Source organism: Onthophagus taurus, chromosome 8, assembly GCF_036711975.1.
Source record: "Onthophagus taurus isolate NC chromosome 8, IU_Otau_3.0, whole genome shotgun sequence".
Taxonomy (NCBI): Eukaryota; Metazoa; Arthropoda; class Insecta; order Coleoptera; family Scarabaeidae; genus Onthophagus; species Onthophagus taurus.
Window position 1 is genome coordinate 15,199,010 of NC_091973.1, and position 136,144 is coordinate 15,335,153.

The 136,144-nt window shown below is 34.4% G+C and overlaps 8 protein-coding genes across 11 annotated transcripts; 6 read left to right on the forward strand and 2 right to left on the reverse strand.

Moving 5' to 3' along the window:
* The first annotated feature begins 19,136 nt into the window (after nt 1–19,136).
* Nucleotides 19,137–22,855, forward strand: LOC111415274 (uncharacterized). Its single transcript, XM_071198894.1, has 3 exons — nt 19,137–19,293; nt 20,646–21,251; nt 22,110–22,855. The coding sequence occupies exons 1-3, from the start codon at nt 19,137–19,139 to the stop codon at nt 22,853–22,855; spliced, it is 1,509 nt and encodes a 502-aa protein (XP_071054995.1).
* A 4,400-nt stretch (nt 22,856–27,255) lies between these two features.
* Nucleotides 27,256–28,776, forward strand: LOC139431253 (uncharacterized). Its single transcript, XM_071198895.1, has one exon. It carries the CDS (start codon nt 27,256–27,258, stop codon nt 28,774–28,776), a length of 1,521 nt encoding a protein of 506 aa, XP_071054996.1.
* On the forward strand, nt 28,776–30,059 carry LOC139431254 (uncharacterized). Its single transcript, XM_071198896.1, has one exon. It carries the CDS (start codon nt 28,776–28,778, stop codon nt 30,057–30,059), a length of 1,284 nt encoding a protein of 427 aa, XP_071054997.1.
* Nucleotides 30,060–33,573: 3,514 nt separating this feature from the next.
* Nucleotides 33,574–56,760, reverse strand: LOC139431129 (uncharacterized). Its single transcript, XM_071198738.1, has 7 exons — nt 43,889–56,760; nt 43,607–43,824; nt 43,312–43,545; nt 42,732–43,230; nt 35,233–42,646; nt 35,020–35,170; nt 33,574–34,960 (listed from the first exon to the last, which is right to left on the reverse strand). The coding sequence occupies exon 5, from the start codon at nt 38,088–38,090 to the stop codon at nt 36,831–36,833; it is 1,260 nt and encodes a 419-aa protein (XP_071054839.1). The 5' UTR covers nt 38,091–42,646; nt 42,732–43,230; nt 43,312–43,545; nt 43,607–43,824; nt 43,889–56,760; the 3' UTR covers nt 33,574–34,960; nt 35,020–35,170; nt 35,233–36,830.
* On the forward strand, nt 56,290–57,498 carry LOC139431255 (piggyBac transposable element-derived protein 2-like). Its single transcript, XM_071198897.1, has 3 exons — nt 56,290–56,361; nt 56,738–56,868; nt 56,927–57,498. Exons 2-3 carry the CDS (start codon nt 56,748–56,750, stop codon nt 57,496–57,498), a joined length of 693 nt encoding a protein of 230 aa, XP_071054998.1. The 5' UTR covers nt 56,290–56,361; nt 56,738–56,747.
* Nucleotides 57,499–68,357: 10,859 nt separating this feature from the next.
* On the forward strand, nt 68,358–69,528 carry LOC139431095 (uncharacterized). Its single transcript, XM_071198677.1, has 2 exons — nt 68,358–68,483; nt 68,543–69,528. The coding sequence occupies exon 2, from the start codon at nt 68,543–68,545 to the stop codon at nt 69,518–69,520; it is 978 nt and encodes a 325-aa protein (XP_071054778.1). The 5' UTR covers nt 68,358–68,483; the 3' UTR covers nt 69,521–69,528.
* A 3,502-nt stretch (nt 69,529–73,030) lies between these two features.
* LOC111416706 (uncharacterized) lies at nt 73,031–109,597 on the reverse strand. 4 transcript variants are annotated; one of them, XM_071198737.1, is made up of 4 exons: nt 109,322–109,597; nt 108,451–108,617; nt 107,663–107,703; nt 73,031–100,119 (listed from the first exon to the last, which is right to left on the reverse strand). In XM_071198737.1, exon 4 carries the CDS (start codon nt 76,663–76,665, stop codon nt 73,504–73,506), a length of 3,162 nt encoding a protein of 1,053 aa, XP_071054838.1. In that variant the 5' UTR covers nt 76,666–100,119; nt 107,663–107,703; nt 108,451–108,617; nt 109,322–109,597; the 3' UTR covers nt 73,031–73,503. The 4 variants fall into 4 exon arrangements, with proteins under 4 accessions (XP_071054838.1, XP_071054836.1, XP_071054837.1 ...); XM_071198735.1 differs by lacking the exon at nt 107,663–107,703 and adding an exon at nt 108,924–109,160; XM_071198736.1 differs by lacking the exon at nt 107,663–107,703 and adding an exon at nt 108,924–109,194.
* LOC139431256 (piggyBac transposable element-derived protein 4-like) lies at nt 93,173–95,841 on the forward strand. The gene is made up of 2 exons (XM_071198898.1): nt 93,173–94,175; nt 95,543–95,841. The coding sequence occupies exons 1-2, from the start codon at nt 93,173–93,175 to the stop codon at nt 95,839–95,841; spliced, it is 1,302 nt and encodes a 433-aa protein (XP_071054999.1).
* Nucleotides 109,598–136,144: the final 26,547 nt, after the last annotated feature.

Consider the following 136,144-nt stretch of genomic DNA (forward strand, 5'->3'; position numbering starts at 1 on the left):
GCGATTCGATTTGGAATCGAACGAAACGCGATTCAAAGCATTTTAATTAGACGGTTACAAGGAAAAGGTACGCATGGGAGTAATATAGACGTGGTAAATCTATTCAACCCCAGTGAGTTACGAAAATTTGCGAAAAGTACCCTATCATACCTATGGGGTTGGTTTACGGAAGTGGGAATGGCTATCAGTGGTTTCATTGGAATTATAGTTTTATTCCGTTTCTTAAAAGGGTTGGCTAGCGTAATACTAAATGGTTACACTTTATATCGAACCATGGGTTGTGGATTGATTATTTTGGCCAGTCTCTGGAATAACTTAACCATGGGGTTATTAACAAACATAGACCATAGGCGAACAACCCTGATCCAGAAGTACCCTTAATACCTATTCCTGAGAACGCGACTCCCACTATACCGAATGCTCCTTCCGAACCACAAACGATAGCTCCAGAGAAAACCTTTTATCCGTCTGTGACCGAAATACCAACATGTATGAGACCATCAACATCTACCGAGTAGAGGGTTCTAGCCCAGCTGATCTACAAAACAAGGAGAGTGTTGTGATGAGTCTCGCGAAGTGTTCGAGTGCGCGATAGAGTCATTTTCCGAAGTGATAATATTATATCTTTAGTGATGCTAGTTAAGGACTATAAGTAAATATAGAATTGCTTATTGTATTCATTAATTTTGATGTTAGATAAGATCAAGCAACCACCCATGTTGCCTTTGGTAAATATACGAATAGGTGATTGTATGATAAGGGTTGAAAAAGAAACGCAACCATAGTAGAGTTCTTTTTTCAAGGGGGAAATGATGTAGCGATCCGCAGATCTGTTCAGATTTTGTTAATTAATTTTTAATATTTTTATTCATTCTCGAAAGGAGGGGATCGTTGCTCGACTCATCCTTCCGTTCCTTTTCTTTGTCTAATTGTTATAGTTGTAATTGTTTGATTGGTTAAACCATGCGTTGGCCAATAAGATCATTCTTAGAGTTAAGAGCGTCCAGGGGGAAAACGTTTTCCTTTTGTTTTCCTTCCCTCTCTTTTGTTTAATTGCTGATGTTGCAATTTGAAATTATAATAACATTAGTACTCTGTTATGCCTAAAGGGTCATTAATGACCCAAACACTTTTTAGCTGTGTTACATAGATACCGTTACTACTAGGCGCTTCATCTCTTCATATAGTTACTAAACTTAAGTTTTGTTGAACACCTGCACTCATCCCGAACTCTGCAGATAATAAAAGTAACATCTTTGTTGACGTTTTGGTTGGTTGTGTAGGTATTCTGCTGTTGAGTGGTTACGTACCACTTCCACGCAGACGGATGTACTGGGAACAAAGCGAGGATGTACACAATGTTTTAGTCGCTAATGCGATGAGGAGGAGCAGATTTGAAGAAATTTGTAGTTATTTACATGAGTAACAACGAAACCATTTCTAAAGATCATAAACTGGGTAAAATTCGCCCCCTTATAGATTGTTTGAATCGACAGTTCCTCAGATACGCACCGATTGAGAATAACATTTCCATCAACGAATCTATGATACCATACTATGGTAGACATGGATGTAAACAATTTGTAAAAGGTAAACCTGTTCGATTTGGTTACAAGGCTTGGGTAGCTGCTCTTAAATTAGGATATTGTGTCCAATTTGAAATTTACCAGGGGAGAAAAAGAAGCGAACAAACGCAAGTAATGGGCCTGGGGGAATCTGTAGTTCTAAACTTTGCAGAAATTTTAGAAAATTATTACAACAAGAAATTTTCCTTGTACTTTGATAGTTTTTTTACTTCCCCGAAGCTTATTAGAAGTCTCACGAGCAGAGGGTCTGGAGGAACTGGAACTGTCCGTGATAATCGTACGGAAAAGTGTTTTATAAAAGGCAAAAATGAAATGAAGAAACTAGACCGTGGTTCTATGGATAGTACAGTAGATAAGAAAAATAATATAGTATGTGTACGTTGGAAAGATAACAATGTTGTTACAATGCTGTCAAACAAATATGGAATAAATCCCCTACAAAAATGTTATAGATATTCTGTAAAGAATAAAAAGAAAATATCTATAGATCAACCTAATCTGATATCATATTATAATAATTATATGGGTGGTGTAGACCAATTAGACAATCATGTTTCTAACTAAAGAATAGGTTTCCGCGGAAAAAAATGGTACACACCAATAGTATACTGGTTACTTGACGTTTGTGCAACAAATGCCTACATTCTAGCTCGAGAATATAACTGTAAAAAAGATAATCTTCAATTTCGACGAGAAATTGCAAACCATTTGTTAAACACATATGGCAGTAAAAGTGAGAAACCGGGGCGAAAAAGAGCATCAGTACGATTTCCGTTATCTGTAGTCAATGGCAGACGTATAATCGTAACGAGTCAACCTAGGCTCCGATGCCAAGTGTGCAAGAATAAAACAACAAAAGCATGCCAAACCTGTAAAGTACCATTGCATGATAAATGTTTTTCAGTGTACCATTGCGAATAAATTTCGTTCTAAATATGTAGTGTGTTTTTTATTACCACTTAGAGCTGCGATCTTTATGAGGCCCTATAGGTCGTTACAGACCCAGTTCTAATTTTACATCAGAATTCTAAAATCTTACTTTATTATATTGTTTTACATGTATAAACCACTAAACACAAATAAATGTATGTATTAACTGAATAAAAACGATTTTATAATTCTGGGTATTTAACAGGTTGGGTCGTAAACGACCCTTTGGGCATTAAAGGAGTACAAATATTTTTATAATTCTGGGCATTAATGGGTTAAATCGGTGTTGGTTAAAAGTCTTAGTGGAAGGTTCGAGTGAGACTCCGGTTTTTATTTGTGTTACACTTTTTAACGAGTTACTCCTCTCAATACGATAGCTTTAACCCTTGGTAAGTCGTTAATGTTTTATTTTACATATTAACTTGTAAAGATTGTAACTAATTGCTTTAGCTTTTTCTGATTTGGTATAAACCTACGTAATATTCGATATTCTTTTTGAATTGTTCTTTTTATTAAATTGATCATTTTGTAATTGATGAATTTAGATTTTTTTGTATGTTTTCAATTAAATTTGGTTATAAAGATTTTCAAGTAAGGTCAGGAACATTACTACATTAAAATTTCTTTTGTTGCTAATCAATATAAAGTTGTCGAGCTGAACTTTGTTTGTTCCAATTTATTTCAACTTTAATTCTGTTTATTAATTTTAGATTGTATTTTATTTTTTTTGCTGTTGTTTTCGTTTGATTTTAATTCATTAAATTTGGTATTTAAATTTAACTTGATTTCTTTTATTTTTCTTAATTTCATTAACTTTGCTCCCTAAATCCAAGCCGGCGTGACAAATGTTCTGCTTGTCGCATACGCCTTTAGCACGCCCACACAACAAAGTAAGAGCCGCTCCTTACAATATTTTGAAGAAAACCATAAATTAGTTGCCAATTAAGATGTACGCAGTAAAATAAACTCTATACGACATTTGGGGGTGGCTGGGGTTAACTACCCTAACTATTATTTTCTTTTGCGAAAATTGTTTGTCGATTTTAGTGCAATTTACCACGATCATTTTTTTATATTTGATTTTTGTTATTTTTTAACATATTCGTCTTAGCATCAAAGACTGATTAACTGACTTCTGCTCATATGAAAATTTTTTTACAAAATGTCTATTTCCCAAACACCGCACCCAAATCATTACTATTAATGGATTCTTGGAGTGGTCACTGCCCTGAAATTATTAGTGAAGTAACTGCATCGGATGTTAAGTTTAAATATTTGTCTATACCTGCAGGGACAACATGTCAAATTCAACCCCTGGATGTATTTGGTTTTAGAATATGGAAAAATTTCATTAGGAGATTTTCTAATCAAGTTATTCCTACCAGTACGATGTCAATTTGCATCAGCGAGATAATATTTTAAAATTGCAATCCTTAATGCATAATCAGTTGTCTTCCCCACGATTTATTAATGTTTTTAAATACGCCTGGTTTGCATCTGGATATACAAGGTGAGTCAGATAGAATGGGAAATCCGAATACGGGAGACACTAGACACCAAAATATGACGATTTAACCTAACATCTCTTATACAAACGTCGGTGGTTTTCAAGGCACAGGGTGTTGAAAGTTAAATTCTTATTTCGAAATTTCTTGATAATTTTGAAGCTTTTTGTACTGTTAACATAAAATTTGGTAGTTATATGTTTTCGAGCATGAGAAATGCGAATTTGAAATTTGTTTTGTGATTACTCGTAGAGGGCGCTAGATGCATACTGCACGTTTGAGATATCAAGTCATGACTATTTTGTCAGTTGAGGTATGGTGAATTAGAACCAGAAATCTGAAGGAGCTTTTAATTCTACACAAAAAAGGTAGTCTTGCTTAAATTGTCTAAGTCTACTGGTTTCCAAGTTATCTGCTTTTAATTGTTTTAAAGTAGTTTTAAGGTTAACATTTAAAGTCAATAACACACAGTAACAATAGCAATTAGTAACTATAATAATCGATAACAATAACAATTAATTAATAACAATAGAATATTGTGACTATATTCAAAAATCCAGTGGATTTAAATCTGGATTTCTCACTATTAGAACACTCATTACGTCGTGGCATTTTCAAATTGGTAATAACTTTATTGTTGACTAGATCAATGTTGACAATTAACAAGCAATTGTCGAAACATGAGCAGAAAAATAAGCCAACTTTGCTTATGTTAAAAAATAAAAATTTTAGAAGAAAAAATACATTTAAACATTTAAAAGTAAATTATTCGAAAACCGACTTAGACAATTTAAATAAGAGTACCTTTTTTATGTAAAATTAAACATATTTTCCATGATTTATATCTCAAAATATATTTAATAAAAAAAGTAAAAAAAAAAGAAATTAAAAATGTAGAATACAATTTGTGATAGTCATATTTATATAATTATCCTAACTTTTGTGTTATTTAAATAGAATAAGGATAAAAAACATTTTTCTGTAGGAGTATGAAAGTTATTAGCGAAAATATATTTTCTACCCCAAACTTCTAACCCTTGTAAGTTCTTACAATAGTACTAGTTAACATATAAAAAAATCATCGTGGGAAATACGTACCAGATCACAAAAACAAGTTTTATATAAATGTTGCCATGGTGTGAAACAAAATTCAAGATGTCAGCGGGAAAGCGTCCGAATCAAGATTATTATTATAAAGGTTGTCCAGCGCAAATAAACTTTTACAAAGGTAAAAATGAAATATGGAAATTAACAAAACTATTACTTGATCATAATCATATCATCAATCAATCGGAAAAGAAGAATATGGTTATTATAGCAAAGCAAAAAAAATGAATGAAACTGAGTATGATACTGCAACGGATTTGTTATTATCTAGTGCAAAAGATGGAATGATTGCAGATGTCTTGAGAAAAAAAGGGAAAAATGTTTATTCGAAAAGATATTCAAATTTTCGCAACAAACTTTTTCCTTCATGCATAGGAAAAGATCAAATTAATTTGATGGAATTCTTGACAGAGATTGAAGTAAATGAGGGTGTATATTCTATACAAAAGGATAACGATGAAGAAGTAGAATCACTATTTGTAGCCCCTGCACAGATGATTTCCAATTATAATAGTTCTGAGTGCCCTGTTATACAAATAGATGTGTCTTTCGTGTTTAACGTCGAAAATTATAAAGTTTTAGAATTTTGTTACTATTCTTGCATAACTGACAAATCAGAATTTGCATCTATAGCATTTATTGCAAAAGAATCCTATTCAGCGTTCATGTATTGTATGAACGATTTTAAAAAAATTTGTAGATATAATCCATGCATTTTTTTAATTGACAAAGATTTTACTGAAATAAAGGCAATAAGGAACGTTTTCTCTAGTGCAACCATATTGCTTTGTAAATTTCATGTAATTAAATATATTAAACGTTTAGTACCCACTGCATATAATTATCAAATTGAGAAAAAGAGGGAAATATTGGACAAGTTCAAAAAATGTTTATACTCTCTATCGTATGAAGAATATGAACAGACAAAGCAAGAACTTTTGGAAATTTGTAAATCTGTAAAAGTTTTGAAAGGAGTAACAGATAAATATGCATCACTTGAGGAACAATTTCTTAAGAATTGGGATAACTGTAAAGAAATGTGGGTGTATTACTTTAGAAAACATTTACCATTAATGGGGGATAACACTACAAATAGGATTGAAAGATCTTTTTGGACATTGAAACAATATATTCAAACAAAGTTTCATAGTTTGCCTACCATCTATTTATGCATTAAAGAACTTACAAACTATATTGGTTCTAGAATAAATCATAAATTAGTCAAAAATAATCAAAAAGGTTTTAAAATAATGGATATCGATATAGAAATTAGAAGATTACTGAAAGACTGTTGTGAAACCCCAACAGAGACAGGAATAAAGATATATCATAAACATTAGAGTGGTAGAAAATAAAATATTTTACTTCTATTTAGATGATGAAAATGTTCAAAATGTTCATTATCTAAATAGAAGTAAAATATTTTATTTTCTACCACGCTAATTAAAATACATGATGAACACGGAGAAAACCATAGCATATTTATATCATAAACAGTTAAAATTATTTAAAACTTTAGAAAGCAAAATGAAAATTCAAAATAATGGCATCAAAGAAAGTATTGATAGTAGAACATCAAAATTTTATAACACATCGGCCGAAAAATGCTCATGTCCATTTTGGAGTTTTGTTAATGCACCGTGTCGTCACGTTCTAATGCTACGAAAGCATAATAATTTAGATATGTTTGCAGAGATATGTTTTCATAACAGATACCTAACTTCAGAAAATAATACACGAAGTGTTGATATGGATATAGATGAAGGAAACGTGATTGGTGATGATAATATTATTGAACAAATCTCCAGTGATGGTAGTAGTGATTTTCAGGAGAGTCCAAAAACAATTTTATCCGATAGGGAAAAATTTAATACAGCACTTGGTATAGCAAAAAATATTGCAGACATATTATCAAACTATGGTACGCAAAGATTTAATAACTATATAGAAGAATTGAAAATAATTTAAAAAAACGCTAGAAATGGAACTTCTTTGTTTGCAATTGATACTGAAAATGCCGATCACAAATCAATTGAAGAATGTAGCAATGAACCCCAAAGAGATGAAGCAACAAATGTAATGGAAGTATTAAAGTTTAAAAGCAAAATTAAATCCAAAGGGCGTCCGAAGAGGAAATCTAAACAAACTACCTTTAACAAAAAAAAGTAGATGTATATATACATACATCTACATGTTAAAATTGTAATACTTTTAAGTTTACGGACCAAAATAAAATAAAACATATTTATTACAATATTTGCATCTCTTAGTACATTTGCCTCACGTTACTTTATATTTAGTTTTCAAAAAAAATCTATTCTATAAATGCACAGCCATTGTCAGAAAAAACTAGGACAGTGTTATTTTTCTAGTGTATACTGTTCCTGACAACTTCAAAGTTGTTATAAAATTACAAAATGTCATAAATATAAAGGCAAATTAAAGCAAGTATATTTTACACAAAAGAGCTTCCTTGATTTACATATACATACAAGCTAATTCAAAATAATGTCCCAAACGAAAGCATATCTAAAAAAAATTATTTAAAACGAAATGACAAATAGTACATTTACATTACAAATAGTACAAAAAAAAAAATTTCAAAATCCTGAATTTATGGTCTGGTATTTGATGTGTATGCCATATACGTAATAAGTTAATTACAACCACCTGAACCTTACATGTCGGAACGACCAAATAATGTCAAGCGAGAAGCCGCATAGCGCGTGTTTGTAAATTTGCCATACACCCTCCTTTAAATAACCCCCAGCTGGACGAGGATCTCAAACCACGGTAGCAGTTTGAGTATCGCAACATTCTGGGTCCTTGGCTACCAACGAAATCTCCTATTATCCCTATATAATCCTACCCATTTCCTAAAAACCCATTAAAATCTATCCAAAATTACCCATTTTTTAACTTTAAATACTAAAATAGTTTATTTTAAATTTCAAATTTCAAATTTAATGTAGGCAACTTTTAAACTGATTTTCTAACCTATAATTATGACAAGCACGTGCACACATAATCCATCCTGTTCGATAGTTTAAACTTAATACGCAATCTACCAATAATAAAGACACAGACGCATTTCAATAAATAAAAAAAAACGTTTAATAGAAATTTCAAGAGAGCCAATTTGAAATTTAGCTAATTTCACGAGAGCTTTAAAATAAATTGACGTAAGTGTATTAGAATTTAATATATAATCTAAATGACATTTATTAGCATTTCAATGAATACAATTTTATATTTTTTACATATTTAAGTATAATTAGTTGTTCTTTTGTAATAGGAGATTCCAAGGTTCCTGAAGATGGTTTTGTAAATAAGCCGAAACCGGTAGAATTTATAACAGTGAATCCATTTTAATAACAGTACAGACAGATAAAAGTATTTTACTTTATTTAACCCTTAATCACTGACGTACGAATGACATTCGTTGCGAAAACCGTTATTCGTTCATAACTTGTTTTTGTGCGGGAATTCGTGCTTGTCGTTTCTAGTACTTTCCTAGCCGTCAGTAACACGCGTGCTGCAGAGAGGACGAACGTATGACGCACTTTTATACAGGTGAATTTGATCATCTGACGTACGGCATTTGTATTGTCAGTGTTAGTGTAACTTTTTCAAATTTCTTTTATTTTTTCACTTGTAGATAAAATGAATCGTAAGCGATGTAATACTTCGCCCGGGCATTCCACATTGCGGAAAATACACCGAACGCGTATTGGTTACAATAAATCAGACGACATCATAGAATCATGGCTATGTGAAGAATCAGAGGAATCATCGGCAGGTGAAGAAGATTGCATACAATCAGATCGCGGAAATTCTTCATCAGAAGAAGATGAAGAAAATGAAGAGATTAGTTTACCAACACCAGCAGATTCTCATATCTCCGACTCCTCTGATGATGACATTCCATTGTCACGTTTAGTAAGTCGAGCTGACCCTCTAGAAAGAGAAACTATCAGCCAGGTAAGTGAACCTGAGACTTGTAATGACAAATCACGTCGCCAAAAATATTTCTATGGTAAAAGACGATGCATGAAGTGGTCCGCAGAAGGGCCATCAAGAAGCACTCGAACTCCTGCGCACAACATTGTAGTTCCATTGACCGCAACTTATATTCCACCTGACAGCTCTTCGTCTCAATTATTTGGATTGCTGATATCTAAGAGTATCAAAACTAAAGTTATAAACTTTACTAATCAAAGATTGGAAGTGACAAGAGAAAAATATAAACGCCAGAATAAACCTGAACTGAAAGACATTGATCCTTTGGAGTTTGATGCGTTCATTGGTCTGCTGATGTTTAGTGCAGTGTTCAAATCAAATGATGAAGACCTAAATGCATTGTTTGCGACGGACGGAACCGGGAGAGATATTTTTAGAGGAGTTATGTCTAAAGAGCGGTTTGCAATGATTCTCCTATGTCTGAGGTTTGATGATGCGTCTACTAGAGACCAAAGAAAACGGACTGACGTCGCTGCTGCTATTTCGGACATATTTCGCGAATTTATAGGAAATTGTCAAAAGTACTATAAAATTGGGGAAACTACAACAATTGACGAAATGCTAGTATCTTTTAGAGGAAGATGTAGATGGAAGAAATACATGCCTAACAAGCCGTGTAAGTATGGCTTGGAAATAAAATGTCTGACTGATGGTGCTACTAGCTACTTATACAATACGTACCTATATACAGGAAAGAACAGTGACGGAAACGGGCTAACACATGAAGAAAGGAAGTTATTAGTGCCAACGCAGTGTGTCTTGCGTTTGGCAAAACCGATAATGATAACCAATCGAAATATCACTGCAGATAACTACTTTTCCTCAATTGAAGTCTGCATAGAACTGAGAAAAAGAGGCTTGACTTACGTTGGAACCCTAAAAAAAAAATAAAAGAGAAATACCACCCGAATTTCTTGATAAAAAACGACAAGTTCATTCAACTATGTATGGTTTTACAAAACAACTTACTCTGCTATCTTATGTTCCAAAGAAGAAGAAGACTGTCACAATGATCTCATCAATGCACCATGAAGAGAGCTTTGACTCTACTAAAAGGATCCCCGAAATAATTTCATTCTATAACGCAACAAAAGGGGGTGTGGATTCTCTAGACGAAAAGTGTGCAAAATACACTTGTAGTAGAAGGTCTAGACGATGGCCACTAGTCATATTCTACAGGATTTTAGATATAGCTGCTGCCAATTCTTTCATAATATCTAATTATGACAAATCGAAACGTATGGAATTCATGAAAGAACTAGGAAGACGATTAGTAACTCCACACCTAGAGCGACGATATGAAATACCACAACTTTCTCACGAGCTCAAGAGTCTCATAGGACGTATTTTGGGGAAAGATAAGCCAACTGAATCAAATCAACAAAGCACTGAAATCCTAAAGTTTGAGATTTTGAAGAATTGTTACATGTGTTTCAAGCAAAAACGACGTAGAACCCATTACGGGTGCACAATGTGCAGTCAGCCGATCTGCTTGCAGTGTTCAAAACCCACCTGTAACAACTGCCGTTAAAAAGTGCCTAAATAATTGATTAGTTGCTAACGTAATTTTGATCTCATAAAAACATTCTTAGTTAAGTACAAAAATGATGATTTTTAAATATTTTTTGTATACCGCTAAGAATATTGGTTAATAAATATTTTTTCTATGAGTATTTTTATTGTTTTTTTTATCTCTACATCTTAGATATGAAATGTTCTATTACATAAAAATCAATAAAAACATTAATTACGATTGACCATGGCCTCACAGGCCTCGAAAGAAATAGACGAATCTCATTCGTACGTCAGTGGTAGTGTAACGAAATGACACGTCAGTGATTAAGGGTTAAAATAAAATGGAAACAAATAATGTTTACAACAATAAATAGTACATTGTTTACTTATGAGGAAAATTTTTACATTTCCGGGCGGCTTACAGATGTTCAAAGCAACAAGGAGACAACAAATCGATATATATACAGTATGTATAAATAGCCAATTCTGTATACATACAGTATGTATAAATAGCCAATTCCGTATACATACAGTATGTATAAATAGCCACATCCTATCAATAAACGGAGGTTTAAATAAAGTAAAAATGTTTTTATTGTATGACCTATTGATTCCATTTTCTCTGTGTAGGTCAGACATGTCAAACACGTGGCCCGCCGAGACGTTTAAACATTTTTTTAATAATATATATGAATTTATTGTTTAAAAGTAAATTTTGTTTATTTGTAGCAATTCAGTTTAATGCAGTTGCAGTATGCAGTTTAAACTACTTAGTGATTATTCAATTAGTTGATATCAACCATTGGCATTTGTAGTTTGAACTTTTTGGTTGACGCTGGGACGCTGTGCGCTGGCGCAACAAGCGAAACGAAAAGAAGTGGACGAATGCGAACGGAGCCACGGTACATGTTTGTACAAGTCATAGCAAGGTTCAGTGTTTCTTCAATCGTTTCTGAACAATACTTTGAGCTCTAAAGTGGATTTTGGTACTTAGTAAATTAAAAAGTTATTTAATAAAAAACAAACAAACTTCAAGAACAATGAGTAAAAAAAGGTCAATTGAAGAGGAACTCGTAATCTTCAGGAAAAATGGAAATTGCAATATTTTTTTGTCCAAAACAAGAATAAAATATTATGTTTGATATGTAAAAACTCTATTTCAGTTGCCAAGGAATACAATCTTAAAAGGCACTATGACACAAATCACAAAACCAAGTATGATCAACACGTTGCTAAATTTCGTGAAGACAAATTGTCGGAATTGAAATTAATTCTTCAAAAACAACAAAGTGTATTCACTAGATCTGTTGAAGACAGTACAGCTACTGTAAAAGTTAGTTATATACTATCACATTTCACTGAAGGGGAATTTATTAGCGAATGCTTAATTAAAGCGGCTGAAGAATTATGTCCACATCAAATAGAAAAATTTAAAAGTGTAAGTTTAAGTCGTAATACTGTAGCTAACAGGATTGATGAAACAGCCGAGAATTTGAGATGTCAGCATAATTCAATAACATCAACATTTCAAGCCTACTCTGTTGTAATTGATGAAAGTACAGATATTTGAAATGTCGCTCAGTTGGCAGTTTTTATTCGCGGATGCGGTGTTAATTTAAAAGTAAGTGAAGAACTTTTGGAAGTCATTCCTGTGCATAATATAACTACCGGAGTTGATATTTTTGATGCGCTTATGGAAGTTTTGAAGAAGTATAAGTTGCCATTGGAAAAGTTGGTTTGTCTTACTAAGGGAGTTGTTGCAAGATTAAAAGAAGCATGCAAACAGCAAGGTAATAAAAATTTAGAACATTTTCAGTGTATCATTCACCAGCAAGTACTGTGCTCCAAAGTTTTAAATATCGGACATGTTTTAAAAATAGTCACCAAAATTGTAAATTATATTCGAGCAAGTGGACTTAATCATCGTCAATTTGCTTTATTTTTGGAAGATATATGTATAATGTGAATACACTGATGTACCATATTATACGGAAGTTCGATGGCTTTCTAATCATAAAGTGTTAACAGGATTCTTCAAATTGCTGGACGAAATCATAATTTTTTTGGAAACAAAAAATTATGAATGTGCTGAATTAAAAGATGGACAATGGATAAGAGACTTGGCTTTCTCAGTTGATATTACAAGTCATCTTCATCAACTTAATCTTAAGCTTCAAGTCAAAATCATGTTGTTACAACGCTATTTGATAACATTAACGCTTTCAAACAAAAATTATTACTTTGGCGAAAACAAATAGAAAAAGAAAACTTGCTTCAAAGAAAGCTGTCAATTACATTACTATTACTTAAAACACCTAAATTAAAATTAACAGAATATGCTTACCAAATTAAATTGTTACAAATGGAATTCGATCGACGATTTTCTGATTTTAAAAGCTGTGAAGTACAATTTCGTCTTTTTACTTCACCTTTATCTATCGATATTGAAATTGTTAATGAAAATTTACAAATGCAATTAATTGATATCCGATGTGATTCTTTGCTGAAGGAAAAAGTGTGGAAGTTGGAATTCCAGAAACTTATGCATATTAGTAGTATACTAATGCCGGTTCTCGACCGGAAATGGCTCCGGCTCCCGCGTCACGTGTGACGTCACAGATGGTGTGGCGTAATGTATGACGTCATGGAGTGCACCATCTGTTGGAGAGTGTCGGCGATGTGGCTAATGTAGGTTTCTGTTGTGGTGGGGGTGAAGCCCATCTGTTGGAGAGTGTCGGCGGTGTGGGTAATGTAGGTTTCTGTTGTGGTGGGGGTGAAGCACCTTCCGGCCCGCGAGTGAATGCAGGCGCCTAGCGGTGGGGCGGTGTGGATGGGTTAGATTAAAACGAATTAAGCGAATAGCAAGTGAGCAGATATGTCACACATAGCTTACGGAACAGAAAGCCAAAATATCGTATGCTCACATTGTGGGCAAGAAGGTAAAACTAGGATTAAATCTAAAACGACGACATGAACTCACACGTTCAGTTTAATATTATGTTTGTTAGGGTAAATAAATTATAGTAAAAAGAGATTCTGAAATTTAATAAATATTTAAATTATAGATGCTGGCCTTGTATTTGGATACCATACTCAATAGACACGTGTATGAACATTGATCATTATTAGGGCAATCAAAAATATGCAAACGTATATTTTTTTTCATACCCTCCAGAATAAAATGGACTAGATAGAAATTTGTTTGAAATCAATCTATGAATTTTGAGCCGTATTTGTTAGAGCATATTTTTGCTTATTTTATCTGTACGAGCATATATTGCATATTTTCAAATTATATAACATTTTTGGAAATAAACGAATATTTTTAATGCATATTTTCAAAATTTTATTTTGCAATAAGTTTCAATTCGATATAAAGTTACGGTAAAGTTATTCAATTCTTTAAAGAATACTAAATTATCGACATTCGAATAGAGAAATCTTTAGTTTACTTTACTTTAGTTTAAGCATTAAAAAAATCTGTTTATATTTTCTACGTATCGAATGAACACGTCGAAACATCAAGTTTCGAAAACGATACACGCGACCAACGGAAGGTTAAGATCGTTGGGTGTTCTCGTATACATCGCGTGTGTAAGCATTATAAATTTAAATTTGAAGTGATTAGAACAGAGTAAATATGAGTAAAAATTTATTTGAAATTGTAGCAGTAGTACTAATTGGAAATTATTGTAGAATTATGCCGAAAGTAAAGTCGTCCATGTTAGAAAAGTTATCTCAATATGTACGTGAATATCCTGTATTCAAAACTGATGGTAAGTACTTTTTTGCAAAGTGTGCAACAAATCTGTGTCAGCCGAAAAAATATTCTCGGTAAAACAGCATCTAGCAAGTTTAAAACACATAGAATTAGAGAAAAAAAATAATGAGAAGAAAACTACTCAGCCTTTTTTTGCTGAATGTTCCACATCCAAATCAAAAGATATTCAACTTACAGAAGATCTATGTAGCGCACTAATTTCAGCTGACATACCTCTATATAAAATGCGTAACAAAAAGTTAGTATCGTTCCTAGAGTCATACACAGAGTACAAAGTACCATCTGAAACTACTCTTCGCACAAAGTATTTTAAGGAACTTTACCAAAATACCATAGAACACATACGAAAATGTATCAACGGTCGCTTCTTGTGGCTCTCAATTGACGAAACCACAGATGCAACAGGAAGATATGTGGCAAATGTCATCATTGGTATTTTGGATAATGATGAGTCGATTGCGAAACAAAAATTTTTGTTAAATACAGCAGTGCTTGATAAAGCAAATCATAGCACTATTGCAAGACATTTCGATGAGTCTGTTAAGATTTTGGGTGAGACTTTCAACAGAGATATGATTTTACTCTTTGTATCAGATGCTGCTCCCTACATGGTAAAAGCAGCAAAGGCGATACAAACGTTTTATCCAAAAGTGACACACTTGACTTGTGCTGCACACGGACTTCATCGAGTTTGTGAGCAAATTCGAGGTACATACAGTAACATCGACCGGCTTATCACCAATGTGAAAAAAGTATTTTTAAAAGCGCCATCAAGAGTAGCAATTTTTAAGGAAATAGCGCCTAGTATTGTTCTTCTTCCACAACCGGTAACTACTCGCTGGGGAACATGGATTGAAGCGGCAAAGTACTATGCAACTAATTTCGAAATAATTAGGAATGTGTTTGATGCATTAGACGAAGAGGACGCTGCGTCAATCAAAATTTCAAAGGCCTTACTAAATGACAATACAATAAAATCAGATTTGATTTTCATTGCATCAAATTATGGCTTCCTTTGTGCGTCAATAAAAACATTGGAAACAACTGGGCTTTCGCTTTCTAATAAACAGTGAAACTGCTAAGCCACTAAAGAAAAAAATGGATATGTGTATTTCAAAAAATCATGGATTTTCTATTTTGAAAGAAATTTCTACATGTTTAAGTACAGGATCTACAGAAATAAAAAACAATAAATACACTGTTAGTGAAATACTAGCATTTAAGTTTGCACCTATAACTTCAGTGGAAGTGGAACGAAGTTTTTCAATGTACAAGAATGTTTTACGTGCAAACAGACAAAGCTTCCTTTTTGATAATTTAAGTGAGATGTTTGTCATTTATTGTAATCAAAATTTAAGTTGAATCTGTATTTGTTCTATTATCTATTTCTTTCTATTTGTCTTTTGTATAATGTTCAATATTTTCTAATTGTCTTTTAGTTTAAACATGTCAAACTAATAAATGTCTCGAGATATAAATAGAAATCATTTCTACTTTATTTTGTTTAACTTCGCCTACAGATTTAAAAGACAACTACATTTTAAATTTGATAGGAATATTTGGAAAAGACTCTTTTTTATAGAGTATATTTTCATGTTTAAACAGCATATTTTGATTTTTATACAGCATTTTTTAAGCGCTTAAACTATCATTTTTTGAGCATATTTTTGGTTGCCCTAATCATTATTGTGTTAATTGTGAAACATATCTAGGAACATATCAGAATTGAGGATGGTGTAGTAGTAGAGCAACATAGCATGAGATTATAGGATTGAAATAAAAATAATGTAAATTTAATATGTTTGAAATAAAAAAAGAATAATATTAGCGTATAAATGTAATTTTATTGCTAAAAAAATAGTATGTTAACTTAATTTGGTTGAGAAGACTTTTCACAAAACGATACTGCATACTAGGTGCGCATTGTCGACTTGTCCAACTTCTTTCTCCCCTTCATAGATGATGCACATTGAACTTAGCGACTGGATGTCTTCATCAGTCATCTCTTCAGCCATCCGTTTCGGTAAAAACACCGAAAAACCATCCTCTAATTCGAGAACAACCGATGGCCATTTCAACGTTGTCACACGTTTTGCTTGTTTTATAGGATGAGGAATTTTAACGCCCAAATCCACCAATTTCTTTTTCTGTGGGAATTCACAGAGCCCCAACTTATTTAAATGCGATAGTGACATACTTGGTATAGCAGTTTTGATTTTAACTAGAATACTCAAAATTAAAAGCCGCCTTATATACCTAAATTTCACGTCATTTCGACTTATCTAGAAATAACAAACAGGATGTTTACACAACTTTCATTGGTTGAGAAGAAAAAATAGGGGAGGATTTCCGGGAAGTTGTGGTAGACCATAAAGATAACTATCTCTTTTATGAACAACAGGATGTTGACGCGAAAGAAGAAATAGGGTGGGTTTCCGGGAAGTTGCGGTAGACCATAAAGATGATTATCCTTTTATAAAAACAGGATGTTTAGATATAAATTTCCGGGATGTTGTGGTAGACTATAAAGATAATTATGTCTTTTGTGAAAAACAGGATGTTTGCATGAAAGAAGAAATAGGGGGGATTTCCGGGAAGTTGTGGTAGACCATAAAGATAACTACCTCTTTTATGAACAACAGGATGTTGACGCGAAAGAAGAAATAGGGTGGGTTTCCGGGAAGTTGCGGTAGACCATAAAGATGACTATCCTTTTATAAAAACATTATGTTTAGATATAAATTTCCGGGAAGTTGTGGTAGACTATAAAGATAATTATGTCTTTTATGAAAAACAGGATGTTTGCATGAAAGAAGAAATAGGGGGGGTTTCCGGGAAGTTGCGGTAGACCATAAAGATAATTATATCTTTTATGAAAAAGAGGATGTTTACATGAAAGAAGAAATAGGGGGGATTTCCGGGAAGTTGTGGTAAACCATGGAGATAACTATGTCTTGATGATCGCCATCTTGGCTGCGGCTGCGTAAGGACGCGAAAAGAAAACTCTCCGCGATTTTCGAGTGTTTTAAGAGTTTTTCAGTGCCGTGATTGCTTTAACGTGTCAATTCACGTAAGTAGGTGTCGTGTGCACTGCACAAAGTAATATTTTCATTACTTATTTGCGGGGTAAGTACGTTTTATCGTTGATAACCCGCATACGTTAACATAACTTAACTTAACCTAACTTTTCGCACGTGAACCGCCCGACTTTTGTTCGGGCTGGTTGATCGTAGCGACAAAGTAGGCGTGTGTTTTCTCATTTTTACAGGGGGAATGAGCTCAGGAAGCTCAACCCCTAAGCCAGCGGCGGCATCCACACCGCAAGCCGGACCGTCCGGAGGCGAGGAATTCATAGAAGTCCGCCACCGTAGACACCGGCATAGACCGTGTGGGTCCGAACTTAACAGGAGAAGGAAGGAGAGAGATAGGGCTGTCGACAGGCGAGGGCGCAACCCAAGAGGCAGCGATCCGCCACCTCTACCGAACCCTCACTGAGGGAATCGAAGAGGAAGAGGCAGGAATCTGCCTTGTATAAACCGGCTCAACAGGGCCCTAAAAAAGGCTTTAAGGACGCGCTGATGTCGCACCTTAAGGTTGCCGTTATTAACGGCCAAAATCAGCTGGTAAACTCAGCGAGACTGAGGCCGGTCACGTTAAATACGAGCTGACGAACGCTTTGGTTGAAGTAATTACTCAGCTCGACCCTAAACAACAAACACCTATACCAACGTTTAGATCGATGGTCTATGCAGGCCAGATCTTAAAGGTCGCCTGCAATGATGATCACTCTCTAACGTGGTTGAAGGCTGCAGTACCGCTGATACCGCCACTAGAGGGCGTAGTATTAAGCGTTGTCAGGGAAGTTGATCTTCCTACCCTCTCTAGAATCCAAATTTGGATTCCCGATACTGATGTGGATGTGAACACCAGGGAACAGACACTTCAGATACTAGCGGCCCAAAATAGACACCTAGATGTCGCCAACTGGTACCTCTTCCGCTACGAAGTGAGGACAGACCCTGCGGGTCGCCTCATTGTCTTCGGAGCAGCGAAGAAGGACGCCGAATGGCTTAAAAACCATGAAGGTAGAATCTGCTACCTTTTCAACACCCTAAAGGCCCGCTTCGGCAGATTAAAAGACCCCGAGCAGGGTGATGGAGCAGCCGCGGAGGGAGAAACGGCAGGGCGGATGGAAACAGCTGATGTTCCAACCGCTGAAGAAGATGAGGACACTCTCATCAACCTAGACGCCGACCCCAAAACCCCGGCTTCGAGCAAGGAGTTAGATGAATCCATGCTGGATACACCTCCGCCCAGAACAGCATCAGCTGATCAACTCGCCTCTTCATAATGCACGGAAAAGGTGAAGTATACAAGGTAGGTGACGAATTAAGGGTGGTACAGTGCAACCTACATCATAGTAGGGTAGCAACTGCCACCCTTTGTCGCCACCTTGATATGATGATTAACACTATCGCACTGATCCAAGAACCTTGGGTTTTAAAATTCAAGGTCTGCGGTTTCAGTGGTTTAAGCGGTTCTATTTTTAGCTGCCCTGCCACTAATAAGGTCAGAACTGCCATTTACGTACCAAAACACGCAAACGCTCACCTGTTGCCTCAGCATACAGGCAGAGACGTTACGTCGATCAGAGTACGGTGTACCATCAACCGAAAGGTTAAGGAAGTAACGATGGCATCAGTATACCTCCCGTATGAAGACCAGCCTCCATCTCAAGGATTGGAAAGGCTGGCCGAGGACGCGAGGAAAGGTAACTGGAATCTTGTCATCGGATGTGACTCAAATGCACACTCAACTGCCTGGGGCAGTGCTGATGATAATGGAAGAGGTAAGTCCCTTCTTGAATTCATTTTTTGCAGTAATTTAGATATACTTAATCGAGGCTCTGAGCCGACCTTTATAACCGCTAGAGGTCAATCAGTCATCGACATCACACTCGCTTCGATGGGTATCTCGTCTTCGATCCACAATTGGACGGTTTCCGACAATGTTTCAATGTCCGACCATAGATGGATCACTTTCGATCTTGGTACCATAAAGATTGGAAAGAACCTAAAGCGTAACCCCAGAAGGACGGATGTGGGCGTGTTCAGATCCTTGCTTACTGGGTGTTTGAGCGACATTGGGTTGCGTAAGCCAACTGGAATCTTAAAGTTTCCAGTCGGAGTCTAATTTTGAGTTTTTAGCTCTATTAAAGGCTGTAATTGCCTCCTTTTTGAGTTTGCCGAGCTCAGGGCACCACCAAATGGTAGCTCGCCCAGAGACGGCCTCTGATCGGAGGGGACAAGCCTTTTTATAAGCTTTAATTAAGGAGTCACTGATAGTATTTAGGTACTCCTCAACTACCAGAGCCATGGCTTTGGCAAGAAAGAAGAAATAGTCAAAAAATCTGGTACTATACGATGACTCCTGGTATAAGAGCGGCAGCCTTACGTCAACTAGGAGGAAGTAGAAGACAGTTAGATGTATTCAATCTAATATTTGATGACGTATTCTGGGAAAATATTGTAACCGAAACTAACCGGTATGCAGATCAAATACGAACGAATTCACGCAGAACACGACAAATCGACGACAGTTGGTTTCCTGTAGATGCTAACGAAATTAAAAGATATTTCGCGTTAACCATAATAATGGCACAGGTAAAAAAACCAAGAATACAAATGAATTGGTCGAAGAGGGCTGTTATCGAAACGCCGATATTTAGAAAATCAATGCCTTTGAAAAGATATCTGCAAATTACAAGGTGTTTGCATTTCGCAAATAATAATCTGGTTGCCAATACAGATAAATTGAGCAAGATTAGACCTGTGATCAAGTTTTTAAACCAACAATTTAAAGAAGTATATATAATGAAAGAAAACATTGCTATTGATGAATCGCTTATGAAATTCAAGGGGCGCCTATCTTATAGGCAATTTAACCCATCAAAAAGGGCAAGGTTTGGCGTTAAATTTTATAAATTGTGTGAGTCCGATTCAGGCTATTGCCATGAATTTAAAATATATACAGGCCACGATAAAATAAACCGTGATGATAGCGCTTCGGAAAGTGTTGTGAAAGAGCTTTCTGAGTCAGTGTTGCACAGGGGTCACACTTTATACATAGATAACTGGTATTCTTCCCCAAAATTGTTTATGACATTATCGTTTAATTATAAAACAAATGTAATTGGCACAGTACGTGGAAATAGGAAGCATATGCCAAAAGATTTGTGTAATATAAAATTAAAAAGGGGGGAATATGCAATAAGAAGCTGCAACGGAATACTCGCTATAAAATGGAAAGATAAGCGAGATGTTTATATTATGACGACAAAACATGAAACAGTCGAAATGACTACACAAGGATTCAACCGTACTCCAAAACCAAATTGTATTAGAGAGTACAATAAGGGAATGAATGGAATTGATCTCCAAGACCAAATATTAGCATGCTTTCCAGTAATGAGGAAATACATGAAAGGCTATAAAAAAATTTTTTTTTATCTGTTCGATATTGGTCTTTTTAACTCATATATTTTATGCAACAAAATAAATAACGGGAAGAAACAATGTTACGTTGACTATAGAATCAAGATAGCCGAATCTCTATTGGAGAATATGCCAAAACCATATTATAAAGAACGAAGACAATTATCTTCCGGAGATATGCCAGAGAGACTGCACGCGAAGCATTGGGCTCATTTTCCAAAACACATTGACCCAACAACATCAAAGTTGAGACCATCGAAACCATGTAAAGTTTGCCAAAAAAATAAGAAACGTAAAGAAACAACGTGGGCGTGTAAGAAATGTAAAGTTCCCTTACACCTACCAGAATGTTTCGAATTATATCATACCATTGTAGATTTTTAATTTTGTATTACTGATTTTTGTTAAATAAACTTTTTTGTAAAAAATAATATAGGAAAAAGTAGAAACTTTTTTTGAAAAATACTAAAATATTTAATTTAATTCAAATAATAAACATGTTTCGAAACTAATGTTTCTTCTTCGGTTAAATTAATTTACAATTTGATGAAAAAATTTAAGGTTTGTAGGGATTAGGTATAAGTTTAAACTTTTCTTCTTAAATACAAAATAATTTAAAATTTACAAAAAATATCAAAAAATTAAATAAAAAATCCTTCAAAATAATTTTTTTTTTGGAAAATAACTTATGTTCTAAAAAATAATATATTTTTTGGCAAATTTTTCAAAAAAAAATTATTTTAAAGGTTTTCTATTTAATTTTTTGATATTTTTTGTAAATTTTAAATTATTTTGTATTTAAGAAGAAAAGTTTAAACTTATACCTAATCCCTACAAACCTTAAATTTTTCCATCAAATTGTAAATTAATGTTTACTATTTGAATTAAATTAAATATTTTAGCATTTCTCAAAAAAAGTTTCTACTTTTTTCCTATATTATTTTTTAATTATTTGAGAAACATGGAGAAATTCATCCCTTTTTTTGTAATTACTTATCAAATATTCCACAAATATTTATAACTTTAGGAGGATGCCGCCGCTAATATTTATATTTGGCCCGATCATCGTACTACGGGCTATGCCCGTAATATTCACTTTTGGCCCGATCATCGTACTACGGGCTATGCCCGTATTTGTAGGTTAAGGGGTTAATGGAGGTGCATTTTTCAGGTTCCGGAAGTTCCGTATACTTACAACAGGACACCAACCATGAACCTACTGCAGATGATTGGATTTCAGCCGAAGAGATCTGCAGGGAGGATAAAATACGGTGGGCCATCAACAGTTTCTCGCCGTTCAAAACACCAGGACTAGACCGTATTATACCTGCCCTTTTACAATGGGGTTTGGAGGACTTAGTACCTCACCTGTTGGAAATCTTCCAGGCATGCCTGGCGCTGCGCTATATACCCAGTCGGTGTCGTGAGGTCACACTGAACTTCATACCAAAACCGGGTAAGCTTGATTATTTCACACCGAAATCGTTTAGACCAATCAGTCTCTCCTCCTTTCTTTTGAAAACTCTGGAAAGATTGTGTGATCGCTACATTAGAGATTTCTGTCTTCCAACTAAACCAGTAAATCCTAATCAACACGCCTACACTCAGGGCAAGTCCACACTAACAGCTCTTCACTCAGTGACCAGCTTTGTTGGTGGAGCGCTGGACCTAAAGGAGTCCGCCCTGGGTGTTTTTATAGATATAGAGGGAGCTTTTGATAAAACAACTTTCTCTGGTATTAGCGAAGCCTTGTTAGAGCATAATGTTCCACCGACTCTTTGTGGTTGGATTGAGAACACTCTTAAACATAGGATAGTTAAGCTTAGGGCTGGCGATGTCAGTCTTCAAGGAGGAGTTACTCGAGGCTGTCCACAAGGGGGTGTACTATCCCCACTTTTGGAACCTCACCCTGGATAGCCTCTTGAACCGTTTCGCTGAAGCCAACTTTATCACAGTTGGTTACGCAGATGATTTAACCATTCTCGTCAACGGCAAGTATATAAACGTGCTGTTTGATAGGATGCAAGTAGCTCTTAAATTGATAGAGACCTGGTGTGACGAACAAAGACTCTCTGTGAATCCTAAGAAGACAGAGTTGATTCTTTTCACACGGATGAGGAAGGTTGGCAAGCCTAGAATGCCATCCCTTGCTAATACTCCATTGGCATTGTCAAAAGAAGTTAAATATCTGGGCATCACGCTTGACAATAAAATGACATGGAGAGCCCACCTAGATAATAGAGTTAAAAAAGCGTACGTTGCATTCGGTCAATGCCGGAGGGCTATAGGTAAGACATGGGGTTTGTCACCCAAAAATGCCCTCTGGATTTACACGGCTGTAATCCGACCTATGTTTACATATGGTGCAGTAGTATGGTGGTCAAAGACCCTACAGTCTACATCTACTGCTGCACTTATTAAAGTACAGAGACTTGCGTGTTTGTATGTTACAGGTGCGCTGAGGACTACCCCCACTGCAGCCATGGAAAACATGTTAAACCTAACGCGACTTCATTTGTTCATCCAAGAGGTGGCATTGGTGATCATGATTCGACTGCGAGCAGCAGGAATTCTAATGGGTGAGAGAAACAGTAAAAATGCCAATCTCTGGAACGAAATGGTGGAATACTCACCAATTCTGGATTGTGTAATGGACATTACACCCCTACAACACATTTTTACGAAGAAATATCTCACCCACCCAAGTTCCACAGAAGTAGAGGTAAAACACAGCCTTAAAATCTACACTGATGGTTCAAAGAGACGGGAAGGAGCTGGAGCCGGAGTCTTCTCGTACGATCTCCGACTCCACGTATCTGAACCTCTAGGTAAAAATACCACCGTCATACAGGCGGAATTAATCGCCATACAACTTGCCGCTGACGTTATTGTCAGATCCAACTTGGTAGGTAAGACTTTTACAATTTATACTGACAGTAGACAAGCTATTTTGGCCCTGAGTAGAATAACAATTACCTCAGGACTTGTTATGGGTTGTCGTCTGACATTGGAGAAGGTCGCAGTGCATAACTGTGTTATACTTCAATGGATAAAAGGACACTCGACTTGTTCAGGTAACAAGCACGCTGATAGGCTTGCCAAAAGGGCTGCTTAGCGAACGCTATGTTCGCCTGAACCGATAATCGCTCCGTCCTTATCAACTCAGATTGAAATAATTAAAGATTTTACCCACAAAAAGTTTATGAACTGGTGGGATAGGGTTAAGGGCTGCCATCTGTCTAAGGAAGTATTACATTATCCTTTACCAGACGCAGCCTTGTCTTTCGTAAGGCTTGGCAGAAACGCTCTACGAACTGTAACGGGACTCGTCACGGGTCACTGTAAGGTAAACAAGCATCTTTATAACCTTAAGCTTGCTGTTAGTCCTCTCTGTCGCCTCTGTAAAGAGAGCGAGGAGACGGTCCGACACATCTTGTGTGAATGCCGCACTCTGCAAGACCTCAGAAGAGAGACTTCGGAGAGGAATGGCCGACCACAGATGGCATCAGGAACACACCTCTGAGCTGTATCCTAGCCTTCGGAAATTCCTTAGGCTGGTTGATGTAGCCGGAGAGAGTGTAGGAGGACGTACAAGGGGCCCGTTGGGGCCTAGGTGCTGTATGCGTAAGCATACCCTCCGCTTTCCTACATACAACTATGTCTTTTACAAAAACAGGATGTATGCGAAATCAAAAATGGGAAATTTAAATATAACATGTATAATAAATCTAGTGAACGCTTCTGAACATCCGTAATGCTATTTCGAATATTCTCGTTGGATGTTTTAACTGAGTTTACAATATCAAACAAAGTACCGTTGAAATATATGAATTCCTTATCTACCTCCACCTTATTTTCATCAATTTTAGTTTTAAGGTTTGGAATTTCAGCGCTAAGATTGTTTATTGTCGCAGATGACTTGTCAATGTATGTTTTATGATCAGTAATTAGCTTTTTAATGTTTATGATTTCGTTTGCACAGTTATTTATAGAGGTTTCGGTGAGATTTTTCAAATTAACGAAGTTTGAGCGATGATCTAAAGTAATTTCCGCTTTAGCTTTATCAATTTCCTTCAAGATTTCATCCTTATATTTCATATAAGTTTCATCTACATATTGTTTAAGTTTCTTATTAGTATCGATTATTTTATTATCAACTTCCTTTAGCTACGTCATCAAATATAAAGATTGAGTTCGCTTTAGCTTCAGCTAGATCGACAACTCATTCATTATCTGCGAAGCGATAAAGTCCCACATCTGGTAGCTGTTTTAAAACCTTTTCTAACAATTCATATTTCGGTTGATGTAGTGATTTAGAATAGATGTAAATGTTTTCAAATTTTAAACCATTTATATCGAAAATAAGATTTAGCATTAAATTTGTTTTCCCACATCCGCTTGGACCGCATACTATCGCCCGCAAACTATTCGGCATGAACTCACCATGACGTTGACGTCGATCGGATATAGATTGAGTCATCACCAGCCGATCTAGATCGATGGAAGACATCGACAGCGATGGATGCTTTACAATGCGCATTATGCTACTAAATATGAAACACACCCCACATCAACTATATATTTGTTGGAAACTTTAGTAGTATAGATTCGCCGATTCAAGAACCTCCTCCTCGAACCTGCGTTCTAGGAGGAGGTTCTTGAATCGGCAAATTTTTTGGGGGTCAGAGGAGGTTCTTGAATCGGCGATTCTTCTGAGGGTCGGAGGAGATACGATGAAGAGAGGAGGAGGTCAATTAACTTGAGAAGGTCATGTTATTTTGACGAAATTATTAAAAAATTTATCTTTATTAAAAATGTATCTTTATTTAGGTTATGTTATTAAAAATTTATCTTTATATGTAACCTGTTTACCTAGATGAAAACAATTACTATGTTTATCCTTCGACGCTTCTCAATGAACTGTTAATGTTTTCGATATATCTCTTAACTTATTGTACACAAAGGTATACGGTTTTGGGACATGTAGGTATACAAATAAGTGAGTCATGATCTACCTGCGGGATTTTTTTTTAAATTTATTGTGTAAAGGTATACGGAGCTTTAAAATATGCGAGGAGGTTCTTGAATCGGCAAATTTTTTTGGGGGGATACGTTCGAGGAGGAGGTCAATTAACTTAATACTAGTAAGTGAGTCATGATCTACCTGCGAGATATTTTTTTAATTTATTATGCAGAGGTATACGGAGTTATAAATATACATGTATACAAACGCACTCGATGCGTCCTCCTCCTCCCCAATAAGTTTCAGGAGCGGTGAGGGTTTATAAACGCCTGCGAAATGTGGTATTGACGTAGTTCTTTCATAACAAGTAGAAGTGTACAACATTAAATTGTAAAATGGTCGTGTGTGAGGATTGTGGAAAAAGTTTTACTCGAGTTGACAATTTAAAAAGACATCAACGATTATCTTGCATTGGCAAGAGAATCAAGCTTGACGCACCGCAAATTCCAAAAGCAGTAAAATGTGAGGCTTGCGATGATTATGTAAATAGACAATGTTACTCTGCACATTTACGAAGCAACGCAGACAAGCGTAACGCTTTTGTTATAATCGATGACGGAGTGGAGAGAATAGCTGAAGCATTCGGTGACAAAATCGTCAGTTATCGAATAAGTGAAGAAGGTTTTTTTGTGGATTTGGATGAATTTTCTCATAGAATTCGAGAAAAAATACTAAATCTAATACAAAGCGCAATCGATATTCACCGAAATGTAAAATTAAATATGGAATGTTTTGGTTTGTATTTTTTTACAATCAAAGGAAGACTGTGAAATAAAATCATTCAATACGATAAATAAGGTAGTATCATTAGCGTCGGATCTGTATAAAATATATAAGGAATTTATTGATGAAATTTCATCAAAAATGTCAGAATTCCAGGAACGAGATTCAGGTAAGCGTAATGTGACATAATATACCTATATATTAAAAAATAAATGTTTCAATATTTTATTTAGGATGGACTTTAATACAAATTCTCTATATGGAGTTAAATTTAAACAAATATAATCCTATCAGAGCATCTAATTACATCGATCTACCATCGCAAATAAAAGCAAAGCGTGCTGTGATAAATATACAAAACGCGGATAATGCATGTTTTGCATGGGCTGTAACATCCGCACTACATGAACCGAACGGTTTACCACAGAGGACATCTTCGTATCCGAATTACCTAGACTGCGGCTTAGACTATTCAAATATTGTATTTGAAAAGCAGAACAAACTATCTATTAATGTATATGGAATAAATGAGTATTTTAAAGACGGTGTTATGAATTATGACATAATTACAATGTATATATGTCGACAAAAAGAAGAAAGACATATAAATTTATTATTGGTTACAAATGATTCCGGGAATAGTCACTATTGTTGGATAAAAAATCTGTCTCGATTACTATCATCGCAAGCATCGCAGAATGGTCATGAAAAGTATATTTGCGACGGATGCTTGGTATTCTTTACGTCAGAAAATAAACTTATCCGTCATCAAAGTGACGATTGCACCAAGGTAAGGGCAATTTTACCAACAACAAATTTGAAAATAAATAAATATGGAAATGAAGAAAAGGAAAATATACTACAGTTCGAAAATTTTGAACGACAATTAAAAATACCGTTCGTGGTGTATGCAGATTTTGAAGCATTACAGAAACCGATCGCCGATGCGGAAGCAACAGAACTTAGCGATGATAATTCATACTCCGTCAAATGTTTCATACACGAACCTTATGCATTTGCATATTATATAAAATGTTCATATGACGAATCATTGTCGAAGTTTGAAATATATCGCGGATGTAATGCTGCTCAAATTTTCATAAGCAAGTTGGAACATGACGTTCTGAATATATACAAAAATTATTTAAGCCAACCAAAAGAAATGCTCCCATTACCACCTATAGATAGATTAATACATGAGATGCAGGATATCTGTCACATTTGTTCGCACAAAATAAAAGAAGGTAATAAAATGTGCGATCATGATCACCTAACTGGGTTGTATAGAGGACCCGCACATGCTGTATGTAACATCAATTATCAATTACCAAAGTTCATACCGATATTCTTTCACAATCTTTCGAACTACGATTGTCATATGTTTGTGAAAGATATGGCATTAAAAGAAGAAGACGTGGACGTTATAGCACAGAATAAAGAAAAGTATATATCATTTTCGAAAAAAATTATCGTAGGAGAAAACATTGACAGCAAGGGAAAGCTAAGGCGGGTTCATATGAAATTGAGATTTGTGGATTCATTTAGGTTTATGGCTTTATCGCTAGAGAAGTTGGGTTCATTTTTGGAAGACAACCAATGCGTTCAAATCAGAAAATATTTTAGGAACGAAAAACAGTTTCGACTTATACGTCAGAAAGGAGTTTTTCCGTATTCCTTTGTGGATTCATTCGAAAAGCTGAATCTTACCGCTCTGTCAGATCGAAGTAGTTTTTACAATACTTTATGCGACGATGGTATAACCGAAGAAAATTATTGTCGTGCACAAACGGTGTGGAACTTATTTAACTGTCGCACTTTAGGCGAATATAGCGACATTTATTTAACGTCTGACGTTTTACTTTTGGCGGACGTATTTGAGAATTTCCGAACCATCTCGATGAAGTATTACTCTTTAGATCCATGTCATTACTTCACAGCGCCGGGCTTCGGTTGGGATGCATTATTACGAATGACAGGGGTAAAATTAGAATTATTAACGGACATAGACATGTTACACTTCTTTAAAAATGGTATTCGCGGTGGATTAAGTATGTGCACTAAACGCACTGCGAAGGCTAACAATAAATTATGATGGAATTTGATGAAACCAAAGACCCATCTTATATTTTGTATCTCGACGCTACGAATTTGTATGGACACGCAATGAGACGAAAATTACCGACGGGGGGATTTCGATGGCTATCAGATGAAGAGATTCAAAAGTTAGATATTTACAATACGGAAGACGATTCCGAAAAGGGTTACGTGTTCGAGGTAGATTTAGAGTATCCGGAAGCAATACATGATGAACACAACGATTTGCCATTTTGTCCAGAACGGATTGTACCCCCAGGTTCAAAAAATGCAAAGTTAATAGCAAATTTGGAAAATAAAACAAAATACATCATTCATAACGTGAATCTAAAGCAGTGTATCAAGTTCGGATTGAAACTAACGAAGATTTACAGAGTATTAGAATTTAAACAATCCAACTGGATGCGGAGCTACATCGATTTCAATTCCGATAAACGTGCGAAAGCTAAGAATGAATTTGAAAAAAATCATTACAAAGCAATGAATAACATCGTATACGGTAAGACAATGGAAAATGTGGAAAAGCGAGTGGATATAAGACTAGTTACCCACTGGGAATGTCGTCATAAGAAACCGGGCGTGGAAGCCCTAATAGCTAAACCAAATTTTAAATCTTCGAAAATATTTTGCGATAATTTGATAGCCGTTCAATTGAACGTCGCGGAAGTTCGTTATTGCAAACCGCTGTATGTGGGTTTCAGTATATTAGAGCTTTCGAAAACCGTAATGTACAGCTTCTTCTATGATTACTTAAAAGTTAAATATGGAAATAACATAACACTTTTATACACCGATACTGACTCCCTAATCCTAGAAATTACTACTCCCAATGTATATGAGGATATAAAAGAAAATATTGAATTTTTTGACACGTCCAATTATCCGTTAGAGAATATACACAATATACCTCGCGGTCGATCTGTGTTGGGAAGAATGAAAGATGAATATCCAAACAGGTGCATAACGTCATTTGTTGGAACAGGAGCTAAGGCGTACTGCATCACCTTGTTGAATGATAATGTAAAAAAGGCTAAAGGAGTAAAGAAATATGTTATAGATAAACATTTAAGAGTGACCGATTATAAACGTGTGGTTGAATGTGGCGGATCGGTTCATAAAAAAATTTACATTTTAAAGTCAGAATTTCATACTATGTATACCGAATTAAAGAATAAAATTGCTCTTTCATCGTGCGATGATAAACGATACATATTACCGAACGGATGTAATACTTTGGCGTGGGGTCATTGGTTGATAAAAAGATTGAATGCGAATAAATGAATTTAATTTAAAAAAAATTGTAAAGAATAATAATAATAATGTATTTGTAATGTTCGATTGTTAATAAAGTCTTGTAAACTTTTAAATAGGTCTTTATACGTTTTAAAGAACGTTAGTTTTTGAGATCCAAGAATTATGAGACGGACCTAATCCTAACCATTTCACAAACACTTGATTTCCTTTTCGCCGTAGCACTTTTTCCACCAAGTAGACGTCAGGATATTTAACTTTTTGTAATTCCTCTCGATAAAAACCACCCATAATTTTTTCATTGGATGCATCTTTGAGCAGATATGTTGTTGGGAAAGTATTACGAACAGAATGTATTGTAAACACTTCGTTAGACCAATTGGGAGTATAGTTTTTGGTGAAGGCGTGTCAATGCTTGCTCACTCTGACGTGATCACCGACATTAAATTTTTTGGTATAAGGATCGGCAATTTTTATGTAATTATAAACAGTTTTTAACAGTGTCGGTGCGTTTCTGTTATTTACCTCGCTAGGTTTCATTCCTATCGTCCTGTGAACTTGGTTGTTATAATCCAGAATTAATTTGGGAAGCAATTCCAACCAACGATAGTTACCTTGCATACTAAATTCTTTCCACATTTTTTCTTTTATTGTTCTATTAAACCGTTCAACAATAGAACTCTTTAAATTGGAAAATGAACTGTAGTGATTGATGTGATATCGTGACATGAGCTTTTTAAAATCCTCATTGTAAAATTCTTTTCCGTTATCCGTTTGCAGATTCTTCGGTATGTTTTTCCGCTTTTCCGATAGAACTGTTTCCATAGCTCGCGTAACTTCTTTGCCAGTTTTGTTTTTTAGTGGTACAGCCCATCCATACTTTGAGAAAGCATTAATAACTGTTAGAATATATTTAAAATTACCATTTGCTTTTGAATAAGGTATCATCTCCACTAAATCAGCTTGAAATAAGTCCGTTAAACCTTTTATAATAACACGTCTGCGTTTATACTTTTTCCTCGCGGACGCGTGCAACTCGTTTACGACGGACCTTTTAATATCGCTCATTTTCTGGATATTTCAATGAGCAGTTCTACCATAAATGGTTTCTTGAGTAAAGTGGTCTTCGTTGTGGGTTTGCAAACTATTTTATCTCCAAAGGAGAGAACATTTAACTTTTTATTTGGATCGAAGATACTCCCGTTAATAATCATTTCAACGTCTCCTTCAAATCGGTATTTCACTATTTCACCAATATATAAAAAGTTTATATATTTACTTACGTAACCTAAATTTTGAATAATGTAATAATTATCCGTTGTATCCGTAGTTCCATCTCCGCTAAACGTAAGTATTGTTGGTTGTTTGAAATATCGTTGTAAGTTTTCACGTTTATTAAAATGAGCAGCAATGTTGTGTCCGTGTACGTGTTTACCAAACTTATCGATCGTCATACTAGACGAATGTTTTCCGAACTTGCTTAAACTCATCTGCTCTAGTTCACAAACGTCGGTGTTTTAAAACAAAAAATGTGAGAGTCGTATATTTATGATAATATTTTAACGTATAATCTCGGCCTCTGTTAGCTCCGATATTATTGATGATATTTCATTGACATGTGCAGAATGACCTGCAGTTTGCGAGGCCATCAACAAACGCAGTCTGTCGACAAGTTCGTTGGGATCGTCCCAATACTCGTATTCGATAAGAGCCCCAGGAACGACTTGTTTTTGTAATGCACCACCGACTTTTTTCTTCGGATTCGGCCAGTATTTAGCCCAATGCACCTTGGGTTTGTTACCTTCAACGATAGGCTTGATAATATTCTGAAATTTCTCACTCTCGTCCTCGGTAGTCATACCTGCCTCTGGAATGTAATTAATGTACGAAGCAATTTGAACGTAGTAAGATATCTTTGTAGTTGCGCATGTCCTGAATTGTAAATTTGCCCGGTTCGTTTTTAAATAGTAAATCATATAAACCAACGGTTCCCGTATATTTGAAGTTTCCAACGTGAATATCCTGATCCTCAAAGTGAACAGGACTGACTCCAATGTAGAAACCTTCGGGAGTTTCGCGAACACCGTATAAACGATCATAATCATCTTTTAAATCAGTTGTTAAACCAACAATATACGTTCTGGGCAAAGGATGAAACTGACTCAAAGCGGCTTGTACCTCTGGAGACTCCAATCTTTCTTCTATTTCATCTTTAAGTCGTTCTATTCGATTATGTGCGTCCGAAATAAGAGCTCCGGTATCCTCGCTAGAATCGAGGAGTTCTTCTTCTTCGCCCGGCGGAACTTCATATACTTCTTCTTCTGCATGAGCTAATGGACCAAGAGGAGAAGACGTGGGAGAAGATACCAACCTTTTTTCAGGAGTCGATGTAGCAAATTTTCGTCGTTGTTCTTTTAATGGAACTTTCGGTTTTCGAATAAAATATTCGGTCTCGGTTTTAGCTGGTACGTCAGAAATATCCGGCGAGTAGCGTTGTATCTTAGATATCAATTTTTCTTCGTTTGGAGATAAACTTCGTTTTGGAATGGATAGTAAAGGCGCAGTGTCAAGTTTTGCGACAATATCCTGTAAGGGCCTTGCGATGGGTGCATATGCGGTTTCCGACCGAATCCTTGACTCCTCTAAGCCTTCTTTTAAAGAACGAATTTTGTCTCTCACAACTTCTCGTGCCGCGATAAGTTCTGCAGCTATCGTCTTGTTCATTGTATGATGTATGTGAAGTTACTACGAACTGTACAGCTGAAGTCGTTAGTTTTAAACTTCAATGAATTTATCAAAACCCTTACGGTAACGTCCCTTAGATACACTACAATCTAAATCAATAACTAGGATGCCGTGTCTATTCTCCCAACAAGCATCGCTAATTTCCTTTAGCCGATGAAACTCCATATCGCTCATTATGTGATCTTCAAATACGTGTTTTAAATTTGTTAAGTCTTGTTTAAATAACACCAAAAAGTTACAATTATCGCGAACTAATTGTTTTGAAATTGCACTATAACTTTGACAAATTAGAAAACAATCAATGTTTTTATGCCGACCATACGAAAAAAATTCCTTAATGACATTTTGACCTGTACAGGAAACATCGTCAAATACGACTACCGAATATTCTTTCGCATCTTCCGGTCGAATGAACTCGTCTATATTAGAAAATTCATAGTAACCGCAATCTTTTATAGGTTCAATTAAACGTCTTAAAAAATCGTACTTATTTTGGTATAACGAATTAGAGCATAAGTATAAGTTTAGGAAGCGCAACCCATTACGTGCAACTAAAAGCGATAACATAGCATTTGTTTTTCCGACACCTGAGGGTCCTACAATTAAACCTCGCTTACATTTTCCACCAAATAAATTGCTGTGTCTTGTAAAGTGTTCTTCGACCGAACCATTACTAAAATTTACTATAGGCAGTGTTAGAAGTTGCGGTAAACACTTTAATTTCACGTCGATCATGATTCTCGTACTAAATGAATTATAACATTAACAGGATAAGACTGAATGAAAATATAGCAAAAGAAACTATATATACATATATTTAAGAATAATAATAATAATAATAATAAGTATAATACCTTAACCATTTAACCTAACATAACCTAACCTAACCTAAGGAAGAGGAGGAAAAATGGTTACCACTCCTCCTCCTCTTCCTGCTCATCCCGCACTTCATACGGGGGCGGAGGTTCTATCCCAGTCGAACAATGGTGTATGTGCATGTTTTGAACATGCACCTGCCCTCTCACCACTGCCGACTCTGAGACAATACTGTTTACCTAAGAAGATTATGAAATTAAAAACGTGCAAAAAAGATTATAGATATAGCCTACCAGCTGAAACAGGGTATCTACTCTACTGACCTCCAATGACGCAACTCTTCGCTCCAACGTGAGCACCCTCCCGAAGTTGTTGCTACCGGACATCTTTTTAGCTAGGAAGGGAAGTTATTAGTATGTAAATAAGACAAAATGAATTCTGCTTTTTTCATTTCAACGGTTAATGTTGCAACGGTGATGTCGAGTGACGTTGTTAAAGAGTGGTTAGAACTCGACGCCAGCCCTTCTCTAAACTGTGCAAGTTCTCTCAAAGAGGTCTGCAATTGAAGTACCTTTGCATGAAGGTCTTTATAAAAATTTTGATACAAAATATTAATTTCGGTCAAAATCTCCTCTTTGGTTGTTTCTACTGCTGCACACATTGCATTTGAGAAAAGGCTGGCAGGTACATCGGAAATGACTGAAGTAGCGGGAATTGTGTCCACCCTTAAGATTTGTACTTTCGGGCTTAATGAGGGAATTTCGATGGTAGGAATGTTTATGTTAGTAGGGGGAGTGGGAATCGACGAAGCTTTAGAAGAAGAAGCCTTAGAAACAAAAGCTGCATTAATAGCTTTAAGGTATGTCCGGTAGTGTGCAGTGTTGGGATACCGCCATTAAAGAAAGAGAGTCGTTGGACTCATCGCCGCTAGCCACTTCCGAGTGTGTCACTTCAACCTTTGACAGAGTCGCAGGTTCAACTGACACACGCTTGGGTTTGGTACTTCGCGAACGAGCACGGGTCTCCCGTCGAAGCTCTCTATACTTATCTGGCGGTAACCACACACCTGCACCCTTCTTCCGGTGTTCACGGTTCCCCGACTTTCGACGAAGTGAAAGTGAAAGGTGTTTCACATTCTTATCGTCGACTTTCGAGGAACCTGCGATGTTTGGAAGCGATGTAGCTTGCTGCACATTAGATTCAACGTTTGGATCCATCGGCTGCTCATTAGGCTGCACGTTTGGATCCAGAGCCTTCTCAACAGTCGACATGTTCAACAGGTTTATGTCAAAACTGTTTAACAGAAAGGATTCCTGGCTGGCGCAACCCGGAGCAGTTAAATCAATTTGACTAAAACCGTCTTGAGACATCTTGATAAGAAAAGAAAATTAATTAATTTTATTTTAATAAAAAAAACATGTATACTCACATCGCTTGATGAAAAATACAGTTGCACGTTAAAATCAAACTGCAGAGGGTGCTTGTCAACAAAGTGCTGAATGATAGGATATGAATGATAAAACGTTCGAAAAAATAAAGTTATGCTTACCAATAAAAGTTAACTTGAAAAATAGAAGGAGCTATAGGAATGAAAAACACAAGATTAAAAACAATATATGCCAAGAAAGGAGACTACACTTACCAGAAAAAAAGTTGCTGAAATTACGAAGTTAAAAACTGATCGGTCAAATCGAACTGATCAGCAGTAAGCTCCTGTAGGAATTGGGAAAAAATATCAATTTAACATAACAAACAAATAAACAAGTTGTACTCACAAAAACAAAGTAGAACGAGCTGTTATGATGAAATAAAGCAAGAATATATTATATAAACATGGAAGTAGAAAAGGTTACTTACCAAATAAAACACGTCAGCAAAAAAAGAGAAAGCTGAATGAGCAAGGATATCTAGGAGTGGAAAAAAACAATTTGAAATATTATATAAACATGCAAAACAAATAGAGTTTTACTCACCAAAAAAGAGAAAGAAAAAAATTTTAGATTTCCCCCACTCCCATCCCCACTCTTCCATCTCCACTTTGGGAGGAGTATGGGAGGAGCATAGGAGGAGCTTCAATAAACAATCCTTTTCCCTTTTTCTTTTTTTTTTTTTCTTCCTTTTTTTCTTCCTTTTTCAATTTCAACCCAAGTCATACCAACCCAACCCAATGTATACATACCATGTATACATTTAGATTAACTATTTTTTCTGTTAAATTAAAACAACTTTTTACACTTTTTACAATCTTTTATTATTATTATTATTAATTTACAATCTATAACTGACAATGTTTATATACTAAACCTTACATAAAGAACAATCCTTTCTTGCCGATGGTGGACCATCAATATGCGTTTCCCAATGAGGCAAATTATAATGTTCAAAACAGGGCAGCTTGCTTTGTAATCGCTCATCGTTTCTATACTTCAACGGTAATTTAAACCAAACCGCCGCCAAATCTAATGGCTTTACTTTATTGATATAATAATCGATTGGTAAATAACATAATTCGTAGTTTTTAATATTCGCAAAAGATAAATCAGATTCGTATCTTTCCATAATATCCCACACTTTATTAATTATAAAAGTTGAAAGTCCCAATCTGGTAACTAACCGCCAAAGACGTTCCATCTTGAACTGCTCTACCGCTACTACCCGTCTGCCTTTCTCAATTCGTTTACATATAGTTATAGATGTTTGAATACGTATGAAAATAAATAAAAAACATTCGATAAGGAGCACATACTTGGTCTCTTTTTATGATAGGGACACATCGGCGCACCAACCTCCAATTTGCATTCATTTTCCGGCAATTCTTTTACCGGTATTGTTAAAATTCTTCTTAAAAATGTAGCTTTCTCACGTCCTTTTACGTACGCTACTTTTGTCGAACGACACAAATAACAAACGATCTCATCGAAACGAGACGCAGGAACAAACCCGTCGTTCCAATCAATACAATGATGATGACTTATTAACCAATTCGCCGTATTGCGAAATTTGGTAGATAGTGAAGAAAAGCTTCGACTAGGTTGAAACACGTAATGACTTATACAATGATTACTGTCGTAAGAAGCCAGTTCCTTTGGAATAAATTCTTCATCGTTTATCGTGAAACCTTGAATGTCCAAAATAATAAAATCCCTTTGAAAAACCATAATATCCATAATATTCCACTATATGCAAACGTTTCCTTCGATGTTTAGAGATACACTAAATGACGTTGCTTCAACAGTACCACTATATTAATTGCTTAACCATTTTCGTAAGAGGCGAATACACAAATGCTCTATCATGCAGAATTAATGCGTCAGCTGTCGTACCCTCCGGAATTGGATTTTTCGTTGAATACTCGATTTTTATTTCTACTCCGCTTTTATGTATTGCTTCCTGTTGATACGTGCAATCGATTCCAATTAACGGCGCGTAAGTTTTAAATTCTTCCGGTGAAAACAAAGGTTCGCTTTCTTGATAGTAGTATGCTTGCTGAAATCTTGAATACATATCATACAAAATCGCATAGTGATTGTTATTAAAATCCACATTCAAATTATCGTACGGAAAACGTTCTCCATTCAAGAAAACGGTTACGTTCGTTAAGTTTATATTATCAAATAATGCCATGTTTCCTTTAAATATACCCTTTCGATTTGTTTGAAATCCGATGATTATAAATCTAGGCGTTTCCAATTGTGGAGCAGTTTTGACGGCCCAAGATTGCTTCGTAGTTTGAGGTAATTGAGGGTACTCGTGTATTTCCCACGATCGAAAAGGAACGTGAATGTCTACGTTTCTTTCTGATAGTTTTGTTAATGCCAACTGTTCGCGTAATCCCACCGCCACGTGAGGAACTCTCCATATAATTTTATTAATGATCAATTTCAATTTTTCGTCGTTCGGAGCGGCTGCTGGTTGAAAGATGACGTCCGTATCATCGTGTCCGCGAATTAGCACAAGTTCCTGTCGAACGTTCATCATGATCTTTCTGAAATCTTCTGCGAATCCTAGCAACGTTTTTAGCGGAACGCTAAGACCGAAATTTCCATTTTTATCTAAAGCCTTTGAAACACCCGCTATATCATCTTTCCAAGGTTTTATGTGCCAACCGGCGTTCTCTAATTTCACCACTTCGTTCTGTGTAGATGAGAAATAACCCTTCATGCATGAGCTTATACCGACGTTCCGCACACCATCAACATGTACTCCGTTAATAAGATATCGAATATCGCTAAACATAAATGCAACGGGATTGTTAACCAATTGCCCCGTTGCGCTGGCATCTTTTGTTATACTTCCGTCCGCGGCTAACTTACGAACGCTACCCTCGACGTATAGATAACTCTCGCTCGGTAAAGTATAATTATCTATTTCCGGAATTGAAATTCTAATTTCGTCATTGTTATCGAACGTGGTCGATCCAAACGGTTGATGCGAATGAAATTCATAACTTACGATAGAGTGATCTGTTTTTATCTTATCCGTTACTTTTAAAATATCCATTACTTTAACACTTCGTATCCTAACTGAACTAAATAGCTTCGATTGACTGGTGATAATCGATGAATGGATCGTCTTCTACTGCCGCTACGTTGACTGATGACGCGCGCCTTATAGTTTTCTCCATTAAACAATTTTCTCACTCTGTCTCTTCTTGACCACCGCATTCTTTTGTTTTGATATAACACTGTCATAACGTTAGTCAAATTTAAATAATTCAATTTATCGATCTCAGGTGAACTCTCACTGTTATTTCTTCTTCTCTGAAGTCTACCAAGTTTCCGTCCTGATCAAGTATACGTACTGTTAAGCTACTAATCACGTTCGTTAAAACCGGTAAATAAATAGGCAGTTGTGGTGATTCGATTATTTTAAAACCTGCCGGAACGTTTGGGAAAAAATGATATAAAACGTGCACGGGAACTCCGTTATTATACGATCCCGTCACTAAATTACAATAAATTTGTAAGGCGTTCGTTTTATTTATGTTTACTACGAAATCGGATTCCACTTCCGTATCTCTAGGTAATATTTGAGGCTTGAAGCCAAGTAACGGCCCTATAGAATTATCGCATGCAAAATTAATTCGACGCGTACTTTTTATTAAAGAATGTTGAGTGTTATTATTCCCCTTAATCCTTATTACGACTCCTTTAGCGTGTCTTTTGTCTAGCTGTTCATTCACGAACTCGGCAATATCATCAATATCGTACGTTCCAACAGGTACTATTATATTGTTTTTAAAATGTCCTGTCTTATCTTCGTATTGGATTACGTTGTTGTTTTTATTAACGTTTGCTAAACTATTAAAAGTTTCGAAATTCAAAAGAGCCAACTCGTAACTACCAAATTCGTTCAAATAGATCGGAGGATTAAAATTACAAGTCAATTCAGATGACTTTCCAGTCAACGTAAATGTATATGTCGTGTGTATTGCTTCTTTCTCCATTACTTCTGAACGTCTAAACGTCTCTAGACTCTAATAGATCCTTTTATTACTTAGAAACTTCAGACACAACTGTCCGCAATTTTGATCTATTTCTCTTTGATATCGACAATAATTATACTTTACTTGACCACCCCTACCGTCTGACAGCAAATATTGTTCAATTTCTAATGGCGGTCTTAAATCACCGTAACTGTCGAAATAGTATATGTCCTTGTCGTCTTTCTTATAGGCAACCCAATGAGTCCCTCGTCCTTTCAAGTTGTCCAAGTTAACAATACCTCTTTCCTTCTTTTTAATCTTACTCGGGAGATTGTCTCTCATAAATATACCCCGGAAATGTGGAATTTTTAGTACTTTCGCAAACTATTTTTTTTTTTTTTTTTTTTTTTTTATTCGAACTAGTTTTTTGAACTAGTGGTTATACCGCAACCTTTCTTATAGGGTTTATTGAAGTAACCTGTGCCGCCAACATTATTCCCCTTTCCTTCAATAAACAAACCGCAACCTTTCTTATATGGTTTTATATAAAATCCGCTACCTACGGCCTTTGCTTCCATAGCCTTGTTATGTCTTCGTTCTTCATCTAATTGCTCTCTAGCTGTTTTCGCGTTGTTTATAGTTCTTGCAATAGCGGCAGCACCACCGCCGATACTACCTAGGGCACCTAAAGCTGCGAACAGGGGAATTAAAGGTAAAAATCCTCCCGTTTTCGGAATTCGAATAACTCGACCTCTAGGTCCGGAAATTCTTTTTCTTATCTTTTTCAAAGCTCCGTACGCCGCTTTAACGTTTGTCAACAAATTCTTAGCACCTGATCTCGATATTGCATTGCGAGCGAATCGAAGTGCATCTACAAAAGATATAGCTCCACCACGCTTTACACGCGTTCGGACTTTTTTTAAAGGTCGTCGACCCGTACGATTTCTTTTTCTACCTACGCCCATACCGACCGCTACTTTTGCTTTCATTAAGGCGGCAACTGCGGACGATGCCACTTTTTCTCCAAGAGTAGACTCTTTATTTCGTATTCGTTCTTTCGCTGCTTTATATAATGCTCTGTCTGCGTCGTGTCTAAATTTTAAATTTGAACTGACCGTATATGCTATATCGTGTTTCTTACACGCTTCGTCTAATGGATTCACGCCTCGATCTCCTCTCGATAATCTCTTTTCCAACTTGGTACCCGGTCCACAAAAATTATATCCTGGCAAATGAAGTTCTATCGGAAGTTTATCTATCAACTTGTTAAAAAATCCTCGACCAATTCGTTTGCCTGTCAAACGATAACTGTTACGATTAGGTTCTAACAAATTCATTTTATAATTTCACTCCTTCTTCCTTTTCTTCACAGTTAAAAACTAGAAATGAAGCTCTGCTGTTGTGCTTTAAGCTTTTATTCCTTTTAAATATTTTACAAAAACAGTTTTGCTCTTAATTTATACTTAAATCTATTAATATTATTATTATTATTATTATTCAGCTACACTTAAATCTACTAATATCCTAAAAATTAATTGTTACTCAGTTAAAAACATTTCGATTACTCTACAATGCTAAAACGTTCTTGATATATATTTAATCTATAATCTACATCTAAATATTTTTCTAATAACTTATTTACGTTTCTTATCCTAGTCTTAAATCTAATTCCGTCCAACATCTTTTCTTCCCAGTCACTTATCCTTGATTGTCTGTAAGCAAACGTCCAAGTGTGCATTCGGGACACTCTATTTTTCGATTCGCAAAACGTCACTTTTTTTTCCATTTTATTCACTTCACATCTTCATTAATGCGTGCAAATCTAAATCCAGTAATACCTTATCCATACCGTATACGAGCAGTTCTTTAGTTACGCACAAATGTTCACTTGGTGCACCGTTTGAAGCAACCAATATATTCGATTTTATATCACCTTGCATTGTTGATACCACATCGATCACGCTATCGTAATAATTTTTATATTCCATACACTTTAATACTTCTACCCTACTCGAAACTAAATCGCTAAGTTTCCACAATTCGTGTAACGAGTCGTAAGCCAGGTAAAATATTTCTGACCCCCTTTCCATTTTCAACACTTTTCGTACATTTTCTATCCATTGGCTGCTGCAGGTCACGCCGCTTACAACGAAATGTGGTGGTGTCGATAAATCACCAACAAAACTATTCATAATCAATTGTCTGCTATTAATCACATTTTTCCATTCGTCTTAGGTAAAAGTTATGCATTGCCCTTTTCCCATTAATCTTATAACCGGATCAAAATGTAGATTGGCAGACATGCCAACCGATATCCATTTCGTTCGACTTTTATTTAAATAATATGTACTATCGGCCAAACCTTATTTACTACATGGCGTAAGGGACAGAAAACAAATCCCCCGCACGGTCGCTTTGCCGAGTACGGCCGAAGAATCGAAGACTGGAGGGGCGTACTCATTTTCTCTCGAACCTTTGCTGTAGCCTTGTCGTCTCTTCAACCCTGAAGTGCCGGGCGCCCGATGCCAGCTTAAAGTCGAGCGCGCCTTGGATTCGAACAAAAATACACAATTTCGTTTTTACAATTCAAATAACTGTACCAATGTTATGACGTAGTCGATTTTAAAAATTCATAAAATAGTCAAATATATTCATTAAAATAAAATAATTGAACTTTAATAAGTGAAAAAAATTGTTTCTTAATTTTAAATACGTTTCTGTACTGTATATCTTCGTAAAGTTAAAGAATTTAGTTAAAATTCGATGTAAAAATCGTCTCTTAATTTCCATTAGTAATATTTTTTTTCTAATCTCATTTAAAATGGCATTTTAACCGTTTAATATTATAGAAAGTCTCAATAATTTCAAGCCATTTACGACCATTAATGCGTTTACGCACCGTTTCTTCACATTTTTTGCGTATTTTTGACATAAGGCTTTGCGAATTTTTTTTTCTTGAGTTGATATATTTTTTTTGTAATAAGTCTTAAAATTTTACAATAATTTCTCACCTTCATCGTAAATGGGTAAACAATAAACTTTTTATTTTTTGTACGCTTTAGTAATGTTAAAAAATTTATTACCTTATTCACATAAGGTAATATAAAATTTCTGTTGAAACTACCTGTAAACTGAATTTTATAGATTGTTATTTATGAGCATGATAATATTCCATATTATAATGAAAAACCATTTGATTTTGAGTATATAATTCATTTATTTACAAAGAAAATTTTATTAATAATAAAACATTTTATTATATATATATTTTTTTTTTTTTTTTTTTGCGCAGAGGAGGGGAAAATGCCTTACGCACCCCGGCCTACTGATGGCGCCTATAGTTCGTGGGTCGGAAAAATCGTATTTCGGCCGGGAGTGTGGGACTACAATTAATTAGCACCTGCTACCCACTAAAAACCCCCCCTCTCTTCTCCCGGACCACCCGGATTTCTGCGGAAGTCGTTATATCCAGGATTCAATTGCAAGAAAAAAAATATTGATGGTTAATATTAATTTTATTAAGGTTGTCTCAACTTACCGGCTTTGGAAGGGACTCTTCATCCCGCGGGATGAAGAGTTTTATCTTTTTCGTCTTGAGGACCACAGCCAGGTATGCGCTTATTGTTTCTCACTTGGTTTTGTCGGTCAGCATTGAAAAAATTAAAAAGATTTCATCAAATATTTAAGAACACTTTAATAATAAAAATTATACCTACTTAATAATGAATAAAATTTGTTATGTCAAAATTTAATAATGGGTGTATAACCCGTTATTATTTTGACATTCTTCTAATCGGGATGTCATTGAGCCGACCAATCGCTGACATAAATCCCCGCCACGAAGACTATCCCATTTCCGCATAACGTATTCTTCTAAAATAGCTCGGTCCCGAAATCGTTCGTCAAATTCCCACCCGCGTACCATATAACCCCACACCTCTTCAATGGGATTTAAATCGGGCGAGCGTGGAGGCCATTTTAATCGTTCTACGTTATTATTGTCTTGAAACCACTCCTCGACTAACCGAGCGGTATGGATGGGGCTGTTGTCTTGTACAAATGTTAGAACCTCCACCTCATCCTCAGGATATACTGCCCTCACACTTGGAATAAAAATTTCTTCCAAAACCCCAACATAATGCCGAGCAGTAAATGTTGGGGGCGAAACTTTAAGCAACGCTCCAGGCCCGGCATCGCTGATCCAACCCCATACACCTGATAAACAGTTATTGTGGTAATTGTAGTAATTCGTCAGATATCATCATCATAGAGTAGTTACAAGGTTCTAGAGCTTACCAAGTGAGACTCGTCCACTGGTTGCCATCGTAACGACATTTTCGGCGTCATATCTCGTCCCACTACGACGCCAAACTCGCGGTTTCGAATTTTGGGATGACAAAAACGTCTTTTCATCCGAAAATATGACACCTCGCCAATCCCGGTTTATATTTTCTTCACAAAATCTCAATCTGTGCTGGGCATTCTGGGGTGACAGCTGAATTTTTCCTGCCGGTATTCTAGCCCGCAAACCTATAAAATTATTAAAATTGTTTAGTCATTCTGCTATTTTCTATGTATTACTTTAAAATACCATTCTCGTTTAAACGGTTTCGAATGGTTTGAAGGGAGCAGTCGACTATTAATTCCTGCCGGATAGCTCTTGATGGGCAAGTTGGGTGCATACGAGCATAATTGACAATTCGCTCATCTTCATCGGCAGTTGTTTTTCTTGGCACTACTCGTGTGCTCTTTTAAACCCCTCTCGCCATTCAAAGCGCCTCGCCTTATCCATTTGTTTACTGTCCATCTCTACCAACAAAGCGAAAAATAGAACCACAAAGAATTTCATGTTTCCAAAAATAATTCAAGTAACCCTTTTGATTAATGTAGTCCATTATTCTTGGCAAATCAAAATGATTATTATAGAGCTCCTTAAAATACACCCAAGTTTCATTTAAAATCGGGCAAATTTTACTGCAAATTCACACAGATTTTATTGCCTTCTAAAAACAAAATTGATGGGCAGATCAAAAGCACAAAATTATTTTATTAAAAGTTAAACTATTGTGTATTTACATTGTCAAAATAATTGTAATTGGTAGATGATAAAATCGGAATTAAGCTTACAATATAATCATAATATTCAAAATTATTCAATCTTACCGACAAATTCACTTGGTTGCAAATTTGATGAATGGGTATTCCGGCCTCGGCCAGAGCACATATCTTCTTTTCGTCTTTGCGCAAAACTACTTTCCGGTTGACCTAACACCTTCATCGTGAATACTTAACACTAAATTATCACTACCTTAATACTCTAATTTAACACTATCAAAAGCAAAAAAAAACAAGAAACCGCTACGAAAAATAACAATAAATTAATACTATCTTAATATAAAAATAACGCAGTCGTAAGACTATCAAAATCAAATATAAAGAAGAAAACGCTCAATTCTTTTAAGTTTCGTTTGGACATCACTTTGCTTTTGGCGATCGTGAGCGGTTGTTGATAGTGTTTTGCTATTATTTGCTGAGCGTTTTCTTCTTTATAGTTGATTTTTCTAAGCCTAATACGTTAGCTTCGGTATTGGGGTTTTCCGAGGGTAGAACTCTACCTGCAGGTATAAAACATTACTCCGATCTCCCAGTCAACATAATTCGCGTAACAACCATTCGACTGGAGTGTAATATAATTTCTGGGTCATACTACAACAGCAAGCTATCACATACTTTATACGAATTTGCTCCAACGGTGGATCCTGGTTTCAGTATAAATATTGAACCTAGGAACCCCATCTATTTACCAATCAATTCACACAACGCGATATCGAACATCACAATTAGATTGCTCGATCAACGTGGTAATTTGGTTAATTTTCGAGGTGAAGAAATAGTTGTTAGAATTGAAACGTACAATATAATGGGATTAATATTTTTGGCGGAAGGCAGCAGCAGCGATCCTCAACGACATCGACATCCTTCGACTGCAAAAAAACGTTATAACTCGATTGGAAAGAAGCGTTCTAGAGCAGTATACAAAAAGACATTGCGAGCGGACAACCGACGTTTCCTCGAGAAACTGGGTTATCATGTCAACAAAAAAATTAAATATATATCGCGAACCTATCACGGATAATTCCATAGCTAGAGAGGAAGTGCATAGCTATCATCCATCTACAAATTCTTTTGAAAACAATGATGTATTTATCATCGAGTTGAACTAAGAAGACGTCCTATTTTCATTTTTTGAAAGCTATCTACGCATCGAGGGTAATTTTACCAAAACTTTAGGTGATCCTGCTAATGATGTTATTCAATTAACACATAACCTACCAACTTTTCTATTTGAATACATCGCATTTGAGCATAATGGAACGGAAATTGAGCGGGTTCGAGAGCCAGGTTTAACATCACTCATTCGAACTCTACTCCAATTAAACGATGTGGAGTGTAAAACTTTAGAAGTCGCTGGTTTAAAATGGCCGCCTGAAGGAGATCTTCCAACAGTGGATGCAAACAATAATTTCATGTTTCAAATACCACTAAGTCATATATTCGGTCTATTCCGAGATTATAATCACATTATGCGAGGACGTTTTAAATTCAGATTTGTTAGAAGTCGGACGGACTCTAATTGCTACAAAGCCACATCAAACGTCAAAACAAAGCTAGTAGTGTGAAGTTTGCGATAAAAACGGTTACATTATTAGCAAAACACGTCTATCCTAGCCCAACGATAAAAATGAAGCTTTTAGATGGTTTAAATAAAAATTCAAATATTCTAGTACCATTTCGAAAATGGTCCTTTTACAAGCTACCATCAATGCGAAAAGGTAATAAGGAGATATGGTCGGTCACATCAACGTCCAACAGGGGTCGACCTCAATACGTTATAGTTGGGTTTCAAACTAAGAGAAAAGATCACGTCGCTTCCGACTGCACTTTCTTCAATCACTTGAACATCGTTGATCTTAAAGTATATCTGAACTCATACTGTTATCCGTTCGAATCTATAAATTTGAACTTCGCAAAGGAAAATTATGTGGAACTATATAAAATGTACTCCGAGTTTCAACCCTACATTTGGGAATCTTCGCGAAAACAGCCGCTTATGGATTTCAAAAGCTTTAAAGAGAGATCGCTGTTCGTTGTTGATACTACAAAAAATAATGATGAAGAAGCAGCGCCATCTACATCATGTGAAGTACGTATTGAAATTCAAAGTGATATGGATTTTCCGCCTGATACGAAGGCTTACTGTCTCTTGATACAAGAATTCATGTATGCATATAAACCTTTAAGTGGGGAGGTATCTATTATTATAAATTAAAGTGCGCTTACTTACTGCGTGCTAGTTTACATCAAGATGTTCAAAAGAGCGATCGTAGACCTTCAAGGTTTTCATATTAATTCAGAGTTATGATAAAAGAGTTTACACTTCTTGATCTCACTAGTGATTACATGGTGCATCTAAACTTGAAGTCTGACATACCATACCAGAGGTTATCTACACAAGATCAGCGATCGGTGAGATATTTAGGGCGTAATCACCATAAATTATCATACAACGATGGATGGATGGAACAATCGGATGGTTTAAACATAATTGATGATTTGTTATCCAATTATAATCAAATTTACGTTAAGGGCAATCAAAAAGCTCATTTTTTGGAAGCGCGCGCTGGTAGATGTATTATAACCGATATTGGAGTCGAATTTGATGAAGACAGTAGTAATAAATTAAATTTAACCATCACCCCGTGTTGGTTCCACATTAGTACCCCAGCAATCTGTTCTCAAAACAATGTGTTAATTTAAAAAAATGTTTTGTGTAGTACCCGCTCTAGAGATGTATGTTGTTAATCGTTCGCTCTAGATATATATCGTTCGTTCTAAAGATGTATACAGCGTGTCCCGTATCTTCCGCATCAGAGCATTATACGGTTGTAGGATACATTATTCTGAAGCGATCTTTCTAATAAAATTTTTTCGAAATGTTTATAACAACCGCACGGGAACTGTTTAAAGGAACTGTTTTTCGTCCAATCAGCAGATCGCAAATCAGACTCAGGTAATCGGTGCCACCCTCGGCCGGTCCGCTACGCCGATGATAACTCGTTTCCCACGTGTACTCACCAATAAATTCGTCATGGAAAGAGAAATAAACATTTTCGATGAATCAAAGTTGTCCGTTATTGGTCGTCGTTAAACAGTTCCCGTGCGGTTATTATAAACATTTCGAAAAAATTTTATTAGAAAGATCGCTTCAGAATAATGTATTCTACAACCGTATAATGCTCTGATGCGGAAGATACGGGACACGCTGTATATTGTTAAATTCTATGTAAATAAATATTACTTTTTTATTAGAAACTATTGGTTTATTTTATCCATAATAATTATATAAATCGACAACCTATTGATATTTAATCATTTACTCACTAACCCTCACACAGTGTAGACGTGAAAAAAAATTTTAAATATGAAGGTATTATTGTTGATTCTTTGGATATGTTAAGACATATTACGGAGTTGCTAACCGAGCATGAAGTAGAAATTTATAATATTCTAGATAAGTATGGTTATATCAGACAAGATGCTAATGCTGGTACTGGTAAAATAAGCGTGCAAAAAAACTGAGAATGAAATGTTGAGGGATGGTATAAATAATTTCCAAAAATATTTTAATCCCCCAATCACAGGGCAAGCAAATTTTGACACCTTGGAGTTACTTTGGACGCCTAGATGTGGTAATGCGGATTTATTCGAAAATTTAAGTTCCAAACCAACAACGACTCGAAGATGGAATCTATCAACACTTAGATGGAATGTATACACATCTTCATATCCCGGTTTTATAAGCGTGGTGGAAAGAGCCTTTAACGTTTGGTCTAAATACATTAACGTAAAGTTTGAAAGAACGGTTGCGGGCGCTAACATTTTAATAGGTTTCCTATCGAAAAATCATACGTGTATACAAAATTCAACGATATATTGTCGGAGTTCTTTAGATGGTAAAGGGCGTGTGTTAGCTCACGCATACTATCCACATATTAAAAAATCCAAAGTTGAAATTCATGTAGATTTAGATGAAGATTGGGATATAACCAATACCACAATAGAAGGTAAACATAACCTATTTCTAGTTATGGTGCATGAAATAGGTCACGCCTTAGGATTACATCATAATGTACGACTCCACTCGGTGATGCATCCGATTTATGGTAACAAATATTGAAAATTTCACGTTAAGTCGTGAAGATATTTATAATATACAACAATTATATGGAAATTTAATTTTTTTATTATATGGAAAGGGGTTTTAAAACAGGATGATGATTATGTAGTTTCGATAGCTCCTAACGGTCAATTTATATTTATCATACGTGATACAATCTATATAATTGAAATTGCTAGTATAACCATACGCTATAAATGGAAATTTTCAGAAACTGATTTAGGTTTAAATGATCAATCTAAGGTTAGAGGTGTTGGAACGAGTAATTATGGATTATCATATATATTTTTTGATGATATTTATAGCTTGTTTTAATAGAATGATTCTATTAATAGTCACTTGCTATATTTTTAAAAATTAAAAAAAATATTCTTTTTAGAAGATAATTTTAATATGCGTCTTACACGTAGTTACAATCAGACGAGACTGTTGAAAAACTAAAAATAACAACATTCATTTTTTTAATAAAATTTCCCACGGAAACAAAGAAAATGAAAACATGGCTACTAAAAATTTTGTAATTTTTGGAAGGTGAATTGTGAATGTTTGTAGCGACGCTACAATATTTATGCGATTGGTGTGGATGAGTCATTTTACAACAGAAACAAAATTATTACATCGGTTGTTGATCTATTTCCTGGGATGCCAACGAAATTTAATGGAGTATACAAAACGCCTGATGGTTTATTGAATTTCATCGTTGGAAATAAAATTATTCGTTATGATGAATATTTAAAGGAAGTTACAGATAGTTTAGATAAAAGTTTATTTATTTTAGGTATATCTTGCCCCTATAAATCTCTATTAGATCAAGTTAAATATGTATTATCCGCGATCATTTCATACAAACAACCAATCCCCGCTGAATATTAAAAATGTTTGATATGAAATATAAAGGAGTCAACATCGATAATCAATCGATGTAGTTTACATTCAATCTCTTTGTGAAATGGATGCTACCAGCATTTGTAAAATTTCTGATGAAATCTCTTACTGGACCTCACTGAATAAACAGTGGAAACAGTCTCAGGCCGCTATAGAGAAAGAAAATAAATTTATTGGTAAGACGGACTTTTCCACTGAAAATTTTTGTATTAAAGTTGGAATTAGTGCTTTTGCGTAAGGTTTTATAACCTGCGTAAAATTAACCTCAAAATTAATTGAATCTCAAAATCATTTAATTACATTGCTGAGGGATGATTGGACGATATTAATAAATACGCTTAAGCTCATCCACTTCAATTTAAACTTTTCATATGAAACAATTCCACTAGCTGAAGGAATTCTTAGAGTTGCTGCTAACGATGGTGTAGGTGGTGATAATTATATTCACATAACATATGAAGATGAAGATGGTGATGATGTTGATGATGTAGGATCTAAAAATAGATATTTTATACCAATAATGCTAACCTTGGAGGAGGTGCGTGAATTCGGGAAAACAATGGAGAACGTTGATAAGCGAGTTGATGTAAAATTAGTCACTAGCTGGGATAATGTTCATACAGGTGGTCGTGGTCGACCACGACTTGGAGCGCGTAGTTTAATTTCAAAGTTAAATTTTAAAAGTATAAAAATTTTCACTAAAACGTATTCAGCTATTGAGATGGAGCGGCTTCACGTAGTTTACGATAAACCTCTATACATAGGTTTTACCGTTTTAGAGCTATCGAAATTATTAATGTATGATTTCTACTACGCTTATTTAAAACCGAAATATGGTTAAGATATTCGGTTATGCTATATGGATACTGATAGCTTCACCGTTCAAATTTATACAGATGACATTTATAATGAGGTTAAATTGAATTTAGATAAATTTGATACATCGAATTATAGTCCAGATAACCCTTTTGACATCCCGCTCCAAAATAAAGGTGTTTTAGGACTCATGAAAGATGAGAATTGTGGTAATATAATGCTGGAATTCGTTGGTTTAAGGTCAAAGGTGTATGCGAATCGTGTTTCAGGTGAGCGTATTACAAAAAAATCGGAAGGGGTTAAAAAGGCTATTGTTAAACGTAAAATCACTTTTGAAAATTATTTAGATTGTTTGAGTACGAAATCGACTTTATTTAAAAAACAGCTCATCTTCAGAAGTTTCAATCATGACATTTTTACCGTTTTACAAAATAAATTAGCCCTATCACCTTATGACTCTAAGCGATGGATTGATTCTGATTATATCAATACATTAGCTTGGGGTCACCACAATATTATTAATAATAAATAAGTATTTATGTATGTAATCTATATAACTTTATGATACATACATGTTATCTATATTGCTTTGTGATTTTTATCTCTATAAAGCTTTGTGGTTTTTATAGCGATAAAATATGTATAAAATCTCACGACGTTATTTTCATAATTTTAGTTTAAGTGTTAATTCAAATCCAACCAGTCGTTGTCGTGCGCGCATACATACACCACAACTATGAACTCAACAATATTTTACACTATACTACATGGAGTTTTATTAATTAAATTTCCTACTGAAGTTAAAAACGTATCAATTTCTTTCATTAGTGATTGTACCAGTAAACCTACTAGTGATAATGATTTAAAATGGTTGAAAATGATGAAACCGAACACTACCACCGTTGATTATGATGACTATGGGGATGATAGCGTTTTTCAAATTGTTCCCCCCAATACCACATTCAGTGAGATTATTACTTTTAAGTTGCGGTACACGTTGGAAAATAATAATGTTATAAATGGAAATTGGATATCGATCTTATACAATACCAATACTATTTCATTGTGTTATATTAATAGGATACTTCTTATAGCCGCCTCAGTAATTATATTTATTACCATTAGTTATAGTTATATATTTTTTCCACTTGTCATACGTCAAAATTGTATGATTTTCTCAACAATGATTTTAGATTGCAATAAATAAAATTGTTTAACTGTTATTTACTTAATTCGTTTTAATCTAACCCATCCACACCGCGGGCCGGAATGTGCTTCACCCTCACCACAACAGAAACCTACATTACCCACACCGCCGACACTCTCCAACAGACGGCGCACTAAATGACGTCATACATTACGCCACACCATCTGTGACGTCACACGTGACGCGGGAGCCGGAACCATTTCCGGTCCAGAACCGGCATTACTATACTACTCATATTTATCTGTAGATCGATTTCCTAAAATGCTATCGTTTGTTATGCGTATACTATTTATGTTCGGAAGCACTTATTTATGCAAGCAACTATTTTCTATACTGAAAAATAACAAAACTTCAGAAAGGTCAGGATTAACCGATCAACATGTATCATCAATTTTAAAAATTGCATCAGCTTTGCAACAAACGATGTCACATATCTTCTAAAAAGTAGTATTGAACTGTGTTTACTAAGTAGTATTAAATTTTGTTTATAAAAACATTTAATTTAGTTTTTTTTTTAATATAGAATATTTATAGTATATATGTAAAGAATAACAAAATATAAAATATCTATGTATACTTTATTGTATATTACACAATAAAATGTAACATATTTTAGGTTTAGTTAAAAAAAAACATTGAGTTTAATAAATACATAATATAATCATTGTAACAATCGTATTTTATTAATATTTTGGACAGTAAAAACATGCGGCCCCCAGCTTAGTACAAAATAGATCATGTGGCCAGCAATACCAAATGAGTTTGACATGCCTGGTGTAGGTAATTTGCAAACTGTGTAAATTCATATTTTTTAACAAGAATATACGTACAATATGAACTTACACATAGTAATACGTAGTACGTTAGTAATTATAAAATACTAAAATAATTGTAGATTTTAGGCAAGATAGCTGCCAATAGTTTTAAAACGGATGGGAATAACCCAACAGATGGCGCTTACACGGTAACAAAAATATACCGTTAAATGGCATATCTATATTACCTTCCTTATCTATGATGATCACTTCAACCTCGGTGTGTGACATGTTAACGTGTTCAACAATAAAGAAGTTAAGTTAGGAAAGTTTGAATTTTATTTAATAACAAAATCCTAAATACGAATACTACAGTGATGATGACGCATACTTGACTTAATTTTGCGAATGTAACAGAATGCATAAACGAAAATTGGAATTCTATACCTCATTTTGATGTGCTAGCTACAACGATCAATTCTGAACAAATTAAATCGAGCCTATTTGCTTTTAATGAACATAATGAATTATTTAGCGTAACGAAAGTATTAAATGTCATAACAACTATAGTAGTGTTTCTTATAATTCTCAGAAATCTGACTTTCATATGTCTGGCGACAACTCCTACCGTACAGGCATGGCAGTACGTGGTAAAGGAGTCATGTGATATTTTTGTAATTGTTTCGTTTATAATTTTTATTATTTCGTATATTTACGTAATTATAAAGAAATTTTAATTACTAAAAAAGGTAAAAAGTACCGAATGTGAGCTGACTGAAATTCCATCAAATGAACCTACTCCTGTAGAAGAAACTTCTCAGGTGTCACCACAAATAGAGATTAATGGCCGAACATGTAAAAACGTACGCAAGTAGTTAAGGTTACTTTAAGTATCAAATAGCCAGCGGAGTCGACGCCGTCACCGCAATGAAAAATTTTATTGTAACGAAAGTTCAATAACAACAATTCAAAAGGTAAGCCGAAAAGAAGAATCTGTACGCCTTTCTCTAGCTTTTGAGTTGTAAAAATTAAATTTTTTGTTTTTATGCTAGTTTGAATATTGTAGCTGAAATCGTTTGGCCGTGGAGCCTTTCCCGTTTAACACGGTTCTGATCAAGCAGCTACATGGCAGTCATTTGTTATTTTAATTAATTAGAAAAATATTCTTCGTATTCCAAAATGTACATACAATAAAGACCTACAAACATTTTTTTCAAATCTTTTATTGTTTTCTCGGAAAAGAATCGGAAAATTACGTTAATTTTCGACAGTCTAGAGTGGTTTAATCCCCTAATACATTTTTCAAGCATTATTTTACTAAAAGGAATGGCAAAGTTGTACTGTTAGCAAACATCAATAAATGGCGTGTTGGGAATGGAGGTATAAAATAAAAAGAACCAGTTTATTCAAAACCAGTCGGCGTATATCATTGGTAGAGGGAAGATGTGTGAAACGTGTCACATAAACTTTATCCCCAGTACCGATTTGTTTTATTTGAAATACTTTTATACTATACATCAATATATATCCTAGTGTTCAAGATTGACTTTAATTTCACGAGTAACAGTACTAAATAATTGTCAATCACCATGTCATTTGGTAATGATCCTGTTAGTTCTACAACAGACCACCCGTATCTACAACCTTCATGTTAAATGATCTGAAGAGTTCATGGTTAGCAATAATCAACCAATGGATTATTACTTGACAACGATGGAAGAGACATTCATTACGCAACCTATGGCAGAAAATGAAGTTGAACATGAGCGGAGCAATTTTCGTAACAGAAACGATTCCATCGAAACTGGATGGGAACCCAACAAGATCTTGCACTTTTCGCCTTAGAAATTCCGAAAGACGAGAATTTTATGACAGTCATTCGTTGAAAGATTCAGCAGGTAATGTTTCATGCCCAGTTCTGAGAGCGTTGAGAGTGTTCGTGTTGTTATGCACACTGTAATTATGCTCATAGTAGAATGTGTTGTCCACTGCGTAAATGCGTCAATGAAACAGTCCCAGAAGATTAGTTAATAGTATTCATTAATTGCCATTGGTTAATTGCCGATATAACGACGGTGACGAAAATTCGTGATTGCAAAACAATTGTAGATCTGGGCCTGCGAACGGAAAGACCGAAAAGGTTGCGGCCGACCGTGCAGATTTTCGACGTCGCCTGTGATCTCACGGATGCCGACAAGGGGTGTGAAAAGAAGAGTTTTATGGAAAGTGCGAAGGTTATTACGCGGTTATCTAAACGTGAAGGATGTAGCAATGTAATAATGAGGTGGAGCCAGCGGTATGGAAGATGATGACGATACTACATCGGCTGTATATTGACAGCAAAGCGTGTCACGTAGTGCACTACGTTTTGGTAACGCGGTGTTTTAAGTGTTTGGAGTTCGGTACATTGCCCGTGTGTGCGAGAGAAAGGAGAGGTGTAGGCATTGTGCGGAGAAAAAAAATAAAGACTGAAAGAATAAAGGTAAACGAATAGGAGAAAACCATCGGAACACCCAACCACTTCTAGGGATTGTCCGGAATTTACCAGGCAGTTAGCGTTGCGTCATGGTTGCAACATGGCATCCGAACCATTAAACCTTTTCTTAAAAGACGCACGGCAAAACCCGAAAGTTTCTAGTGTCAGTTCTAATTTTAGTTCAATTAACACCGGCCGTGAACGCTGGCTGTCTAAGGGAAACTGTTTGCAGCGTGTTTTGTAGAGATTTTTAATACCGTCGTCGAGTTCTTGTTTGATGTTGATGATGAAATGGCGACACAATTACTCCAAGTTAAAAAACATATTTTCTATTTGGCTGATATTTATTCATTATTCAACGCCACACAAAATAAACTGCAAGGAAGAGATGTTAACCTTATTGAAGCCAGAACGGTGATCTTTGGGTGTCGTTCTAAGATTGACTTGTTTATATCGACATTAAATCGGAAAGAATTTCGATACTTTGACAATCTGAAGCTATTGACCACCATTGAGAAAGATTGCATCTTAGCGAAGAATATAACATTATATACAAGCCATTTACTAAATTTAAAAGATGATCGATTTAGGGATATTGAAAATTTGAATGTGCCAGTATGGCTTATAGACCCAATGCAGTGCGACATAAGTCGACTTGATATTGATGATACGATTCAAGAAGAGTTGCTTACATTGAAGGAGGATATGGAAGCACAAATATTATTCAAAATGCATGGTTATGCTAAGTTTTGGAATTTAAAGGTCTTCCGAGAAAAGTAGCGACGCTTACAGGTCCTGACAGAGCAACTTTCCCCTCTTAACTGGTGGAAGTAGGATTTAGCCATGTCAATAATTTGTTGCGTAAAACAAGAAATAAGTTAAACATTTTTGAAAGAGGGGATTTAAGAATAATGTTAAGTAATTTTAAACCTAATATAACGAATATTGTGTTAAGACATCAACCACAATCATGACATTAATTACTTAGGGTAGAAATTTTATGGTTTTTTTTCAAAAAGTTTTATTTATAAATTATAAGTTATTTAAGTACAAATTTGTATTGTTAATGAATATAATAAATGTGTTTTTGAAATAAAGGTGTATTTTTGAAAAAAAAAAAATGTAAAGGGGTCGGTGAAGTGAATCATACTTGTACTTGTACCCCTGATCTAGACAGCCTCATTCAAATTTCCCGCCAAAAAGAGGGTTTTCTTGGAGAATGCTGCGCTGTGATTGGTTGAATTTAAAATGTGGGCGTGGCCACAACCTCGAAAGGAGGTAGTGGTGGGGATGTGAATTTGAACCCCTATGTTAAATCTTATGGGATTTTGAGCCAGAACGCATATAGCTATACCACTTTTTTCAATCTGGGCTTTAGCTTTTCCAAAAAAAAAAAAAATTAAAGTTTGCGTTTTCCAAAAATCTAAATTTTTTTGAAAGATCAATAAAACGACATGCCAGGAGGAAATGTTGAAAGAGCGAGATGTCACGTAGCATCTTATGCGCTAGAAGAAGAGGTTCGAATTTGGACTTTGACTACGAACAATGCACGTTTGTGTTTAACCCTTTCGATCCTGGCGTACACTACAGTGTAAGCCAATTTATAAGCTTCTAAATAGAAACTGGGATACAATTTTAACCATTAATTCCTAACGTGCACTTCTAAGTACCCCATAGAACCGAACTACCGAACGTGGTGGTATAGAACTTTCATACTAAAATGTAAGAAATTTTTTACTGGCGGCAACCGGAGAATTTGAAAATTGTCGTGTTGGTATCGCTACTACCTTAAGTTCTTTACTGAAACCGTGTTATGGATCATCGGTAAAATTATGTGTTGAAGTGAATAGTATGTAGATAACGTCTGATGTAGTAGTGAGTCGATCAGTTTGTTTATTTTTTTAAAGCTGCGTTGTAAACACTTGTACACCACAGTGCACATCGGGTGTTATTGGAGTATTTATAAGCTGTAAGTTATAACCAGAGCCACGACGTTTCGAGCTGTTGATGTCACCATCTGTATAGAGCAGCGAACGGGTTATAGCGTAGTAGTAACATGCTTCTATCGAGCACATCGTTGTGCCGATCGATACTGGTTGAATGCTGGCCCATGTAAAATTTGGGGGGTTCTCTGCGGTGCAGCGTTCAATACGTGTTTGGCCGATTGTCTGACTAAAACTCAACCAGTGGTGTGGTATACTATATGTGGCGTGATGTGGTCCATGTGGCCCGAGTCTCTACCGTAAGGCGACGAGTCGCCAATGAGTTCTCCGACAACGTCGCGGCTCTGGTTATAACCTTATATTTTGTTTATTATATTGAATATTGTTTATAATTTCTTACAGTTCATTAAAAATGAACAGGAAACCTTTAAAATACGAAGAATTGGTTAAACTTATAGAAGAAGGCCTCTCAGATATAGAGTGTCTAAGCGGTGAGGAAGATCAATGTGAAATTGATTTATGTGAACAAAGAGGTAAATTTCAAATAATTGTAAACTGTGTGGACCTCTAAATATTATTTTATGTTTTTAGACGCAGGCGGTGATATCAGTGATAACGAAGAGCTAGAGGTGAATGCACACGAACCAACTGATTTGGCTGAACACTCTGAAACTTTGGAAGACAACGAGACAGTACCCGTTGCAAAGAAAAGAAAAATTAGTAAAAAAATGCAAAAAAATATTTATTATGAAAATAATGAACTAACTCCACCCACAAAAATTGGCTGGCGTAAGAATGTGACATATATAACACCAGAAATAAATTGGTGCACACCTCCTATTCCAGCAGATATTGAGCTAGAAAGTCCTCTGTATTTCTTTAGACAGTATTTTACAAAAGATTTGTTTGAACTTATGACAGTCAATACGAACCTCTTTGCAGTTCAGCAACACGCACGATTTGCAGCAACAACTCAAAATGAATTAGAAGTATTTGTTGGCATGCATATTTTGATGGGGAACTTGCCCTATCCAAGACTTAAGTGTTACTGGGAAAATAAACTACGTATCCCAACTATCGCCGATGCAATGCCTCGTGATAGATTTCACAAATTGAAGGCCTTGCTGCAAAAAGGATGTATCTGTAATTTTTGCCCAGTTTGAGTTATCTATGTAGCTGTATACTACTAAACATGCTTCATCATTTGGAACAAGGCGTATCTAACAACATTACACAGGAGATGGCAACCAAATATACATATACATCCTTGAGTGCTTGGTGCAACATAGAGGTATTTATGCATTTAATGCACGTTGTTACTGTTAGAACATAACCTAAAGCATTCCACAACGTGTATTGGTAGGTGAAGTGCTTATTCTGATAAAATGAGTAATTCTGAAAGCGATTTGGAGCCATTTAGTGGTGATTCAAGCGACAACTATGAACCCGGGGAAGATGATAGTAGTGACGACGATATTCCTGTTGTTTCGAAAATGAGAAAAGCAACAAATGAGAAAAGTTGGCAAAGAAATCTCAGAAAGAACTTGAAGGCATAAGGTAAAGCTCACACAAATTATAAGAATAAGCCCGTGCCCCCGAGAACAACTGGATAGATTGTCAGTGTAAATATAAATGTTTTGAGAAAATCCCAGTCGAAAAACGTTTGATATTGATCGAAAACTTCAACAAAATGGGTGATAAAATGCGTCATCTTGAAGCAAATAGATGAGCATGTCAAAAGTTTTCCACGTAGAACCTCTCACTACAGCAGAGCAAGTAATATTAAAAAATATTATTTATCGCCGGAACTTAATATTAAGAAAATGCACGAGTTATATCTGGAAAAATGGGAACCAGAAGTATTTAAGTACTGGTTTACAGACGAAAACAATGACCACAAACCCAAAGTCAGCTATGATTTTTATTTTCGTTTTATCAAAGCTAATTTTAATATAAGTTTTGCACATCCCAGGTCTGATACCTGTAAGACTTGCGATAAGATAGACAATCAGTTAAAAAACAATCCGATGCTTTCAGATGATTAAATAAAAGCACTGGAAACCGAACTGAAACTGCATCAGGCAAAAGCCAAGGTTTTTTTTGATGAACTTAAAAAGAAATCTGAATTGGTAAAAGATGAACCCATGTGTGAATGTTTGTGTTTTGATCACCAGCAAAACGCTCCCCTGCCAAAAGTACCATCTAGTGATGCTTTTTATCTCAGACAACTTTGGATGTATAACTTTTGCATCCATTCATCAAAAACTGGAATGGCACATTTTTATATGTATGATGAAATTACGGCCCGTAAGACTCCAAATGAAACAATTAGTTTTTTGAACCATTATTTCGATAAAATTCTTAGAAAGGACGTCAAGATTTTATACATATTTTCCGATAATTGCGGAGCACAAAACAAAAATAATGCTTTGATTCACTATTTATATACTTTGGTGAAAACTGGTCGATTTGAGAAAATCGAGCGTAGATATCCCGAACCTGGCCACAGTTTTCTTCCATGTGACAGATGTTTCGGAGTTATGGAAAAACATGTTAGAAAAATTGAGCGCGTCTATTTACCAGTCGAATACATGAAACATTATAAAAATAGCAGCCCTAAACATTTTCAGATTGTTCCTGTAACACAGAATATGATTTTCAACTTCCGCGATTTTTTGAGTGGTTATTTTAAAAAAACAATAAAAAACAAGGAGAAAGAAAATTTTACCATATCTAAGTACAAAGTAATTGAATACTCTAAGGAACATGTGGATGAAATCAATGTTGTAAACAGATGAACTTTATTCTGTTTTCTTCGTTTGTTATCCAAAGAAATCTTAAAGAAGCACCCGTCTTAACTAACATACCTATCCTGTACGATATGCCACTTCCGGTAAAGAAGAAAAAGTATGATAATGTCATGATTCTGGCAAATGAATATGTTCCTCTGGCTGATATTGAGTATTACCGCAAACTGACATCTGATCAACAACTAAACGTTGAAGAAACGGATTTCACCGATGGTGCCGAAGATATATCAGAATAACATGTTTCAATTTATTATAAATGATGTCTTTCTTGTATCATGTAATATATTTTGTATATTTTGTATGTGTTTGTTTATAAAAAATATATTTTGTTAAATCATGTCATAGTTTATTTCATTGTTGAAGCCAAAAAGGATGTATCTGCAGACAAAAATATTTTTTCTTGCAAAAAGTATCAGTGATATTGTTATTTAATCTCTTCTAATATACTCCAAATACCTAACACATCCGTCGTCTATTATTCTGTGATTCTATCTTAATGTCCTAAAAAGTCATTCAGTTTTTATTGCTTCCTGAAAACTTTTAAAAATGACAGATACATCCTTTTTGTAGCAGAGCCCTCAATTGAAGTCATTCTTACATTTTGTGAACGTAGAAGAAAAACCACCTGAATGTAAAGATAGATTTTGGAAAATACGACCACTCTACGATACAATTCGGAAACGAATGTTACAATTGCCACTGGAAACCAAGTTGAGTATTGATGAACAGATGGTTCCTTTCAAAGGAAGGTTAAATGTAAAGCAATACGTGAAAAATAAGCCCAGTCCTTGGGGGGGTAAAAATTTACGCATTATGTGGAGCAAGTGGTGTTATGTATGACTTCATAATCTATCAGGGGACTACAACAGAGTTCAATTCTGATCAAGTTGAAATCTTTGGTGTGGGAGCCTCCGCAGTGCTCAAGCTGTCTGAACGAATACAAGAAGTAAACGTGCAGCTATATTTTGATAATTTTTTTTCAAAGTATCAGTTGCTGCAGTATTTGAAGCACAGATATATACATGCTGCTGGAACTGCAAGAATTGACCGCTTTCACAAGCCCCCTTTTTCTACTGACGCCGAAATAAAACAAAAAGCGCGAGGTACTTAAGAGGAAGTTTTGAGTAACGATGGTGAGGTAATTCTTACCAAATGATTTGATAATAAGAGTGTAATAATGGCATCGAACTTAATGACTGTGGGTAATACCGAAACCTGCAAGAGGTGTTATACACGGAGAAAAGAGTACGTGGAAGTTCCTCGCCCAGAAGTCATAAAAAATTATAATATAAACATGGGTGGAGTGGATAAAATGGATTTTTTAATCAGTATTTATCGCACTAAAATACGATCACGTAAATGGACACTTCGGATGTTTACACATTCTATTGATTTAGCATGCGTAAATTCTTGGTTAGAGTATAGGGTCAAAGCTGAAAGGCTTGGTGTACGTAAGAAAGATATTATGGATCTTTTACATTTTCGTGCATATATCGCAGAAGGTCTTATTGGAGCTAATAAACCCCCAACTTTGAAAGCACGCGGAAGACCTCTAAAAGATTCCACTTTCATCATCATCTACGAGCCGACAAAATCCGGAATCTTTACCTATCCCCGACATACGCTTAGATGGTCTACACCACCTTCCAGTGTTTGATGACAAAAGCTTTGCGTCTAGGTGCAAAATGATGTCGTGTAAGAGCAGGACACACATCAAATGTGAAAAATGTCAAATCCACCTATGTATTGGCAAAAAGCAAAATTGTTTTGCCGCTTTTCATATGAAAAAATAAATTACTGTGTTAATTTCCGTTTTACTTGTTCTTTTGCTGTTTTTTTTAATAAATGGTGACACATCAAAAGTCAAAAATTAAAAAGTTTGTAAGTATGAGACAAAAACCAAAAATCATAAAATAAATTAAGTAACTGTTATGCCAAATTTTAAATTTTTTACTCATTTACAAAAAAATCGGGGTCGAAAGGGTTAACGGCCCCATTTTCTTTCACGTAATTGTATACTATCGTCTCTTCAAAGACCTCTCGAAGAAACAACCTCTCTATACAGCGTGCTTTCTTCTCAATTATTGAATCTATGAACAAAAAATAACGAACCATATATTGGCACTATAATACAATCAAGTTCTAATGGTAACACTGGAAATTTACGACTTTAGAGGAATTTGTAATGAAACCATTACCTAAAAAATATTTTATACCTTTTGATTTCAAAGGTCACAAAATGACATCAAGAAGATATATACCTGATGACTTTTATAAGATGGCTAGCGACCAGCAGATAGGATCCAGAAGGAGAATAGACCGAAGACGCCGCGCGGAAGATCATCGCGTGAGAGGCCACCATCACGCAATTCGCATCAAAAAAAGCGTATTGAGATCTATCGTAGACAGCAGAGTCAGAACACCATGTTGCAACTGTCAGAACAGTTGAATAAATCACTTTTCCCTGGTGTAGCCGATAATACGCTGAAATGTATTACATTAACAGTAACAACTAGAGCAATCGGATTACACAGTTTTACTTTATTTGAATTTAAAAAAACGAAGAAAAAATTACGACCGCCTTATGCAATTTTATTGCGACAGAGATCGCCTTATTCTATATTTGAAGTCCTCCAATAGCGTTTCAGTAAAAAGCGAGAGAAACACCTTCGGAGATCGTAAATCACACTCAGGCAATCGGTCGCACCCCCGGCCGGTCCGCCGCGCCGCACAGTGTCAATTTCTCAAATTTAGGAGGACAAAATACAAAAATTGGTCATTTTTTTGTGGTATAAGCATGCGGTATTTGGCTTACTGTATGACTGGTATATAATATAGGATTTTTTTTTCTGATTAGAATGGTTTTTTTACAACTATTCGGATGTTTAATTAAGAATTTTTCGGGTCTTTAATTTCATTACGATTGTTGTATTGTTGATTATATTGTACGGTTGTATGAAATGTGTATTGAATATATATATTCTGAGTTTATATAGTGATAGTCCATACCTTTAACTGTATTTACAATACAGTTAGTATATATAATTACGTTTATTTAGTTCACTAGGCTTTAGTTCTTAAATTTAAAAAATTAACATCACTTATTCACATTTCTATTTGATTTTTCTTGCACGGTTCATAATGAATCATACTATTCTTTTTTTATTTTGTAACCTGAAGGATTAGGTATAAGATGGTATATAAGACTTTACTTATTTGCACTGACTTTAGAAAATATTGACTATCAAATGAGGATTGTGACAAAAATGAAGAAGCATAGTGGCGTAAATTCAGGATTAAATCTCAATATTTTCACGTTTCGAAAGAAAAGCAGAAGTGATATGATTCACCTTCATATTTCAAGTAAAGTAGATTCATATCTAGAAAAACTAGCTGTATTTTGCTTTAAAAGAAAAAATAAGAGACTAGCCATGTCAAAAATTACATGTGGTATTGACAAATTAAATTGGAATGCTGTAAAATTATTATTAGAAAAAACTTTTGAGAAACACAACATTTTAATTACTGTATTTGATTTATCCGTAAATAACTCAATTTTCAATATCAAGAATGATTTAGAACCGATAGTTCAGGGGTAGGCAACGCGGCGCCCGCGGGCGCCATGGCGCCCCCGATCGATTTTTAATGCGCCCTCGTTGGACTACGGCGATATACAGCAAGTAGTTAGTTGAGTTTAGGATTGTGCATAGATTAGCAGTTTGCTAACCTTGAGCGTATTTAATAACACGCACGTATTTTTTGTTAGTATGTGGTCGTATTTCGAATAGACCACGCGTAGACCGTGCATTTAAAACTACCAAGTAATCCGAAATAATTCTTTTCTTTCAAAACCCTTCATGGATAAATGTAAAAGAAAAAGAACATATTATTTTAACAATGAATGGGAACATCTATACTGTTTCGTTGATTACAAAGGGAAGTGTATTTGTTTGTTGTGTAATAATAGTGTTGCGATTCCCAAGAAAAGTAATATTGAACGACATTTTAAGACCGTCATACCAATTTTGATAGTGACTATCCAATGAACTCTGAAATTAGAAGAAAAAAAATTATTTCTTTAAAATCTATAATAACTAACCAGCAAAGTTTTTTTACTAAACCAGTGCAACAACATAAAGCAGCAACGATTGCGTCATATAAAATATCGCATTTGCTAGCTAAGAATAAAAAACCATTTAAAGAAGGAGAATTAGTGAAAGAATTTAAAAATAAAAATGAAATAGTTTCAGCTATAAACACGTTGCAATTATCAGCACGAACTGTTACTAGAAGAATTGAAGTAATTGCGGAGAATTTGGAGGCAGAATTAGCAAATGATCTGGAAAATTGTATTTTCTTTTCGCTACAGATGGATGAATCGACAGACGTGACAAATATATCACAATTAGCAATTTGCGTGAAGATAGTATTTTCTGATTTTACAACAAAAGAAGAATTCCTGAAAGTTCTGCCATTAAAGGGAAGCACCAGAGGAGAAGATATCTTTTTTACTTTTAAAAAGTATATAACAGATGTAAAATTACCTGTACAAAAGTTATCGTCAATTACAACAGACGGGGCGCCAGCGATGACTGGTAAGAAAAAAGGATTTATTGCCTTATGTAGACAGGATTCCTTATTCCCGAAATTTATTTCTTATCATTGCCTCATACATCAGGAAATGCGCAAAAACAATCGGTTTTCAACACGTATTTACGATAGTAACAAAAATTATTAATTCCATAAGATCGGGAGCTATGCAACACAGATTGTTTAAATTACTTTTAGAAGATGAGGATGTTCAGTTCACAGATCTTCTTTTACATACTGAAGTGACGTGGCTGAGCAGAGGTAAAATACTTGAGCGGGTTATCATGCTTTTGCCACAAATAAAGGAATTTATTGCATCAAGAGGCGAATTTTACGAGCAATTAGAAAATAAGGATTGGCTAATCGACCTCGGATTTCTGACAGATATAACGGCAAAGTTGAATGAATTAAATTTAAAAATACAAGGGAAAAATCAGCATATCGCTGACATGATTAGTGCAGTAAATGCATTCAAATGCAAGTTAGTGTTGTTGAAATCCCATCTATTGAAAAAATCATTATCACATTTCCCAAATATAAAATATACTGTTGAGAGTTTAAATTTGAATAATGAAAATTTTACTGCTACATCATATTTAGAAATTATAGATAAGCTAATAGAAGAGTTTTCTTCTAGATTTGAAGATTTTGCAGCATTAGAACCCGTTCTAAGATTTTTCATAAATCCATTCAATGTTACTGAAGATGATGTCCTTGAAATAGTTTCAGTGTATTTCGAGCTTCATAATATCGAAGACCTAGAATTAGAAATAATAAACTTGCAAAGTGATATTATTTTAAAAGCGCATAGTAATGATAAAATGTTTTGGAACTTAGTCGATGAAAATAAGTATCCTATTTTAAGGAAATGTGCGCTAAAAATGTATTCATATTGTGCAACAACATAAAATTGCGAGTCTTTGTTCTCAAATATGAAATATTTGAAATCAAAATACCGAACAAAGCTTAATGACTCACTTTTAGATAATTGTTTAAGGACCGGGAACTCTAAATATATCCCCAATTATAACTGTTTCACACTGAATTATATGTATCATTATGTATGACACCAACAAAATAAAGTTATAAAAAATCTGTTTTTTAATGCCTATTTATACCTTATAAGAAATAACAGTGAGAGTTCACCTGAGATCGATAAATTGAATTATTTAAATTTGACTAACGTTATGACAGTGTTATATCAAAACAAAAGAACGCGGTGGTCAAGAAGAGACAGAGCGAGAAAATTGTTTAATGGAGAAAACTATAAAGCGCGCGTCATCAGTCAACGTAGCGGCAGTAGAAGACGATCCATTCATCGATTATCACCAGTCAATCGAAGGTATTTAGTTCAGTTAGGATACGAAGTGTTAAAGTAATGGACATTTTAAAAGTAACGGATAAGATAAAAACAGATCACTCTATCGTAAGTTATGAATTCCATTCGCATCAACCGTTTGGATCGACCACGTTCGATAACAATGACGAAATTAGAATTTCAATTCCGGAAATAGATAATTATACTTTACCGAGCGAGAGTTACCTATACGTCGAGGGTAGCGTTCGTAAGTTAGCCGCGGACGGAAGTATAACAAAAGATGCCAGCGCAACGGGGCAATTGGTTAACAATCCCGTTGCATTTATGTTTAGCGATATTCGATATCTTATTAACGGAGTACATGTTGATGGTGTGCGGAACGTCGGTATAAGCTCATGCATGAAGGGTTATTTCTCATCTACGCAGAACGAGGTGGTGAAATTAGAGAACGCCGGTTGGCACATAAAACCTTGGAAAGATGATATAGCGGGTGTTTCAAAGGCTTTAGATAAAAATGGAAATTTCGGTCTTAGCGTTCCGCTAAAAACGTTGCTAGGATTCGCAGAAGATTTCAGAAAGATCATGATGAACGTTCGACAGGAACTTGTGCTAATTCGCGGACACGATGATACGGACGTCATCTTTCAACCAGCAGCCGCTCCGAACGACGAAAAATTGAAATTGATCATTAATAAAATTATATGGAGAGTTGCTCACGTGGCGGTGGGATTACGCGAACAGTTGGCATTAACAAAACTATCAGAAAGAAACGTAGACATTCACGTTCCTTTTCGATCGTGGGAAATACACGAGTACCCTCAATTACCTCAAACTACGAAGCAATCTTGGGCCGTCAAAACTGCTCCACAATTGGAAACGCCTAGATTTATAATCATCGGATTTCAAACAAATCGAAAGGGTATATTTAAAGGAAACATGGCATTATTTGATAATATAAACTTAACGAACGTAACCGTTTTCTTGAATGGAGAACGTTTTCCGTACGATAATTTGAATGTGGATTTTGATAACAATCACTATGCGATTTTGTATGATATGTATTCAAGATTTCAGCAAGCATACTACTATCAAGAAAGCGAACCTTTGTTTTCACCGGAAGAATTTAAAACTTACGCGCCGTTAATTGGAATCGATTGCACGTATCAACAGGAAGCAATACATAAAAGCGGAGTAGAAATAAAAATCGAGTATTCAACGAAAAATCCAATTCCGGAAGGTACGACAGCTTACGCATTAATTCTGCATGACAGAGCATTTGTGTATTCGCCTCTTACGAAAATGGTTAAGCAATTAATATAGTGGTACTGTTGAAGCAACGTCATTTAGTGTATCTCTAAACATCGAAGGAAACGTTTGCATATAGTGGTATATTATGGATATTATGGTTTTTCAAAGGGATTTTATTATTTTGGACATTCAAGGTTTCACGATAAACGATGAAGAATTTATCCCAAAGGAACTGGCTTCTTACGACAGTAATCATTGTATAAGTCATTACGTGTTTCAACCTAGTCGAAGCTTTTCTTCACTATCTACCAAATTTCGCAATACGGCGAATTGGTTAATGAGTCATCATCATTGTATTGATTGGAACGACGGGTTTGTTCCTGCGTCTCATTTCGATGAGATCGTTTATTATTTGTGTCGTTCGACAAAAGTAGCGTACGTAAAAGGACGTGAGAAAGCTACATTTTTAAGGAGAATTTTAACAATACCGGTAAAAGAATTGCCGGAAAATGAATGCAAATTGGAGGTTGGTGCGCCGATGTGTCCCTATCATAAAAAGAGACCAAGTATGTGCTCCTTATCGAATGTTTTTTATTTATTTTCATACGTATTCAGACATCTATAACTATATGTAAACGAATTGAGAAAGGCAGACGGGTAGTAGCGGTAGAGCAGTTCAAGATGGAACGTCTTTGGCGGTTAGTTACCAGATTGGGACTTTCAACTTTTATAATTAATAAAGTGTGGGATATTATGGAAAGATACGAATCTGATTTATCTTTTGCGAATATTAAAAACTACGAATTATGTTATTTACCAATCGATTATTATATCAATAAAGTAAAGCCATTAGATTTGGCGGCGGTTTGGTTTAAATTACCGTTGAAGTATAGAAACGATGAGCGATTACAAAGCAAGCTGCCCTGTTTTGAACATTATAATTTGCCTCATTGGGAAACGCATATTGATGGTCCACCATCGGCAAGAAAGGATTGTTCTTTATGTATGGTTTAGTATATAAACATTGTCAGTTGTAGATTGTAAATTAATAATAATAAAAGATTGTAAAAAGTGTAAAAAGTTGTTTTAATTTAAAAGAAAAAATAGTTAATCTAAATGAATACATGGTATGTATACATTGGGTATGACTTGGGTTGTACATTGAAAAAGTATTAAATTGGAAGAAAAAAAGAAAGAAAGAAAGGGGAAAAAAAGGAAGAAAAAAGGAAGAAAAAAAAAAAAAAAAAAAAGAAAAAGTGAAAAGGATTGTTTATTGAAGCTCCTCCTATGCTCCTCCCATGCTCCTCCTCAGGCTCCTCCCAAAGTGGAGATGGAAGAGTGGGGATGGGAGTGGGGGAAATCTAAAATTCCCCCCCCCCCCCCGGTTGCCAGGAAAGTAGAGCCAGAAAAAGTACCCCCACTCTAACTCCGCCCATTCCCCACTCCTCCCCCTTGTCACGCCCCACCCCACGCCCCCCTTCATTACTCTAGTATAAGAAGGCACCTCCCAGCCTTTGAAAGTCACTTAAGTGTTTGTGTTCTTCAGTTTTTTGGTAAGTACAACCTTCTTTATTATCATGTTTATATAACGTTCATTTTCTCTCCATCACTACAGCTCTTTCTACAACTTTCTCTTTTTTGGTGAGTAAAACTATATTTGTTTTGCATGTTTATATAATATTTAAAATTGTTTTTTCCACTCCTAGACATCCTTGCTCATTCAGCTTTCTCTTTTTTTGCTGTGTTTTATTTGGTAAGTAACCTTTTCTACTTCCATGTTTATATAATATATTCTTGCTTTATTTCATCATGACAGCTCGTTCTACTTTGTTTTTGTGAGTACAATTTGTTTATTTGTTTGTTATGTTAAATTGATATTTTTTTCCCAATTCCTACAGGAGCTTACTGCTGATCAGTTCGATTAGACCGATCAGTTTTTAACATCGTAATTTCAGCAACTTTTTTCTGGTAAGTATAGTCTCCTTTCTTGACATATATTGTTTTTAATCTTGTGTTTTTCATTCCTATAGCTCCTTCTATTTTTTCAAGTTAACTTTTATTGGTAAGCATAACTTTATTTTTTCGAACGTTTTATCATTCATATCCTATCATTCAGCACTTTGTTGACAAGCACCCTCTGCAGTTAGATTTTAACGTGCAACTGTATTTTTCATCAAGCGATGTAAGTATACATGTTTTTTTTATTAAAATAAAATTAATTAATTTTCTTTTCTTATCAAGATGTCTCAAGACGGTTTTAGTCAAATTGATTTAACTGCTCCGGGTTTCGCCAGCCAGGAATCCTTTCTGTTAAACAGTTTTGACATAAACCTGTTGAACATGTCGACTGTTGAGAAGGCTCTGGATCCAAACGTGCAGCCTAATGAGCAGCCGATGGATCCAAACGTTGAATCTAATGTGCAGCAAGCTACGGCGCTTCCAAACATCGCAGGTTCCTCGAAAGTCGACGATAAGAATGTGAAACACCTTTCACTTTCACTTCGTCGAAAGTCGGGGAACCGTGAACACCGGAAGAAGGGTGCAGGTGTGTGGTTACCGCCAGATAAGTATAGAGAGCTTCGACGGGAGACCCGTGCTCGTTCGCGAAGTACCAAACACAAGCGTGTGTCAGTTGAACCTGCGACTCTGTCAAAGGTTGAAGTGACACACTCGGAAGTGGCTAGCGGCGATGAGTCCAACGACTCTCTTTCTTTAATGGCGGTATCCCAACACTGCACCGAAAACCGGACATACCTTAAAGCTATTAATGCAGCTTTTGTTTCTAAGGCTTCTTCTTCTAAAGCTTCGTCGATTCCCACTCCCCCTACTAACATAAACATTCCTACCATAGAAATTCCCTCATTAAGCCCGAAAGTACAAATCTTAAGGGTGGACACAATTCCCGCTACTTCAGTCATTTCCGATGTACCTGCCAGCCTTTTTTCAAATGCAATGTGTGCAGCAGTAGAAACAACCAAAGAGGAGATTTTGACCGAAATTAATATTTTGTATCAAAATTTTTATAAAGACCTTCATGCAAAGGTACTTCAATTGCAGACCTCTTTGAGAGAACTTGCACAGTTTAGGGAAGGGCTGGCGTCGAGTTCTAACCACTCTTTAACAACGTCACTCGACATCACCGTTGCAACATTAACCGTTGAAATGAAAAAAGCAGAATTCATTTTGTCTTCTTTACATACTAATAACTTCCCTTCCTAGCTAAAAAGATGTCCAGTAGCAACAACTTCGGGAGGGTGCTCACGTTGGAGCGAAGAGTTGCGTCATTGGAGGTCAAAGTAGATACCCTGTTTCAGCTGGTAGGCTATATCTATAATCTTTTTTGCACGTTTTTAATTTCATAATCTTCTTAGGTAAACAGTATTGTCTCAGAGTCGGCAGTGGTGAGAGGGCAGGTGCATGTTCAAAACATGCACATACACCATTGTTCGACTGGGATAGAACCTCCGACACCGACACCTGCAGCGCCTCCGCCCCCGTATGAAGTGCGGGATGAGCAGGAAGAGGAGGAGGAGTGGTAACCATTTTTCCTCCTCTTCCTTAGGTTAGGTTAGGTTAGGTTATGTTAGGTTAAATGGTTAAGGTATTATACTTATTATTATTATTATTATTATTATTATTATTATTATTATTATTATTATTATTATTATTATTATTATTCTTAAATATATGTATATATAGTTTCTTTTGCTATATTTTCATTCAGTCTTATCCAATTCATTTAGTACGAGAATCATGATCGACGAGAAATTAAAATGTTTACCGCAACTTCTAACACTGCCTATAGTAAATTTTAGTAATGGTTCGGTCGAAGAACACTTTACAAGACACAGCAATTTATTTGGTGGAAAATGTAAGCGAGGTTTAATTGTAGGACCCTCAGGTGTCGGAAAAACAAATGCTATGTTATCGCTTTTAGTTGCACGTAATGGGTTGCGCTTCCTAAACTTGTACTTATGCTCTAATTCGTTATACCAAAATAAGTACGATTTTTTAAGACGTTTAATTGAACCTATAAAAGATTGCGGTTACTATGAATTTTCTAATATAGACGAGTTCATTCGACCGGAAGATGCGAAAGAATATTCGGTAGTCGTATTTGACGATGTTTCCTGTACAGGTCAAAATGTCATTAAGGAATTTTTTTCGTATGGTCGACATAAAAACATTGATTGTTTTTTAATTTGTCAAAGTTATAGTGCAATTCCAAAACAATTAGTTCGCGATAATTGTAACTTTTTGGTGTTATTTAAACAAGACTTAACAAATTTAAAACACGTATTTGAAGATCACATAATGAGCGATATGGAGTTTCATCGGCTAAAGGAAATTAGCGAAGCTTGTTGGGAGAATAGACACGGCATCCTAGTTATTGATTTAGATTGTAGTGTATCTAAGGGGCGTTACCGTAAGGGTTTTGATAAATTCATTGAAGTTTAAAACTAACGACTTCAGCTGTATAGTTCGTAGTAACTTCACATACATCATACAATGAACAAGACGATAGCTGCAGAACTTATCGCGGCACGAGAAGTCGTGAGAGACAAAATTCGTTCTTTAAAAGAAGACTTAGAGGAGTCAAGGATTCGGTCGGAAACCGCATATGCACCCATCGCAAGGCCCTTACAGGATATTGTCGCAAAACTTGACACTGCGCCTTTACTATCCATTCCAAAACGAAGTTTATCTCCAAAAGAAGAAAAATTGATATCTAAGATACAACGCTACTCGCCGGATATTTCTGACGTACCAGCTAAAACCGAGACCGAATATTTTATTCGAAAACCGAAAGTTCCATTAAAAGAACAACGACGAAAATTTGCTACATCGACTCCTGAAAAAAGGTTGGTATCTTCTCCCACGTCTTCTCCTCTTGGTCCATTAGCTCATGCAGAAGAAGAAGTATATGAAGTTCCGCCGGGCGAAGAAGAAGAACTCCTCGATTCTAGCGAGGATACCGGAGCTCTTATTTCGGACGCACATAATCGAATAGAACGACTTAAAGATGAAATAGAAGAAAGATTGGAGTCTCCAGAGGTACAAGCCGCTTTGAGTCAGTTTCATCCTTTGCCCAGAACGTATATTGTTGGTTTAACAACTGATTTAAAAGATGATTATGATCGTTTATACGGTATTCGCGAAACTCCCGAAGGTTTCTACATTGGAGTCAGTCCTGTTCACTTTGAGGATCAGGATATTCACGTTGGAAACTTCAAATATACGGGAACCGTTGGTTTATATGATTTACTATTTAAAAACGAACCGGGCAAATTTACAATTCAGGACATGCGCAACTACAAAGATATCTTACTACGTTCAAATGCTCCGTACATTAATTACATTCCAGAGGCAGGTATGACTACTGAGGACGACAGTGGGAAATTTCAGAATATTATCAAGCCTATCGTTGAAGGTAACAAACCCAAGGTGCATTGGGCTAAATACTGGCCGAATCCGAAGAAAAAAGTCGGTGGTGCATTACAAAAACAAGTCGTTCCTGGGGCTCTTATCGAATACGAGTATTGGGACGATCCCAACGAACTTGTCGACAGACTGCGTTTGTTGATGGCCTCGCAAACTGCAGGTCATTCTGCACATGTCAATGAAATATCATCAATAATATCGGAGCTAACAGAGGCCGAGATTATACGTTAAAATATTATCATAAATATACGACTCTCACATTTTTTGTTTTAAAACACCGACGTTTGTGAACTAGAGCAGATGAGTTTAAGCAAGTTCGGAAAACATTCGTCTAGTATGACGATCGATAAGTTTGGTAAACACGTACACGGACACAACATTGCTGCTCATTTTAATAAACGTGAAAACTTACAACGATATTTCAAACAACCAACAATACTTACGTTTAGCGGAGATGGAACTACGGATACAACGGATAATTATTACATTATTCAAAATTTAGGTTACGTAAGTAAATATATAAACTTTTTATATATTGGTGAAATAGTGAAATACCGATTTGAAGGAGACGTTGAAATGATTATTAACGGGAGTATCTTCGATCCAAATAAAAAGTTAAATGTTCTCTTCTTTGGAGATAAAATAGTTTGCAAACCCACAACGAAGACCACTTTACTCAAGAAACCATTTATGGTAGAACTGCTCATTGAAATATCCAGAAAATGAGCGATATTAAAAGGTCCGTCGTAAACGAGTTGCACGCGTCCGCGAGGAAAAAGTATAAACGCAGACGTGTTATTATAAAAGGTTTAACGGACTTATTTCAAGCTGATTTAGTGGAGATGATACCTTATTCAAAAGCAAATGGTAATTTTAAATATATTCTAACAGTTATTAATGCTTTCTCAAAGTATGGATGGGCTGTACCACTAAAAAACAAAACTGGCAAAGAAGTTACGCGAGCTATGGAAACAATTCTATCGGAAAAGCGGAAAAACATACCGAAGAATCTGCAAACGGATAACGGAAAAGAATTTTACAATGAGGATTTTAAAAAGCTCATGTCACGATATCACATCAATCACTACAGTTCATTTTCCAATTTAAAGAGTTCTATTGTTGAACGGTTTAATAGAACAATAAAAGAAAAAATGTGGAAAGAATTTAGTATGCAAGGTAACTATCGTTGGTTGGAATTGCTTCCCAAATTAATTCTGGATTATAACAACCAAGTTCACAGGACGATAGGAATGAAACCTAGCGAGGTAAATAACAGAAACGCATCGACACTGTTAAAAACTGTATATAATTACATAAAAATTGTCGATCCTTATACCAAAAAATTTAATGTCGGTGATCACGTCAGAGTGAGCAAGCATCGACACGCCTTCACCAAAAACTATACTCCCAATTGGTCTAATGAAGTGTTTACAATACATTCTGTTCGTAATACTTTCCCAACAACATATCTGCTCAAAGATGCATCCAATGAAAAAATTATGGGTGGTTTTTATCGAGAGGAATTACAAAAAGTTAAATATCCTGACGTCTACTTGGTGGAAAAAGTGCTACGGCGAAAAGGAAATCAAGTGTTTGTGAAATGGTTAGGATTAGGTCCGTCTCATAATTCTTGGATCTCAAAAACTAACGTTCTTTAAAACGTATAAAGACCTATTTAAAAGTTTACAAGACTTTATTAACAATCGAACATTACAAATACATTATTACTATTATTCTTTACAATTTTTTTTAAATTAAATTCATTTATTCGCATTCAATCTTTTTATCAACCAATGACCCCACGCCAAAGTATTACATCCGTTCGGTAATATGTATCGTTTATCATCGCACGATGAAAGAGCAATTTTATTCTTTAATTCGGTATACATAGTATGAAATTCTGACTTAAAAATGTACATTTTTTTATGAACCGATCCGCCACATTCAACCACACGTTTATAATCGGTCACGCTTAAATGTTTATCTATAACATATTTCTTTACTCCTTTAGCCTTTTTTACATTATCATTCAACAAGGTGATGCAGTACGCCTTAGCTCCTGTTCCAACAAATGACGTTATGCACCTGTTTGGATATTCATCTTTCATTCTTCCCAACACAGATCGACCGCGAGGTATATTGTGTATATTCTCTAACGGATAATTGGACGTGTCAAAAAATTCAATATTTTCTTTTATATCCTCATATACATTGGGAGTAGTAATTTCTAGGATTAGGGAATCAGTATCGGTGTATAAAAGTGTTATGTTATTTCCATATTTAACTTTTAAGTAATCATAGAAGAAGCTGTACATTACGGTTTTCGAAAGCTCTAATATACTGAAACCCACATACAGCGGTTTGCAATAACGAACTTCCGCGACGTTCAATTGAACGGCTATCAAATTATCGCAAAATATTTTCGAAGATTTAAAATTTGGTTTAGCTATTAGGGCTTCCACGCCCGGTTTCTTATGACGACATTCCCAGTGGGTAACTAGTCTTATATCCACTCGCTTTTCCACATTTTCCATTGTCTTACCGTATACGATGTTATTCATTGCTTTGTAATGATTTTTTTCAAATTCATTCTTAGCTTTCGCACGTTTATCGGAATTGAAATCGATGTAGCTCCGCATCCAGTTGGATTGTTTAAATTCTAATACTCTGTAAATCTTCGTTAGTTTCAATCCGAACTTGATACACTGCTTTAGATTCACGTAATGAATGATGTATTTTGTTTTATTTTCCAAATTTGCTATTAACTTTGCATTTTTTGAACCTGGGGGTACAATCCGTTCTGGACAAAATGGCAAATCGTTGTGTTCATCATGTATTGCTTCCGGATACTCTAAATCTACCTCGAACACGTAACCCTTTTCGGAATCGTCTTCCGTATTGTAAATATCTAACTTTTGAATCTCTTCATCTGATAGCCATCGAAATCCCCCCGTCGGTAATTTTCGTCTCATTGCGTGTCCATACAAATTCGTAGCGTCGAGATACAAAATATAAGATGGGTCTTTGGTTTCATCAAATTCCATCATTAATTTATTGTTAGCCTTCGCACTGCGTTTAGTGCACATACTTAATCCACCGCGAATACCATTTTTAAAGAAGTGTAACATGTCTATGTCCGTTAATAATTCTAATTTTACCCCTGTCATTCGTAATAATGCATCCCAACCGAAGCCCGGCGCTGTGAAGTAATGACATGGATCTAAAGAGTAATACTTCATCGAGATGGTTCGGAAATTCTCAAATACGTCCGCCAAAAGTAAAACGTCAGACGTTAAATAAATGTCGCTATATTCGCCTAAAGTGCGACAGTTAAATAAGTTCCACACCGTTTGTGCACGACAATAATTTTCTTCGGTTATACTATCGTCGCATAAAGTATTGTAAAAACTACTTCGATCTGGCAGAGCGGTAAGATTCAGCTTTTCGAATGAATCCACAAAGGAATACGGAAAAACTCCTTTCTGACGTATAAGTCGAAACTGTTCTTCGTTCCTAAAATATTTTCTGATTTGAACGCATTGGTTGTCTTCCAAAAATGAACCCAACTTCTCTAGCGATAAAGCCATAAACCTAAATGAATCCACAAATCTCAATTTCATATGAACCCGCCTTAGCTTTCCCTTGCTGTCAATGTTTTCTCCTACGATAATTTTTTTCGAAAATGATATATACTTTTCTTTATTCTGTGCTATAACGTCCACGTCTTCTTCTTTTAATGCCATATCTTTCACAAACATATGACAATCGTAGTTCGAAAGATTGTGAAAGAATATCGGTATGAACTTTGGTAATTGATAATTGATGTTACATACAGCATGTGCGGGTCCTCTATACAACCCAGTTAGGTGATCATGATCGCACACTTTATTACCTTCTTTTATTTTGTACGAACAAATGTGACAGATATCCTGCATCTCATGTATTAATCTATCAATAGGTGGTAATGGGAGCATTTCTTTTGGTTGGCTTAAATAATTTTTGTATATATTCAGAACGTCATGTTCCAACTTGCTCATGAAAATTTGAGCAGCATTACATCCGCGATATATTTCAAACTTCGACAATGATTCGTCATATGAACATTTTATATAATATGCAAATGCATAAGGTTCGTGTTTGAAACATTTGACGGAGTATGAATTATCATCGTTAAGTTCTGTTGCTTCCGCATCGGCGATCGGTTTCTGTAATGCTTCAAAATCTGCATACACCACGAACGGTATTTTTAATTGTCGTTCAAAATTTTCGAACTGTAGTATATTTTCCTTTTCTTCATTTCCATATTTATTTATTTTTAAATTTGTTGTTGGTAAAATTGCCCTTACCTTGCTGCAATCGTCACTTTGATGACGGATAAGTTTATTTTCTGACGTAAAGAATACCAAGCATCCGTCGCAAATATACTTTTCATGACCATTCTGCGATGCTTGCGATGATAGTAATCGAGACAGATTTTTTATCCAACAATAGTGACTATTCCCGGAATCATTTGTAACCAATAATAAATTTATATGTCTTTCTTCTTTTTGTCGACATATATACATTGTAATTATGTCATAATTCATAACACCGTCTTTAAAATACTCATTTATTCCATATACATTAATAGATAGTTTGTTCTGCTTTTCAAATACAGGTATATCTCGTAATTTAACTGGAAAAACAATATTTGAATAGTCTAAGCCGCAGTCTAGGTAATTCGGATACGAAGATGTCCTCTGTGGTAAACCGTTCGGTTCATGTAGTGCGGATGTTACAGCCCATGCAAAACATGCATCATCCGCGTTTTGTATATTTATCACAGCACGCTTTGCTTTTATTTGCGATGGTAGATCGATGTAATTAGATGCTCTGATAGGATTATATTTGTTTAAATTTAACTCCATATAGAGAATTTGCATTAAAGTCCATCCTAAATAAAATATTGAAACATTTATTTTTTAATATATAGGTATATTATGTCACATTACGCTTACCTGAATCTCGTTCCTGGAATTCTGACATTTTTGATGAAATTTCATCAATAAATTCCTTATATATTTTATACAGATCCGACGCTAATGATACTACCTTATTTTTCGTATTGAATGATTTTATTTCACAGTCTTCCTTTGATTGTAAAAAATACAAACCAAAACATTCCATATTTAATTTTACATTTCGGTGAATATCGATTGCGCTTTGTATTAGATTTAGTATTTTTTCTCGAATTCTATGAGAAAATTCATCCAAATCCACAAAAAAACCTTCTTCACTTATTCGATAACTGACAATTTTGTCACCGAATGCTCCAGCTATTCTCTCCACTCCGTCATCGATTATAACAAAAGCGTTACGCTTGTGTGCGTTGCTTCGTAAATGTGCAGAGTAACATTGTCTATTTACATAATCATCGCAAGCCTCACATTTTACTGCTTTTGGAATTTGCGGTGCGTCAAGCTTGATTCTCTTGCCAATACAAGATAATCGTTGATGTCTTTTTAAATTGTCAACTCGAGTAAAACTTTTTCCACAATCCTCACACACGACCATTTTACAATTTAATGTTGTACACTTCTACTTGTTATGAAAGAACTACGTCAATACCACATTTCGCAGGCGTTTATAAACCCTCACCGCTCCTGAAACTTATTGGGGAGGAGGAGGATGCATCGAGTGCGTTTGTATACATGTATATTTATAACTCCGTATACCTCTGCATAATAAATTAAAAAAATATCTCGCAGGTAGATCATGACTCACTTACTAGTATTAAGTTAATTGACCTCCTCCTCGAACGTATCCCCCCAAAAAATTTGCCGATTCAAGAACCTCCTCGCATATTTTAAAGCTCCGTATACCTTTACACAATAAATTTTAAAAAATATCCCGCAGGTAGATCATGACTCACTTACTAGTATTAAGTTAATTGACCTCCTCCTCGAACGTATCCCCCCAAAAAATTTGCCGATTCAAGAACCTCCTCGCATATTTTAAAGCTCCGTATACCTTTACACAATAAATTTTAAAAAATATCCCGCGAGTAGATCATGACTCACTTATTTGTATACCTACATGTCCCAAAACCGTATACCTTTGTGTACAATAAGTTAAGAGATATATCGAAAACATTACCAGTTCATTGAGAAGCGTCGAAGGATAAACATAGTAATTGTTTTCATCTAGGTAAACAGGTTACATATAAAGATAAATTTTTAATAACATAACCTAAATAAAGATACATTTTTAATAAAGATAAATTTTTAATAAAGATAAATTTTTAATAATTTCGTCAAAATAACATGACCTTCTCAAGTTAATTGACCTCCTCCTCTCTTCATCGAATCTCCTCCGACCCTCAAAAGAATCGCCGATTCAAGAACCTCCTCTCCTCATCGAACCTCCTCTGACCCCCAAAAAATTTGCCGATTCAAGAACCTCCTCCTAGAACGCAGGTTCGAGGAGGAGGTTCTTGAATCGGCGAATCTATACTACTCCCACCTTAAGGGTAATCGCTATTTACTGACTTTCCAAGACCACTTTTCCAAATATCCCGATTCTATCCCCTTGCCGGATCAAAAATCCGAAACAATTGCTAGAGCACTAGTCAATAATGTAATTACCAGACATGGAACGCTAAAAATTTTAATGTCTGACAAAGGTGCAAATTTTTTATCGAGTGTAATGAAAGATATTCGCAAAATTTTGAATATAGAGAGAATTCATACCACTCCTTATCGACCACAGTCAAACGGTTTAATTGAAAGAAGTCACAGAGTTTTTAATGATATTTTATCTCATTATATTGATAAGTATCAAAGAGATTGGGATGTGTGGATGCCACTAGTCCTAATGGCATATCGAACTCATGCTCATAGCGCAACTGGTTTCAGTCCCTACTTACACGTACACGGTAGAGTTCCCTTTTTACCCCTAGATGACTTTATCAAACCACAGAATATTTTATGATTCATATCAAAATTATGCTTCCGAATTAATTTCAAAACTAAACATTGTTTTCAATCAAGTCCGAAATCACTTAGAACAAAACACCGATAAAGTTCATAAACAATTTAATAAAAACTCTAAAGAAAAAAGTTTTAACCCTACGCTGCACATTGTATCAGATATGGTACAAATTAGAAATTAGTCTATTATATAAAAAGTAAATTTATGTTTGGTAAAATGCACTGTGTTTCATATATGTAACATACCCACCCTTATGTTCTTGTATGCTACATAACAATATACCGACTGTTTGTGTTAGGTTATATCGTGTTAGGTGAGTTGTCATAGTAATAGTTATCTGCAAGTTTAGTGCTTATTTGGTGATTTATTGTATACGTGAAATAAGTGAAAACATAAAACAAAAATTTGTGCGTGAATTATTGACCTTTCCACAACAATCTTCAACGTTCGGTTGTAAATTTTATTGGATGGTATACCAGGTAAGACATGAGTGCATCTGTTCATGTAATTTTAGAATGTTTAAATGGGATAATACGAGGCCCTTATCGGATAAGGAACCACTAAATATAATAGAATTGGGTTGAAAGTGAAGATGGTTATAATGATATAAGTGATAGTGAAGATACGGTCGCTATGGATATTCAAAATATGCCAGTTTTATTTGAAGATGAGCCAGAACAAACTGAAAACGTTGTTTGCGAAGTAGAAGACGACTATGATTTAGCAACGCAGGAGAACGAAGATGAAATGATAAATTATAAAAACAAATTTAAAAACATCGTATGGAAAAACAAAAACCTAGTGCTAAATGAAGGCATTTTGTTATTCAAAGGTGACTCTTCTCTACCAGCCCACATTCAAGCACTAGAACGCCACACCAGTACTTTCGTTATTTTTTTGATGAAACATTGATTTCAAAAATTGTCAACGAGTCGAATTTATACAGTGTTCAAAAAAATCCTGCAAAACCTTCTATAATCGAGGTTACAGATCTAAAAAAATTCTGGGAATATTGATCTATGTCGGTTATCCATTTACCTAGTGCACGCTATTATTGGTCAACCACCATAGGAATACCCCAAATAAAGGAAACTATGAGTCAGCATAGCTTTAATACAATTCGATCTAATATACATTTTGCAGATAACACAAAAATGAAATCAAAAGATAATCCTGAATGTGATCGTCTTCATAAACTCCGGCCAATTATTAATCACTTGAATGCCAAATTTGAAAGCATCCCCCACGAGGAATACTTATGCGTGGATGAACAGTTGTGTTCTACCAAAGCTCGGCACTACTTGAAGCAGTATCTGCCTATGAAACCACACAAATGGGGATTTAAACTGTTTGTTTTGTGTGGAGTAAGTCGTTTTGCTCATAGATTTGAGATATATACGCAACAAGAAAACTAAACTCGCTTGAGAAGCGAACCGGATTTGGGTGCATCTGAAAACATTGTTGTAAGGCTGTGAAGAAATATTCCACAAAATAAAGGTTATAGGATGATTTTGACAACTATTATTCCTCCATACCTTTAGTGGCGTATTTAGCTACTAAAGGTATCTATTCGTTGGGTACCATAAGAAGAAATCGAATTCCCAATCGTAAATTACCGCTTGAAAGCGTTCTCAAAAAGAAAGAAAGAGGTACTTCTTGAGTGTTTGTTGCCAACGCAAATGACATAGATATTTCTACAGTGGTTTGAAAAGACAATAAACTAGTAACTCTAGTTTCAAATTTTGTGGAAATATTACCATTAGGACAAATTGAACGGTTAGATAAGAAATTGAACAAGAAAATTAATATCCCTTGTCCAAATGTGGTCAAGGAATATAACCATCACATGGGTGGTGTTGACCTCTTAGACAGTTTCATAGGAAAGAACTATTATTAAATAGGATAAATTACGTACGAAGAAATGGTACATACGTATTTTCTACCATCTGCTAGATCTCGCCTTAGTGAATAGCTGGGTTTTGTATCGGAGGCAAATGAAGCAAAAAGGGAAAAAAACCATGACTTTGGTACAATTTAAAATCGAGGTGGCAGATTGCTTGTGTAGAGCACAAGCAGAAAACCAGCGAAAACGCGGAAGACCATGTGCTACTATGCAACAGGATATTGCAAAGAAGAAAAGAGGACCTACATCTTATATACCACCAGTTGATATACGAACCGACAATATTGGACATTGGCCACAATATACAAAGAGCCGAACGAGGATGTCATATACGGTTGTAATATGAACATCGCAACACTCTGGGTCCCTTGGCAACCAAAATCCTTTCTTCACCATAAAATGTATACCTTTCCCATAAGTTCCTGTCTTCCACATCATATTTCAAAAGCATAACTTTCCTTACCATAAACAATTAAGATATAACAGTTTTAAAAAATTTGGTACTAATTAAAAATCAAGTTATTGACAATAATACAAAATATGGTTACTTGTTTATAATTCACAAATTTGAATTTGAATATTAATATATAATTCACGGCTATCTTCACTAACCACACATAACCTCAAAGAAAAAGAAAAAAGACACATGGCGTGTGCTGATACAATAAATGTTGAATTGAATTAACCCTTTCGCGCCGAAGACCGTATATTTCCGCAAAAAAAAAATGACCAACAGCCGAAGATCGTATTAATCCGACTTCATTATATTTTAAGCGACGAATGCCGCACGTCTCCGTTTTATGTATTCAAGGCATCTCTGCGTATGAAGCATGCGTGGGGACAAGTTTTAACGTGTTTGTCTAGTTTCCGTGTGTGCGTAGTGTGGTGTGCACTCGACAGTAACAGTCTATACTGGATGCACGTAATTTTGTTTATTATATCTAGTTTCAACGAACTAGAAAAATAAGTAAAATATCTAAAATAAATAAATAGTTTACGTATGTATTTTTTATTGTCTTGTAGATTTTTTTTAACATACGGCAAGTACCTAATAATAAATAAATAAACTTTTTACTTTGTAGTTTTTCTAGAAAATGGCAGCACATCGAAAAAAAATTTTAACCCAAAAGGAACTTGAAAAAATTGATATTATGGAAGACCGAGAACCAGAAGATGACAACGCAGTAATTAGTAGTGGCGAAAGTGATTCCAATGGGAATATTCAAAGTGACATACTATAGATATTGTTGTAATATTATACAATTTAAAATTTCTTAATGTGATGTACAATCTACTACTCGTTTAAAAATTAGGAGCCAAATTCAAATTTGATTTACCACAAAATTCAACCTTAATGATTAGTCTTCATTAAGATTGAATTTCGTGCTCCTATTTTTAAATAAAGTGACGCGTTGGACGCGATATTTTAATGTTCAAATGGATATATAATAAATGTGATATTGTATAATAGCATTAAATTATTCAATAATAATTGAATATTAAACAGCTTAAATATTATTGTTTTTTATATAAATCTTGTTACGTTTTATTTTCTTTAAACCTTCGATTATCTTTTCTATGTGTCTTTTGTTGAATTTTTGGCAGCTGAATTCGAGATTCCTCTTCCTTAATCCTTACTTTTCCTATTCCCTACGTGATGGCGCGATTACTTGTTTTCATTTTTGTTTTTCCGTATTATATTTTAGAAACGAGTTTTCGGAAACTCATTCTCTTGTACGTTAGCTGTCCTAATGAACACACGGTGTTAGAGATTTTGGTACTTTTGCGACATTTATAAAATTTTTGGGACGATTACCAATCCGTAGTTATCCGATTCATCTTTCACTGGTGAAGTTCGTATTTAATTAGATAAATTACGACAACGGATTTAGATTCCGGATTTTCATTTATTTTCACATTACAACTTTATTTTAATTAATTAATATCTTAAAAACTAATTTCGCACAGCCATTCCTGAATCATACAATAAATTGTACATAAATAGTAAAATTGTACATAAAATTGTACATAGATAGCAATATAATAAAGACGTAGATATGATAAATATCAAATATATACCTCAGATATATATATATATATATACATATATATATCAATAATTGGATCCTCCTACCAAGTCGCAAAACCCGTCAATAAATAGAGGTCAGCTCAAAAACATAAAGCGGATGTTATAAAGTGATTTGGAAATAACGAACTGAATGTTGTGCACCGTCAGCTTGGCACACTTTATTAACACCTAAATAAATACGCCGCCGTCTAAAAGCAGTATCAGTTTGGTAATAATATCGCACCGACCTGGCCGAAAAACAACAATGAGGGAAACACAGTCAAAAGAGATCTGCCCTAATCAGCAGCTAATCGAAAATGGAGCTGTTAACGTGAACTTTGTGGTCCAAGAGTCACATCTATCTGTATCAAATGATCTCACCATTATGTTGTATATCCTGTTCGTCATGAGGGTTATTAGCTTCATTATTAAAGTATTCAAGGCTTACACAAGACACATAAAAGGACGCGTGGTAAGAAGAGGAGTATCCAGGGAAACAGTACAAAACAATTACGGAGGGACTTCCTCATTACGTATTATAAAAAACTAAGGCCATACTTCCATTGTCTGATATTTAGCAATTAATTTTTATTATCTTTTAACTTTTTATTATAAACGTTGCTGGTAATATTTTTATCTTATTTTGTAGACTCAACGCACCTACCCACTGGAAAGTGAAAGGGACTGTAGTATCAAAGTGGCCTTTAGGAACTTTGGAAGTGGGTGTCGTTGAAGAATTTAATGGAGTTAATTTTAAGGTTTTAAAAGGGTTAACTTTAAACGTTGTACGTTCTTCTGCATAGATGTGCTATCGTTTTTATTTATTTAAATTCTTGAATAAAACATTTAAGTTTTTTTGTTATTACTTATTACTTAATTTTGACCGATTGATATCGCTTTTCGCTGCTTTGTCAACATCGTACAACAATTATTGTATTGTTTGTCAATTATTGTAGTTCGATCTGTTTATTACCAAAGCGATTGCATTGATTACATCGATTTTATTTCAAAGAAACTGTTAAAACATTATTTAGACAATCGTTTTCTGCGTGTGTGCAGGTAAGTATTCTTCTCGGTAGCTTTCGGCAATAGTCGATTCTATCAGCGTATGGAACCGTTTTGATGGCAGTGAATTGGAAGTGAGGTATGGGGTGTGCCAAACCCCACGTGTCTAATTGAAATAAAAAAATTTATAATAATTTCTATAGTGTTTACGAGATTGTGCTTCATTGTCGAGTTTTCGAAAAAGAATTAGTATTTGAGTAAAAATGGTACTAAGTGGGCAAAAAAAATATTACAACAAGAACGTGAGGACCAGAGCCGAGAATATTATCTCCCAATTACCAGGAGTCAAGCAGTGCGCTAGGGGCAAAAAAATCCAATTGACAGCTTTCTGCTATTCATCGATGAAGAAATGTTAGATGGTATAGTGCAAAGGGCAAATCAACACATTGAGGAAAAATCAAGGGAATGGGAGAAGTCTGTACAGTACCAACCAACAAATAATATAGAATTAAAAGCTGTATTTGGGCTGCTGTATTTAGGAGGCGTTTTTAGAAATAACCATCGTTTGCTAAGACATTTCTGGAAAACTGACGGGACAGACATAGAAGTATTTCGAATAACTATGTCTCAAAGACGGTTCGAATTTTTGCTCACATGCCTGCGATTTGACAATAAAGCAGATCGCGCATGTAGACGTGAAATCGACAAGCTGGCGTCTATACGAAGTATAGTAGAAAAATTTGTTTCCAATTGTCAAAATGCCTATACGCCAGGCCAATTCTTAACTGTGGATGAAAAATTAGAGGCTTTTGTTGGGGGATGTCCGTTTAGACAGTATATGCCCAATATGCCGGCCAAATACGGCATCAAGGTTCATGCTTTGGTGGATGCCAGAACATATTATCCTTTTGCTGTAAATAATACTCCAACGGCTATAGTAGAACGGCACTGGTAGAAACATTACATGTGATAATTGGTATAGTTTCCGAGCATAATATTTAAAAATTTAAATACCATTACTTTGTGTGAAAATACAATTTATTTAAAATTTGTATTTTTAGAATGTAAACAATAATTAGTACTCTAAATACTGTTTTATTTTTGAGTTGTTGAATTTAAAATAAAATAAAAAAAGAAGTGTGTCCCTGGACCTAGTTCGCTGTGAGGCCCTATCATAAATCACGTCCGGGTACTTTTTCGGGGTGATAGTAACTGCCACTACTGTTTCTGAGGTTCATAAAAACCACCAGAAATATCGGAAACTATATACCAGTTATCATTTGTTTGAAAGCCTTCGTACAAACCATCGCCTGACTGGCGTCGTCACAATACGAAAAACAAAAAGGAAATCCCCCAAACATTTCTAACCGCTAAAAGTCGAACAATCAATCTACCCTTTTTAGTTTTCAAAAAGACTTTACCATTCTATCGTACGTTCCTAAACAAAATAAAGTTGTGCTAATGATGTCCACTCTTCATCATGTTGATTCAGTTGATAATTCGACAAAAAAATTACCTGAAATGATTTCATTTTATAATCTAGCAAAGGGAGGAGTGGACAAAGTAGATGAATTGTTGGGAACTTATAACTAAGTCACTATTCCCGGCGATGGCCTCTCACATTATTTTTTTCTCTAATGAACACGGCCGGCATCAATTCTTACATTATCCATCGTGAGAACAATAATGGAGTAATATTGAAAAGATCCAAATCCATGGGAGAATCCTATGCAAAAAAGAAGCAATTGATTGGTGGGTCACTCAATCACCAATGCCTTCAGAAGAGGTTGTTAAGACAATAAACATTTTATACAAGGAATGCAGACAAAATGTCAAGGACTATTATTCAGTGGGATGGGAAGAAGCCCAGATTAGATTTGGACCGCCTATGCTTGAAAGAAAATCTGTAAATACTGCATCACCTATAGTTGACATAGCACGACACATCCAAGAAATCGCTCTCAGAGAATACTTATTTCCAGACAATATTATACACGATATTAGGGTCACAAGGGAAATCCAAGAAAAAATGAGAGATGTTATAGATATAACACTAGAAAACGGCAAACACAATTATCGTTACACTCAATTATCGTTGACACGGCAAATTATCGTTAAATAGGCAAATGAGAACACTTCTTAATACTCTTGACCAAAGAAGAAGAGTTCTCCCTATTCTACCAGGATCAAATGAGACCACAGAAAGATTCAAACATGCATTATACCACTCCAATTATGTGCTATGCCATTGGACATTTAGGAGCACTACCATAAAGAAGGATACTGACGCATCTCTGTCATTATTCTTAGAATGTTTAATACACGAAGCTATGCTCTCAATGCTAAGAATAGAAGATACTAAATATCATATATGGTGAGTTGATAAATCTTGAAACTAAAGAAGAAGGGTTTATAAAGTCTCCCAAGCCTGGAATAGCCAGGAAGATAATTGTAAGAAACAAATCTGGAGTCACCATACAGATGAACAGAACTCAAGAAACTGTGAATTTCAAGTATTGTGACAACAGAGGCACTTACACTCAATTTGATGGAAAGTTGATGGCTCTCACTACTAACTTTACAACCATGCGTGATCTCATAGAAATCATCTCAATAGTAGCAAGAGATATAAAGTGGAGAGCCCAAGAAACAGTAAGCAAAAAAGCTAATTTGATCAGAGAAGAAATAAGAACACTTGCAAAAAGAGCCCCTAATGAAGTGATTTCATGCACTAAGGAGACATTCAAAACACTGGTCTCAGGAAACAACACAACATATGGATGTCTTACAATAATAAATGAAACTGAATATTCTCCAGAAGGGAACAGATTTGGCAATAAGTGGATTGGCCGAGGAGGTCCTGTACCGTTGCCACCTCGTTCACCAGATTTAAATCCGTTAGATTTTTGGTTTTGGGGACATTAAAACAAATAGTTTATTCTGAAGACGTTCAAAATGTGCAGGATTTGAAAAATAAAATTAGTAATGCATTTTACACAGTAAAACAAATTCCCGGTATCTTTGAACGCATTAGAAGTTCATTTAAAAAACGTATCCGTTTGTGTTTAGAAGTAAATGGTGCGCATATTGAACATATTAACATTCGTTGTTTTTATGCTGATTGAACGATTTTCTTCGACAATCTTTGTTACTTGTTTTGTTAAATTATTAATGAACTGTATTAATTAACTTAATATTATCTTATTATTTATTAAACTTTATTTTAACCATCGTAACCATGGTAATCATATAATTACTGCATCTAAATCGTTACAATTAATGATGTTAACAATAGGTCAATTTATGAAACTTTGAATATCTCGAAAATGGTCCATTTTCGGACCTATGTTTATTAGACTTTTTTTTGTCTATTTTCGATCAGAGAATACGCTGATGCAGTATTGTACAATCGTTGCGGGACACCTGTATTCAAAAGCGTTTACACACCCTCCAATAACTTTGGAAGATCGGAGAAAATCATGACAAAATGGAAGCCATAAAAATACCCAATCATTCCTATTACACCTCAAACTATTACCTGCAATTACAACAAGTGTACAACCATGCTCTAAGCTACATAAAAGAGTGTCAAAAGCACTACATCCCAAAACCAGGGTGGAAGAACCAACTGAAGATCCAGAACAGATCCGAAGAATAAAAAGGCAGGGAATAAGAATCAAAGAAATGGGTAAACTAATCGACAAAGTAAACCTGGAAATGGTGCAATCAAAACAAAAAAGCACTTATGAATATCTTTGACGTCAACTTCAACAGCAAATGGACAACATCTCAAGATTGGAAGAAGTTATCCAGGTAGAAGAAACAAGATTTCAAGCCCGATACTTCGAAGAAGATGTATATTCCAACCTTCAGACTGATCTTTTTGCTGTAATGGAAAAACTAGAAGACATCATTTCTAACCCACCTTCCTCTGAAACACAACATATCCTTCAGAACAACACTGCTATCCCTCTTCCACAAATAAAACTTCCCGTATTTGATGGATCCTATGACCAATGGATCACCTTCTATGACCTTTTCCAAAAAATAATCCATGCTAGTATATCCCCAACAAAAGTCGAAAAAATGCAATATTTGAAGACGTACCTAAAAAGAGAAGCTAGTCGAATACACCTGCAAATATCCGACAGTAATTATGATGCAGCGTGGACACTTCTACAAAAACGTTACCAAAACAACCGATTAATTCTATCAAAACTACTGGACAAGATTTTGGATCGGCCAACAACTACGACTGAAAACGGGGAAAAGATAAAGGAATATCACGACACAACAGTCGAGTGTCTCAAAGCCATATCGAACCTGGGAATTCCAACGGAATCTTGGGATCCTATCATAGGAAGAATACTTGTCAGAAAATGGGACTATGAGACGAACAAGCAATACGAACTGTCGTTGAAAGAACCACATAAAATACAAGACTTCCAAGATTTATTAAGTTTTCTCAGAACTCGCTTCCAAACACTAGAAGCAATCGCTGAACCAAAAAAGCGAAACAACCCAATGCAAGCAAAAGTAGCTTATAATAAGAATAAGTGCAGATATTGTAAAGAAAACCACATAATACACTTCTGCATGAAATTCAAAAAACTTACAGAATTGTGCAGAAATTGCTTATCTCACGACAAAGGCAACATGTGCAACTCAACGTTAAGATGTCACATCTGCCAAAAGCCACATCATACGTTGCTTCATAGAGATGAGAACAAGCAGATTAACCAAAGCACAATATGTTACAAAAATGTAATCCTAGTTTCTATCAAAAAAGAAAGAAAGAACAGGATTGCTTCAAGCGGACTAGAAAGTGAAGTTCTTCTAGCAACAGCCCTGGTGAAAGTCAAGACAGTTTCCGGCAGTTCCGAAAAACTCCGAATACTTATCCATCCAGGATCCCAAGCCTCCTTCATCACGGAAGAAGCAGCGAATTTACTATAATACGAACTTATGGTATGGTTAAGGCCTCTCTCTCTAAGGGATGGAATATCGAAGTCGAAAGCACTGGACAGGAAATTGAAGTTCCTCTAAAGACACCACTCAACAGGAATGATAAATTATTTTACACTCAGAAACACAATACAAGATAGGTTCTATTACTTTCTAGAAAACCATGTGACTCTTAAAGAAAAAGTTGAGAAAGGAAACTTAAAATGGAACAAGATGAGGAGTTTATTACGATATTTACTTATTTTCCCATGGCAGAAGTAATTGACTTCGAAATTACTAAAGTCAGTACTATACCGCTCAAGATTACTAATGCAACATACTGGATACTAGAAGTTCCAAACGAAATCTTCGCTATTGATTACAACAATCAATTATATTTCCAACTCAGCCACGAAGAATTTCATGCGCTCCCACATTAGTAGACAGCATCGAAAACAATCCCAGTTGTGTTATCAATGAGATTTATAAGCGTCAAGATGAGCCACCATGCGGAATTCAGGAATTCCCAATAAATCTGGAAAGAATTATACATGAAGAATACCTGTATTTTCATAACACCGAAACCATAGAAGGTCGCTATAACATGTTCTGGTACACGAGAAGATGTACTATTAAATTCAACTGGTGTATTCCAGATCTCTCAGGACTGCGTTATAAAAACTAAACAAACTATATTAGCACCCAAGAGAGACAACAGTATTACTGTAAGGTATGACTAAGTGTTAAGTTAAATAAATGTTATTAATATTAAGTAGGTTAGGAGTAATAAGGCTACTTAATAAGGTTAGTACAACAAACATGACAAGGTTTGTTGTGCTACGTTAGCAATAAGTTTACTATAAGAATAGAGTAATTAATTGTAATGGGAGACTACGATATGACACTGCAACGTCGTCATATCGTTACAATAAACATTTACGTTAATTAATCGAAAGTTCTTTTAAATGTAACCATTAACCAAAACCCACCAATAACGAAGGTTATTACATGGCGACCTTGCCAGCGCGACTGCCAGTGCGACTAATTTGAAGAAAATATGGGGAAGCAGATATCTAAAGAAGTGAACGAAGAAATCATAATTGCTCAAGCTGGAAATAGTGAAGGACAAACCAACGAAGTTTCCACTGCTGCTATCCTAGGGGTAATTGGATTCGCCGGAGTTGCTCTTTTTTTCATTTGTTGTTGCTGCGTCGGGTTGGTATATGTTGTCCGAAGACGAGAAAAGATGATGGAAAAAAGATTACGTCGACACCTCAGTCAGGAGGAAGTTTAAGCAAGCCCGTGGGTAAGAATTCTGAAGAATGAGATGCCCATGCAAATAAAGGGACTACTAGAGGATCTGAGAAGCTTTTACAGAAATCTGTCCAAGGACAACATCAATGTAAGGCAAGATAATAACAAAACGCAACGTAAGTTAAACAAAATAAATAATTTTAGAGTCAGGTTAAATGAAGTTAAGCAGAATTTTAATGTAAAAGATCATGATAGGTTAGAGATAAAAGAAGCTAAGGATACCATTATAACCATAGAAGAACTATTAAAAACTATAACAGATATTTTAGAAAGTAGGTTAGAAAATTCGAAAATAGATTGTCAATTAGAATCTGTAAATATGACCGAGAAATTCGATTTAAAGAATGCCGCAACTTTGTTGCCAGTAATGAACGACACGGAGGAAGTCACAAGGCGGTTAATAAATGCAATCGAACTATACGATTCCTTATTGGATGAAGATGGGAAGAAAATATTAACTAAATATGTGTTGAAAGCTAGACTGTCACAAAAATCTAAGCTTAGATTAAAAACTACCTATGCAAACAATAAGCTTTTGATAGTCGACCTTAAAAAGCATTTTATTGCTAAAAAGTCAGCTGTCAGTTTATCAGCGCAGTTACATAGCGCAAAGCAAGGGGACAATTCAGTAGAAAAATTTGGTGAAATAATTGAAGAACTACTATGCGACTTAACATTGTCACAGGCAGGAGAAAACACAAACACTGAAGTTGTTGGTGTTTTGAGAGATGCTCAGAGAAACACCTTACTATTTTAATAATATTCTATAAATATTCTAAAATAATCGCCGCCTGTACGGCGGCATGACGTAGTATGGCGTAATATCGGCCTTGATTGCGCACGTAATAAATAAGGGCGATCAGCAATTGTTTTTTGGCGCGCTCTGGAGGATTCCTCTCCCTGCATTGAGGGAAAATACATCGTTTTGTATACGCTCAATAAAGTTTGTTATCGTAGTTTTCGGAAGAGTATTACCTGTTAGAAGAAAGAGTAACGGAGTTGTGCGTACTTTTTTCTTATCTATTTAATCGTTTTGTATACGGTCAATAGTTTGTTATCGTGGTTTTCGGAAGAGCATTATCTGTTAGAAAAAAGAGAGAGAAAACGGGGTTGTGCGTACTATTTTTTTAATCAATTTAAGCCTTATAAAATATGGCAAAGAAAAGAAGTGTTGAAAAACCAAGTGCCAGTAGAAACCTGGAATTTTCTAGTAGTGAAGAGGAATCTTATGTGTTTGTAAAAGAAGATTTGAGAAATGTAGTAGATGAAGATAAAAATGGTATTTACGATAGTTCTGATAGTGACTTACTTATTGGGGACAGTGATAGTGATGATGAACTCAGCCAGAATGAAAATATAAACGATGATGACAGTGACGACTCAAGCGAATGGGAAAATGTTACTGAACAGGATTATATTTTTCAGCAAATAAAATTTACAGTCTCTCCAAAAGTAACTGGGCCACAAATTTCTCCTAATATTGTTGAACCAATTGATATATTCAAGTTATACTGTACAGATGAATTAGTTGATAATATAATAAAAGAAACTAATGACTATGCAAATAGCAAAATAAGTGCAAAGAGATTGACAAAGCGATCAATTTGGAATAATTGGAAAAATGTAGAAAAGGAAGAATTTTGGAGTTTTGTTTCTGTAATTTTCAATATGGACACAATGTCGTTAGAAAATAAATTTGAATATTAGTCAACAAGCAATATTAGCAGAATTCCATTCTATTCGGTTACATTCACAAGAAATCGTTTCAATCAAATATTCTGGATGCTGCATTTGAAGAAAATTCCGCCCAGATATCCATCTTTGAAAACGCGAATTCAAAGAGCTAGTAATTTTTTGTAATACATATATTCTAAGTTTTCACAGCACTTTATACCAGAACAATGTATTTCGGTAGATGAAGCAGTATTTCAGCTTAAGGCCAAATTGATTTCATTACCTACAATCCCATAAAACCAACTAAATGGGGTATAAGAATTTATGTTTTAGCCGATTCAAAATCAGGATATGTTTATTCTATTCTACCATACTATGGTACGATAACAACGGAAAATCTTCCAAATCCGGAACTACCAGTAACTACCAGAATTCCACTCTATTTATGCAGGGTATCAGATAAAAAACGCCCGATACTGTAACTCTGTCATTTACATTCCGATTTTCATGAGCGAGTTATCAAATGAAATGGTTTAATGAATACTACGATTTATGCTATAAATAAATTTTTTCGCTCGGTATGTTTTTCTTCACGTTATTGGATAGAGATTTTTTTCTGAATCCATTAATGTACAATACATCGACATTAATTGTAATTCTAGTAGAGAAAAACATTAAAATAGTTTTTGAACATTCTCTTAAAGTTACTTGTGTTATACTGTAGTGTGCCGCGGGAAAAAATAATCATTTGCAACTGTTTCAGATATTGAAATATCATTTAATGACTGTTATCAGTTTTGCGCGTTATTTTTTTCCATGGCACACTACAGTATTACAGAAGTGACTAATTGTAAGACAATGTTCGGAAAATGTTTTAATTGTTTTTCTCTACTAAAATTACAATTAATGTTAATGTATTGTACAGCAATGGGTTCAGAAAAAAAATCTCTATCCAATAATGTGAAGAAAAACATGCCGAGCAGTTTGAAAATCAAAAGTTGATAATCGCTTGAAATTGAAGATGACGTTGGAAAAAGTTTATTTGTAGCATGAATCATAGTATTCGTAAAACCATTTAATCTGATACCCCGCTCATCAAAATCGGAATGTAAATGACAGAGTTACAGCTTGGGGCGTTTTTTATCTGACACCCTGTATCAAAAATTATTAGAAAAAATTCCATCAGCTGAAGGATATCATATGTTTACTGATCGCTATTACACAAGTGTATCTTTAGCTACCGAATTACTGAAACTAAAATGTCACCTTACGGGCACGATAAAACCGAACCCAAAAGGATTACCTCAAGAAATTAACCCTTTGCACTCGTATGTCGCCGTAGGAGCAGCAAGATGCGTTTTACCGTTGCGCTCGTATGCCGCCGACATACTCCGACATACGAGTGCGTATAGGCGTCACACCATGTTAAACCACTTCAGTTCACATGTGCACCATTTTTGCGTTTTGAATATTACTCAGTTTTATAACTAACACGATTGGGTAAAGTTCGGTGTATTTTTTCGTTATATTTTGAAAAAAAAAAAAATTTGAAATGCGCAAGAAATTTTTACAAGATGAAATTGAAAATGAGTTGCAAAGTAGTGACGATGAATTTTATATTGACGCGCCTGAAAATGATAGATTGGATAGTGATAATATTAGTGAAGAAAGTGACTCTAGTAGTGGTAGTGATATTATAGTTACTAAAAGACAGGGAACCATACCTTTACCATCAAGTTCTAGCAACAGTGCAGAAGACGAGAATATAACACAACCTGGTAATTTTGGTCCATGGCAGGACGTCACATGCCACGATCAGGTACCAGACAGGATTCTATTTACTTCTGGGGATAAAATGGTAGGACCACAAATTCCAGATACTTGTACAAAACCCATAGATTTTTTCAAACTCTTTTTTACCGATGAGCTAATAATACAAATAGTGGAACAAACAAATAACTACGCTAGACATAAAATAGCACAGAAGAGGTTGTCAAAACGTTCTACATGGCACACGTGGGTAGATACTACAGTAGAAGAGTTTACCGCATTTCTTGGGGTTGTCCTAAATATGGGTCCGATAACCGTATCTAATATCCAAGAGTATTGGTCACAACAGTTTAATGCCAAAATACCTTTTTTTAGTAGCATATTTAGAAGAGAACTATGTTTACAAATTTTTTGGATGCTCCACTTGCATGAAAACGATCCAAATGACCAAACTCTTAGGGCTCGAACTCAGAAAGTCAGACAATATTTAGATTATTTGGACAAACAATTGAAAGAACAATTTGTTCCATCAAGAGAGATATCGGTAGACGAATCTGTTGTTAGATTTAAGGGTAAAATTAGTTTTTTAACTTACAACCCTAAGAAGCCTACGAAATGGGGGATAAGAATTTATGTAATGGCGGATGCTAACACCGGGTATGTTTATTCAATTTTGCCGTACTACGGAAGCTTGACATCGGAAGATTTAGTGAGACCTGATTTACCTGTAACTACAAGAATAGTGTTACATCTTTGTCAAAAATTATTAGACAATAACCCAGGATGTAAAGGATATCATTTTTAAACCGATAGATACTATACTAGCTTGCCACTTGCAGAAGAGTTGTTAAAACTAAATGTTAATTTGACAGGCACTATTCAAATAAACCGCAAATTTATACCTGATTCTATCAAAAAACCAACATTTGCCGAAGACAACACATTTGCATGCAGATCAGGTAATTTGATGTTATTGGCATGGAAAGATAAAAGGGTCGTCACCATACTTACTTCGTGGGATATTTCAGGAACACAGCCTATCAACAGAAGAGTACGTGGAGGTAACTTACAAGTTGTAAATAAGCCAAATGCAGTGGTCAATTACAATAAATTTATGGGAGGTGTTGACCGCGCAGACTCTTATTCAGCGTCATACTGTTTCCTGAGGAAGTCTTTGAAGTGGTGGCGAAAGTTATTTTTCTGGGGACTAGGGTGTCCAGTCCCGGTATTTAGGCCCGGTTCCGTCCCGGGATTTCTTGAAAAAAAAGGAGGTCCGGGACCACTAAGAAGTCCCGGGATTTTAAAAGTCCCGAAATTAAGAAAAAAATTAAAATATCGGAACGACTACAACTAACAGGTTACAACCTGTTAAAAATATCGACCTCGAGACCCCGACTAGCTAACGGGTGATCTAACAAAACGGTTCTCCGAGTTCGTAAAAAACCTAAATTGATAGGGGAATCACCGGCTAGAACGAGTTATGACTTGCAATATTTGTAGAATCGGTGTTATATACCGGCGGTGCTCCAATTAATAGGTATAGTCGTGTGACACTGTGAGTTGTGGCTAGCCTGTGCTCCGGAGGTTTTTGTGTGCGCATCAAATAATTTGAGATAAATTAACAAAGCAAAATTAAACAAAAATACAGGTAATTTGAAAGTATTATAAATAAAAGCTTTTCATTCATTGTGATGAAATTTTTTTAGGTATAAGCTGTCATATAAGCTGTTTTAATTTAAAAAATGAGTTCTGAGTCCGTAATTTATACGGTACACCCAAAAAAAAAACGCTGATCCAATGTCAATATGGCGACATTTTTATATATCAACAGATAAACAAGCGGCGAAATGTAAGATTTGTCCTAACAAAATTATTATGTGTAAAGGCGGCTCAACAAAAGGATTACACAAGCATTTCGCTGGAGTGCATAAAAAGAAGGGGTGGTTCCACAATCAACTCGTCCATTATCGGCAGCGCTAGAAAAAAATTTGGCTGTTGAAGTCGCAATTGTTGATAACAACGAAGAGGAAAACGAACTACAGTCTAGCTTATCTTCTACTTCGTCTTCCCAATTTTCCCAAATGATGCAAAAAAAAGAGAAAACTGACTGATTATTTCCTTATTAATTCGAATGAAGAAGATAATTCTTTAGATGCAGTTATCGCTCGAATGGCAGCATTAGATGGACTTCCATTTAGAGTTATTATTACATCTAAAGATTTAAGAAAAGGTTTAGAGGCAAGGGGATTTCAGAATTTACCAACTTTTACATCAACAATTCAAAATAGAATTTTAATGTATTGCGAAAAGGTATTTGACAATTTCACCGCTGAAGTACAATGTCTACGAGAAAAAGGTCGTCGTTTCAGCTTAACATTCGATGAATGGACGTCCATAGCCAACAAACGATATATAAATATAAATATTCACGGATACTTGGATGGACAATAAAGACAAAGTCTTAAAATGTGGAATATAGGATTAGTACATATCAAAGGATCTTTGCCTGCAGAGAAATGTATTAATCTTATTGAAAAAAAAACTCGAGCGATTTAAGTTAAGCTTAAAAAATGACATTGTTTCCATCACAACAGATGGAGCCAGTGTAATGGTGAAAGTAGGAAAATTAATACAACCACTGCAGCAATTATGCTTTGCTCATGGTATTCAACTTGCAGTGATTGCCGTCATTTATTCTAAAAATGAACAAAAATTATCAAACCGAAACACTGAAACTGATGGCAACACGAGTAGTAGCGAGAACGACTATAATAGTGACAATAATGAAGACGGTGGTTTTGAGTTAATTGAAGACGATGACCAAATATGCTTTAATTTAAATAATTACGGGAACATTCACAAACTGGTAACCGAAGTACGGAAGACTGTCAAAATTATTTCGTCGCTCTCCTTTAAAAAACAGTGTTCTGCAGAACTATGTAAAAGGGAAACATTGCAAGGAATTAAAACTTATTTTAGATTGCAAAACAGGATGGAACAGCTTAGCTCAAATGTTAGAACGGTTTGTTTTTCTAAAGGACTGTATTCAGAAGGCTATGATTGATGTATGCATGCCGATGAATCTGACTGACCATGACCTTGAAGTTCTACAGGTAGTTGTAAAGTGTCTTGAAACTATTAAACTTACTGTGTTGGTGGTATGTAGACATGATGCCAATCTTTACACGACTGATGCCAGCTTTAGGTTTATGTTTCAAGAACTTTCAAAAATTAATACTTCATATAGCAGAGCCTTGCAATCTGAATTAATGCAGCGAATAAATGAACGGAGAACAGTAACATCAAGTGCACTGAGCTATCTCTGTAATCCGCTTAAATATATAGAAAAATCGGATGATTTATTTTTTGATCATCCAGATACTATGGAAATATCCCATTTTTTTTAACTTGATACAAAGATTATCACCCACATCGTCGTCGTCGCCAACAATGCAAGAGGAAGACGATATTCCGCTATCTTGTCTTAAAAACGATCAACAAGGTAATGAACTGTCATTAGCAGAAAAATTAAATAGGATATTTGAAAATGCAATGTCTACGTCCACCAGCATGAGAGCAATATCACCACCTCAAATTGGAACATCAACAAAAAATTCATTAATTACAATAATCAAAGACGAAATGGCCCTTTTCGAGAAAGGCGGTTGTCGAGGCAAGAATCTTCAACTATGCTACGAGTATTTGCTAACCATACCGCCCACGGGTGTACAATCGAAAAGGGCGTTTTCTATTGCCGGTTGTTTTGCAACGAAAATACGCTCGGTATTAGGAGATAAATCTTTAAACGCACTTGTAGCACTTAAAGCATATTTTAAAAAATAAATTTTTTTTTTAATTTCCTATTTTGTGATTTTTTTTATGTTTCTCTCATTCTATATAAATTTGTTTTATTCAATTGGTGAACTCCTACAGTAACACTAAAGTAAAAAACCCAAAGTATGTTTTTAAATGTTTTTTAAATATTTTTTTGCAAACGTATTTTGATTTCGGGACTATTTTCGGGAATTCGGGACCTTTGGTCCAAGTACCGGGAATTAGAATTTAGTCCCGAATCCCGAAAATATTTTTGGTCCCGGGAATTGGACACCCTACTGGGGACTCGAAATGTCCAGTGTCAATGCATTTTTATATATTGCATTTATTATATAAAATTTCACAACGGGGCCAAAACAAAAAACCAATGACACATCTAAAGTTTGTTCGGGAATTGGTTGACGAGATGACAAAAAACTTTCGGCAGGGGTCCAAAACTTCTGGCAGACCATCATCTGTAGATACAGAAAAGCGGCTAAATTGTAAATTACATATTTTACGCCAAAATGATGGGAAGAAAAAAGACTGTGCGGTATGTTCTAACCGTAAAGTACAAGGCGGCAGGCGGGAGACTACATATTGGTGACTGCTTCGAACGGTACCATACACTACAACATTATAAAACGTAATTTTTTGTAAATTGTGTATAAATTTATTTAATGATAATGGTAGTGATTATGATAACGTTAGGTTTTATTTGTGTTTCTCTATCCTCAAGATTTATTATTTTTGTAAGCCATTATTTTTTATTTAGTGTTTTTCAAGTTTTTTATATTTAGTTATTTTTCATGTTATAATTTGAATAAACATCTGTGTAAAAAAATTTTACAAAGATGTTTTTAACATTAAGCGATTTATTTTTAATTTTCCCAAATTTTTATTTGGTTTTTACGCTGTGTATTTACAAAGCAACATTAGAGCATTTAAAAAAATCCCATATAAAAAAAATTCCGAGTAGACAGATAAGTAGATAAAATAATAGTCCGAATACAGTGTACTCACAAAAGGACATACATACGAGTGCAAAGGGTTAAAAAACCGAAATTTAGTGTAAAAAATGGAATTGCGCTGAGAAAACGTAACACATTAGTGTTAGCGTGGAAAGACAAGAGAGTTGTCACCTTGCCGAGTACTTGGGACACAGCAAAAATTACACAAGTAAATAGAAAAATACGTGGCGGTGAAACAGTGTCAATTGACAAGCCATTTATTGCATTAAATTACACTAAATCTATGGGAGGAGTTGACCGCGCCGACCATTATGTTGTGTCATATTGTTTCTTAAGACAATCTCTAAAGTGGTGGAGAAAGATGTTCTTCTGGGGATTAGAAATTTATTATATATAACCAACAAAGACAACGGATGAATTTGAAACCAGTTTCTCATTTGAAATTTAGAAAAATACTGATAGAGCAATTAAGGGGTGACTTTAGAACGCCAGCGCAACCCCAATAACGGGTGTCGAACTTACAAACAGAAAACAGGTTAGACGGAAAATTTCATGTTATTTGTACTGGTACGAAAAAGGATGGACTGTTTGCTCGGATAGAAAAACGCCGGGAGGAAGACGAGAAACACGTAATTATTGCGATAGTAGTACAAAAAAACCTGGTATACACATAGGGGTCTGTTGGGAGAAGTACCACACTCAATAAATATATAAATAATTTTGTTAAACATTGTAAACTTACAAAAAATAAATTTATAAGCCTATGCAAATCAATACATTACATACATCTATTTGTTTATGTCAATCCCCGTTATTTTTCTGTAATTTTGACTTCAATATCTTTTTGTATGGATGATATCCAAGCGATATTAATTGTGTATTTTTTCTTGCTTTGGCAGTAAAGCAATTAATTTCTTAAAATTCCGTCGATCTACTGCTCGTTCGTTAAGGGTTAAAATAAAATATTCTTTGCTATTATTGAAAGAAATTTTTTATAAAACACAGACTATTACACTGTAAAATTGCTGTGACAAATATTTTATAAAATCATTGATAAGTCAAATACCGGCCAAATGTATTAATATAATAATATAATAATTTTTTTTGTCTGTAATAAATTTGTCCTTTATATCCGAAGTCCGTTTTAACGAAGTCCGGTATTATATCGAGGTTTTACTGTATCTTTATTTGTATTCGTTTATGCAATAAAAGTTGTTTAATTAAATACTAATAATAATAATTCTCACGTCATCATGGTCACATGACCGTGCATGCCCCAACCCTGGAGCTTCCTCCTTTCATACGGCGACTCTCCACAGTAACTTTAAGGACCATAGAGAATCCTCTTAAGCATGATAACATCATGATATTCTTAAAATTCAAAACATTGGGTGAAACTTATATTATTAATATTTGCGTTTTTGGTTATAATTTTAAAAACTTATACAGAAGTTTAAATAACTCAAAATTATTGTGTGAAGAAAATAAGCAGAGTTATAAGGAAGATTTACATTTTGGATACTTTAACAAAACAAATTATCAAAAAACAAATCCCAAAATGTATAGGTTGCATGTACACATGCATTCTACAAAGGATTATTCTGAAGCTATATGGCAATTATTCTTTGTAGAACACTTGTCTACCTATCCATAGCACAGCCATAAAAGACTGGTTCCTAACTACATATGACAAATATGAAATCATTAAGATATCTCAGCAGCATATTGTAGAAATAATATACAAATTTATGTTGGTCTGATAGTAATCCACATGTGACAGTGGAAAGTCACGTTCAGCATCAATTTTCCTGTTTCGTAATTAATTTGATAGACCTACAGAAGGAAGTTTCATTCAATATCAGAAAAAATATTTACTATCAATGTAATGGCCCCTTTTATTTGCACAATGATTGGCCATCTTAAATCCATGCAATTCGTCCACAAGCTAAAACAAAATAAAAACATATAATTAATTAATCTCTATCTTATCTATTTGATACATCATAATTATTAGGAAAAATTATTATTATGAATGCTTCCACATGGTGCGTAGTAGTAGAAAATTATAATTGGTTGTTCATTTATGTTAAAATTTTTTAGTAGTTTTATTATTAATGTTAATTTAAACCAAACTTGTGTGTGTTGGAAGACACACAGAAGATATCTTCTTGTTGGGTAATTTTGAAAGGAAATAACTTTATCATGAAACCATGGAAGAAAACACGATTATGAAGAAAGAATGATCAACCAACTCGACAAAAGTGACAGCGGAGATTTGTTACACCTGTATTTGTTGTAATTTGAATATTTAAAAATGGCTTTTGAATTGAATTTATTGCTGATACATATATTTAGTATTTAAAATAAGCTATATAAAGGCATGCAGTGAAAACAAGAACAATGTTAATACAGTGACCTATAAGTACTAAAAATCAAAAGAATTCGTTACAAAAGAAGGTCTTATGCAAGGCGGCGGATTGAATCCAACCCAAGTCATAACCTATATGGATGAGATAACAAAAAGTGTAAAGAAATTTCTTGTCGAATATAGAAAATCGAAGTTCTAGAAGGAACATTCGCAGATGACGTGATTATTATAACTGGCGGCGAAAAAGAAGTAAATGAAAGTTTAAATATAAAGAAATCGAATGAGAGTACAAAGGAGTTTGGAATAAAGATGAACAAGTCGAAAAGTAATGTTATGGTGATAGATAGTAATGCAAGATTGAAAATAGTAATTGATGAAATCAAGCACAAAGTTGAATATGTAAATATTGAATTTTTTCTTGTATTTTCATTGCATTCTTTATTATCGAAATCAAGCTTGTTTACGATGAATAACGTTTAAAAGAAGCAAATATCATAGTTAGAATCCTTGCAAAAAAATAAGACACTCTACAATTCATCTCACTTTGCAATATACGAATCTTATAACAAAAATATCTACATTACATTATCTTCAGAAATTGTTGAATCTCGCTTTTTAATATGAAAAAGTCGCCATTAAGTTGCAGTTAATAATCATTTACATAAATCAGTTACTTAGAATAATAAATAAGAAGACAGATAGATTTAACTTTACAATTAACATGGATTCAATACAACACGGTACATTATTGCCCTGTTTTATATTATGTACATACATAATTAATTTAATAAATAAATAAAATAATAATTTAAATAAATAAAAAAATGTCGTATAACATGGTTTCAATTAGCACGATACGAATTAGCTGTGTTATATGAGGGACTATCTATAACACTTTTTTTTATTGCAATAGATTTAAAAAAAAATAACTACAATTTTTATAGAAAACATTCTTTCCTATTTCGAAATAGCCGACTATTTTTTCACTTAATAATTTAAATTCATAGGTTCCATTCAGATCTACTACATTAATCATGAGTGCTTAATGATTATTTTATTCAAAAACGAATGTCTCCGCAAAGACAGACAGCCAAGCTTATAACAAAGACTAACAAGGGAAGTGTCATAACTGTCCCCCACCGATTTCGTTGTAATTTGGTACAGCGATAGTATGGCCTTTTATACATGCTAATAAAGCTCCTGGGACGACTTATAAGGGTTGGAAATCGGAGCGAACGATGTATATAAAATGTAAACTGCTATTCATTTTTAAAGAGGTTTTCATTGAAATATCACACATATATCTGAGGGCTTCAGGAATCTATAAACATACATTCTATAAACACATATTCTATAAACATTAATATATTTTTCATCAATATATTTTGTATACATACCTGTAAGCAGTTTTTACTTGAACAAAAAACCCAAAAAAGTATAGAATAACATATTTTAATTTATAAAATAAGTGAGTTTACTTTATACATATAAAAAAAATAAAAAATGGCATCTTTGGCTCTGAAGCAGACATTCAGTTACCGCGCTGATCCTGGTTTATCCGGTTTTCGGAGGACGACTATCGCTCGCCCGTTACCGTACACCGGCGTCGCGTAGCCTGTCGAAAATCAGAAAAATTTTGTTTTGAAAAACTATTATCGGAATTCGTCATACAGATTTATTGCGCACAATTCAGTGCAAACCGCGTTGAAATCCGTCCAGCCGTTTTCGAAATAACAGCATCCCCTTAAACCGCGAAAATTCGCGAAACTATACAAAATATGAAAAAAATAAAATATGCCTCGCATTCAGAACATATTAGGCTATCACCTGTTGAAATACCAAATTTTTTCGTCTTATAGTTTTTGATAAAAAAATTCATATAGTGACTGTGTTCTGTACATACCAGAAATCTCAAAAATCGGGTGTTTTTATATGTTTAACTCGCTATAAAAAAACAACTGAGGGGCCAAAAATTTTCAAATTGATGTTAATATAGTAGAAATGATCAGTGATTATAACAAAGTTTACCGCAAATTTTTTCATCGATCGGTTGTGAAGTTATCGATCTCTAAACAGACGGCAAGCAATTTTATGCATGTATCTACTGGATACACGAGCGCCTAACGGAAGGTTAAGAAGAAAGTGATAAAACATTTACACTTTTGAACAATATTTTGAAGAAAACCGTAAATTTGTTGCAAATTAAGATTTACACAGTCAAATAAGCACTATACGACATTTAGGGGTATCTAGGGGTTAACTACCCCAACCACCAAAAATAATTTTTTTGCTTGTCGATTTTGCAATTTAGCACGATGATTGCTGTATATGTTAAATAATATTTTTGAAAGAACTTACAAGATTTAGAAATTTGGGGTAGAAAACATATTTTCGCTAATAATTAACATACTCCTACACAAAAATCTTGAACATATATTACAGTTCTTTTTTAAAGAACTTTTTATTCATGTTCAATGAGGTTTACAATCGTTACTCTATTTAAATAACACAACAGTTAAGATAATTATATAAATATTTATTAATAATGAGTTTAAAAGTAACTGCAAAAATGGTTTAATATCATTAATTGTATTCTACATTATTAGTTTAATTTCTTTGTTTTACTTAATGTATTGTTACCAATAATGAAAATCATGGAAGAAATGTTTTAAACACAAAGATTGTTTACACCATGCGCAAATTATAATAGCATATCTCCACAGATATCACACGTTGGGTTTTTATTAGAAAATCAAACCTCCACGGGATTTTCAAACTGTTCTGGTCTCTCCTCTATATATCCAGTTGCAAACCACGCGTACTTAAAAACATTAATAAATCTTGGGGAAGACAACTGTTATGCGTTAGACAATGCAATTTTAAAATATTATAAGAATATATGAAGGGTGGGTAATTTATTTAAAATCTACGAAGAAGAATAAATAAAAAAATGTACTTAGATACAATACGTAAATAAAGATAAAACAAAGTGAGTTTAAATTAAGATATTTGCTTTGTTTTTAATATTTTTTGATGTTTTAGTTTTTAAGTGATAAAATAATTATTCAATAATTATTTCCAATAATTCGATACTTCCGATATTTCGATACTTTCGATACCTTATTTGAGGTATCGCCCAGCCCATGGATATGTGTTCCAGTCATACTATAGATATTGTTGTAATATTATACAATTTAAAATTTCTTAATGTGATGTACAATCTACTATTCGTTTAAAAATTAGGAGCCAAATTCAAATTTGATTTACCACAAAATTCAACCTTAATGATTAGTCTTCATTAAGATTGAATTTCGTGCTCCTATTTTTAAATAAAGTGACGCGTTGGACGCGATATTTTAATGTTCAAATGGATATATAATAAATGTGATATTGTATAATAGCATTAAATTATTCAATAATAATTGAATATTAAACAGCTTAAATATTATTGTTTTTTATATAAATCTTGTTACGTTTTATTTTCTTTAAACCTTCGATTATCTTTTCTATGTATCTTTTGTTGAATTTTTGGCAGCTGAATTCGAGATTCCTCTTCCTTAATCCTTACTTTTCCTATTCCCTACGTGATGGCGCGATTACTTGTTTTCATTTTTGTTTTTCCGTATTATATTTTAGAAACGAGTTTTCGGAAACTCATTCTCTTGTACGTTAGCTGTCCTAATGAACACACGGTGTTAGAGATTTTGGTACTTTTGCGACATTTATAAAATTTTTGGGACGATTACCAATCCGTAGTTATCCGATTCATCTTTCACTGGTGAAGTTCATATTTAATTAGATAAATTACGACAACGGATTTAGATTCCGGATTTTCATTTATTTTCACATTACAACTTTATTTTAATTAATTAATATCTTAAAAACTAATTTCACACAGCCATTCCTGAATCATACAATCCTCCTTTCATTCCTTCAACGAAAAAAAAGTCCTTATACAGGTGTATCTGAATGACTGCAACAAACTTCAAGGGGTGATTCTTTAGTGAATTTTAAGGGTACTTTGATACATTGAACCATGGGCGACTTCGGTTCCCCTAAGGAGCTACACCCCTCCAAAAATGGCGGAAAAATTTGGTTTAATTTTTTTTTCTCAAAAACCATAAACGCTGGCAAAATGAAATTTGGGGAATACGTTTAATTCATAATAGGGCACGTTTTGACCCTATTTGTACTTTCAACCTACCCTTCTAAACTACTAAACGTAACCACCCCCGTTCAATTTATGCCTACATTTTTTTTATGAAGATGATAAATACATTGGAAAAATTTCAGTTAGATAGATAAAACTATTCTAAAACTTTTTTGTCTCTCTGATGTTCTTCGAAAATTCAATAATTTCTGAGAAAAAAATAATTAAGCAAACACTAACTGTTAAGGCCGCGTTTCAATTCGCTGAGGTTGTTTAAAGTGCAAAAAAAATTTATATAGTTACGACCTTGCTGTAGAGAGGGCGCTAGTGCCGTCGTGGCGCGCGCGGCGTTCGGATTTTCAATGTGCGACTGGCACCGTAATTTTTTTTTCATTTCATAAAAAAATTATTCATTATTTCGATGCCGTAAACGTTCATAGCGTATTTGCAGAAGCTCGTATGAAAGCGTGTCGTTATTATAATATCTATTTCTTGTGTTTTTTCGTGGTCTATTAGTTATTTTATATTGTTACATTTATATACTTTAGACACTTTTTGTGCAAGTTTGTTTTATTGTGTTAGTATTAGTGAATTTTATATTTTTATTATTGGTAAGTATCTACACTTAAAAGCGTACAGAGAACCCCCGACTTGGTGAATATTAAGTTGGGGATAAACTGTACGCACATTTTTCTTATGAATATTGCTAAATTCACAATTTGTTTGCGGATGTGCTGAACAGTGAAGTGGTATGTAAAAAACTGCAAGTATAATTATATTTTTCTTAAAACAGCCATGTGCTCTCCTGTCTACAAGCGTCCAGGGCGGCCTCTTAAAAGAGGAGAAAGGTGGAGTGATGTATTTAAAATTTATAGCTGATGGGGTTCCACTGTTTTTTATCAACTACAGCGAAAGGTGCCGTATGAGTGTGCAGTTGAAAACATCGAATGCACAAACCATGCAATAAAAAATTATGGAAAATCCTTGCACAAAATAAAGATGGACACCTCTATTAATTCGCAAGGGCGTAAATACCTTACCGTCCCAATTACAAAAGAACAACTGCAAAAGAGCGCACAAAGGGCGATTGATCGTGGCAAGGGAGATGTTATACGTCTCAAAGCAAAAATACCGAACACGATAAATCACGTGTTTAAAAATCACCAGTTTTGTAGTGCTGATTTCTGCAAAGAGAGTGGCGTTGTAAACATAGAAACGATGAAACGCTTGAAATTAAAAAGTAATCTCTATACAATAACGTGTAAAGTTTTTCTACACGTTATTGTATAGAGATTTTTTTTTCTGAACCCAATGATGTACAATACATTAACATTAATTGTAATTTTAGTAGAGAAAAACAATTATAACATTTTCCGAACATTGTCTTACAAGGGAAGTATCAGAACTGTCCCTCACCGATTTTGTTGATATTTGGTACAGCGATAGTATGGCCAAAAATAAGGTTTACGTATTTTTTTATATGTGCTAATAAAGCCCCTGGGGCGAGTTATAAGGGTTGGAAATCGGGGCGAACTATATATATTCGCTTATAGGCTGAAAACGAAAATAGCTATCGAAATGTGGTAAATGTAAACTGATATTCATTTTCAAAGAGCTTTCCATTGATATATCACACATATATCTGAGGGCTTTAGGGGGTAAATTACCCCTAGTTTTTTGGAATATTTTAAAAACTACCCTGTCGATTTTGGCGATATTATGTATCCTTATAATACGTTTAAAAATATTAATGACGTGTTTTTTCTTATTTGCCTCTGACCATCCCCAGCAAAGTTACGGGGTAAGATAGATAACCCCTTTCCTTAAGAATAATGTGATAAACTGTTACACTTTTGAACAATATTTTGAAGAAAATCATTTATTAGATGTAAATTAAGATTTACGCAGTAAAATAAACCCTATACGACATTAAGGGGTGGCTGGGGTTAACTACCCTAACCACCCCAAAAAAAATTTTTTTTTGCGAAAATTGTTTGTCGATTTTGGTGCAATTTACCACGATGATTTTTTTATACGTTAGGTAGTACTATTGTAAGAACTTACAAGGGTTAGAAGTTTGGGGTAGAAAATATATTTTCGCTAATAACTTTCATACTCCTACAGAAAAATATTTTTTATCCTTATTCTATTTAAATAACACAAAAGTTAGGATAATTATATAAATATTTATTAGTAATGAGTTTAAAAGTAACTGCAAAAATGGTTTAATATCATTAATTGTATTCTACATTATTAGTTTAATTTCTTTGTTTTACTTAATGTATTGTTACCAATAATGAAAATCATGGAAGAAATGTTTTAAACACAAAGATTGTTTACACCATGCGCAAATTATAATAGCATATCTCCACAGATATCACACGTTGGGTTTTTATTAGAAAATCAAACCTCCACGGGATTTTCAAACTGTTCTGGTCTCTCCTCTATATATCCAGTTGCAAACCACGCCTACTTAAAAACATTAATAAATCTTGGGGAAGACAACTGTTATGCGTTAGACAATGCAATTTTAAAATATTATCTCGCTGATGCAAATTGACGTCGTACTAATAGAGAATAACATGATCAGAAAATCTTCTAATAAAATTTTTCCATATTCTAAAGCCAAATACATCCAGGGGTTGAATTTGACCTATTGATCCTGCAGGTATAGATAAATGTTTAAACTTAACATCTGATTACACCCCGTACCTTTGCAGAGGATGGTCAGAAGCAAATGAGAAAAAACACGTAATTAATATTTTTAAACGTACTATAAGAGTACTTAATGCCGCCAAAATCGACAGGGTACTTTTTAAATTATTCCTAAAAAGTAGAGGTAGTTTACCCCCTGAAGCCCTCAGATATATGTGTGATATATCAATGAAAAGCTGTTTAAAAATGAATGTAGTTTACATTTAGCACATTTTGGTAACTGCTTTCGTCTTCAAACTATACGCGTATACACACCGTTCACTTCCCTTGTAAGATTACTTGCGTGAAGAATGAGTCTACAAACAAGAATCAAATTATTAGTTTTATATTGAAACATTGTAAAACTTGTTAAAATTATCTGAACACTTCCTAGTTTAAAGTTTTATTGTTGTAAACAACAAAGTATTTGGAGATGTCCTAATAGGTAACATTTCTTTAAGAGTGAAAACCCGCACATTTTTCCCAATAAATTAATTTGTTAGTGAAAATTGTATTATATTGTTTCAAATTTGCTAGTTATTTAATGTAATTGATAAATCATGCTTTGGCTACAATTTAGAGGTTAATTATAAAAGATCCATTGTGCAATTTACAAGAAGTTTTCTTTGAACAGATAAAAACTATTTCATGCACACATTTTTTCAAGATTTTGCGATTTAGCAAAAGAAGACCTACAAGATTTTTTTATGATTTTAAGTCATAATATAGAATCATTATTGTAACACATTAACTAATGATGCGACGAGTCAGTGATAATTGAGTCCGACTCGATTCATATTTGATACTGATGCTGGCTCGAATTCATAGTGTATCGATTCTAGGAGTTGCTTTTAATTTTTAAGTTTATATTAAAGTTATTTTTTTGAGTTTAATTTTAAAAATTGAAATTGATTGATAAGAAGCAAATCTAGTATTCAATAATATTCAAATCTGATTCGAATCAAATTGATACCAAAAGTTGCCAATACACCCAATACACACAAAAAGATTATAATTTTATCTTGATTAATTTATGAACAAATTTGACAAAAAAAAAATATTACCTGTTAAACTGAGGAAAAAAGTTAGACTAGAGGAAAACCATATTGGTGTCATTATATTGCTAATCAAAATAACTTTCTTAAAGGTGTTTGTAGTTTCATTGCACGGTTAACTGGTGCACAACTGAGACAAATCGGTACTATCTATACTTTTGGAGGGTTGGCCTCACCTAAAATATTAAAAAAATATATTAGATAAAAATATATCTCACATTTTATATCAATAGAAAAGTATTATTGTAACTAATAAGAAGTATATGTCCTCAATGTATTTTTATCTATGATAGATTTAGGACACACTATTTATGGATATATTGTATTATATTATAATCATTTATAAATTAAACAACTACAATTCAAGCTGAGGAAGTGTTATGTAGCCTTACAGGAACCACCAGCTAAAGTAGTCTTTGGAAAGTCTTATCCAAATAAATATATAAAAAATTAAACTTAAGCTAAATGTTCAAATAGTATACCTTGGGCAGCTCTTAAACGATTTTAAAAATCTTCTTAACAATTCAATAAGGTATCAAGAATTATTCACTGAACTTTTAGGATTTTGATTTTTTGTTCATCCAAAGTATTTCGCACAGTGGTTTAAATAAACTCGAACAGGAACAGCATTGTGATGGTGGCGCGCCATGGTATTGGAGAAATCATTGCCCCCGGAATTGAATTTATTTATTTATTTGGGATGCAAACAGGATTAAGCCCTAAGTAGCAGCCAGAAAAAATAACAAAAACAAACTTATAAAACGAAGTAAGTGATATAATCAATCTAGTAAGTAAGTAAATGCCCATTTTAAAAATACATTTAGTATTATAAAATAATATAAGTTTCTGTTCATTTTACATTTTGTATAAAAATTCTTACCTCATCCATGCCGACATCTTGTTCTTAATCAGCTTCGAAATATAGAATTGAAAATGCCTCTTTTTTGTTTTTATTCGGTGACAATTGACGGAAGTTTGACGTAAACGTTACAAGAAACATTCCATATGCAATATTTGGACATTTCTACAGCGCAGTTTATGAAAAAACTGTTAAGACCACCGACACCACCAAAGAATCTTCTTCGAGATCAACTCTTCTTTGAATGGAAATCAGAAAAGCGTCCAAATGTCACGTACGAAAGGGCTTATGCGTCGCTGAAACGACATCTAGTGACAAGTATAGTTTGGTTTCCCATTAATAGATGGCACGATTTAAATTATTTTACATTTTTAGATATAATTTATTTTTATTATTTTTTATGTATTTGTTAAAAGCAATATTTAATTAAAAAATTAATTTAGTATTTTAAGTATGATGCAGTTAACACTTGATTTACGTAAACCTGAATCAGCGTTGTCCTATCTCAACATGCGTACAGTTTCACGCAAAAGTATTGGTACATCTATAATAAATTTGATTCCATGAAAGTAATCCTTTAAAGTTATAATTAGAGCTCGAATTTTTATGCAGTCAAATTATAGGAAATATGCACATAAATATGCAAGCTTTTTATTCGAAATATGCAAAAATATGCGGTAATATGCAAACATATACCTTTCTTATAGTTGTTATCAATCTATTTCTATCACATTGTTGTATATGTTTTGCACTTTTCACATGTTGTTGTATTTCAGATTTCCTCCAGATAACAGCGCTAGGGATTCCCCGCATGTTTCTGTGAATCGTTGTAAACAAGAAACAAGCCGCAATCAAAAAATATCCTGCATTGTGCTTTAAACTAAAACTTATATTTATTTTATTAGGCAACAAGAAACAAATCTAGTAAAATGACAAAATATGCGAAAATATGCATTAAAAGGCCAATTTATGCAACAACCAAAAAAATCGTAAAAATATACAAAATATGCAATTTTTTTATTGTGTTTATTGTTGTTTATTGAAAAAAATATTCCAGAAAATGAAGAAGATACATTTTGCATAAAATCCGAGCCCTAGTTATAAATCATTGCGCTACATTTTTTTTTCAAAAGTAAAAAAAACCGGAAGTTTCTGCTGATTTCAAAGCCTTAAATATTCATTTCAGTTCATATACAAATTTTTAGCTCTCACGTTAACAATTTCTGATTGTGAAAAATATTTTTTAAGGGGGGAAATTCATTTAGAACCGTCAAAAAACTCAAAAATTTTTTTTCCATAAAAAGTTGCCTGAACATCTTAAGAATGTGATAGCAAAATTTTAAAGCGAAATTCTAAGTACTTCCGTTAAAATAGCGTATTTTCCCGGTGCCCGTTGTTCGTGAATATCATACATATGAACCACGTGACTCACGCGTTATTCACGTGACTCACGCATGATCACGTAATAAAAAAAATCGATTATTTTTATAGCAATATCTTGTTTAAGCTCTTGATTCTATGAAGTTTTAATTTCAAATGGTTTAAATTGTAGAAGTTATAAACCTTTAACAAATACGTTATAGTTAACAATCTACAAGTCTTCCCGATTTTTATAACTCCGTCTCTTTACTTCTGTGGGAATAAAACGGACAAAAACGGGATTATTCAGTAAGGGCGGCATTAAGAAATACACCTTTATTGCAAATTGTAGAGAAATAATAGGTTTAAAATAATTTTAGTTTCAACGAATTTAGATCCTGTTCTTGTCTGGCCGACTTTTATTTATGATGGTCATAAAAATCGATGTTGTTTGAAATTGTTGTATAGTTTCCGATATTTCGCATGGTTTTTACGACCCTGAGAAATAGTACTGGCAATAATTATCGCTGGGAAAAATCTATTATTGCTCTTCTGTTCATCCCTCCCACTAAATCGGATATTATGCTAATAGTATAAATTCAAAACATCAAATTTGAGTTTCTTTAGTCTTGAATGTGAGATATCTCTTAATATAATATAACTCTTAATATTCAAAATGTCTTCCTATCCGAAATGTAGTAATGCGTCTAGGGCGCGAAAACGCCATTTTCATGGGAATCAGCATACTAAAAAAGAAGAAGTTGCAGGACAGAGTGCAAGTGCAAAAAAACTGTCCACTGGAAGAACTGAACATATTGTACCGAATAGTCAACATTCGTAACGTTTGATAGAGTTTTTTACCGTGTTCAGTGCTTTGGCTAATGTCGCTATTTGTTGCAAATGTAAAGATACCATACAATTTGAAGTAGATGGAACGAGAGGTCTTGGATTCAAGCTCCTATTGCTTTGTCGTTGTGGCCGAAGAGACATAAATTCAGGACCGTTAATTCAAACTGGTTATGAAGTAAATCGTAGAATTGTTTTTGTTATGCGTCTGCTGGGCATTGGGAGGCAAGGAATAAATTTATTTTGCAATTTTATGGATATATGCGACGGTTTGAGTAATAGTGCATACAATAATATTATTAAACATCAGCATTCACCCACCAAATCGGTGTTCGAATATTTCAGCGGAAAAGCTGTTGAAGACGAAAAGAAAGAAAGGCCAATCTTGAATTTAAAAGAATCTGTTGATGGTTCTTGACAAAAGCGCGGATTCAAATCATTATACGGCGTAACATGTAGCTGTAAAAAGCAGTTGCTGTCAAGCCTGTACATTTTATAAAAATAATGAAAATACAGAAGAATATAGTGATTGGTATGAAGAACACAAAGAAAATTGCATGAAAACTTACGAAGGGTCTGCCGGTAAAACGGAAGTCGATGCAATTGTAGAGATGTTTTTGAGATCCGAAGAAAAGTTTGGTGTAAAATACGGCAATAGGGGACGAAGATTCCAAAACGTTCAAAGCAATTTTAGAACAAAATCCATATGGTGACGATTTTCCAGTAATTAAAAATGAATGTGTTGGACATGTTGAAAACAGGATGGGCTCCCGACGACGGAACATAAAAAAACATACAAACTTGGCGAAAAAGGAAAATTGACAGATGCTCTAATCAGAAAACTTACCACATATTACGGTCTTGCTATCCATAGAAATATCAACAGTGCAGAGGACATGAAAAAAGCGATAATGGCTACTTATTACCACATGTGCTCTACAGATGAACATCCAAATCACCAATACTGTCCGTCAGGATCCGAGAGCTGGCGCGAGTGACAAAAAGCTAAATCAAATGGGTCGGATTCCTTGATGAAGCATCCAGATGTTCAGCAACACATATATTCAATTTATGAAGATTTATCCCAAGAAAATTTATTAATAAGATTTGGGGGGCCACACTCAAAATGCCAATGAAAGTTTCAACTCCACTATTTGCCTTTAAAGCACCTAAATTCTGGCTTAAAAATAGTGGAAATTAGTACATATGTTGCGGCTAGTTTATTTAATGAAGGACACATTAGCATTTTGGAAATAATGAGTAAATTAAATATAATTACTCTGAGGCAAGCCAAAATATACGCTGAACAAATGGACGAACATCGAATTACTTGGCAGGAACGACGTAAGACAAGTTGGCGATCGAAAGTGAATTTTATGAAGAAGCTAAAATGAACTAGCCTACAAGTTATTTATAATTGAAAAAATTTGTTTTTACGACTTGAAACTTTAACCCGTTTTTCTTAAATCAATGTATTTACACCTTATAAGCACGATAAAAACACAATACAACTATCGCCAAATACAACCCTTCCAAATTCCAGCTCTTACTACCTTACCACAACATCAAAGAGGACTCTCCCTACATCCAAACAGAACATGGTAAATTAAGACCATTGGAAAACATCAAATATCTAAGTATGATCTTAGACAAGGAACTACGTCTCAAAAAACACTACAAAGGAAAACAACTCGAAGCAATAAGAAGAGCAAAACACTTTGAAAGCTTAGCGTATGGGAATAAAGGAATTTCCACTAAAACGGCCGTACACATCTACAAAGCAATAGTGAGACCTGTGTTGGAGTATGAACATGTCCTAACTACCAGTGCACCGAAACAAACACTTGACATTATTAATAAAGCGGAAAGAAGATGCTTAAGGATAATAACAAAGATACGCCATCCGAATAACCCACTACACAACATTCAAAATAAAAAGCTATACGAACGGATAAACATCACACCAATAACAGAAAGACTCCAACTACTACGACAAAAATTTATCAACAGAACATTGAACAGACATTTATTGAATTATATGTGCTTACCTAGAAACAACGACAAAAATCCCGGACAGAAGACTACACTATTAGAAAAACTTAGTGACATATAATGAAAAATAATGCCTTATGTATATAAAAATTATAAATATGTATGTAGTTTGTAATAATGTTCTACGGCGGAAAGACCTATATAAACATGTAGGTCCATAACCGAATAAAGATATATTCTCTCTCTGTTAGTTTGATCACAAAAAGAAATATACAGACATATGGCATAAATTCAGACTAATTATTAAAATTACTGGAGTTTCATACGAATAGACTAAAAACATTTTGGACAACGGAATGAAGTCTTATTGAAAGAATGTCATTTACTATTTATACGAGGTAAAATTGATTAAATCCATGTTACGAGTGGAGAAGTAAATGGTCAAGAGAAAACAAAAGTACTTTCAATAAAATTTAGTTTAATTCACAATTATACGTGTTTAGTTTTCTTAAATATTTCCGTTTGCTCCGAAATAATAAAGGTTTAATGGTCGTTGTAAAAACGACCATGGTAATTTAATTTTATAAATTAATAATAAAAGATTACTTATTCTTGCTTTTAAGAAGGTGATTAAAGTTTTTAATATTAATTAAAGCGGGAAATACAAAACAAAGATTTTCGCAAAAATTTCGAAAACGAATCGATCAATTTAAAAAAAATAAATACTAACATGTAGTACCTTAAAAGACCTTTAAAATGAGGTATCACTTGACACCCCTTTCCATTTAAGACTTTTAAGGGGTTGGTTTCTGGCGGCGGGGGGTTAAAGTGAGTGAGTCAATTTTTGCATAAAAAGTTGTCCCCCTTGGTTTTATTCTTTACCTATTTCAGCGATTTTCTTTTTAAACTTCCGGATTTACAGAAATTGAGGTGGAAAGTTTTGAAATGAACACCCTGTATAACATCGTATTGGATGCCTTCGTTTTAATCTTGACATCAAGAATTGTCGTGGGCAATGCTACGACGGAGCGGCTAACGTAAGCGGGTACTTGAATGGACTACAAACTAAAATAAGGGACATGGAACAGAGGGCATTGTATATACATTGTTGGGCACACAATTTGAATTTACTTGCAAAACATAAGCGAAGTTCGTGATTTTTTAGGTATAGTACGAGAATCAATTACATTTGTTAAAGGTTCTCCGAATCGATTATATTTCTATATTGCAAAATATACAAACAGTTAATGCCATTTCTGACAAAGGTTTACAATAACAATTATAGTACAAAACAGTGCTAGAAAATTACAGTACACTCATTGAACTTCTCGAACAATTTTTTTTAGAAAAAACTGAATATACAAACCCAATTATGCCAATTTAAGTTTTTATTTTTTACATGTGCTTTAATAAGTATTTTAGAAAGGGTTGAAGAAGTTAACCGATCATTGCAATGCAAATCATTATCATTCCGCAATGTTAAAAATTATTTAGAAAATTTGAAAACTGCTGTACAAGCACAAAGGAATGTTTTCCACGATTTGTGGAGCGATGTGGTGAAAAAGGCAAAGAGTTTAGATCTTCACGAACCTTCATTCCTAGACCACAAAAGAGACCTAAAGATACGAAGATGGCAGCAATCCACATGTATTTGATAGTCCCGAAGATATGTTTCGTAAAATATATTTTGAAATTTTTGATATGTCCGTCAATTCACTGAATGAAAGATTTGATTCGAAAACAACAAAGTTTATGTCAGATTGTGAAGATTTTGCTATAGGAAAAGTTATAAACGCAGTTTAAATCAAATTCTAAATCTAATTCGTCATTCGAATCAAAACTTAATTCTAAACCTAATCCGTCATACGAATCAAATCTTATAAATTCTAAATCTAATTTGTCATTCGAATCAACAGTTAATTCTAAATCTAATCCTTTATACGAATCGAATCTTATAAATTCAAAATCTAATTCGTCATTCGAATCGAAACTTAATTCAAAATCTAATCCTTCACTCGAATCGAATCTTAAAAATCCTAAATGGAATTCTAATAATTGCTTCAAAGCGAACTCTACACCTTTTCCTATATCAAATCCAAGCACCATTTCTACCTCCAAATGCCAACAAATTAATCAAAATCCTTCTAATGTTTCCAATGCTGTTGACATATTCATCGCCAATAAAGGCATGGTTTATATAAAAACGATTTACCAAAGTATCGAATTCATGTTTTTAATAGACACTGGAGCCAGCGTCTCCATAATCAAACTAGATAATTTAAAACAAACTAAATCTAAATACTATCCTTCAGAAACGATGTCACTAAACGGACTAAGTGCAAATTCATTGGTGCCTAAAATTGGTAGCATAGTACTTCCCTTGGAAATATATAACAAAACGTTTGATGTAAAATGTCACACCGTAAAGGCCGAATCTAATCTACTCTTTGATGGATCAATAGGAAGCGACTTCCTTAAACCACAGAAAGCTAGTATTTGTTATAATAGAAACACTCTAAAATTGAATGCCTTCCATTTTCGATACCTCTCTATTCAAATTCTAATCCTTCTAAATCTAATTCATATTTTCTAAACCCTCGTTCAGAAACTATTATCGAGGTCGATATATTAAACAAAAATATCAAGCAAGGTATCAGTCCCGAAATTTCCGTGTGCCCCGAAGTATTTCTTGCTAAATCTCTCGTTAAAGTTCGTCCAAATAACAAAGCATTTACTACTATCCTAAATACAACCAATCATCAAGTCAAAATCGATAACATCTCATTGTCTCTAGACACATTTGAAGAAAATCAATCTTTCGCATTCAATCTCACCCCATCATCTTCCAATTCACATTTAAAAGATCGAATTAAACTTCTAAAAGAAAATCTTCGATTAGATCATTTGAACTTCGAAGAAAAATCTTCTATCTTAGAGACTTGCACAGAATTTAATGCCATATTTTATTTACCCAATGACGAATTAAGTTCCACGCAAGCCGTGAAACACGAAATTGTTGTAACCGATCAAATGCCGATTCATTCCAAAGTTTATCGATTTCCTGAAGTTCATAAGACAGAAGTCGATAAACAAATTAAAAAAGATGCTGAAACAAGGCATCATCTAACCATCCGACTCTCCTTATTGCAGTCCCTTGTGGATCGTGCCGAAAAAATTCTAAGCTTCTGGCGAGCAAAAATAGCAAATCGTCATAGATTACAGGAAGCTAAACGATGTCACGGTAGGAGATTTATATCCTCTTCCTAATATCGAGGACAACCTCGATCAATTGGGTCACTCCGTGTACTTCACTACCCTTGATCTAGCTAGCGGTTTCCACCAGATAAAAATGCACCCAAGAGACATCTCAAAGATCGCGTTTTCTACGCCATACGATCACTATGAATTTACCAGAATGCCATTTGGTTTAAAAAACTCCCCTAGCACCTTCCAAAGATTAATGAATACCGTTCTTTCTGAATTACAAGGATTACAATGTTTTGTTTACTTGAACGACATAGTTATCTACGCGTCTAATCTCCAAGAGCATACCGACAAGATAAAAGCCGTCTTCAGTTGAGTTAGAAACAGTAACCTCCTGTTACAGCCAGACAAATGTGTGTACTTAAGAAAAGAAGTAGCATACCTAGGTCACGTGATTAGTGACAAAGGTGTAGCTCTAAATCCCGAGAAAATAAAAGCCGTTTCCACCTATTCTATTTCTAAAAATCCCAAACAAATAAAACAATTCCTAGGTTTGATAGGGTACTATCGTCGATTTATTAAAGATTTCTCATCTATTGCCAAACCTCTTACGTCATTGTTAAAGAAAGATATACCTTTCGATTGGTCTTCTAAAGAACGGAATCATTTTTAAAAATATCCTTACAACTCAACCCATTCTACAACCCGAATATTTCAAAGAAAAATTCTTGCTAACCACGGATGCATCTGATTATGCGATCGGAGCTGTCTTATCACAGGGAGAAATCGGAAAAGACCTGCCAGTGGCTTATGCTTCTCGAACGCTTAATAAAGCGGAAGGTAATTACAGTACCACCGAAAAAGAAGCACTTGCTATAATCTGGGCTGTAAATCATTTCCGACCATATTTATATCGTCCAGCAAACTTCTTCGTTGGAGACTTAAATTGGAGGAATACGATTATGAAATGCAATACAAACCTGGTAAAATAAATTTCAACGCTGACGCCTTGTCTAGAAATTCCATATTAACCATCACAAATGATTAAACTTACTCCAATTTCATTAAATACCACTATAGGAATTCCCAAATCCCAGAGATTGAAATCATAAAAGATAACATCTTTTCAAACTTACCTAACGTCCTATTTTATGCTAAAGATCAAGACCAAGAAAACCCATGCTATGATAATCTTAAAGAACTTCAAGATCTCACTTCAATACCCGACGCGATAAATCTCTATAACTCTTTAACACTAAAACATTCGAAAAACCAAACCACTTTTATTTCTATTACTAAGCTGAATCATTTCGACAAGTTAGATTATAAAAATCTATTCCGTTCATTACAAAATTTAAAACGAATTTTAATAAAACAAAAAATTTCTAAAATCTACTTGAAAAATCCCATTGAAGAATGCCATCATTTAAAACAGGAAATGTTTAATGAATTGATCCATTTTGTATTTAAAAAGATACAAGTAATTCTCGTTAACAAACCAAAAATTTGCCCAAAAGATCAAGAAGAGATCAAACAAATTTTAGAAGATAACCATAATTCATCCATGGTTATATAAGAACGTACAAGAAAATCAAACAAAACTACAAATGGCACAATATGAAAAAAGATATTAAAAGGCACATTAAAAACTGTCATTCTTGTCAGATCAACAAAACTAACCATAAACCTACTAAAGCTCCTATGGAAATCACAACTACCAGTGAAAACCATTCCAAAGGCTAGCCTTAGATGTCGTAGGTCCCCTCACTCTAACCGAAAATGGAAACAGATTTATTCTTACCATGCAAGACGATCTAACAAAATATTCCTACGCGAAGTCACTCCCAAATCATGAAGCCACAACCATTGCAAACACCCTTCTCCAATTCATCACTGTATTCGGTATTCCAGAATGCATTTTAACCGATCAAGGATCAGACTTCTGTTCAAATATTTTAAAAGAGTTAAATCGTTTATTTAAAATAAAACATGTATTTTCTAGCCCATATCACCCTCAAACTAATGGTGCTCTAGAAAGGAGTCATCACACTATAAAACGACATTTAAAACATTATATCAATTCAAACCAAACTAATTGGGATGAATATGTAGAATTAGCTATGTTCACATATAACACCCACAAATCTAACTCCTTTCGAACTCGTCTTTGGACATAAAGCTACAATCCCTAGAATATTAACAGAGTCCCCAGAATTCCGCTACTCTTACGACGATTACTACACTAATTTAAAATTCAAATAAAATAAAATACACGAAATCGCAAGTCAGAACTTACTACAATCCAAAGAAACATCGAAAAAATACTACGATAAAAACGCTAGAGAGATAACATTTAAAGTTGATGACCTTGTCTACATACTAAACAAAAATATTAAATCAGGCCTCAGTAAAAAATTAAGTCCCAATTACAGAGGTCCGTTCCGAATAAAACACGTGAATGACAATAATACCGTAAAAATATTAATAAAACCTGATAAAGAAGTTAAATACCATACTAGTATGTTGAAACTCTTCATTCCAGATGAGGAAACCTAAAACCTATGTATCATCCCCTCTACTCCTCTTCTTCTCCATTATAACACTCGTCAATTCTACAAGTTTCAAAACAACTGAGATACCAAACAACTCTGGTATATTCTACCAAAACGTCGGATACGCCAAAATATCTAGCAAATAATTTACTTTGATATCTTTTTCTAACATATCATTCATTCAGCGAAAAGTAAAATTTGTCGAAAATATAGAAGCAAACTTAATTCAATTATGTTCTAAAATTCCAGACACGATGTCTTGTCAAGAACCTCTCAAACTAATGAAAATCCAAAATCCCCAGTCGGTCACCAAAATTCGAATCAAAATCGAAAACGCCGCGGATTGTTTAACGGAGTATATTATGCATTTAACTGGCTTTTCGGTACACCCGATGCTTCCGATGCGAAATATTATTCCGACTCTATTAAAGGGTTAACTAAACAAAATCACGATATTCAGTCGTTAATGAGACAACAAATTCATATCCTTTCAGATGCCATTAGCAGTTATAATACCTCAGCCCAATTGTTGCAAGCTAATGAAGACGTAATCAATTCCAATATAAAGAAAATTAATAAAATCAATGATAAAACCAATAATATGATCGAAACCTTATCAAAGAAACAAGTAATTTTAAAACACATGTCTCTTTTAACCGAAATGATTTCCGAGCTTAACGAAGAGACAGATGTTGAAATGTTGAAATCTCCACAATATTATTTGCTAGACAAAACATCGTTCACCCTTCAATTATCACCCCTATTAATCTCCGTAAGGAACTTTTAACAATTAAACTTAGAAGCAATACAGAATTCCCTATTCTGTTGAACGACATGCAAAACATTTATAGGTACTTTTCTATTTGCGAATTAACCGCTTTTTACGACAACGAAATTCTTATCTATGCCATTAAAATACCTCTAGTTAACGATCAATTATTCAATTTATATAATTTAATCCTTTTCCCTGCACACTACACAAATACTACTGTTTATTCCTACATCGATCTCCTCTATCCATTCTTATTGTTAAGTACCACTAGGATGCAATATAGTCGATTGAAAGATTTATCAGCTTGTAAAAAGATCTCCGATGAAGATTATTTATGCTCGAAGGTACATTTTCAACCGCAGAACGACCTGTCTGCGAAACAAAATTAAAGATCAATCCTAAAGGTATAATACCAGATGATTGTCCAACGAGGACACTGAATGCAGAAATAGAAATTTGGCATTCGTCATCACCAAATTCTTGGTTATACGTAATTTCGACGAAAACCAGCGTAACGATAAGTTGCGACACGCACGACTCTAAAATCACTGATATTGACCTACATGGTTCTGGTATTTTCCAACTCAACGCAGGATGTAAGGCTTACACCTTCTCTGCAATACTATATTCAACAACAAACCAATCCTCAAATTATACCAATTATACAGGGTGTCTCAGCGAGACCGGTCATTAGACGTTTCTGGGAAATTTGAAGTACCAACCCCAGTGTTTACAGGATTGAAAAGTATTTTTACGAAATAGATGACAATAGTGTTCCTACCCAGAGAAAAATAATGTGATCAAATAGCTATTTCACATTAGTTGTCGAAAAAGTAGATAGACTATATGAAGTATTAGTCAAATGAATGTTTGTGGATAGGTATTTTTATGTTTTTCAATTAGTTAAAGCAATAGTAGTTAAAGTATCTATTTCTTTTGTTGAAAAACATAAAATATTTATAAATTAGATATTTCAACTAGAGATTAGATTATATAACTACTATATAATACGCTGTTACATCTATTCAATAGTTAAATAATCTAATCGTTCTTGTGATTAATATAGCTGCATCTAATGTAGATCAAACAGCTATTTTATTAGATAAAAGATTTATAAATTATAAATATTTCAACCATTTCAATTATCTGGATTAACTAATTAACTAATCGTTCTTGTCGTTAATATAGCTACACCTACTGTAGATTTAACAACCATTTTAGTAAATAAAAGGTTTATAAATTGTAAATATTTCAACCATTTCAATTATTATCTATCTGGATTAACAAATACATATAGTTAAAATATGTATAACGGCATACACAACAACTACAACTTGTAGGTAATTCTCAGTTAGTAGCGTCACTTATACAAGTCACCATCATTGCCCTTTCTGGTTTTATTCCTATTGAAATCACGGACCTGTAAGTACGTGCGAACCTCCGAACTTGAATTCTGCTAAAGGTGGCATTACACGGCGTGTAGAGTTACGCGCCTGGCGTGCGAAGCGTGGAGTGCCGCGCGGCAATTTTGGCGCGGCGATTCTCCTCTATATTCACATTTGAAAATGTTGAGGCGTCGGGAACGAATGGCCGGTTGCGCAGCAGCTTGCTATATTTTATTAAACACCGAAAGTGATGATTTACAAAAAAAAAGAAAAGAAAAAGGTGGTGGTTGGCGTCGCACAATAAAAGTCGGTCCAGGTAAATTTGAAAAATATATGAAATGTTTTATTTTATTATTTTTATAAATGTATTTTTAGATACAACGCTAGTGACATGTTGTACGATTTAAACAGTGAACCTTCTAGAAAATTCTTCAATTTTTGTAGAATGTCTGCAGCAGATTTTGAATTTTTCATTAATAAAATTGGGCAACGAATATCAAAAATGGACACTAACATGAGAAAGTGCATTCCGGTACAAGAAAGGTTGGCTGTGGCACTGAGGTTTCTAGCAACTGGGGACAGCTATGCAAGTCTATCTTATTTATTCAAATTTTCTCCGCAGACCGTCTCAAAATGCGTCGATGAAGTTTGCAGTGCGTTGATAGACACATTACAAGGAGAAATAAAGGTAGGGTTTTAGAATATTATTGCGACCGCGATTGAAAAGCTTGTTGTGTTATTAAGAATGGCTGAGAATGAGTAGATGATTGTGATGATTCTGTGGATGATTGAGCATGGGAATCAGGAGATGGCAAAAATTCTGGTAATGGTGGAGAACAAGGAGAAGGCGAAAACCCCGAGGATGTTTGAGAATAAAGAGAAGATTGAGAGTGAGAATACAAAGGGGAAAAGCTTGAAAATGTGTGAGAGCTAGGGTGAGCAAATGATGGGTGCTGTGAGTATGCTTGAGAATAAGATGTTTGAGAATTGGATGGTTGAACAAACTGAAACTGTTGTTGCTTTAAACGAAACATTAGGCAATCAATCTCATGCATAGCATTGTCACGTATGTTCTTGTCCAAAGCTCTCAGTTTTTGACATAGTAGTTCAGAGAACAAGGAGCATTTATCGTCGATAGACTTTTCTTTTATAGATTTTAAATAATTGTACGCCTCATCCGTACGTCTTTCTTTTTCTGATATCGTCATTTTGCGCTTTTTACTATTAGTAATATTTGTGGTTAAAACTGTAATGCCTTTTGAGTTTGAACTATTAAAGTTAGTAACTTCATTTTCTGATAAATGTGCATTATTAGAAGATTCTTGATTTTCATTTTCGTACTCTTCTATATCAGCTAGTTGGGGTTATCGATGGCAAGCATATTGCAATTCAATGTCCACAACATAGCGGAACAGAATTTTACAATTATAAGGGCACTTTTAGTATTGTATTATTAGCAGTGGCAGATGCTAATTATTGTTTCACTTATGTTGACATTGGATGCCAAGGAAGAATTAGCGACGGAGCACTTTTTCGAAATACTTCATTTTTCCAAAAATTGGATAATAAACAGCTTAATCTTCCGTTAGAAGCTCCACTACCCACTCAAATCAAGCCTATGCCTTATGTATTCGTGGCAGATGACGCATTCGCCTTATCATCAAATAGTATGAAACCTTATGCTGGTGTCCATAACAAAGGAACTAAGGAAAGAATTTTCAACTATCGTCTCTCAAGTGCTCGTCGTATTGTAGAAAATGTTTTTGGCATTATGTCGGCTGTTTTCAGAGTACTTAGAAAACCAATACTACTATCACCAGAGAAGGCTACAAATATTGTAATGTGTTGCGTTTTATTACATAACTATTTGAGAAAAAGTAAGACCTCAAGAATATTGTATACCCCAAATGGTGCGTTCGATGGAGAACTAAATGGCGAATTTCAAGGTGGATCATGGCGAAATGAAGATAACAACATTACATCTATGCTTCCACTTCGAAAAGTAGCTAGAAAAGCTGGAATTGAAGCCAGAAATGTTAGGGACATTTTTGCAGAATATTTTAAAACATCTGGCGCAGTACCATGGCAAGACCAATATTGAACAATAATTTCACACTAATTTTACTAGTTATAGTCACACTAGTTGTATGACGGAAATAATTTAAATGTATAAGAGTTTTTTATCGGAAGTATAACATTAGTAATTAATATTGTAAGTAATGTTAATAAATAATAATTACCTCCGAAGATTTTGTTTTTCTGGGATTATATGTAGAATTGAGAAACCTTGCCATTTGCTCATAGGCAAACCATTCAGGTTTAAAAACATCTTCTGCCCCGCTTCCTGTTTTCATGCTTCCTTTAACTTTTGCATGACATTTCCGGAATGTCCCCATTAAAGTTTCTTTTTCCTTTTTAATTCTGTTAAGCTACAATTAATACTTAATTGTTGCTGGATTCGTATCCATGCATCATGGATAAGATTGCGATCTTTATGCTCCTCATGTTTTGGGTTCCAAATTATTGTTTCTTTTTCGTATAATGTTAAAAATTCGGAAATGATCTCGTTTGTCCAAGGCATGTTGTTTGCTACACAGCTACTACGTGACTAAACTATAGGCACCAAAACGACCAGTAAATTTGCAACCCTCGCGCCGTGTGAGTGTACGTTCGCTCCACGCGCGGCGCGTTTCCTTTGAACTGTGTAAAATTTACCGCTTATCGACGGGTCTAGACGCGCGGCATTAAGTTCGTCGCGCCGATTTCTCGCAGGACAGTCGACCAGGTAAATACCGAGCAGTATGGATATCGGTACGCGCTCTTGTGACGGGTGATTTCTTTTTCACAAAATATACTTAGAATTGCAGTAAAAAACAAAACAATTATAATATAAATTAAATATTATTAATATAAACTTATTGTTTAAATATTAATTGCAATCTAATAAAAGATCTTTTTTTGTCCTTTTGTACATTTTTTTTTCAGTTTAGTACGATATGTACATAAATTAAAATATTAGAAAGGATATTTAAAAATTTAGTTTATAAAATAAATTTACAATCAAGAATTTTTGCGAGTCTGATACATTTTCTTAAATTTATGATTTATAATAAATGATTAGCATTAATAATACACGGCCATATAAATTTGTAATCCTATATATTTATGAAAAAAACAAAATAACTAAAAATATACTTAAACAGTTAATAATAATTTGATAAATTAAATTTATTATATCAAGTGTTCAATGTGCTTGCCTTCCACTTCTTGGCAGTAATACCACTTTTGTAGGTTTCTTCTCTCACTCGATCAAGAACTTCAGAATCGATATTTCTGCATACTTCAACAATTTTTTCTTTCAACTGCATAATATTTTCTAGCGGCTTCAAATACACTTTAGATTTTAAATACCCCCACAAAAAAGAAATCCAAGGGTGTTAGATCTGGAGATCTAGCTGGCCATTCTGTGGGTCCACGGTGGCGCACCATCCTGCTGTAAGATAACATCCATTTGAAATTCTCCTGGATTTTCTTCTGTAATTCTTGTCATACGTGGAATTATTTTATTTTCTAGTAACCGTAAATACGATGTGCCTGTCAGGTTTTCACTGAAAAACAGAGGTGTATGTATGTTTAAAAGAATAATCTCTTTTAGTTATATTTATTCTTTCAGTATTAATTTCTATTTTCAAAAAATTAAAACATAACTGACAACTAACACTAGGGAAGTGCCATGGAAAAATATTCGACACGTATGTATATCGTCATATCTGCCCGATCGCCGTTTTAGAGATAAGTTCGATTATTTTACGAATTATTCTAAAATGTTTGTTTAATAATAATTATAATCTGTAGTGAATCCATTAAATTTGTTGCTTAAAAATTGTTTATTGTTTTTAAAATTTGTATTATTATTATACGTTACAAAAGCGGTAAGTGAATTGTTGCTCTCGGAAAAATGAATTATATGATTGATGGATTTTATGTTTAAGTACAAAAGCTTAAATTGTCAAAATGCTTGATGTAGCAGACGACGCGGTGTACCGAGAACGGACGGTTTCTCATTTCAATCGCTAAGCTCACTTACTCGCTGTATTCGCTACCGTCAACTGCTCTTGTCGCAAGTTGAACTTTTATCTTTTAATAGTTGTGGTTGTTTTTGCTGCTTTCGATTTACGGATATAAAGAACCTGTAAAGAAAATGGCGATGAACCCAAGAAACAATGCTGTTTTATTACAAAGACGTTTTAATTCTCCCGAATATAATGTTGATTCAATTATTACTGAGGGAGAAAAGTCTTATGCAGCTAATTAAAAAAAAATGATTAAAGATACTATAGATGCAGAGATATTTGTTGAAAGCATTGATACTTTAAGCTTTAATGAAGAAAGTGTATGTTCTGAAACAATTTCTTGTGATGATGTTTCTGAAAGTGATTTCGAAGAATCACTAAAGGATTGCAAGAAAACTATAATTGATATTGATAATGAATATAAAAAAAGGCTGTACAATTTTGGCGTTCCGGTAAGACAAAAGCTTTGCCTTTAAAGTCAGTTCAGCACAGATTTAGGAAAGTTCCTGATTTGAAATCATTATGTAGGTGGGAGGAGCAAATTAAATAATGTGGCTCGGGAAATGAAAAATTACTTATTACAAATTTCGAAGTAGGTTTTGGATCAATTTAAAATTTCCTCTGAGACATTGCTTCTTATTCATGACATTGGTATAAAAAAATAGGCTTTACGGGCTAAAGAAGAAGTCAATTTGCCACCGACATTGTGAATCATGGATTTGTATCACGAAAAGTAAGCAAATTGGTGACTAAAAAGCGAATGTCGTCAAAAGAACAATTACTAGAAGCATCAAACGAATTTGTTTCTAAAGTAAAGTGAGAAATTACGTCGGTACGTGAAGACAATGTCTATAATTCCGATCAACCGGGATTTAAATTAGAAACACCTGTAGATCACAATTTTTAAATTCTTTGATACACAGCTACACTATTTAGCCAATCGTTTCTGCTAATGGAGATTTCAAGTCCCTTTTATTAATAGTTCTGCAAGAGCTAATGGTAAATTTGAGCCAATCGTTGAAATAACTTTTTACAAAGCAGACAATATTAGCGTATTTGGAACAAAATCAAGCAAATTAACTTCCAATCTTGCCATTAATTGAATTGATTTTCTGTTCTTTTATTAGATTCTTGGACTGGTTAGACTAAAAAAATTTGATAATATTGGTAAAGGCAACAAAAATATCCAAATTTTTACGATTTCCGCTGGAACCACTGGAAAATCGGCATCTGGACGTTTGTACTTTTAGTATAGTCATCCCCAATGGGATGAGAACACTATCACGTCCACGTCGTTCATCCTGGGTAGCACTAATAATAAGAAAGGTTTGATTGATACATGCATCACTACTTGTAGTGATGAGTTTCCATGATTCGTTACTGTTACCGTTTTTCTAGAAATCCGCCTTAAAATTATCCTCATTTCTTACATTTTTAAAAATTTTTCTTTCTTTGCCTTTTTGTGTGCGCCATTTTAAATTCTCGAAAACGGGCATCAGGTTTGTCATCAGCGACCTTAAAACTAAAAAAAAAATTAATAAAATAATTGTAAATCGGAAAGGGTGATTTCTACCCTTAAAACGGCGATCGGGCAGATATGACGATATACGTATCGAATATTTTTCCATACACTACCTGTATGCCAAGTTTGAGCCATTTTTATTAATGCAGATAAACGCGCATTCGTAGGGATAATTAGCGACGATTTCATGAGTGAAAACTTGTATTCATTCATGAAAATTGAATTTTAAACAACTTTTCTTCCTAATAATTTTTATTAGAATCGACAATTAATTAATGTCCGACTACACCATCAATATCATCCCAGTACATAGTCTTAACTAAAACAGATATCAATTTATTTTATTAAGATTATTTATTTAAAATTGAACTATAAACATCTTTTGTTCGAAACAATTTTTGATATAATCTTTTTTTTAATGAAACCCGTTTAACCAACCCAGAAAACATCGAAAGAGGTATTTATAAAACTTTATATCAATTCCTTTGATATAAATAAAATCTAACAAATACATAAAAACATAAACACTTTTATAAATAATAACAAAAACGAAACAAAAAAAAATAATTAAACGCCATTAATCAACCCGCATACACACACAGCGACGAAATTAGAGAAATTAATAAAGAATTTAAAACACTGAGCAGAACTAGCATTAAATTGGGCCGAAATTCAAAAAGGATACAATTCAATAAGTGAAGATATTATTTCCTTCAATAGAGGAGCATTTCTCTTAAAAATCCAGGATGCAAAACGTCACGTAAAAATCTTACTACATTCATTCAAAAATAGAAACAAAAGGAAATCGTAAAGAAAATCAGTCACGAAATTTTTCAGTCAAATATGAAAATTCAGAATTATACTCGGCAATAATTTGCAATGTGGAAACAAAAATAAATAAAGCAAAAATAAAACGCTCTACGCGCATTTCTAGTAGAAACAAAAGCATTAGATACGGATACAACAAGCCAACACGCAAAGTCCAAATTAACAGGGGATGTAAATGCTTTTCAAAGGCTGGTTAAGGAAGGACTTTATTTCGTGTTCTAATTCTTATCCGCCTCATACAAAACATAAATCTTCAAATCTAGATTCTTTAAAAGCATTTGTAACTGAGTGATTTTCGAACTGGAAAAAAGCAATAGAGCGCTTCAAGTCGCATGAGCAAGTCGCAATCTTCATCGCTTCGCCGTTACAATTCAATTATCTTTAAATAAAGGAACCAATGTTGTAGAATCTCGGAGTAAAATAAATTAAATGACATGCGAAAAGCCTTCGAGTAGCTTTACCAAAAGTTGTATCGTCTTTGCGCTACTTAACTCTACAGGGTCATGCAATTCCGGGTCATACCGATAAATCATCTTATATTTATACAGTTATTATTACTTATATAAAAGATGCGCATTACTTCGCGCTGTCAACTGCCTACAGCAACCACTACATCAACCACCTTATATCGGATCACCTAATATCGTATTGGATGCCTTGCTTCGTTTTAATCTTGACATCAAGAATTGTCGTGGGCAATACTACGACGGAGCGGCTAACGTAAGCGGGTACTTGAATGGACTACAAACTAAAATAAGGGACTTGGAACAGAGGGCATTGTATATACATTGTTGGGCACACAATTTGAATTTAATTGCAAAACATAAGTGAAGTTCGTGATTTTTTAGGTATAGTACGTGAATTAATTACATTTGTAAAAGGTTCTCCGAATCGATTATCTATATTTCAAAATATATAAACAGTTAATGCCATTTCTGACAAAGGTTTACAAGTAAACAATTATAGTGCAAAACAGTGCTAGAAAATTACAGTATACTCGTTGAACTTCTCGAACAAATTTTTTTAGAAAAAACTGAATTTGGGGCTAAAGCCAACGGATTACGAATCCAATTATGCCAATTTAAATTTTTATTTTTTACATGTGCTTTAATAAATATTTTAGAAAGGGCTGAAGAGGTTAACCGATCATTGCAATGCAAATCATCATCATTCCGCAATGTTAAAAATTATTTAGAAAATTTGAAAACTGCTGTACAAGCACAAAGGAATGTTTTCCACGATTTGTGGAGCGATGTGGTGAAAAAGGCAAAGAGTTTAGATCTTCACGAACCTTTGATTCCTAGACCACGAAAGAGACCTAAAGATACGAAGAAGGCAGCAATCCACATGCATTTTTGATATGTCCGTCAATTCACTGAATGAAAGATTTGATTCGAAAACAACAAAGTTTATGTCAGATTGTGAAGATTTTGCTATAGGAAAAGTTATAAACGCAGTTTAAATCAAATTCTAAATCTAATCCTTCATTCGAATCAAATCTTATAAATTCTAAATCTAATTCGTTTCTTCGAATCAAAACTTAATTCTAAACCTAATCCTTCATACGAATCAAATCTTATAAATTCTAAATCTAATTCGTCATTCGAATCAAAACTTAATCCTAAATCTAATCCTTTATACGAATCAAATCTTATAAATTCTAAATCTAATTCGTCATTCCTAAATCCTAAATCGAATTCTAATAATTGCTTCAAAGCGAACTCTACACCTTTTCCTATATCAAATCCAAACACCATTTCTACCTCCAAATGCCAACAAATTAATCAAAATTCTTCTAATGTTTCCAAAGCTGTTGACATATTCATCGCCAACAAAGGCATGGTTTATATAAAAACGATTTACCAAAGTATCGAATTCATGTTTTTAATAGACACTGGAGCCAGCGTCTCCTTAATCAAACTAGATAAATTAAAACAAACTAAATCTAAATACAATCCTCCAGAAACAATGTCACTAAACGGACTAAATGCAAATTCATTGGTGCCTAGAATTGGTTGCATAGTACTTCCCTTGGAAATATATAACAAAAATTTTGATGTAAAATGTCACATCGTAAAGGCCGAATCTAATCTACCCTTTGATGGATCAATAGGAAACGGCTTCCTTAAACCACAAAAAGCTAGTATTTGTTATAATAGAAACACTCTAAGAATTGAATGCCTTCCATTTTCGACAAGAAGTATCTTCGACCGATAACCGTGGGAGGCAAATTTAAAACGATCTATTCGGGGTGAACGGTCAAATAAGCACAGGAACAACTTTTTACAATTTGCTAATATATTTCGGTTGTCGAATTACAACCTTCATCAGAGCGAATTACATTGGTTGTTTATGAAGTGGATAAACCAAAAACATTTTTGAACACATTACATACATAGATATTATTACGTTTTGATTCTGCAGAATCAAAAAAAAAAGAAAAAACGAAAGTAAAATTTTAACGTGTATCTCGTTCGTCTCAATGATTTTAACTTTTAATTCCAAGTTTTAATTTAATTAAACGTAATAATATCTATGTAATGTGTTCAAAAATGTTTTTGGTTTATCCACTTCATAAACAACAAATGTAATTCGCTCTGATGAAGGTTGTAATTCGACAACCGAAATATATTAGCAAATTGTAAAAAGTTGTTCCTGTGCTTATTTGACCGTTCACCCCGAATAGATCGTTTTAAATTTCCATTTTCGATACCTCTCTATTCAGATTCTAATCCTTCTAAATCTAATTGATATTATCTAAACCCTCGTTCAAAACTATTATCGAGGTCGATATATTAAACAAAAATATCAAACAAAGTATCAGTTCCGAAATTTCTGTGTGCCCCGGAGTATTTCTTGCTAAATCTCTCGTTAAAGTTCGTCCAAATAACAAAGCATTTACTACTATCCTAAATACAACCAATCATCAAGTCAAAATCGATAACATCTCATTGTCTCTAGACACATTTGAAGAAAATCAATCTTTCGCATTCAATCTCACTAACGAACAGGTTAGCATTTGTTTAAGGTATAGGAATGACTTTATTATTGAAGAAGTATTTTTGGGTTTTTATGAAACCTGCAACACTACATCAACAACCTTATATAACATCGTATTGGATGCCATGCTTCATTTTAATCTTGACATCAAAAATTTTCGTCGACTACAAACTAAAATAAGGGACTAGGAACAGAGGGCATTGTATACAGGGTGTATCTGAATGACTGCAACAAACTTGAAAGGGTGATTCTTTAGTGAATTTTAAGGGTACTTTAATATATGAACCACTTCGGCTCGCCTAAGGAGCTACACCCCTCCACAAACGGCGGAAAATTTCGGTTTAATTGTTTTTTCTCAAAAACCATAAACGATATTAATGGATTAAACTCCGTGTAGGCCAGACATTTAATCTAGGAATGAAATGAGCATTATTAAGATAACAATATTACTGTTTTATTAACACAAAGTTCGAGTTTATATACAAATTCTTACATGATAACATATCAAATAATCAAGTGTTTAAAGCAATTAATTTAGGTCGCGAACCGTATATTGCGCGCGGTGTGCATTACGCAGTTTTAGGCGCATGCGAAGACTTCGGTCAGCAACAGAAATACGCCTTCGAGAAGTACCTTTTACAGAGTTGTGAATGATTTCCCTAACACTGGAAATGTGGAATCAAGAAAAAGAACTCGGCGAGCAACTGTAACTACGGAAGAAAAGGAAATTGCGGTATTAGCTAGCGTTGACGTAAATCCTCAAGTTAGCACTGGACGACTTGCAATTGACGCCGGAATATCGAAGAATGCTGTTCTTCGATATTAAGAATATTAAAGCGCAACAAGTATCACCCGTTCTCTCTTCGAATTACATATTTTAATAATAGTTACGCTTTCTGTATAATTTTCAGCTGATGATTGAGTGAAAACTTCGAAACCGGTACTGATATAAATTAAATTCTATGCAAGTGTAAAGGTCAAATCTGTGCTTTATTTCTATACTCAAAATTTAATTTACTTGCAACATGGATAATTTACATAATCTTTTCTCCATTTCAACTTGTAACTCTCTCCTTGACGGTAATTATACATCTAGTTTTGCTATTAATATGCCTCTTACTTAAGAAATTTGTAACTTTTCAGTCGTGCCTACGAATAAGACCTTTTAGGTCGAAACAATTGTCGCACTGAACCAACATTAATAAACAATTATCATCGTACACCTTGAATTTTTATTTCTATTCATTATTATGTTATAAATACGATTAATTGCCATAACGCGAGTCAAGTCAGCGACACAGAAGGTGCATTACCATTTCGTACTTCCGTCTTGTACGCTGACACCGCGTTGTATCATATTGTAGTCAAAACGTCAACCCAATACTCGTGTTAGATAATAAAAATAGACTTTGTAATTCATTCATTTTATTAAAAGAAAATAAATTAGTTTTATAAAAAACTTAAACAAAGGACTCAATCAGTTAATTCTAATCCTATGCTCCCCTAAATTAACTAAATAAAATAATTAATGCTCCGACCATTTGGGAATTGAATTGAGGTTAAATACAGTAACGAGAGTTAATTGCAATCCTGTAAACAGACCTAATTTAAGCGCTTGCGAAATTACAAAGGTTAGTAATGATGTGAATACATATTTGATGTAAAGTCATGACATCTCAGTTGTAAGCATCTCGCGGTTCGTAAAATGTTTAAATGAATCAGTTAAGTAAGTAAGTTTCCACAATACGCGCTTCCACTGCCACCATTCATTGTAAGACTGATAAAAGAGAAAAGAAGAATGTATCGTGAGTTTAGGATAACTGAGAACGCCGAATTGAAAAGAAAATTCAATGATTTTAATAAAAAAATTCATAAATTTGAGAATTTAAATCGTCAAAATATATTGAAGCATGTGAAAAAATAATTACAAAAAGAACAACTTCACATGCGCTTATTGACCAACACACAGGTATCACGTATACTTCAGAGATTGATTTAGCGACAACTCATGCAATGTATCTGGAAGAAAGCTACAAATTTTTGGAAGATGATGATTTCGAAGAACATTCAATTTCAGGAAGTAGATCAATGGTACAATGAATTTCAACAACATACATATGAAGATTTGGATGAGATAAAAAAAGAAGAGTATTGGGAAGCTGATAAAAACTCATCGCCCTGATCGGATAACATTACAAGGAATATTATAAGAAGGTTGGCTGATGAGGTAAATGTATACCTAATAAAAGTCTTTAATTATTGTATCAACAACAGATATTTTCCCAAAGAATGGCAAATGGGAACAATAGTTTGTATTCCTAAAAAAGACAACAACTTACTCTCTCCGAGCGGTTACAGACTCTATTATCCGTGATCGGGAAAATCTTTGAAATTATTCTAAAGAACAGATTACTGTCTATGGTCAATTCGTTCATTCCAATACATCAATTTGGATTTAAATCAAAAATGTCCACTACTCACCCTCCTAAGATTCTAACGTCAAACTTATTTAAGCAAAACCAGAAAAAAGAAAATTCGGCTGTATCTTTAGATACCAAGAAGGCATTTGACTCAGGGTGTCATAAAGGTCTTCTATTTAAACTGGCAAGAATGAACGGTTCACCATCCCTAATATTATTAATAAACAGTTTTTTGTCTGATAGAACACTGCGAGGAAGAGTGAACGAAAAATAAAAATTTGTATACTAAATTGCAGCCATTTCAACTAACAGATATTAAAAATTAATCATTATTTATGGTCTTTTGTATCAACATTGAAGCATGGCACAACATTTTAATATTAAAATTTTCGCTTTAGAATCGAACGAAGAATGTCGCTACATGTAGATTATCCATCAATGTATACACCTCTCTCTTCGGATCATAGACAGGAAATTCAAATATGCGAATATTGGGGGTATTTATTAGATTGTTCTTATACTCAAAATATGCCCATTTTCTCAGCATGCTGCTTAAAAAATCACTAAATTTATATACTATTATTAATAGGAGTACAAATACGCCATATTTATTGGTTGTCAACATCAAATTTAATTTTTCAATTTTTTTAATCCTCATTTTTATCATTCTCATACCTTAAAAATACTGTTCTAATTGCAAAACGTCACATTTCCTACAAATCGTTTAGACATCTTTCTCATCTTAGTGATTCGATTCAAAAAATACACCCTAAAATGAATTTAATTAAACTAATTATATTAACTAATTAAAATGTTATATCTCGATCTGCTTAGGATTTTCAATAATTTACTGGACATAAAAAATTATTTAAATTTTGAATTGACTTCACTCACTTTTTTGATACTTCAAACTTACCTTTTATATAGTTTGTTTCTTTTGTGATTTTACGATCATTTATACTTAAAATGATTTCTACTAATATTGATCGGTTGTTGATCATTGTTTAGTCCTTCAGTTTCCTACTATTAATTGTTTTTATTTTTATCATTATTAAATAAGGAGAAGTGCATATCATTATTTTTTTTATTTATATACAGGATGATTCACATAAGAACCGACACAGAGCAGGGACATATAGAGTACAATAAACTAAGATGATTCAACGCAACTTATCCCTATACTAAGTTGTACCCCTGAGGAGTTATAGGCCTTCAAAGTTGTGTCTTAAATTTTTAAAACATTCAATATCTTCGAAGTACATTAAGCTAGAAAAACCAAACGTGGTATATGTTATGAGTGTACCATTTATATTATTCATTGGTAGCAAGTTGAGACCAATTGAGGCATTTCAAAGGGTTGATTAAGGGTGATGGTCCCCTAAATGTTGACAATTTTTTTAACGTTTTAGCGGATTTAATACATTATTACCTCATTTCATGTGGAATTTAATTCTAAAACCCTTTTTAATCTTATTATTTTTTAAAAATCTTTAAAAACATGCCCTTTACATGTCCCTGCTCTGTGTCGGTTCTTATGTGAATCACCACATAAGAACCACACAATTTGTTAGCTTTCATTTGTTTTAATCTTTTGTGTTACCCTCACATTTTACCATTAGTGGAGTCACTATTATTAAATAGTGTGGCGCCTTTTTCTGTTTTTCTCACGTAGTTAGCCAAAAATTATTGGTTAAACTATAGCAAAGAGAATTACCAAAAGTTATCGCGGTAGCATTTCTTTCCTCTCGTAAGTAAGGGGATCAAAATCTTCTTTCTATGCTGATAAAGTTTTGGAGTCACTAAATTCACCATCAACGTCAACCTCATTGTTAGAAGTAAATTTTAAACTTCAACCTCAAAAATACTCCCAAGTCACACCAAATCGATTTGAATCGATAACTAAACCTCAAGATGACATTGAAACTCAAATAAATGTAATTAACAAACAAATTAAAAATAACAAAACCAACGTTTTCATATCAAACTTACGATCACTGTCACTGCTCAAGATCATGGGAGCTTTCATTTTCACCATTACGCCAGAAGTCTAGATGCAATTCCCAAAATCCTCTAGGTATTTGTTGGTATCACCACAAATTTTACGATAAACCACACAAATGTGGTGTTTTGGTCTCTTTTTTATAACATCAGATATACTGTAGTTCTTATAAATTACTCACTTTTTTGTAACCTTCGCCAGTCTTTATATCCGCTCGTGTTTGAATTGCTGACTGGCATATTTGTTAGAGTTACTATTCGATTAGTTCATTTCTTTAATTATATTTTTTTTTTAATTTACGTGATGAGCACCTGAACGTGAGGTCGGTGCTTGCACACTTTGGTGAGTTGCGGGAGTATTTGGACTGTTCTGACTGTTATGCATTTGATATATCTGAAACATGGCTTAACCTTGTCATTGATAATTCTGTTATTCAAGTTGAAAATCTGTACTTCTTTAAAGCTGATAGATTATCTAGAGGTCGAGGGGTTGGTCTTTACATTCGGAACTGTTATAAGTGTCAAGTTATTAATATTGATCAGGTTCCAGGAGTAGAGCAGTTGTGAGTTACAGTTGCAGTGAATGGTAAGAATTTAGCTTATTGTACAGAAGATGGAGTCATAGCTATGGGCGACTTCAACATTAATTTTATGGTCGATAGGCCTTTGGCAAATTCTCTTCTAGCCACATTAGAAGATTTTAGCTTGAGGCAGGTGGTTGAACAACATACAAGAATATCGGATAACTCTGAGACACTCATCGATATAATTATTATATCCAATGAATTGACAGTTAGTAACAGGCGTAGCAGGCATGGGGTTTTCTGATCACTTGCTAGTTTATTGTCATTTGGGAATTTCTGTATCTAAACGTGAAGCCAGACAAATTAGTT

What these genes read in the sequence shown, in the direction of transcription:
- LOC139431255 (XM_071198897.1), top strand. Translation starts at nt 56,748, where the DNA reads ATGAACAGGAAACCTTTAAAATACGAAGAATTGGTTAAACTTATAGAA. An exon ending in TGATTTATGTGAACAAAGAG is followed by an intron (nt 56,869 to 56,926) that starts GTAAATTTCAAA and finishes TTATGTTTTTAG; the next exon opens with ACGCAGGCGGTGATATCAGT.
- LOC139431254 (XM_071198896.1), top strand. Translation starts at nt 28,776, where the DNA reads ATGGAATTTGATGAAACCAAAGACCCATCTTATATTTTGTATCTCGAC.
- LOC111415274 (XM_071198894.1), top strand. Translation starts at nt 19,137, where the DNA reads ATGGCATCAGTATACCTCCCGTATGAAGACCAGCCTCCATCTCAAGGA. An exon ending in TGCTGATGATAATGGAAGAG is followed by an intron (nt 19,294 to 20,645) that starts GTAAGTCCCTTC and finishes TAATTGGCACAG; the next exon opens with TACGTGGAAATAGGAAGCAT. An exon ending in TAAAGAAACAACGTGGGCGT is followed by an intron (nt 21,252 to 22,109) that starts GTAAGAAATGTA and finishes TGCATTTTTCAG; the next exon opens with GTTCCGGAAGTTCCGTATAC.
- LOC111416706 (XM_071198734.1), bottom strand. Translation starts at nt 76,665, where the DNA reads ATGCAAATTCTCTATATGGAGTTAAATTTAAACAAATATAATCCTATC.
- LOC139431129 (XM_071198738.1), bottom strand. Translation starts at nt 38,090, where the DNA reads ATGGATATTTTAAAAGTAACGGATAAGATAAAAACAGATCACTCTATC.
- LOC139431253 (XM_071198895.1), top strand. Translation starts at nt 27,256, where the DNA reads ATGTATATATGTCGACAAAAAGAAGAAAGACATATAAATTTATTATTG.
- LOC139431256 (XM_071198898.1), top strand. Translation starts at nt 93,173, where the DNA reads ATGCGCAAGAAATTTTTACAAGATGAAATTGAAAATGAGTTGCAAAGT. An exon ending in ATTAGACAATAACCCAGGAT is followed by an intron (nt 94,176 to 95,542) that starts GTAAAGGATATC and finishes ATAATTCTTTAG; the next exon opens with ATGCAGTTATCGCTCGAATG.
- LOC139431095 (XM_071198677.1), top strand. Translation starts at nt 68,543, where the DNA reads ATGTCTCAAGACGGTTTTAGTCAAATTGATTTAACTGCTCCGGGTTTC.